Source organism: Durio zibethinus, chromosome 19, assembly GCF_047325235.1.
Source record: "Durio zibethinus cultivar Kanyao isolate XHJ-2024 chromosome 19, ASM4732523v1, whole genome shotgun sequence".
Classification (NCBI taxonomy): Eukaryota; Viridiplantae; Streptophyta; class Magnoliopsida; order Malvales; family Malvaceae; genus Durio; species Durio zibethinus.
Window position 1 is genome coordinate 22233614 of NC_143180.1, and position 144179 is coordinate 22377792.

The following is a 144179-nucleotide window of genomic DNA, read 5'->3' on the forward strand; positions in this document are numbered from 1 at the left end:
TGAAATTTGAGAATGGGAATGTAAATTTATGAAAGGTAACAGAGCATGGAGTAATGGTCGAGTGAAAGAGAAAATGTAATGAAATGCATAAACTTGCCTTTATTAAAATGATAACAAGTGAAGTCATATTGCAAAAAAAAATCTAACATTATTCGAAAAGAAATCTTAAAATGACAAAAAAAAAACTTTTAACCAGCCTTATCTCCATTCTTCAAAATTGTTTCCCTATGCGATCAGGTGAAGAATCTCTATTGGCATCTTGCTCTTCAATTCATTGTGACTCTCCGGACCTTTTTTGACCAATGTGTTCTTGATTGTCACTCAGAGCACTAACATCAGGTGTTATTGCTTTTCCTTGATCAAAACTTACCATTTTATCATTAATCAACCGTTGCACCTTATGCTTTAAAGCAGTACAATTTTTAGTAGAATGGCTAGTAATTCCATAGTGGTAGTCACAGTGGGCTGTAGGATCATACCACTTAGGATAGGGTGGCTTAAGTGGCTCCACATGGCTGGGGGCAATCAAATGGCTATTATAGAGTTCTCGATATAACTCCATATAAATCATGGGGATTGGATCAAATACAGATTTTTCTCGAGTAATCCATTGTTTTTGTGAACCACTTATTGGGTTAGTAGGGCGAATTTGGGTTCTTACAAAAGCTTGAATATTAAGGCTATATGTAAGATCTTAAAGGCTAAAAATTGATCGGTGTGTGGATGAATAAGGTGGTTGTGGAACTAGCTGGTATGGGTAGGATGAGGCATTATTCACAGCAAGATAGTACAGAGAGTAACCTTAGGGTGGATAGGGTTGGTAACCCCTGAATTATTGTCTATCAAAGTTCACAGCTTGAGCTTCAGTTTCTTTCTTTTCTGATGCCTTTTTAGTTTCTCCTCCTTTCAACTTGCCATTTTTTATGGCACTTTCAATAATTTCTCCAGATATCACCATGTTGACGAAATTCTTTGTTGCATTCCCTATCATTTTTTTATAATAGGGAGATTTCAAAGTGCTGACAAATAACACTGTAATTTTTTTCTCAGTCAGAGGAGGCTGTACTTAAGAAGCAATATCCCTCCACCTCTGGGCATACACTTTAAAAGTCTCATTGGCCTTTTTCTCTAGGTTTTGTAAAGACAAACGATTAGGGGCCAAATCCATGATATGTCAATATTGACTGATAAAATCATGGGCCATGTCACTCCAAGAACAGATGCGATTTCTGTCTAATTGGATATACCACTTAACAGCAGAACCAGTAAACTATTTGAAAAAACATGCATTAGTAGCTTTTCATCATGAGCATGGGCTACTATCTTTCGGTAATACATGGCAATATGAGTTTTTTGGCACTTTGTTCCATCATATTTTTTAAATTTTGGTACTTTGAACTTAAGAGGAATGACCACATCAAGGACTAAGCAAAGCCCAGCAGCATCGACTGAACCATAGAAACCAATTCCTTTCATAGCCCGTAGCCTTTGTTTTAGCATACTAATTTTGAAATTTTTTTGAGCTTTCACTTTTATCTTTTCCTTTCAGTTCATCCAGATCGGGGATTTGAATTGGTTCAATTGCCTTTTCAGTAAAGACAGGATTCACATAGTTATGGTAATGCCCTGGATTAGAAGCTGATGGCATTCCAGGATATGTAGGATATGTGTAGTGTTGTGGTGGAACCTCTTGTATAGATTAGGCTTGAGGTCGACCAAAACCAGGTAGTTATAAGGGGTCAGTCACTACTTGCAATATAGGACTTTGTTGGCTTGTGTTCTCTTCTACTCCTTTTCCCTTATTTAATTTGTTGAGAGCATCCAAAATTTTACTTAACTCATTCTCAATCTTTTCCTGAGCTTTTTCCAATTTTTCAAATCTGTGAGAGTTTTCCTGCTCCATTTGTCTGGCTTTGGCTTTTGTGTTATATTGATGGGTTAGGTTGCTTAGTGGGGCTATCCTTGAACCTATAGCACCATAATTATGATTAGAAATGCTATACTATGCTTCATGTATGATACGTTGATGAATGAAATGTACATTTTTATGGATGAAATCTAATATGAAATGGATGCAAATAATAATGTTAAAACATGATCATGCGGATGCATAAAATCAGACAAACAACATGGTTAGTTTCATAGATGAAATGAAAGTGATGCCGATGCATAATGTTACATATGATAATGAAAATGATGCACAAAATCAAACAATAAAAATGATTAGATAAACATTCTTCTTGTGTCATAGTTTCTATCATTGGGTAAAAAGGGCTCTATCTTAAGTTTAGGCACTTCTAAGGTTCAACATATGTGGTTCAAGGTTAAAGTCTAAAGGTTTCCAAATTGCTCCTTACATCATTGTCCATCACAGACTAGTAAGGCACCCTAATCCTCACCCATTACAGGCTACAAGCGGAAAAGGTTCAATTTGAATGGGAGTGTTTCGTTAGCCACTGCGGAGGCATTAAACCTTACGAAAGCAATAGGTACTTTACTCCCTCCTAGAGGGACGGAGCTCGAGTATAGAGCTCATGTTATGCATATGCATATAAATGACATAATTAATAAAGTAAATAAACATGAATGAATAAAAAATCTGTGCAAAAGGTTCAATTTTATTAGGCTTTTGGATAACACAAATTTATTTACTGGCCTAACTCTCGGACTTTCCCAACGGAGTCGCCAAGCAGTCATAACGTCTTGATTCGGGGATCTATCCTAGACATTGACTTAAGGGAGTCACCACCAATCTTTTTTATCTAGGTGCGACTGGTCACCTAAGGAATCTATCTTTTCAGGGAACACCTAAGTTTAAGGGTCCCTAAAAGAATAGGTTCGGGTCTACTAACCAAAACAGGGTTCGGGAGTTCAGTTATGTGTAAGGAAGGTTGTAGCACCCTCACAATGCCCATCAAAAAATGGTACCAGCTTAATTTTGTGTTATCCAATAAGTCTTAAAAATTTACCGAGTAATTAGTTATTAGAAATTATTCTCAATTGACTCTAATACTTTTAGCAAAAAATTGAGAAAATCCTATTACCTCAAGAGTATGCAAGAAAACTATTGTTTCACTTGCAGAGGCTCCATCGTCGGATTATTTAACATTAAAGAAAATCCAAAGAAATAAAAAAGAAAAAGAAAAATGATCACTTTTGTACAAGAAAAATTGATACTTTCAACTTTTCCTCAAAAGAAAAAACTTTTTTTTTTTTGAAAATTTATTCTTAAAGAAAATTGATACTTTCAACTTTTCCTCAAAACCTTTTTGAAAATTTATTTTTAAGAAAAATTGATACTTTCAACTTTTCCCCAAAAATATTTTTTTGAAACTTTAGTTTCGAGGAAAATTGATAGTTTCAACTTTTCCTAAAAAAAAAACCTTTTTTGAAAATTTATTTTTAAGGAAAATTGATACTTTTAACTTTTCCTCAAAAAACCTTTTTTGAAATTTTATTTTTAAGGAAAATTGATACTTTCAACTTTTTCCTAAAACTATTTTTTGGAAACTTTAATTTCGAAGAAAATTGATACTTTCAACTTTTCCCCAAAAATATTTTTTTTTTGAATTTTATTTAAAGAAAATAAAATAATAAAATAAAAATAAAAATAAAAATAAAGAAAAGTAAAATAAAGATAAAAATAAAATAAAGATAAAAATAAAAGAATATTAAACAATTCTAATCTACTACTAATAATAATAATAAATAAATAAATAACGAAAAAAAAACTGGGAACGGCTTGGCTTGAGGAAGAAAAACAGCTCGGAGACTCAGCTCGGGATTCTAACACACCAAAACCCTTTTTTAGCTTCAGTTTCTTCTCTGTGTCTGTGTTTCTCTATGTGTTTTTTTCTGTTCTTTCAGCACCTATTTATAGGGATTGATTAGAAGAGTTTCTGATCAATCCTAACTCTTTCTGAGATTTGGATTCAATCTTTGAATCCAATCCCAACTCTGCCAATTCTCAAATCACAGCCGAATTCATTCCAATTTTTTTATCCTAATCTTAACTGAAAATTAATCAAAATAAAAAGATAAAAATATTAATAGATAATAAAAAAATAATTAGATAAATAAAAGAAATAGATAAATAATAATAAATAATAAAAGCAGATAAATAATAAAAATATTAATAGATAAAAAAAATAAAATATCTATATTAAATAATGAAAATAAAAATAAAAACCTATTGGGGCCAGCTAATTGGATCATAAATCGAGTTCAATGGGCTTAGACTCAAATCTTATTGGACCAAGCCCAATGAGTTTGGATCCGGACTAAATAAGGTGTCTACAATATTCTTTAACTAATCAAACATATTAATACTAATTCATCCTCTATTTTATTATAATAACCAAATTTCATATTACATATTATATTCTATTCCTTCTATTTTTTATTTTTACAAAGTACCAATTTCTTTCCTCCTTTATTTCATTCCGTAAACCAAACGTACTGTGAATTCTTAGATTTTTAACAAGATATGAACTAGACTGATATTTAAAATTATATGCATACCAATTGTGATGTTCACAATAAAAACATTCGTTTTTGGATTTGGTTTTTTATGTTTAAATTTTTGCTACTTATTATGTCTGTACGTGTTAATGTTTGTGTGACAAATATTGTCAAATTGCTACAATTTAAATGATTAATTTAAGCTAATTAAATGAACATATGTACAATTATTGGTCAATTTTATAAAATTGCCCTTTAAAAGCATAACAAATCTTTTAAAAAAAATTCTAAATTCACCAATAACATACATTTTTAAGTTTTGAATAAATTTTAAATAATTAACTTAATTAGATGAGTATCTAAACAATAATTTTTGATAATGTACGGCCTTTCTTTAAGGTGCCACATGGCATTCATCCCTTGTTATTTTTTTATTTAATAATTTTTTATATTTAATAAATATTTTTATTTATTTATTTTTTTTGTGTGTGGACCCATAATCTAGAAAGCTTGATTGGCGATGCCTCCAGTCTTATGGCAGGTAATTCCGACCCAATTTCAATGGCTGTCTCCAACCCACAAAGTTTAGGTGTCGCCGTCAACTCTATCTTTCCATTTTAGATCATTTCATTTTCTATCAAACATGAACATCAAGTAGAAAAATACAACTTTGCCATCGGCGGACCTTTTACGTTTAAATTAATTTCATTGAATGTTTTTATAAAAAATTGCATCATAAAAAACTTTTAAATACTCCCATAAATATTGATTATTTATTTTTTATTTTTATAATAAAAAAATTTCTAGTTAAGTCCATGCTTATTACATGATATATCAATCAAAATTTTAACCTCAATAAATGAGTTTATAAGATTACTACATATCACTATGTCATAATTAAAATAATTAAGTACATAGACAAATTAATGAATTAAAAATTATCTAATACAAATTTTTTTAATTTTATAAAGAAAATTAAAAAATTGATATATATTTTATAATAATATATTTATAAAAATTAATAAATTTTTAAAAACTCTGTCATCTATATATATAAAATTGTAATTCAATCATTAATAATGATACTAACCCTATAAATCATAAATCAATAGTCAAGTCAATTTATAAAATAAAAATTCTAAAATATATATAACTTTTTATTCATTTAATTTGGTTTAAGCCTATCTTTTTATTCAATATGGAGTCTTATCCAATTCTTTTGACCTCTCATTTTTAACGTATTCATGGTACTAATTAAATTATATGTTAGAGGATATGCAAGAGTCAGTCAATACTGAATAGGAAAGACTTAAATGAATTAAATAAAATTCTGTAAGTAAAGTTTTAAATCATACACATTTTAATCTTTGTCTTTAAAATTTAAAATTTTTTAATTTCATTCAAATAAAAAATTAAATTTTTATCAAATTTGGATAAAATTGATATCTCTAGTGTAACGAAAATGTTTTAGGATTCACTTGAATGGATGATAATTTTAACTTTTGTGAGATTAAAAATAGCGATTATATTGGATATTGTATCAATGAGATTTAAAATTAATTGTCAAGATATTTGATTCCATACAAACAAGCGACGGAAGTGAGGTAAATTATAATGAGAAGAGAAATCAACATTAAATTTGTATGTAATAAAAATTTTAAATTATTTAATTTTATAAAATTAATAAATAATTTAAAAATCAATAAATTATTTTTATGTCCAATAATAATTTTTTATAAATAATTAAAAACTAATAAAAATAATAATTTCTCCAATGATAATTTTTTCTTTAATTTTTTATTGATGATCTAGTTATCTATTTTTAATTAAAATAATAATATAATATAATAGTAATTTTTTTTAGTTAATTAATTTTTTATGTAATAATAAAATTTATAAAATAATAATTATTAGTTCATAATATAATTATAATTTTATTTATTTATAAGTTTATTATATAATAAAAAATTTTCATTATATTAAATGAAAAAATTATTTCATAATTTATTAATTAAAAAATAGAAAAGGGCAAAAATGTAAAAAGTGTCCAAAAGTATGGTGTGGTGGAGCCACTGAAACATAATCATACCGTGCCTTCATTGTCCAACAACAAACACATTGCAAAATTATAATTTTATAATAATATTGGTTAGAAATTTATAAATTATAACAATAATATGATTTACAATTGATTTTATGACATAAAATTATTATCAATTTCAACAAATGCAAAATGATACATAAAATTGCTGCTAATGGAAAACCAAAACAAAGTGCAACCTTATCATTACAATTTATTGAGTTGTAATTTAGGTAACAAAATTTATCTTTAGGTAATTTATTGAGTTGTAATTTATTGAGTTGTAGATTAGCTAACAAAATTTAGGTAATTAATCTTAATGCTATTCAATGTAAATCCAATATAAATTATCTTTAACATCTATGATCTGTTGGGACTTTGAATTAAAAACCTCCTTTCATCATAAATTTTTTGTTAAAATAAATCGATATTGATTTAGTCAATGGATTAAAATTTTAAGGGGAGAAACGTGAAAACATTACAAATATGTTATTTTTAATGTGTTTGATAAGAAAATCTGCAAAATAGATAAAATATATATTTTTTCATTTATTATTTGATAAATTTAATATGTAAGCTAAATAGAGATAACATAAAGTGAAAAAGTTAAAAGTTGAATTTATTTCAAATAAGATTCGAAGCTTTGATTCTTATAATATTTTATTTAATATGTTCGAACTAAGTTATTTGATAACTAAATTGAAATTATAACTTTAAAATCCATATCGAAGTTTAAAATAAAAATAAATGGATTGAAAATTTTTAATCAAACTATTAATTTTAACACTAAAATAAATGTTATGATTGAAATTTACATCACTCGCAACGTAGCTGCCCTAGCCTAGTTAACCGTCTTTCTCCTTCACAGCATATAAACAAAATGAAAGAAAGGAAAAGAAAAGAAAAAGTAGAAACATTTCAATCCGACACCAATATCAATTGCAAGAAGACTTCAGAAGTCATTATTCATCCAAAAAAGAAGTAGATCAAGCATACTTCAAAAAACAACATCAATCAATTTAAAGATTACAATAGTTTAAACCAAAAACACTTAACCACAATACATTTAATTCATGATTTCAAGACCCCTAGGAATTGCACACAGCCTGATCTTTAGAAGAAATACGAGCCCAAAGTGAGTTGCTAATTTTTAATTTAACTATCTTCTTGATGGCACTAAAAATGGCATAAATTGAAAGATTTTATTATATATTAATGTGTAAAATTTAAAAAAATTTTAAGCAAAAGTGATATATTTTTTACATATAAATTTTTACAAAAGCTTTTAATATAATTTTTATCATTAAATAAATATTAATCAAATTTAAATTATAAATAATATTTTCAATAATTATTGTATATTCTAGAATGCATGCCTGCACTACGTTGCAAAAATAAGAAGAATGATATTTTTAAAAAATATTAATATATTAAAAATAAACAAAATAACAAATATTGATTTATCTTTTTTCTTGTCTAATATGCCTTCAATGGTTTTTTGTCTACAATGTCCATGCATCTAAGAGAAATTTAGCATGCAAATATCAATAATAAATATTCATCAATGGCCAATATCATCATCAACCAATGTAAGATATCAACCGGCAAAACTATTAAAAAGGAAATCGAAATCAAAATTTCCAAAATACCTTCAAGGTGAACTATTTCATCCTTGCTTGGAAAACATTTGCAGTAGATTAAGCAACGAATTCTACTATCAAAGATAACCTAACAATCTCCTGCATCAAAAACAGATTCATACTTTGAGAAATTCCATTTGAGGAATTCCAATACATTGACAATCTATTAAAAAACTTTGTATTGATAGATATAATAAAGTTAAAAGTCTTATTATAACAAATAAAATATTTTAAATTTCTCACACGTTTTCAATGATTGATTAAAATAAAAAGGATAAGATAACTGGGTAACATTTTGAACATATGTGTAAATGCTTGAGTATATGCTATCTGATATACAGCAGGTAAAGTCTCTTCAAACTACATAGGTTTGGTTAATATCAATCACGCTGTGCTACTTAGCTCTTCTCAAACCATATCTTCATTGAGCTAAGAAAGAACAGATCCTTTTACACAGTTTTTTATCCAGGTTCTTTCCAGTTTTCCCCCTCTATTGACATGGTATCCTCCATCAAGTCACCATGGAGGCAATTGCTAGCGTTCTCTTTACATCTCCAACCACTTTAAACATGTTTCTTCTTATTTTGGTCCTCAATGGGTGCAACCTGCACCTTTTCCCTAATGTGCTAGGTCCTAATCTAATTTTCCTTGTAAGCCCACATTACACATCTAGCATAGAAATTTCATTTCAACCACACTTATTACAATTTTATCTTTACATGTATGGATCTAAGGAAGGTAGAACATAGCAAATCAAGTAATTTTAAAACTGGAAGTTCAAGAAAGTATTATAAAATCAAGTAATCTTGTAAAGCATAAGAAATGAAGCTTTAAGAGAGAAGCAACACCACCTTGGAAGCCTCTACAACTTTAGGCAGGTTCTCTAAGTAGAGCTCCCATTCCTGCCCTTGCCAATTAGCAACTCCCAAGTTTGAATTCATTTGCCAATGACACAATTTGGTGTACAGATTGGATATTAGTTCATATGCATCTGGTGGGATACCAGTCCCCTTGGTACACAACACTATGTCTATTTCTTTCTCTATGCCAGGGACATATGGCTTCAAGAAGTCAAGAAATGTCTCTGCGTCAATTGATTTGAACTTGAAGGTGGCAATATATTTCTTGATAAATTCATCAAAAGCTGGTCTTCCAATCTAAGCATTCCAGAAAAAACACATAATGATGTACTAATATTATTTACAAACAACATGAAAACTTTAAAGAAAAAACATTCAACATACCTGACGTTCAATGCGCCATAGGAACTGAAAACGCTTCTCATAAGGAACTTCAGAATAAACAGCGTCTGGATGAACTCTTTCCTGATTGGTTTTGAGCTTTGTGAATTCCAGGTTGTCCTTGAATCTCTTCATTACCTCATTTAAGCCCCTCCAACAATAGTACAGTTCTGTCTTCACCCTACACAGCCTCAGCAATTGTCCTCTCTGCATATGTTGTAAATCCCTATGACCACAAAGAAAAACCAGGTGAAATCAAATTTACCTAACTTGAAAAGATAAAAATATGTCACAGACAAGAACAATCCCGGCTTAATGAACCATAAACCATTCTATTGATCAATGAAACACAAATCATTATATTTGTCCATTATAATTGTAACTTCAAACATTACAAATAAACTTGAGCAAGAAATAATACTTTAATTAGATGAGATATCAATATTTTATTAAAAATACAACACAGCTAGGAAGGAAAGCAGATATTCATTGTAAATGATAGTTAAACCTAAGCCAGTGTATAGCCATGGCTAAAAAAAGGGATCAGAAAAACTATTAAAAGTTACATAAGGCTTTTTCTAAAAATAACATAACAAGAATTAGATTATAAAAAAATGAACAGAAAGGAAGCAAGTATGATATAAATGAACATATGAAAGAAGAATACCATAAAAATGCTAATCACCAAGAGAGTTAACAGGTTTTTGGCCTAGTTTTAAAACTGCAGGGCCGTTTTTTTCTCGCTCGTTGATTTCATAAACGTATAGTTCTTGAACTTTTGCTGAAACAATTAAAACATCATATTAGTAATTTGTTTCCGTGAAATACTAACAAAACTATTCCTGAAAGTTAGCGTACATATTAAAATTTTTAGGAGAAAATAAAAATAAAAAGAGAATTAAGTTATAATTATTTTGTTGTTTAATTATGGGTTGAAGTACTTACTGGGTTTGGAATGATCTGGTTTGCACTCCTTAGACTTGTTGAAGAAGAAGAAGGCTGTAGTTGTTGAGGTGAAGAAACTTTTATAGGAAGGTGAGCTGTGATCAGCCAACTTTTATCTATGTGGAGATTGCTTACAGAGAGCTGGTAGATGCCATTGACTATGATGCGAATTCTGTGAGATTGGGAAGGTAAGCTGCGATCAGCCAACTTGACAGAAGAGATTGCTTGCTGAGAGCTGGTAGAAGCCAGTGACTATGCAGGAAATTAGTTGGAGACGAAGACTTAAATAATATTACTACTACTACTACTGTATACCAAAACTTGATACTACTAAGAAATTACTCCATTCGTTGGGCTATACATGTTAAATATTGGCATTTGGCTTGCTGGATTTTATAGAAAAATTTCAAGGCTTTTTAATTAAAGGTTTCAGAGCTGTATGCTCTGATTTGAAGGAGTTTCATCATGGCTTCCTTAAGTTAAAGACAAAGAAAACTTGGCCTTGTGAAGGAAATTGAAATTGCAGAGTATACTTTTTTTTATAATATGATCAAAAACCCATCATTAGCGGTTTTAACTCCAACAATATAAATATTGACTTTTGTACTCCACTTTCTAATAGCAATCACATGACATGCTGGTGCAACTAAACTTGGGTCACGGGTTGGCATGGACATAATTTTTAACCTAATATCAACAACTGTCATTAGAATAAAAAATAATTATGGATCACAGAAATTCAAAGTAACAAATTCCAGTGTCTCGTCCAACCTATTAATATTTCAAGAATAGATATTTCAAGGAGTGACAAATGGAAAACCAAATTTCACTAAATCAATAAAAATATTGCACCCTTAAAACTTCACATTTTCAAATTCAGGTTCTAAATCAATAAAAATTAATAAATAAACAAATCCATAAACCTTCACTTTTTTAAATTGAGCTACTAAATCAATAAAAATCCCAACATCATCGAATTAAAAAAATGAAGAATTGATCAACAGTCAAAAAAAGTTTACGGAAAACATTATCGTACATGTAGAGGTGGTTCGTCGGTGAAGGAGGAGCAAGGAGTAAGCGCTGTTGATCTGGGTTTGGAATTAGGAGAATGAAAGGTAGACCAAGCAGATGTAGATTGATTTAGGGGTTTTTAAGAGCACGCATGTCCAGCCGAATCTTGAAATCTATTCGCTTACAATTTGTAAAGTCAAAACAGTTCACCATAACCATAATCTCAAAAATTAATACACTAATTCCATTAAAAACAATTGATTAGACCATCCAAAAAACAATTTTTTAATAAATTTAAATAGAAAATAATAAGTTTAAATTTAAATATATACCAATAATAGTAGAGGAGTGAAAGAAGATAAGGCGAAGAATCCTCAAATCCCTAGCATAATAAATTTAAATTTTCTTCCTCTTCCCCACGCACCCATCCCTCATACTATCGCAAATCAAATTGTTCATGCTCAGAAGCAGAGGTGAAGATGAAGAAGCGGCTCCGATTGGCAGTTTCATTAGTGGTTGTCAGACCTCTATATATCATCTTCATTCCAGCATTAAAACCTAAACTTCCTTCTTCTTTTTTCCTTTCTCTTTCTCCTCCCCCTTTCTCCCTTTTAATTTTTTTGGTTTTAGCTGTAAAAGCTTCAGATTTGTTTTTCAATCTAGAAGCTTCTCCTCTTGTTGTGTTTCCAGCCTTTACCTTTTAATTCTTTTTTACGAATTCACTTACGCATACAATAAATCCCAGTCTGGGGACTATTTTTATTATAGGTTATAGATTATTGATCTTTTTTTTGAACTATATCAGTCTCTTTGATTTGGAATTTTTTTATTAACGTTTTTCTTAGATTTTTTTTAATAACAAAATTTACAAACTTCACTTTAAAAACTTTATTTATATCTTACCCACAGTGCAGTACTGCATAAACCATGCATGTGGGAAAAAAGCCAGTATTTTTCTTCCTTTAGTAGATAGAAATGCAAGAAAGTAATAAATTTAAGATTATCATTTTATACATTAGCTATAATTTTATATATTGATAATGAAATTTTTAAAACTTAAAAATGAGATTAGGAAGTTGACACAAATTTATTTAATTTTAATAATTAATTTTTAATTTAATAAATATATTTTAGTGGAATACTTGTCAACACTCTAATTCTACTATCATTATGTAGAATAATTTTTAATTTAATAAATTTATTAATGCACAAAATTTGAAAAAATTTTAGATAAAATTATTTTTTTAAATAAATATTTCTACTAGAAACTTTTAGGTTTTTGTTGTTTTTATGTCGAGAATGTGAAATTTGTTGGTATATAAACGGAAAAGAAAATAGGTAAGTTAGAGGCTTATTAGGGTTTCGATGAATGATTTTGGATTTTGAAGTAAAAAAATTGGCTTATATACATACATACATACATATATATTAATTTGTTTTTGCTTCATCTCCCTCGCTTTATATTTATGGTTTCGTTTGTTTTGTAGAAAATTATTTTCAATAAATAATTTTGCATTTTCATATTCTTGTTTAACAGAAAACTTACTGATCAACTAAAAATTATTTACTAGTCAATGAAAAATTATTTACTGGTCAACAGAATTTGATGGTTATTAGTTAATTATTTTTGTTTCTTAAGTAAAATATTTATTTCATTTTCATATTCTAGAGCATTATTTGTATACATTTAAGTAATTTTAATAAATTTAATTAATAGAGAAGTATTATATTGTCAATATCTTTAAACAGTGAGTAGGAATTAAATATGTATATATAATATTTTAAGGGGGAATGATCAACTTATACCAATGAAAAATTAAAAAGTCTTATAAATTTTTTTAATAATTAATTTCAATAGATCTAAGGGATCATAAAAATAAGTTAAAAAGAGAAAAATTATTTAATCTTATTTCTTAAATTTATTAAAATCAATGATTAAAAAAATTTAAAATTTTTTTGTGTAAATTGATCTCTTCCCATAATTTAAAAATGCAAAGTTTGAATTTTTTATAAAATAAAGTTTAAATTGATAATTTTAAACCAAAGCAAAGGAATACATACACACATATGCATAGGGAACTTAGGTGCTAATTTTAATATAAATGGTTATATATGTATATATATATACATATATATAATTCCCATACAGTCATTCACTTAAAATTGCAACAGATAAACTTCATAAAATTATTTTAAAAGAAATTAGTTTTAAAATATGTGGCAATTAGTTAATTATTTTTGTTTCTTAAATAAAGTATTTATTTCATTTTCATATGCAGAGCATTATTTTTACTCATTTAAGTAATTATGATAAATTTTATTAATAGAGAAGTATTGTAATGTTAATGTCTCCGAGCAATAAGTAGAAATTAAATATACATATATATATGTATTGCTATAAATCAAAGTTTTAATTTTTTTTATAAAAAAAAGGTTTGAATTGCTGATTTTAAACCAAAGCATAGGAATACATACATACACATATACATAGGGAACTTAGGTGCTAATTTTAATATAAATGATTATTTATTAATATATATAGTTCCCATATAGTCATTCAATTAAAATTACAATAGAAAAATACTGTAATGTATTTAAACTTGTAAAGAAATTAAAAAGTTCACAAAATTATTTTAAAAGAATTAATTTGCTCTCAAAATCATCGGTTCAGGTAAAAAGCCATTTTTCTTTTTATTCTAAATTTATCGTTTTGTCAATGATTCTGATGCGTTACTTTGTAGTTGTCAATCTGGTAAATTTTCAATTTGTTAAAAACTAATCTTTTTTTATTTAAAAAAAAAAAGAGTGGATGGAAGCAGAGAGGGAATTTCAGGCATTGGTAAGTTTGGAAGGTGTCTACTTAGGACCAGTTTCCTGAGTATAACTTTTGTTTCATCTTTGTATCATTCGGATGTACTTGTTACTGCTTTCTTAGGAAGTAGTTGACAGTAAGAATGTTGGATGTTGAACTATTCCACTTGTTATAAATTCGATTGGACAAAGATGTTGAATTCTAGAGCTCACTTATGAATTTAGCTTTGTATAACTTGGTTCGGTTAAGTCGGTTTTTGGGTTTTTATGTTTTTTAAAACTGAATTGAATCGACCAACTGAACAACTGCTCACCGCTAGCCAAGTCTAGCTTTCCTTTTAGAAGGGTTTTTGTTCCATTGGATGGAGCAGTAGCTAAAGAAGCAGTTTGAAAGGATACCAATTACTAAGGCAAAGACTATATGACTTTAAGCTAGGCCTTGTTAGTTAAATGCTACTTTAGTATTCTCTAGTATGCTTAACTTTAAAACAAACTTCTTTTTCTAGTAAGAGACTTATTTTTTACTATTTTAATTAATTATCAAATTATAATATTATATAGTCTAATAGTTTTATACATTTAATAATTATTATATATGTCATGCCCATTTCTTTTATTACATTTAACCATATTTAAGTTCAAAACGTATTAACAACTGTATAATATATTTTTTTAAAACTATTTATTGACTTATTAATTTGCATAAGATAATTTTTTAAACTATTTATTGACTTATTATTATTTTTTCTTTTGTTTGTTTTGTAGGAAAATATAAAGAGTGACTTTATTGGGATCATCCTTGGACTTCTAGCTTAAATTTCCACCTAGAGTTACTTTTCTTTTGCAATAATTTAGTTTTTGGTGGAAAGATATTAGTATGGTTTTAATTGATAATTATATTTTGAATATTACTTTTGAGATATTTTGAATTTTGGAATTAAAAACATGTTATATATTTGGGTTATTTTATTTATTTTTGAATAATAATGTCTATTTTTAGTCACTAATGATTTTTTTTTATAAATTGATAAATTTTACTTGTGACAATAATTAATTTATTACAAAAAATTATCACTAAAACAATAGTGATGAAATTATCACAAAAATTGAGCTATTGTGATGACTTAATTAAAGTTGTCACTAATACAATAGTGAAGAAAGTATTTGTGATGACTTGAAAATTGGTCACTATAACTTGTAGTGGCTCTATTTTATACCTTTAGTGATCATTTTTTTCTCCACGAAAAATAGTTTCTTCTTGTAGTGACACCTATGTTGGCGAACAAAAAAGGTAAACTATTTGGACCATACTCTTCAAATAAAATCATGTGACGGGGATATATGGTCGATTGATGGAATGTTTCTACTGTTGTTTTGAAATTAAGAGGCATAACATATGGTATGCAACAATAGAGATCTTCTAAATGAGTATCTATTAGATGGGTAATTTTGAGATAGTAATTGGAAGCCATGGTAATATTTAGAAAATAGATTTCCAGGTTTTTGTTTTTTTTTTTTTTAATATGGAATTTGTTGGTAAATGAAAAAATAGGTAAATTGGCATCTTATAAAGATTTTTGTTGAAAGTTTTGGGTTTATACACATATATAGAAGATTAAAACCTAATTAATTTGTTTTTCATCACCCCCTTTGTTGGCCTTGAATTGATTAAGAGTTTTGATTTGACAAAATAAAAATTTGTCTAACTTGAATCAATCTTTTCTAAGCTTAAATTGAACATTTTTCCACCCTTTTATCGTGTCAAAATCCATTTAAGAACCAAAACAAGTCAATTTCTTAGAACAAAACCTAATTAGTGCATGTTTTGATAGAAGGGATCGATCCCTTAAGAGAAGGGATCGATCCCCTCCTTACCAGATCGATCCCCTAGCAAAAAGGATCGATCATGTTTTCTTCTAGAATCGAAATTCTTCAAGTTTTGGCAAAAACCAATCAATCCCCTCCTTGTAGGGATCGATTGGTTGGGGTTTCAAGCTGACCAGATTGATCCCCTCATTCAAGGGATCGATCACTTTTTCATACAGAAAGTTTTCATCGTTCAAATTTCCAAAAAAGGGATCGATCCTCCCACATAGGGGATCGATCACCTAAGGCAAGGGATCAATCCCTCTCTTAAAGGGATCGATCGATTGCTCAAACAGAATGCTCCCCAAGTCTAAAAATCCAAAAAAGGGATCTATCCCACACATAGGGATCGATCACCTAAAGAATGGATCGATAAGGTAGATTACCTGATCAATCGGGTAAGGCTTTCCAAGCTCAAAATCATGCCTTCTCAAGCCTGAACCAATCGATTCCCTGAAGGTCAAAAACTCTTAATGGCTATTTTTGTCTGAAATTTTTGCAAGTTTGAAGCATTAAATGCAATCCAACGGCTCTCAACTGCTTCCTACCTATAAATAAAGTATTCCATTGCAGATCAAAAACAACAAGAGCCAAGAAAACTTATTGCTATTCTCCTACCAATTTGCTCAAGCATTCAAAGCTGTTCCAAGTAAAAAAAGTACAGAATTCATATCAATTTTTCTTTATTTTCTTGTCTATATTATTGTGTACTTCAAATTAGCGAACACCCAACCTTTGAGAGGTTCTTAGAGTTTTCAAAACACTTCAAAAAATTCTATATTGTGAGTTTGTAAGCTTAAGGGGGAGGATAACCCTTAAGAGTGTGTAGTGTTGAGATTGTAAAGCTTTGAGAAGCTTGGTTGTAGTCTTCAACACATAGTGGATTAAACTCCTTGGCAAGAAAGGCTAAATAAGAGGACGTAGGTGCCTAAGGAAGGACTGAACCTCTATAAATCTTAGTGTCAAATTCTCTAACCCTATCTCTTGTTTACTTTCAATTGTTGTGCTTATTTTCTTAGATAATTTGTTTAGCTAAACTTGTGCTTATTAAATATTGTTTTTAAAAATTTTATTAAAATCGATTCACCCCTCTCTTGGTTTATTCTAAGTCTTTGAGCTAACAATTGGTATCAGAGCTAGTACTCTTTTTTATAGGTTTAACAACCCAAGAGTGATCTTGAAAATGGTTCAAAAAAATATGGTAATCAATATGGAAAAACCATCATCAAGCTACAAGAACTATAATGGCCAACAAGAGGTGTGTCTCATGGCAAATGAAACAGTTCTAACATCTCTTGAAAGTGAAGGGCATTCAATTATAAGACTCCCTCTCTTTGTTGGTGACAACTACTCTTATTGGAAGACTAGGATGAGGTTGTTCATTCAAGCTAATCATTATGAAGTTTGGAAGGTCATTATAAATGGTCCTCAAATTCCAATGAAGATGATGGATTGTAGGAAGGTGATCAAGCTAAAAAGTGAATGGGATGTCAATGATATAAAGATGGCTTAACTCAATGCCAAAGCAAAGCACACACTCTTTTGTGCATTGGGGTCAAGTGAGTACAATAGAGTTTCTTTATGTGAAAATACAAAAGAAATTTGGGATAAGTTAACTGTCACTCATTAATATACAAATCAAGTGAAGGAGACAAAAATTGGCATGCTCATTCATGGTTATGAGTTATTCAAGATAAAACCAGATGAAACCATTAGTGAGATGTCAAATAGCTTCACCAACATCATTAATGGTTTAAAGGCTCTTGGAAAGACTTACTAAAATGTGGAGATGGTGAAAAAAATTCTCAATAGTCTACCAAAGAGTTGGAAAGCCAAAGTGGTAGCCATTGAAGAGTCCAAAGATCCTCATGCACTCTATTTGGATGAACTAATGGGTTCTCTCCTCACTTATGAAATAAAGATCAAAAGGGGACAAGAACCAATCAAGAAAGGTGGCATTGCTCTCAAATCTACCTTTCAAGAAGATGAAGAAAATTTTAGATAAGAGGAGGATGATGAAGATGAAGAGATGGCCATGTTTACAAAGAGATTCAAGAAGTTTATGAGGATGAATAAGTTCTCAAGTAGAAGAAGACCACAAAAGGGGATGACTAAAGGGGAATCAAGTAGAAAAGAAAGGAATCAAATTATTTGCTATGAATGCAACAAACTAGGTCATATTAAATTAGATTATCTTTTGTGAAAGAAGCATAACATGACAAAGCCAAAGAAAAAAGTAATGGTAGTAACATGGAGTGATAGCGACTTCTCTGATGATGAATCAAATGAGAAGGAAATAGCTAATCTATGTCTCATGGCTCTTGATGAGCTTAAGGTAACCTCTAATCCATGTGATTTAAATTCATACACATTTGATGAACTACAAGATGCCTATGATGAATTAGCCATAGAATTTGAGAACATGAGCATGAAATATAAGAAAATGGTTTCTAAGTTGAAACTAGAAAATGAATCCTTGACTAAAGTAAAAGAAGACCTAGAAAAGAAAGTTGAGCTTTTAAAGTTGAATGTCAATGACTTGACTAAGAAAAATGAAAATTTGCATAATTCATTCTCTAGTTTTATATGGGACATCAAAAGCTCAATAACATGCTTGAAACACAAAGAGCATTCTTTGATAAAGATGAACTAGGCTATAATGGTGGCAACAAAGAGACTCATTTGTAAATTTTCCTTACTAAGCCAAATGATTCATCTAGCATATGTGCACATTGTCATAAATTAGGTCATTCTATATAATATTGTTCCTTGAAGAAAGTCACTTATAGAGGTAAACTCATTAGGAGAGTGTGGATTTCAAAAAGAGTTAGCACATCTCAAGATGAGATGTCTAAAATGAAATGGATTCCAAAAGGCACAAAAATTGCTAGTACTAACACTCAAGGACCTAAGAAAATTTGGGTACCCAAAACAAAAATTTAATTATGTTTTGTAGGTGGATAAGCATTGCTACAAAGCCAATTCAAGCAAGAACAATCCATGGTACCTTGATAGTGGATGTTCAAAACACATGACCGGAGACAAAACTTTCTTTAAGGACTTAAAAGCTAAAAGTAGAGGAGATGTTACATTTGGTGACAATTCTAAAGGCCAAATTGAAGGGATTGACTCCATTGGTAACAATTCCTCTACTACTATTGAAAATATTTTACTTGTAAAAGGTCTCAAGCATAACTTACTTAGTATTAGTCAATTATGTGATAAAGGACTTAGAGTTGTGTTTGAATCCATGTGCTGTCAAGTGATTGATATCAAAACTAACAAACTTGTTTTTGTTGGACATCGTCAAGGAAATATTTATGTAGTGCATCTAGATAACCTATCCTCTAAAAATGTTTGTTTTATGGCTCAAAAAGAAAATAAGAGTTGGATGTGGCATAGAAGGCTTGGACATGCAAGTATGCATGTAATTTCAAAACTTTCTCAAAATGATTTGGTTGTTGGTTTACCAAAGTTGAAATATGAAAATGACAAGGTTTGTGATGCATGTGCTCAAGGAAAACATAAAAGAATTTCTTTCAAACCTAAGAATTGTATATCAACTACTATATCTCTTTAACTACTTCATATTGATCTTTTTAATCCTACTAGAACAATGAGTCTTAGTGGAAAATAATATGGGTTTGTTATTGTTGATGATTTTACTAGATTCACATGGGTTCTCTTTTTGCATTCAAAGAATGAGGCTTTGGAAAAATTCATCACTTTTAGCAAACAAATACAAAATGAAAAAGGTTATTCAATTACTAGTATTAGAAGTGATCATGGAAAGGAATTTGAAAATCTTTGCTTTAATGTATTTTGTAGTGAAAATGGTATTAGCCATAATTTTTTTGCTCCTGGGGTAGTAGAAAGGAGAAATAGAACTTTAGAAGAAATGGCTAGAACCATGCTTTGTGAAAATAATTTACTTAGATATTTTTAGGTTGAAGCTATAAATATTTCTTATTATATTATAAAAAGAGCTATGATTAAGCCAATTTAAAAGAAAACTCCCTATGAGCATTTTAAAGGAAAAAGGCCTAACATAAGTTATTTTCATCCTTTTCGTTACAAATGTTTTATTTTGAACAACGAAAAAGATGATCTTGGTAAATTTCATGCAAAAAGTGATAAAGAGATTTTCCTAAGATATTCTTTGAATTCAAAAGCTTATAGAGTTTTTAATAAAAGAACATTAGTGGTTGAAGAATCTATACATGTTATTTTTTATGAGTCTAATCCACCTCTGAGAAAGGTGCCTCATGATGATGATGATGTAGGTATATTTCAAGAATGGATCAATGATGCACCTCACGACATTGAGGAGAACAATCAAAAGGAAGATGATGAGTTTTTAGAGGAGCCACAACACATAGAGAGAAAGCCAAATCATCTTAGAGAAAGGAGGTATGTCAAAGATAATGAAATTATTGGTGATCCAACTCAAAGGGTAATAACTATATCTTCTTATAATGTATGTAATTATGTTACTTTCCTATCTCATATTGAACCCAAAAATATAGATGAAGCCTTAGGAAATGATAATTGGATATTGGCCATACAAGAGGAACTGAACCAATTTAAAAGAAGCCAAGTATGGAATCTTGTACCTAGGCCTAGTGATCATCCTACTATAGGCACAAAATGGGTTTTTAGGAATAAAATGGATGAGCATAGGAATGTTATTGGAAACAAAGCTAGATTGGTAGCTCAAAGGTATAGTCAAGAAGAGAGAATTGATTATGATGAAACCTATGCCCCAGTTGCAAAGTTAGAAGCCATAGGAATGTTGCTTGCATTTGCATGTTTTAAAAATTTTAAGCTTTTTCAAATGGATGTCAAGAGTGCATTTCTTAATGGTTTTGTAAATGAAGAAGTGTATGTAGAGCAACCTCCCAATTTTGAAAACCTAAAATTTCCAAATCATGTTTATATATTGACAAAAGCATTATATGGTTTAAAACAAGGTCATAGAGCTTGGTATGAAAGATTGTCAAATTTTTTGATAGAAAATGGTTTTAATAGAGGGAAGGTTGATACTACACTTTTTATTAAAACAAAAGGTAAAGAAATTCTCATAGTACAAATTTATGTTAATGATATCATATTCAGTGCTACTAATGAAGTTTTTTGTCAAGAATTTGCTAAGATTATGCAAGGTAAATTTGAAATGAGCATGATGAAAGAACTCACATTCTTATTGGGACTACAAGTAAAGCAAACAAAAGATGACACCTTCATCAATCAAGTCAAATACATCAAGGATTTTCTCATAAGGTTTGGATTGGGAAAATCAAAGCCTTGCTTAATACCTATAAGCACTTTAGCAAAACTTGACAAGGATGAAGGAGGTAAATATGTTGACTCTAAATTATATAGGTCTATGATTGGTTCATTACTATATCTTACTGCAAATAGACCCGATATTATGTTTAGTGTATGTTTATGTGCTAGATTTCAATATTCACCTAGATAATCACATTTATCTACTATCAAAAAAATTTTTTAGGTACCTTAAGGACACCTCTAATTTAGGATTATGGTATCTAAAAGGTTCATCTTTTGCTTTACATGCCTATTCCAATGCGGATTTTGGTGGGTGAAAAATTGATAGAAAAAGCACTTTCGATACTTGTCAATTATTTAAAAATATGCTCATATCATGATTTTCTAATAAACAAAATAGTGTTACTCAATCTACAACCGAAGTCGAATATGTGGTGGCCAGAAATTGTTGTGCTCAAGTTTTGTGGATTAAGTAACAATTGGAGGATTTTGGAATAACCCTGGATCATATTCCCATTAAATGTGACAATACTAGTGTCATCAATCTCACTAAAAATCCAATTCAACACTCTAGAACCAAACATATTGAAATTAGGCATCATTTTATTAGAGATCATGTTCAAAAAGGTGATATTATGCTTGAATATGTTGATATATTGTATCAACTAGCTGATATCTTCACAAAATCTCTTGATAAGGATAGATTTTATGCAATTAGAGGTGAACTTGGCATGATGAATGCTCCTTGAAGTGAATCTCTTGATGTTATGATGAATGGTGCACTCTTGATTGATCAAATTTATGTTTATCTAATTTTTTTTTAAGTTTGTGTATGATTATATGATGCATGTTTGAATGATGATGTTGCATGGTTTTTAAATCTTTTATTTAAAAAAAAAATGCTATAGTAAAAACCAATCGATCCCCTTTGGAATGGATCGATTGGTTACTCACCCCGTAGCCAAATAAAAGGAAAAACATATACGACTGATTGATCCCCCTTTGGACAGGATCGATTGGGTGTCAACTAGTAGCTAAATTAGGTTGAAAATGTGCAAAATTGATCGATCCTCTTCAAAACCAATCGATCGGTTCCATGCAATAACCATAACTGATTGATCCCCTTACTCACCCGATCGATCGGGTCATACTTCTTTGGCATTATACGTGCCATATTGGTGTGATAAAATTGGGTCTTCTTCTAGCTTGGTCAATCATTTCAGCTTTCTCCTTCTGTTCATCTTCTTCCCAAACTTATCCTCTCCAAACCCTAAACCCTTTCACTCATTTCTCACCTAAAATTGATCATTCTTAGCTACATCTTTTGTAAATTCCTTCACTTCAACTTAATTTCTTACCAAAATTTCTCTTTGAAACCCATCAAATCACTTAAAAATTGATACCCATATTTTCTCACTCTAGAAGTTGATTTATCAAAATCACTTATCCTTTTTGCATCTCCCACACATATCTTGCTCTTCATCACCTACTATCACAAATTCACTCATCAATTTCACTTCAACATAGCCCTAAAAACCAAAGTTAGTGCTAGAAGAAGGAATCCCCAAAAAGAGGCTTCAAGCTCAACGATGAAGCCTTCCTTCAATCAAAATTTCAACAATCTAGATGCAAAGAAATGCTATGAGACACATTTTGCACATCGAAAAATAAAGCATGGAAGGGTAATTTCACTAGAATTCCTCCAATCAATAGAATTTCCTTACTTGCATGCTTTTTAAAAGTTTGGATGGCTACATTATTTATGCATAGAAGATCTATTATTTAAGAACTAGTAAGAGTTTTTTATAGCAATGCTAGTTGTGTTCAAATTGAAGGATCAAATAGGTATTACCTTGATAGATTCAGAACATATGTGATAGGGAAAGAAATTTTAGTTACCAAACAAGTGCCTGCTGAAGCTTTTATGCTAGATGATGAGAGGGAAACAAATACTAGATGTGACATGGTGCAACTTGCTCAAGACATCTTCAGAAATCATAATCGACAAGTTGTTCACGCTCAAGCTTCTAGGTTATCCATGCATGATAGGTTGCTACACCTCATTGTTACTCATGTGCTGCACCTTTTAGGATACAATACTCCACCATTAGGAAGCAAGACTATTGGTGGATGTATAAGATCAAGCATGAAAAGAAACCAAATTTGGTGCACTTCACTTTTAATGATATGATGAGGATAGTTTAGAATAGAGATTATACCTTGGTATATGGGTATGCCATAAGTAATCTTTTGAGGCATTTGGATGTGAATCCTAGAGGAGATAAGGAAATGGTATTCAATGACCAATTTAGTGTTCTTGGGACTTTCACATTGAATAGCATGGGGTATGTTCAAAATGTAGCTGGACTATGGGTTAAAAAGAGCGATATTAGGGCTACCCAAGAAGAGGGAGAAGAGTAAAAACCTTTAGATATGCCTTAACCTCAAGAAGAACCCTCTACCCCACCATTCAATACTCAAAGAGCCTTAGAGATGTTTTTGCTTCAAATGAACAACTTGCATTCAGTGGTTGAAAATATGAACACTAGATTGGAAACTATAGAAGAAACTCAAAATGAGCTGGTAGCACAAACTTGCCATTTTAGAGCTGACATTAAGTAAATGAGGTCTACACATCAGCACATGGGGTTGTTTTTTCCTCACTCTCCTCATCCTCATCAATCTTCTCATTCTTCACCTCCATCTCAATGAGCTTTACTAGTGCCATTCCTTATGTTTTCCCACATCTTTATACTTTGTAAATCTATCTTATAGTATGGTTTGTAAACTTTGGTACTTGATATTTATGTTAATGAAATTTATCTTTCATTCTTATATGGCTTGTGGCATGTGATATTCTTGTGTCGTTTGATGTTTGATATGAGCTTAAGTGGCCTTGAATTGATTGTTCTTTCATTTTGCTTTACTTCATCCTTTTTGCTATGACAAAAAAGGGGAGAAATATTGGTATGAAAAATTGCTTTGATGATCCTAATGATATTGATGGTTTTGGTGATATTGGTTTTGCTTAGTTACTTTAAAACTTATGCTTAAATTCAGGGGGAGTTTGTTTTTCATAAATTTAGAGGGAGCTTGTTTTTCAAAAGGAAAAATGTTTTTAAGCAAATTTTTCATTTGGTTTTGTCATATAAAAAAAGGGGAGATTGTTGACCTTGAATTGATTAAAAGTTTTGATTTGACAAAACAAAAATTTGCCTAACTTGAATCAATTTTTTCTAAGCTTAAATTGAATTTTTTTCTCCCTTTTATCTTGCCAAACAGAATGCTCCTCAAGTTTGAAAATCTAGAATGCTCACCCTTCTCTCTTAAAGGGATCAATCGGTTACTCAAACAGAATGCTCCTCAAGTCTGAAAATCTAGAAAAAAGATCGATCCCCCACATAGGGGATCAATCACCTAAAGAATGAATTGATCAGGTAGATTACCTAATAAATTGGGTAAGGCTTTCCAAGCTCAAAATCATGCCTTCTCAAGCCTGAACCAATCGATCCCCTAAAGGAGGGGATCGATCCCATAAAGGAAGGGATCGATCCCCTGAAGGCCAAAAACTCCTAATGGCTATTTTTGTCTAAAATTTTTGCAAGTTTGAAGCATTAAATGCAATCTAATAGCTCTCAACTATTTCTTACCTATAAATAAAGTATTCCACTGCAAATCAAGAGCAATAAGAACTAAGAAAACTTATTGTTATTCACCTACCAATTTGTTCAAGCATTCAAAGTTGTTCCAAGTCAAAAAAGTACAGAAGTCATATCAGTTTTTCTCTATTTTCTTGTCTATACTATTATGTACTTCAAATTAGCAAACACCCAACCTTTGAGAGGTTCTTATAGTTTGTAAAACGCTTCAAAAATTTTATATTGTGAGTTTGTAAGCTTAAGGAGGAGGATAACCCTTAGGAGTGTGTAGTGTTGAGTTTGTAAAGCTTTGAGAAGTTTGGTTGTAATCTTCAACACATAGTGGATTAAACTCCTTGGCAAAAGAGGCTAAGGGAGAAGATGTAGGTGCCTAAGGAGGGACTGAACCTCTATAAATCTTGGTGTCATATTTTCTAATCTCTTGTTTACTTTCAATTATTGTGCTTATTTGCTTAGATAATTTGTTTAGCTAAACTTGTGCTTATTGAATATTGTTTTTGAAAATTTTATTAAGACCAATTCACCCCCCCTCTTGGTTTATTCCAAGTCTTTGAGTTAACACCCTTCCTTTGTATTTACATTGCAAATTGAACTCCAATTAGGAGTATATCTCTAATAAGGCTTAGGAATTTGCTATATGCGGCAATTAGTTAATTACTTTTGTTTCTTAAATAAAATATTTATTTCGCTTTCATATACAAAGCATTCTTTTTATACATTTAAGTAATTCTAATAAATGTTATTACTAGAGAAGAATTATAATGTCAATGTTTCTGAGCAATACGTAGGAATTAAATATACATATAAAATAGTTTTTATATATTGCTACAAATGCAAAGTTTTAATTTTTTATAAAATAAAGTTTGAATTGCTAATTTTAAACCAAAGCAAAGGAATATATTTATACACATATACGTAGGGAACTTAGGTGCTAATTTTAGTATAAACGGCTATTTATTGATATATATAATTCCCATACAGTCATCCAATTAAAATTACAATAGAGAAATACACTAATGTATATAAACCGGTAAAGAAATTAAGAAGGTCATAAAATTATTTCGAAAGAAATCAATTTTCATCAATCAATCATCATTACTATTATCTCTTAATAAATCTAATAACAAAAATATTATTGTTTAAAGTTTTAATTTTTTTATTTGTTGAATACTGAAATTTCTATTTTATTTTAATATGCAAAACATGTTTTATTTGTTCAAGAAATTATAATCATTTACTACGAGGTATTACGTTATAATATTTGTATAAATTGTACACATATATTAATAGTTAGACCAATATTCAATAATATATTCAGGTACCAATTTATTATATAAACATATACTTATTGAAATTAAACCAATTCTTCAAGTTATAGTTTGGAATTACTTTATCGAAAAGTGTATGTCAATTTATTGATTATTTAATTGCTTTATCTAAAAGTGTATATCAATTTATTGATGAAGAGGAAATTTAGGGAGATAGATGTCAAGATGGAACATAGGTTTGGAGTGATGCAGAAAATGTACTAGAACATTTGAAAAAGTTGTTAGTAGCTCAATGTCTAACAAGCAAGAGGGGGACTTAATCTCCGTTAGCAAAACACAGAGGAAGCAGGGAGACTTTTAAGCTATGGACTCTTACACAAAATTTTTTTTAATTGGCTAATTACAAAATTGCAATAAAAATTATAGGTGAAATTAACCAATTTTTTTACAATAAATTTTGTTCAAAGCTTATCGTTTCTCCAAATAAATAAAATAAGAGAACTCTTCACCATAATATAAAAAAAAAGGGACAAAAAAGTTATGAAAATTCATTGATATTTAATTTGAAAACATATTGGACCAAATTCAACTAGAATTTTAATTTGGGAAAAAATGCTTTGTATTTTTGTTAATAATTGTGTTTTGTGTTTTATTGGCTATATTATTATTATTGAAATTTGGATTAAATTTAATTATAGTCAAACCCTAGCTTTAATTAAATATTAAAAATGAAAAATATTTTTTAATGATAAGCCCTTGAATTTTTCATATAAGCCTCCACCCTTCTATTATATCCAATTAAGTCCTTAAAAAATTATTTTTGTCTAATTAAATCTTTAAAGTATAATTTTGTTCCATTAAGCTCTTTTTTTAGATGAAAATTGCAAAAAAAAAAAAAAAATATTTCTGGCTAAATCAACATATGTGTCGTAGTTCTTTCTATGATGCCAACATTTACATTATATATATTTGAAAATTAAAAAGCTCTTCGGATGCTAAAGTGACTTACTATATGAATCATTCATTACATATTATGTAAATGATAACCCAACTTAAATATTTATATTTTGCAATGCAAACATTGATTTAACAAAAACAATCATTACTGTTGACGTGGTAAAAATAAAAATTTTTGATGGTTTTCATGTAAAATAAAATTTAATTAAATAAAAATAATGTTTTACGCTTTTAGTTGGATAAAAAAAGATAAAAATTTATTTGAAAATTTTGAGAAATGAACAACAATTTTTTAGCATTTTATTAAAAAAAGTACAAATTGAAGTTATATAGTTTAAAATCATTACTCAAATCTGTTTTAAGTGTACTCAATACAATTATAATTAAATTTTGAATGATTAAAAGTTAGGGAATGAAGAAAGGTTAGAAAGTTGAAATTGTGAGAAATACTGTGTATGAGTGTGTATAAGAATAAATGACCAATAAGTAGTAAAATCAAAAAATTATTGTGTTAAGTTGTGTTTATTGTAATTTGGTGTACTCATCAATTGTATCTTTTGTTTCTTCAAACAAACAAAAAAGTGATATTAAAATTGCTGAAGCATTCCAAAGCAAAAGTACTATAACAAATTGAGACTACAGCAAAATATTACAATTGACACTAAAAGTCAAAATTCTACTTTTGGCCATTAGTTAAATTTAAAAAATAAAAATTTATGAACATACAAATTAATTGCTTAAACACAACTGTTCTATATCACAGTCGATTCACTACAAGAGCTTTATTATTGGATGCTTAAACATTTTCAAAACAAAGAAGAGAAAAGAAATAAATTGAAAGCAAATACACGTGCTTAGAATTATTATTCAAATTGTTACCACCTTAATATTAGCCACTGTAGACTTCATGATCCCATAATTCTCCCAATTTTATGATTAAGAAAGGATTGGGCAATGGAAGCGATTGACGGATAAGGGCTTGAGCAACTTGTTGCATGGTTGGCCGGAGTTGGGGGTTGCCATTCAAGCATGCAAATGCTAGCTTTGTAGCAGAGACAACATCCTTTGCAACTTGTCTTACCGGTGGTGAGAGACGTTGGTCTATCATATCTTTAAGTAAAATCAGTTGGTTGTCATTTGGTATCAATGTCGATGTCAATGTTGATGCTAATGATGATGATGGCAAACATGAAATTAAATCACCAGGATGCCTTCCCATAAGTATTTCCATTGTTAGCACCCCAAAACTGTAAACATCACATCTTTCATCTACTTTCATTGTATAAGCCAACTCTGCTGAAAAGATTATATCTAATCAATGTGCTCTATTAAACAATAAATATATCTAATCAAATACATTATTATATAAGAATATTGAGAAGATTATAAAATAATGGTGAAAAGAAATTATGAATGTTTAGAAGATTACATGAAAATTAAAATTCAGATGTTTAAATAAGATTTTATATTTAATTCATCAGCTTGATATATTGAATATTGACAAATTAAGTGTTAAACTTCAAAGATTAAATAGACATTTGATACTTGATTTAGACAAATTCTTTGATGCTTAAATTGAAAAGTTACAATCTTAAATGTTAAACTTCAAAATTTATTACACATTTGATACTTGAATTAGAGTAAAATTCTTTGGTACTTGAGTTTGAAAAGTTACAATCTTAATGCTACTTGAACTTTGTTTTAATGCATCAATTTGCACACAAAACTAACACTTCTAATTAAATGATGACATGTTTAAAGCATCTTAAAAAAAGAAATATTAACAAGTACCTGGAGCTATGTACCCGAAAGTGCCAGCAAGTGTGGTCCAATTGGAAGAGTCAGGCTTTAAAAGCCTGGCTGTGCCAAAATCTGAGACATAAGCCTCATAGTCCAAATCTAGAAGAACATTGTTGCTGGAAATGTCTCGATGAATTATAGGTGGTGAATGGTCATGATGCATGTAAGACAAGGCATTGGCCACTCCTTTTGCAACATTTAGCCTCTTCTCCCAATCCAACTCCATTGCCTCGTCCTTGTTGCTTAACACCTTTCTCAAACTTCCCCTTTCTACAAACTCACAAACCAAAAATGAGTTCTTTGGATGCGAACAAAAGCCATACAGCTTCACAATGTTACGATGCCTTATTTCTGATAAAGCATGAATCTCGCTTTCAAAGGCTTTCAAGTTTTTCAAAGTCATGCTATCTTCAGATTGGTGAAGTTTCTTCACAGCAACCACCTCACCAGTGGGTATCGCAACTTTATAAACAGTTCCATAGCGTCCTGAACCAATGCAATTGTTGGAGCTGAAATCTTCAGTGGCTTCAATATTGTTCTCGTAGAGTATTCTTCCATTATATCCCCACAATGTGAAAAATTCTCCAAGTTGTGCATCTATTGACTCAGATTTTCTGGTTCGGTTCTTTTGGCAAAGAATAAGGATACTCCCAACCATGATAAAGAGAAAAAGAAGAGCAATGAATGGAATAACAATGAAAATGATGACTTTGGTGCTTTTCCTACGACCGTTGCTAGCAGCAGCGACAGCACAAGGCATTAGTCCAGTGGCATTACCACATAGGCCTTTATTGTTTCTTAAGGCATCAAATGAAGCCTCATGAAATGCCTTAATGTTAGGAATAGGGCCTTCTAATTGATTGTAAGAAATATTCACAACTGTCAAGCTTTTCAAATCATTAAAAGAATTTGAGATGGAACCATTGAGCATATTGTGAGAAAGGTCCAATATTTCCAGGGAATGTAATTTTGCAAGCTGTTGTGGTATCTCCCCAATAAGTAAATTCTGACTTAAATCTAGATTTTGAAGACCATTTATATAGCTTACTGAAAATGGAATGCTTTCGCCAAGTTTATTCTTGCTCAAATTCAGGTCCAATAACTTTGAGCAATCTCCAAGTTGATTAGGAATCGGTCCACTCAAATTGTTTGATGCCAAGTTAAGATGTTGTAGATTTGAAAGAACTCCAATCTCTGGTGGAATTTTGCCTGAAAGTTGGTTACCACTTAGCAGAAGACCGAACATCATTGTCAATGCTCCTAATTCCTTGGGAATCTCACCAACAAGATGATTTGAAGAGAGATCGAGCTGCCGTAACTGAGTTGCATGTTGCAACTCTAGTGGGATCTTTCCAGAAATGTTGTTATTGGAGATTTGTAGGCTTGTTAGATTATGACATTGCCCCCATTTTGGAGAAAGCTCACCATACAATCTGTTGTTGCTTAATGAAATATAATTCAAATTTGGATAAACAGCAAAAGCTTCTGATATATTTCCTGTAAAGTTGTTTCCTTCAAGCCGAACTCTGTATAAACTTTTGCAATTTCTCAAAGTTGGTGGGATATGACCCGTTAAATTTTTGTTGAAAGCCATAAGCCTTGCGAGTTGTCCACCTCTGCATAAATTTTTGGGTAATGGACCACTAATATGGTTATCTGCTAATTGTAATGATTGCAAATGAGTAAAATTGCCGAGCGTTGAAGGAATTGGCCCTGATAAATGATTATAGCTAAGATATATCTTCGTAAGCTTTGACATGTTTCCTATGGAAGCAGGGATTGAACCAGAGAAATTATTTTGACTCAAATCAAAGTCAGTGAGAGATTTAAGCATCCCTATCTCTTGAGGTATCGACCCAGAAAACATATTTTGACAGAGGTAGAGAGTGGATAAGCTAGTCAAGTTTCCTATTGAAGCAGGGATTGAACCAGAGAAATTATTTTCACCTAACTCAAAGTCAGTGAGAGATTTAAGGATCCCTATCTCTTTAGGTATCGACCCAGAAAACATATTTTGATGAAGGTAGAGAGTGGATAAGCTTGTCAAGTTTCCTATTGAAGCAGGGATTGAACCAGAGAAATTATTTTCACCCAACTCAAAGTCAGTGAGAGATTTAAGCATCCCTATCTCTTGAGGTATTGACCCAGAAAACATATTATGATGAAGGTAGAAAATGGATAAACTGGTCAAGTTTCTTATGAAAGCAGGGATTGAACCAGAGAAATTATTATGACTCAACTCAAAGTCAGTGAGAGATTTAAGCAGCCTTATCTCTTGAGATATTGACCCAGAAAACATATTATGATGAAGGTTGAGAATGGATAAACTGGTTAAGTTTCTTATGAAAGCAGGGATTGAACCAGAGAAATTATTATGACTCAACACAAAGTCAGTGAGTGATTTAAGCATCCCTATTTCTTGAGGTATCGATCCACAAAACATATTTTGATAGAGGTGGAGAACAGATAAGTAGGTCAAGTTTCCTATGGAAGCGGGGATAGAACCACGTAGATAGTTATCAAAGAATTAAATCTCGGAAACTGAACTCAGCCTCCCTATCTCTAATGGAATGGAACCACTGATCTCATTACTTGCTAAGGAAATCAACTCAAGACCTTTCAATAAGCAAATTTCGGATGGAATATTCCCCGAAAAGTTATTGTATGACAAGTCAAGGAAGGTGAGCTTGGAAAGGTTCCCAATGTGTGAGGGAATGGGCCCATACAGTGAGTTGTTGAGAAGGTTAAGCCTCATCAGGTTAGGGAAGAAAAGAAAGCTAAGACTATGAAGTGTACCTTTCAACCCATAATCTGGAAGGCTTAGACTGGTGATGCTTTCAGCCTTGTCGCAGGTAATTCCAACCCAACTGCAATGGGTGTCTCCAACTCACAAAGAAGAGAGCAAAGTTTGGGTGTTGTTGTCAAGGCTAGCTTTCCATTTTAGAAGAGCTTCCGCTTCTTTACCTCTTGTAAGTGCAGCAATGGAGGATGAAGAAGCAAAAACAGAGGAAGAGTGAAGCAGGACAAGTATGAGGAAGAACATGACTTTGAATGGAATTAAGAAAGATGACATGATTTGGATAGTTCAAAAAGGATCTTTTGTTAATTGTTCTAAATTACATTGGCTAGCATGGTCAGGTATTTATGCAAAATACAAGAGCATTTTAGTGCGAAACATCAAGTGGAAAAATATAACTTTAAGACCGATGGGTCTTTTATGTTTAAATTACCTTTGTTAGATGATGACTATTGGTCTTCTACGTTTAAAGGACAATGTTAGCTTTAGTTTGCACTTATTATTAATCAAATGTTAAAAAAATCGTGATAATTATTTTAAATGAAAATTATATCTTATACATCAATTAAATTTTAAATTCTATAAATGAGTTTAAAAGATTACTACAAACAATTAGATCATAAATAAAAATTAACTATATAAAGAAATTAATGAATTAAATATTTTATATAAAAAATTTTAATTTTATTAATAAAATTAAAAAAACATGTTTTTTTTAAGAATATATCTATCAAAATTAATGAATTGCTTAATTATTATACAAATATATGCATACAAATCATTTAATTTAATTTGTAAATTTTAAAATTTTTATCAACAATTTGTATTAAATAATAATTAAATTATTAAATGAAGATATGATAGCTGTGTAGACTATAAATTAATAGTGAAGTCAATATATAAGATAATAATTTTAAAATGTATAAATTTTTATTCATTTAATTTGGTTCTGGCCAATCTTTTATCTACTATTGAGTCTTGTCCGAATCTTTTGGCCTCACATTTCTAATGTGTGCATGATGCAAAATAAATTATAGATCGAAGGATATACAAGATCATTATAGTACAATTAGAGGTGTGTTAGATGACTTATTATACGACACAATTAGATATGATATTGGTCATGTTTGACATGATTCGTTGTTAAGTAATTAGATTGAGTTAAACATGATGCATATATGTGTAACATGTTGGACTAAAAAATTTTAAATTTATGTATTGATACAGTAAAGTTTCTTAAAGGCCATTGTCAGTACATAAAACGTGGACTAGCATGACATGACACGACACACGTGCCATGTTGGTCTATTCTTTTGAATGTATTCATGTTATTTTTTATATTGCAATGAAATTATAATTACTTTTAATATTTTATTGATAATTTTTAAAATAAAATTATATTAAATAAATATATTTATTAAATATTTAAATCATTAATAAATAAATTATATTTAACTAGTGATCAGCAAAAATAAAATGATAAAAATAGATTAAGATTTCAAGTTAGAACAAATTTAATTAGCAAAGTAAATTATTATAGGATGAAAAATATAAAATAAATGCTCAAGACAAAACACATTATATATGTAAATCATCATAGGGTGAGATTGAAAAATAGAATAATAATATTGTATTTTGTAATATCTTTTATATATGTGTGTTTGTGTTTTTTAAAATATTAGGATTATAATTCAATATTTTTATTTAGTAGTTCTATTACACTTCTTTGTGGATGTAAGCATTTTGTCAAATCACATAAATTATGTGTCATTTTTAGTTTAGTTTACTTTTATTTATCTCCTGCATATTATTTTTAATAACATTTCTTAAAATAATTGAAAATTTGAAAAATTATGACCAGGTTATGCTTAGCCCATCTCAATACGAAAAATAGTATTCTACCTGACATAGCACGACACATGAAGATTACAATTCATGTGTCATGCTGGACCATAACTTTAGTTTTCATAAGTTATGCCATGAAAAAATAATTTTGTTGATAAATAATTAAAAATTAATAAAAATAATAATATATTAAATAATTTTTTTAATTTTTTATTAATGATGTGATTATCTATTTTTAGCTAAAATAATAATATAATATAATACTAAATTGTAATTTTAGTTTGTAATATAATATTTAGTTATTAATTTTTATATAATAATAAAATTTATAAAATAATAATTTTTAATTCATAACAAAATAATAATTTTATTTATTTATAAATTTATTATATAATAAAATTTCTCATTTTATTAAATTAAAAAATTATTTCAAAATTTATTAACTAAAAAATAAAAAAATAAGGGAAAAATGCCAAATGTGTCAAATATGGTGTGATTAGTTTAAGTCCCACTAAAGCCATGTAAACAGCAAAGCAAAGTGCAATTACATTAAAAATGTTCTAAAACGAATTAAATAATGACATCAATTCGTTCTAAAGAGAGTTTAACTGAAATTTTGTAAGTGAAATTTGTCAAATTTTTTATTAAAAATATTATATAAAATTAAAAATAAAAATTAACAATCTAAATTAATAAATTAAAAAATCTTATTAAAAAAATTAAATCGAGCATCTAAAATAAAATTAGAAAAGCATAAAATAAAGAAATATTTTAGAAGGCGTCTGATTAAAAAATAATTGATATTAAATAAAGAGTTAATAAAATAAACTATTGTGTTGTGTGGTTTCAATAAAAACAACAATAGCAACTAGATAAAAAATAATATATAGAATAAATTGTGCGACTTATAATTTTTTAATAATAAATAAATACCTTGGAAAAATCCAAAATTCATTAGTATACTTTAATATTTGATAAGTTTGTACTTTAGATTTCATTTATTGTGGTCAATTTCTTTTTCATAATAATAGAAATGGCTTAAATTTTTTATGTTTAATTAATAATATATATATTGGCTAATTAAATCATAAAAAAATTTTCAACAATTAAAGAAAAATGTTTAAGTGAAAAAAACAATAGGAATATATTAAATATTCCTTCATTTTAAATGAGGTTTTAAATAAAATTTTGTAAGTAAAATTGTGAATTTTTTATTAAATATATTAAATAAAAACTACAATTAAAATTTTAAATAGATGAATTACAAAAATTTTGTTACATAAATCAAATTGAGCATGTAAATTAAAAAGCATAAAAACATAAAATAAAAAAAATTAGAAGACATCCGATTTAAAATTAATTGACCTCAAATAAAGAGTTTGTTCATAATAAGAATGTAGAAAAAAATATCATTTATAATTTAATTTTGATTAGTATTTATTCAACATTAAAAATATCTATCTAAAAATATATATCAAATTTGACTTATAAATTTGTAAGCCAAGAAAAATTGATGGTTAAATTAGAATATTTCAAGTTTAAATTTTAAAATTTAAATAGTTCAAAATTGAAGTCATTTTATAGATTCAATATTATCTAAAAGAGTTAAAATTCTACAAGGATTTACATAAAAACATACTCTTTGAACTAATCATATTTTTTGAACTTATTTTATCATATTCTTTGAACCAATCAAACATATTAATACTAATTCCTCCTTTGTTCTATTATAATAATCAAATTTCATAATGCATATAATATTCTATTCTTTTTATTTTTTATTCTCACAAAATACAAATTTCATTCCTCCTTTATTTTATTCCACAAACAAAACGTGTCATAAGTTCTTAAAATTTTGACAATCTATAATTTAAGGTATGAACTAAACTTATGTTTGGAAATCATATGCATACCAATTATGATATTCACAACAAATATTCATTTTTGGATTCAGTTTTCTATGTTTAATTTTCGCTACTTACTATGTTCATACATTTATGTTTGTGTGACAAATATTGACAAATCGCTACAATTTTAAATGATTACTTTAAACTATTTAAATGATCATATAAACAATTATTGATCAAATTTATAAAATAGTCCTTTAAAAGCATAAAAAATCTTTCAAAAAATTCTAAAGTCACCAATAATATACATTTTTAAGTTTTGAATAACTTTTAAATGATTAATGAGTATCTAAACAATAAATTTTGATAACGTACGGCCTTTCTTTAAAGTGCCATGTGGCATTCATCTCTTTTTATTTATTTTTTATTTAATATTTTTTATATATTTAATAAATATTTTTATTTAATATTTTTGTGTGTGGACCCATAATCTAGAAGGCTTAGATTGGTGATGCTTCTAGCCTTATCGCGGGTAATTCCAATCCAAGTGCCATGGCTGTCTCCAACCCACAAAGAAGAGTCCAAAGTTTGGGTGACGTCGTCAACTCTAGCTTTCCATTTTAAATCATTTCACTTTCTATTAAACATTCACATCAAAGGAAAAAAATGCAACTTTAATACCGGTGGATCTTTTATGTTTAAACTATTTCGTTGGCTTTTTTTTATAAAAAATTGCAACATAAAAAAATTTTAAATACTGATATTTAAATTAAGTGAATTAAATTTTAAATTTTTTTATAAATATTGATTATTGATTTTTTTAATAATAAAAAAAATATTTTATTTGTCGTTCATGCTTATTATTTAATTCATTTAATTAACTTTATTCTTATTTTTTAAATAATTTGGTAAATTTAATTCATATATAAAATTAGAAATTAAATAAATAAAAATGTGCCAGATAGATAAAAATATATATAGTTTATTTCTAATAGTTTAGTATGAAAAATATAGTTTAATATTAAAAAGAATACAATTTTCAAAAAATTATAATCTAATATATAAAAGGACTACGATTTTTTAAAAAATCATAGTCTATATAGATAAATTTGTAGTTTAATATACCTAAAAACTTTGATTTTAGAAAAAAATATGGTCTAACATAAAAAAAACTATAATTTTTTTTTAAATCGTAATCTAATAGTAAAAAACCGTAATTATTAAAATTTTTTTTCAAGTACCCTAGCTGCCCCCAATCAACTGTGTTTCTTTTCTTCCACCACAATAAAGAAATGAAAAGAAAAAAAAAAAGATTAGAAACATCTCAATTGACGCCAACGTCAATTGGAGGAAGACTTCATAAGTCTTTTAGGAAGTCTTTCACGTTATTCATGACTTACGCGCTCTTGCATTCACTTTGGATCTATTTGGTTGGTCGTTAAAATTAGTTTTAATAAAATTAAAAATAGTGGTAGATATAAAATAGAGTATTGTAATAAAAAAATTAAAATCAATAGTAGAATATGTTTGAATACAAAAATAATGATGATGATGAGATGAATTATAGTAAAAAATTATCATTAAAAGCATTAGATTAAAATTATATGTAATAAAAATTTTAAATTATTTAATATTTAAAAATTATTAAATTATTTTATGTCAAATAATGATTTCATTAGTAAATAATTAAAAGTTATTTATTAATTTATTATATAATAAAATTTGTTTTTGTATTAAATTTACAAAATTATTTTCTAATTTTAAGTAAAAGAAAAGGAAAGAGAAAAAAAATTAAGTGATTAACTTGAAAGAGAAAAAAAGATTAGAAACATCTCAATTGACGCCAACGTCAATTGGAGGAAGACTTCATAAGTCTTTTAGGAAGTCTTTCACGTTATTCATGATTTACGTGGTCTTACAATCACTTTGGATTTATTTGGTTGGATGTTAATATAGTTTCAATGGAATTAAAAATAGTGATATATATAAAATAAATTATTGTAATAAAAAAATTAAAATTAGGGGTAGAATGAATTATAGTGAAAAGATAATTATTAAAAATATTAGATTAAAATTATATATAATAAAAAATTTAAATTATTTAATATTTATAAAATTATAAAATTATTTTAAAATTATTTTATGTCAAATAATGATTTCATTAATATATAATTAAAAGTTATTTATTAATTTATTATATAATAATAAAATTTTAAGTTAAAAAAAAAAAGAAAGAGAAAAAAATTTAAGTGATTAACTTCAAAGAGAAAAAAAAAAAAAAAAACAAATAAAGGGACAATTGAGGACTAGAACTCAAAACTCCATTGAATGGTGGAAATCACGTCACACTATAAAATTATTTGGATTGCAAAGTTACAGGCGACATGATTTTTTATGGCGACTGCATCTCTATTAGCAAATATATGGCAACTGCATCAATTATGGAGGTTTGATGGGAGTTTATGTATCTTTATTAAGGACACCTATATGTTCAAAGTTTTTTTTTAACCAAATATATGTTCAAAGTTCATTTACTTACTTTGGCAGATAAATTCGATGGTATATACTAGTTAATACAAGGCCATATATTTTAAGTTTTCTCATTTATCAAAAAAGTTGGTAAATATGTTACAAGCACGAGTCAACTCAAGACTGCAAGTCATGAATGTGGTGAAAACATGTCGGCATTGAGAAAGACTTCTCAAGTCTTCCTCCAATTGACAATGGCGTCAATTTTAGATGTTTATACTTTTTCTTCTCTTTTCCTTTCTTAGTCTTTGTGGAAATTAACTGGAAAGGGGTTGAATAAATAACTGACCATCCGTGCCAGTCAATGTAATTTATACTTAAATAATTAATAAAATATATATTCCTTTGAACTATACAAATCATGGCTTCTTTCTTAATATCATTTCAAGTTCTGTTGTTTAATATTTGAATACAAAGGAGAGAAACAAGGAGATTAAGAAAGCAAATTATACTCGTACCAAGAATTATTATCCAAATTGTTAGCACCTAATTAGCCACAAACTCCTCGACCAATAGTTCTCCCAATTCGATGATCATGAAAAGATTGGAAATGGAAACTATTAACTGGCACGGGCTTGAGCAACCTGTTGCATGTTGGGCCAAAGTTGGGGATTGTCATTCAAGCATGTAAATGCTACTGTCATAACGTTTAGATCCAGGGATCTATTACTAGATATTGACTTAAGGAGTCATCACCAATCTTTTTTATTTAGGTGCGATTGGCTACCTAAGGAATCTATCCTTTTAAAGAACACCTAAGCTTAAGGGTCTCTAAAAGAATAAGTTTAAGTCTACTAACCAGAACAGGGTTCGAGAGTTCGATTACGTGTGAGGAAGGTTATAGCACCCTCACAATGCCCATCGAAAGATGGTACCAGCTTAATTTTATGTTATCTAATAAGCCTTAAAAATTTACCAAGTAATTAACTATTGAAAATTATTCTCAATTGACTCTAATACTTTTAGCAAAAAATTAAGAAAATTCCCCCACCTCAAGAGTATGCAAGGAAACTACTATTTCACTTGCAGAGGCTCCATCATCAGATTATTTAACATTAAAGAAAATTCAAGAAACAAAAAGGAAAAGAAATAAAAAAAAGAATAATGATTCAGCTTTAGATATAAATCATTTTCTCTTGAAAAACTCATTGCTTTTGTACGAGGAAAATTGATATTTTCAACTTTTCTTCAAAAGCATTTAGGAGTTTTTATTTTAAGGAAAATTAATACTTTCAACTTTTCCTTAAACCGTTTTTCTTTTAAAGGAAAATTGGTACTTTCAACTTTTTCCCAAAATGTTTTTCTGAAACTTTAATTTCGAGGAAAATTGATACTTTCAACTTTTTCTCAAAAATATTTTTTTTTAAAAATTTATTTTTAAGGAAAATTGATACTTTCAACTTTTTTCAACTTTTCCTCAAAAAAAATTTTTAAAAATTTTATTTTCAAGGAAAATTAATACTCTCAACTTTTCCTCAAAAATATTTTTTTTAGAATTTAATTTCAAGGAAAAATTAATACTTTCAACTTTTTCTTAAAAAATATTTTTTAAATCTTTTTATCTTCAAGGGTTATTTAAAAGATGCCTGACAAATCAAAATTTCCTGTGAAACAGTTTAAACTTGCTTGGTATCCAACATGAGAACAAATGAACAGCTTTCTGCACCACATTTGCTTACGAGATGTTGACGAATTTAGGTGTATCAATTCTTGGCCATTTAAGAGACCGATACATGTATAATGTTCCAATAGAGTCACCCATCTCCTTTTTAACAGCAAACCTAATCACTTCAACCACTAGGCGAGGTGTAGCATGGGCAATCTCCTGGCAACCTTGGTGAGTGAGTTTATAGGAGGACATCCAAAGGAACCTCATGTTGTAGTAGTGATGCAAACCAGAAAGCAAAGCTACATCCCCAAATGGGCTATCCCTAATCACAAGCTTTTGCAATTGTGGGCAGCTCTCAAGTACATATTTCACTCCCATGTCACTATCTTTGGCAAAAGAAATTGACAATGTGCGTATCAATTGCCCGTATTTTCCAATATAATCAAAAGCTTTATCTGCTAGTAAACCAGAAATAGCAAGGCGAGTAAGCTTCTTACAATTCATAACAATGGCTCCAAAACCATCATCCATAGGAGCTCCAATCACAGCATCAGGCTTGTGACGCTTCATTATGCATAGCCGGGAAACAACAAGATCTAGACAGTTCTTAGACATTGCTATGACAGTAGCATTAGTCATCCTCTGGTAGAAATACAGAATGGATTGTAATTTCTGACAACCCTCAGAAATAGCTTGGAGGTCCACTTCAAAAACGGGGCTATCATTATCCTTACTAGCATCAATAGGGAAAACCCGAAGCTCACATAATTCCTTACATGTTGTAGCCACTACTTGAAGTCCTCCATCACATATGGAATCAAGGATCCAGAAAACCTAGAGCTCGTGGCAGTTCCCTATAATTGGCTTAAGCTATTCTACATTGATGTTGGCATAGCTGAAATTCAGAGATGTTAGATTTGCACAAACAAGGTAAATTACGAGCAAATAATTTGGAATTATTTCCCTAAATCCAGAGAGACAAACTAAGGATCTGCAGGTAGTAAAAGCAGTTCGATAATCAGGTTCTTGATCACCTTGCCTTGTAACCTTCAACGGGCTAAATGATCCCGTCCCAAGGTGTGTGACCTACAGAGCTCGAGTCATCAGGAGATATAGCTGCCCAATTGAAACATATCAGTTTAGCCTAAGTTTCTTAAGTGAAGGAAACCTTGCAACCAGCCTTTCCATTGCCTCAAAATTTGTCGAGTATTCTACACAATCAAATATCAATGACTCAAGATGAGATTCACCCTCAGGAAAATAGGATATCCAATTTGTCTTATCATCTATAACTTTAGAATCGATTAGATCAATCACCTTCAGATGTCTGCACTTGCTAACAAAAATAACAAGGCCACTAGTTCCAAACCCATCACAACAAGCGAGAACAAGCTCCTTAAACACTAAAAATGACTCGACTAGCGTTTCTAGATCATCATCCGTCACAGTCATGCGCTTCAGGTAAACTTTTTCCAGCTAAGGGCAAGCCTTGGCCATCACTAGCACCCAAGGACTGAAGCGAGCCCCCCTAACTGAGCAGCATCAGGTTAAAATCTGTGAACCTAGGCTTCCCTTTCAAGTGAAGAGCCCTCACCCTGATGAACCTAGCCATCACTCGACCTGATGAAATGGCGTAGCAATTCCCTATGAATAGCTCGGATCACGTCAATGCCTCGACCCTGTACCATGACTTGCACACCAATGAGGCGACGTTTCGATCCCACCTCGACGTCACAAAGTGGAGTGCGTTTTCCAAAATGTTTTCCAGAACCTGGTCTAGGTACGATGACTGGAACTTCAGGTGACCCAACCCAGATGCGGTGGAGTTCTAGTTTCGTGCGTTGTTGGAAGTGAACTCAAGATCTGACGGAGGAGATTGCTACCTTTCGTCGTCCTTAGACATTTGTTTTCCTAAACACCTTTTTTAGGTTATGTTTTCTCTCCGTTTTCTTTTCGTATGCTTTTTGTGTATACTCTCTGTGTGTTGGTGTATGCTTCTTTGATCAGTTCCCCCCTTGTCTTTTATTGCTATGAATTGCACTGATATATAAAACCATGTGATTGTGTTTTTAGTTCAATTCTGATTATCATCCAAAGCTAAAGATTAGTATCTCTAATGCTTTTTGATAACAATCATCACTAAGCTTAATCTCATTCTTTCAACTTTTTTTTTCTTTTTTTTGTTTAAATTAATCAGATAATGGAGAAAGAAAAAGAAAATAAAAAATAGATAGACCATAATATAAAAATAAAAAATGATAAATATGAAATAAAAAAATCTGAAATAAAAATGAATAAAAATCCCTGCAACTAAGCTTGGATTAGTCTCAATTGATAAAGAATTTAGGATAAAATGGGGTGTCTACAGCTGCCCTTCTTTGCATATTTTTTATGAAACAGGAATTGTGCAAAGACGTAGACACCCATTCAAGACTCAACTCAACATTTTTTTTCTTTTTTTGCTTTTCTTTTTCTTTTGCCTTTTTTTTCTTTTTTTTTTGGTCAAAATTTTGATCAAAGCTCCTCTAAGTAGATGCTCAATGGCTTTGAGAAACTTAAACAAAGCTCCTCTAAACAGAGGCGCCACAACTTCAAGAAGAAAAAAACAAGGCTCCTCTAAACAAATGCTCAACCACTTTGAAAAATAAATAAAGCTCGTCTAATCAAAGGCTCAACGACTTAAAAAAAAATAAAAAAAACTCCTCTAAACAGAGGTAACCATGACTTTGAAAGATAAAATGCTCCTCTAAACAGAGGCTCAACAACTTTTAAAAAATAAATAAAGCTCCTCTAAATAGAGGCAACCATGACTTTGAAAGATAAAGTGTTTCTCTAAACAGAGGCTCAACAACTTTTGAAAAATAAATAAAGCTCATTTAAATAGAGGCAACAGAACTTTGAAAATAAATTACTCCACTAAACAGAGGCACCATAACTTTTGAAAAATAAATTGCTCCTTGACAATCATGTCCAAAAGAGTTAAAGATCATGTCTGATAAAAACATAAAGATTCATAATTTGAGTTTGCAATTCAAAGGTTCAGATTCATAAGAACTTTTCAACTTTGCCAGGATTCACTGAAATTTGATTCTCAAAATTTCAAAATTTTCAAATCTCAATATTCACATTTGCAAATGGCAACAATTGCATCCAACATTTAAAGATTCTCATTTGAATTTTGGAGATTCACATGCAAAAGTTCAAAACTTTTCATTTTGGTTCAAAGATTCACATTCGATGAACTTTAGGGTTTCACACCTTAAAGATTCTCATTTGAAATCAATACTCTATCAAAATATTCAAAATTTCTTTTTCAAATAAGCTTCAAACTTTCACCATAGTCCAAATTTTGTATGTACTAAATATCATAATAAAAAATGTTTTCCTAATAATGCAAATGCAACAATCTAGATTTTCATAATGCCATGTTCTTAACCATGATTCAAATGTTTACTACATAATGCAAATGCATATCCAAACTAAAGTTTTAAACATCTCCAAAAAACAATGGCAACGTAATGCATGTAATGCAAATATCAATGTCATAAATTTCTAATCAAAATGTGATAATATGGTCCTCAAGACTCCACCATCTCACGTTTTCTCCTTGTTTAACTTCTCAACACTTTGGAACAAGTCTCATGAACTGGGCATCATTATTTTCATCATCTAATCACCATTCAGAGGCTTTTCAACACTAACAATTCCAGAGCAAGTTTCGCCCATTGCCCTATATCAATTAATCATGACTCACAGTCTCTTCAGTACTAGCAATTTTAGCATAAATTTCATCCATTGACACATACTATTCTCACCATTTGACCACAAGTCATAAGTTATGTTAGCCAATCCATCACCATATTTCTGGATCACATCATCTTTCTAGATTTTTGCCCTCTATTCATTTTGTTAAGCAATCCGTTCCCATGTTCATCATTTGGCCATCCCATGTGTCATTTTTTCAAGTTTCTACCATCTCTTCATCATTTTTACCTTATCATCTTTGATTTCTTTCAAAGGAATGCAAGAATCTTTTATGCACATTATCAATCATTCATCATCATTTCAAATCATGACAGAGATAATGCAATCATACATTTTCTTAATTCATTTTGGAAATACGAAAATAAAAAGAGCATTGGGTGAATTAAGAGAAAGGTAATCAGTGAAGACAAGTTTGATGCAAAAACAAATGGAGAAAGAAACAAGTTGGATGCATGTCATTGGGATGAGTGGTATATTCAAAAAATTTTGAACACATTTTTGGTTTGCTGAGCTAAACTTGTCAAGAGAGCTAGTGGAATATGTCCAAGAATTCATTCATATATGATGATTTCTAGTTTTGGCTTTTTTTTCGAAGTAACTATGCTCAGCTTCATCTTCTAATGGGATATTTTTGTCTAATATTTGTGCATTAAGCACCATGTCTCTTTAGCCTTTAGTTTATAGCCTCACTTTCATTTCATTTCCTTTGTTCTCTCTCTCCCTTCATGTTTATTTTTCGTTGTGTTAGTTATTCACAGGTTTCACAATCCCCATCCTCTAACGTATAAAAAGAAATATTTTGTTAGGACAAATGAAATAACAATTCAATCAACCAACCGGTTAATAATTTGTATATGTGTATCATATTTATTTCATATTAAATATAGTAAAATAATGATATATTAAATTTTATATCTCATATTTTGGAGTCGAACATATAAAAAATTAAATAAGTGAATTAAATTGGGTTATGTTTGAATATTTTTATTCTACTCATTTTTATTAATAATTATATTTTTATTAATATTGCAATATTAATAATAAATTATATTTATCTGGTGGTCAATAAAAATAAAATGATAAAAATAGATTAAGATTTCAAGTTAAAGCAAATTCAATTAACAAAGTAAATTATTATAGGATGAAAAATATAAAATAAATGTGCAAGAGAAAACACATTATATATGTGAATCATCGTAGGATGATAATAAAAAATAAAAAAATAATATTGTATTTTGTAATATCTTTTATATGTATGTATGTGTTTTTTAAAATATTAAGATTATAATTCGATATTTTTATTTAGTAGATTCTATTACCCTTCTCGTAGATGTAAGCATTTTGTTGAATCGCATAAATTATGTGACCTTTTTATTTTATTTTATTTTTATTTATTTCCTGCATGTTATTGTTAATAACAATAAATGATTTTTTAAAAAAATAATTGAAATTTTGAAAAATTGTTACTAGGTTGTGCTTAGCCCATCTCAATACGAAAAATAGTGTCGTACTGACATAGCACGACCCATGAAGATCATAATTCATGTGTGGCACTGGACTATAACTTTAGTTTTCATAAGTCGTGCCATGAAAAAATACTTTTGTTGATAAATAACTAAAAATTAATAAAAATAATAATATATTAAATATTTTTTAAATTTTTATTCATGATATAATTATCTTTTTTAGTTAAAATAATAGTATAATATAATACTAAATTGTATTTTTAGTTTGTAATATAATATTTAATTATTAATTTTAATATAATAACAAAATTTATAAAATAATAATTTCTTTTATTATAAATTTATTATATAATAAAATTTCTCATTTCATTAAGTTAAAAAATTATTTCAAAATTTATTAACTAAAAAATAAATAAATAAAGCAAATATGTCAAAAATATGGTGTGATTAGTTTAAGTCACACTAAAGCCACGTGAACATAATCGCTATCCAAACAGCAAAGAAAAGTGTAATTACATTAAAAATGTGCTTAAACGAATTAAATAATGACATCAATTCATTCCAAACGAGAGTTTAAATGAAATTTTGTAAGTGAAATTTTTCAAATTTTTATTAAAAATATTAAATAAAATTAAAAAAAATTAAGAATCTAAATTAATAAATTAAAAAAATCTTGTTACATAAATTAAATTGAGCATCTAAAATAAAATTAGAAAAACATAATATAAGGAAATATTTTAAAAGGCATCTGATTTAAAAATAATTGATCTTAAATAAAGAGTTAATAAAATAAACTATTGTGTTGTGTGGTCTCAATAAAAACAACAGTAGCAACTAGAGAAAAAAATATATAGAATGAATTGTGCCACTTATAATTTTTTAGAAATTATTGTAACGGTTTTGTGTTCGTCCGATGAATTTGAAAATGAAATAAAAAAAATAACGGAGTCGCCACCAATCTTTTTTGGCTAGGTGCGATTGGCCACCTATTAAAACATATCATTTTAATGAAATCTTAAAATTAATTAAAATTTATTAAAAAGATAATTTTAGGGTCTGTGCAACAGTTTGGATTCGAGAGTCGGTTACGTGTAGGGAAGGATTAGCACTCCCACAGTGCCCGTTAAAAATGGTACCAATTAATTACATATTATCTTTTGATTTTGATAAAAATAGTCCAATTTTTGGTGTTCAAAAAAAATTTCCTTGATTTTTTTTATTTATTAGGAAAAAAAAATTTATTCTCGAGACAAATAAATTAAAACCTTTTTGTTAAAATAATTCTTAAAATGTTCCAGTACGTTGGTAACATTAAAAGAACTTTTTCTCACCTAAATATTTCTTAGGCATCGCTTCTCGGAATACCTTAGAATCTCATCCTCGGAGGCTCGAATTTATATTTTCGTAAGAAAATGTCATGTTAAAAAATTTATTCTCGAGAAAAATAAATTAAAACCTTTTTATTGAAATAATTCTTAAAATATTCCAATACGTTGGTAACATTAAAAGAACTCTTTCTCACCTAGAGATTTCTTAAAGCATCTCTACTCGGAATATTTTTAGAATCTCATCTTTGGGATTTCTAAATTTACTTTTCGTAAAAAATTATGTCATGTATGCAATGCAAATAATAACATGTTGATCCACACATTTTATTTTTTTTCAAAAATTTTATTAATTGTTTTATTAATTTTTTAATTTTAATTAAAATTTTGAAGAAAAAGGAATTTAATTTTATTGAAGATTTTCTATAAATATTCCAATACGCTGGTAATATTTTACAAAAAATCTTCTCACCTAGAGATTTCTTAAAGCATCTCTACTCGGAATACTTTTAGAATCCCATCATTGGATTAAATTTCTTTCCTTCCTATTTTTATTACATATATTTTTAATTTATCAACCAATTTTTATTTATTATTTAAAAAAAAAATCTTTACTGTATTCAAAAATTTTAAAAAAAATCTTCTCACCTAGAGATTTTGTAGGCATCACTACTCAGAATACCTCTGAATCTCATCGTCGGATAAAAATTTCCTTTTCTTTCATTTATTATTAGTTTAGTATTATTATTAAATTTATTTTTATATTATTATTTTTAAAGTTTATTTAAAAAAATTAACATAATTATAAAAAAAAATTTAACCACAATTTCATCATTTAATTTAACAAATATAAATATTTTAATATGCATAAATATTAATAAAATAATATATAAAAAAATAAGAAAAAAAAATATTTTTTTACCTGAACCGGATCGATCAATGTACGGCTCGGTTCAACGGTTCGGTTCGACGGTTCGGTCCGGTCTGGGTGGATCAGCGGTTCAGTACTGGTTCGATTCGATCTGGGCGGTTCGGATCTGATCCAGTCAGAGCTAGAGGAGAAACGGGTTGTCGGGTCAGGTGTGCGGACCTCGAGTCGGGTTGCAGGTTGACGCCCTATGCCCAAAACGACATCGTTTTGCTTTTAATGTTTTCTATAAATAACTGAAAATTTTTTTTTGTTCATTTGGTTCTGTTTTCAGAAAAAGAAAACGAGAGAGAGAGAGGGCTCTGGGGGAGGGGTCCGGCCTTTTCGCCGTTTGATTGTCGGAGCACCGCACCGGCCGCCACCTGGGTCGCCACCGGCGATCACGCCCGTGGTCACCGGTGACCAAAAAATGCCAAAATACTTCCAGAAGCGCTCTTCAAGATCTAACCTTCTTTTTGTCGAAAACAGCCCCGATCAGCGTAGATTGGGGCTCAAAGTTTCTGTTTTCAAATTTCTTTTTGTTTGTTTTGTTGAAACAAGACTGATGCAATTTTTTTTGCTTTTGCAGGTAGCTTCAGCGTTGGGTTCCTCCCTGCAGGGAGGACTATGTTTATTTTTTTATTTTTTATGTAGATTTGTTTTTACGTTTCTAGTTGGATATGGGTTTGGTGTGGTGTTTGGATGGGGGAAGAGTTCGTCTGAACTCAAGAGTTTTCGTAGGTAGATCGAATGGGTTTTCTTCCTTTTTTTTGTTTTAGAACTAAGAGATAGGGGGAAGAGTTCATCTGTTGATTTTAAAGAGCTTCAATTAGGTGGGATTTGGGTGGCTGTAGGGTGGCTGTAGGTAGGCTAAAAGGAGACTGACAGGAGGTTGGTCGGGGGCTGGCGACAGCGGCGCCGTACCAACCCCTGATTTCTGTCTTATTCTGTTTCTTTTGTTTGTTTTTTTTGTTTGTTTATTAATAATTTTTTTATTATTAAAAATATTATTATTATTATTAAAATTAAAATAGTAGACCCAAACAAAATCGATGTCTATAGCTGCCCCTTTTTATACATTACTAAGAATCAGGAATAGGGCAAAGACAAAAACAACGATTTTGTTCGAAAATAAATTGTGATTATTTATTTATTTATTTTAAAACACAAAACGATTGGGATGACACCGCAAGTCAAAAAATAATGAATCGATCAAGATAATATCGAATCGAATTTATGCCCGGAGGCCTTACATAATCCTCTTTGCCTATTTTCGTGAATCAGGAATAAGGCAAAGACAAAAAAACAACCATTTTGTTTGAAAAGATGAAACATTGAGAAATAAGAAAGAAAAAAAAATTTTTTTTTGGTTCAACAAAAAAGGGTTCCTCTTAACAGAGGTTCAATCAATATTTTTGAAAGTTTAAAAGGCTCATCTTAGTAGAGGCTCAACAACTTTAAAAATCTCATATCTTGGAAAAGTTCCTCTCAATAGAGGCTCAACAACTTTAAAAATCTCATGAAAAGGCTCCTCTTAGCAAAGGCTCAACAACTTTAAAAATCTCATATCTTGAAAAGGGCTCATCTCAGCAGAGGCTCAACAACTTTAAAATTTCTTGAAAAAGCTCCTCTCAACAGAGGATCAAAAACTTTAAAATCTCTTGAAAAAGCTCCTCTCAGTAGAGGCTCAACAACTTTAAAATCTCTTGAAAAAGCTCCTCTCAGCAGAGGCTCAACAACTTTAAAAAAATCTCATATCTTGGAAAGGGCTCCTCTCAGCAGAGGCTCAACAACTTTAAAATCTCTTGAAAAAGCTCCTCTCAGCAGAGGCTCAACAACTTTTAAAAAATCTCATATCTTGAAAAGGCTCCTCTCAGCAAAGGCTCAACAACTTTAAAAAAATCTCATATCTTGGAAAAGGCTCCTATCAGTAAAGGCTTAATAACTTTAAAAATCTCATATCTTGAAAAGGGCTCCTCTCAATAAAGGCTCAACAACTTTTAAAAAATCTCATATCTTGGAAAGGATTCCTCTCAGCAGAGGCTCAACAACTTTAAAAAAGTCTCATATCTTGGAAAGGGCTCCTCTCAGCAGAGGCTCAACAACTTTAAAATCTCTTGAAAAAGCTCCTCTCAACAGAGGCTCAACAACTTTAAAAAAATCTCATATCTTAGAAAGGGCTCCTCTCAGCAGAGGCTCAACAACTTTAAAAATCTCATATCTTAGAAAAGTTCCTCTCAGCAGAGGCTCAACAACTTTAAAATATCTTGGAAAAGCTCCTCTCAACAGAGGCTCAACAACTTTAAAAATCTCATATCTTAGAAAAGCTCCTCTCAGCAGAAGCTTAACAACTTTAAAATTCTCTTAAAAAAGCTCCTCTCAGCAGAGGCTCAACAACTTTAAAATCTCATTTGGAAAAGCTCCTCTCAGCAGAGGCTCAACAACTTTAAAATCTCATCTGGACAAGCTCCTCTCAGCAAAAGCTCAACAACTTTAAAAATCTCATTTCTTGAAAAAGGCTCCTCTCAACAGAGGCTCAACAACTTTAAAATCTCATCTGTTTTCAAATTTGAGTTCTCATCTTTGAACAATTAAATTTCCTCTTTTGAATTCTTTTGTTTGATTATTGTCTTTACCAAAATCTTGTTTTTCATTAAGAAATGGAAAATTTCTATCTTTGTTACAACTTCTCATGCATGCATGTACTGAGTGCTCATAATGCAATGCATGTAATGCAATCAAAATCATTCATTATAGTAAAAAGGTTCTCGAAATCTCTCGCTTTTGGCTTCTTTTATCAGAATTCTTATATGACCAATCTGTTCTCAACATCTGACCACAATATTTTTTTTTCTTCAAAAGTTTGCAACATCAATGTCTTGTCATGCTTTTCTCATACTTTTTCATTTGCCTTTGTCAACTTTAAAAGTAATGCTGAGATCTTTCATGTTTGTTTTTCTTTTCATCATTTTAAGTTCAAGATAAATAAAATACAATCACACATTTCTCTTATTCACTTATACGATGAACAAAAAAATCAGATAAAGATAAAAGAAAGGATAGGCATTATTTTCAAAGAAAAGATAATGTATTTCATATGGCTGATAACAAGTGCATGTTAAAGTGTTTGAGTTAAAACAAGGTGTCAAAAGAATGATCATAAGATAATCATGAACAAAATATTCTCAGATTCTTTCTCTAAAACTAAATCAGATGACTTCTTTGATCATTCAAAGTTCATCAAACTACACTTGCCCCTGTGTTATTGGATCTTCTTCTGATGATGCTTCTGCTTCACATCCAAGCCACCTTTTCAGGTTTTCAGCTTAGATAAGTCATCATTTTTTTTCTTTTTTTTCTTTTTTTTAAGCAAAATATTTCCTCACAACATCTAAATTTATTAGGGTAGGCAAATCACCTCCGTCCATTTCTGCCAAAATCAATGCCCCACCAGAAAATGCCTTTTTCACCACATATGGGCCTTCCCAATTTGGTGTCCATTTCTCTCGATTATCATGTTGATTTGGAAGGATTCTTTTTAGCACCAAGTCTCTTTCCCTAATGTAATGGGGATGAATTTTCTTGTCATGTGCTTTCATCATCCTCTTTTGATATAATTGACCATGACAAAGTGCTGACAATCTTTTCTCTTCAATGAGGTTTAACTGCTCGTAGTGATTTCGAACCTATTCTGCTTCCTCTAACTCTACCTCCATCAAAACTCTCAGTGAGGGAATTTTCACTTTGACCGGTAGCATAGCTTTCATTCCATATACCAAAGAGAACGGTGTGACCCCAATAGATGTTTGGACTGATGTTCTATAAGCATGCAAAGCAAAAGGTAACTTCTTATGCCAATCTTTGTAAGTTTCAGTCATTTTCTCCAGGATTTTTTTGATATTCTTATTCTCAGCCTCTACTGCCCCATTCATTTTCAGACGATATGGTGCCGAATTACAATGGCGGATCTTAAACTGAGTGCATACTTCATTCATCATTTTGTTGTTCAAGTTTTTGGCATTATAAAAAATAATTGTCTCTGAAAGCCCATATCTACATATTATCTCTCTTTTTATGAACTTACATACCACAGATCGGGTCACGCTAGCATATGATGCAGCTTCTACCCATTTGGTGAAGTAATCAATCATTACAAAAATGAATCTATGCCCATTCAAAGCTTTTGGAGTGATGAGACCAATGACATCCATGCCTCACATAGAGAATGGCCATGGAAGAGCCAGAACGTGTAATGGGTGAAGTAATCAATCATAAAAAAAATGAATCTATGCCCATTCGAAGCTTTTGGAGTGATGGGACCAATGACATCCATGCCCCACATAGAGAATGGCCACAGAGGAGCCAAAACATGTAATGTTGATGGCGAAGCATGAATCTTGTCAGCATAAATCTGATATTTATGACATCTCCTAGCATAATCAATACAGTCGCCCTTTATTGTCAACCAATAATAGCCAGCCCTCATAATTTGTTTAGCCATCATATGACCATTTGCATGTGCCCCACAAACTCCATCATGTACTTCTTCAATAATCTTATTTACTTCAGCTGTATTTACACATCTTAAGAGCACCGGATCTCGACCTCTTTTGTAAAGGATATCTCCATCAATGAAAAAACTCATAGCCAATCTTCTAATAGTCCTCTTATCATTTTCTGTTGCATGTTTTGGGTATTGTTGGCTTTTAATGTATTGCATGATGTCATGATACCATGGCCTTCTATCAATTTCTTTTTCAACACCTGAGCAATGTACTGGTACATCTTTCACATCCAGCTTGATGGGTTGGATTTCAGTATTTACATCTATTTTGATCATTATAGCTAGAGTAACCAGTGCATCAGCAATTTGGTTTTCCTCTCTAGGTAGATGCTTAAACTGAACTTCTTTAAATTGCTTAACCAACTCAGAGATGTATTTATGGTACCGAATCAACTTAGAGTCTCTTGTTTCCCATTCGCCTCGTAACTTATAGATGATTAAAGTTGAATCTCCAAACACATCTAACACTTTGATCTTCTTTTCAATTGCTGCTTGTAGACCCATAACACAGGCCTCATATTCAGCCACATTGTTTGTGCAATTAAAATTTAATCTGACTGTGATGGGGTAATAATGTTCATCAGGAGATATCAAAATTACCCCAATACCATGACCCAAAGCATTAGCAACTCCATCAAAATACATCATTCATGATTTTTCAACAGGTTCATTTTCTTCAATGGCCATCACATCCTCATCAAAAAAATCTAATTTCATTGGCTCATAATCTTTGACTGCATGATCAGCAAGGAATTCACCTATTGCACTCCCTTTAATAACCTTTTGAGTCACGTAAATGATATCATATTCTGAAAGCATAACTTGCCACCGCGATATTCTTCTTATCAATGAGGGCTTTTCAAAGATATACTTAATAGGATCCAGCTTTGCTATGAGCCAAGTAGTGTGATAAAGCATGTATTGTCTAAGCCTTCGAGCTGTCCAAGTTAATGCACAACACATCTTCTCTAATGGTGAATACTTTGACTCATAATCAGTGAACTTCTTGCTCAACTAGTATATTGCTCGTTCTTTCCTGTCAGTTTCATTTCTTTGCCCCAGCACACATCCCATTGAATTTTCATGCACTGTCAAGTACAAAATCAAAGGTTTTCCTGGCATTGGTGGCACCAACATAGGTGGATTTGATAAGTATTCTTTGATCTTATCAAAAGCTTCTTGGCATTCATCATTCCATTCTCTAGGATCATGTTTTCTGAGAAGCTTGAAAATAGAATCACACTTATAAGTGAGTTGAGAGATGAAGCGAGCAATATAGTTTAATCTCCCTAAAAAACCTCGCACTTCTTTTGAGGTATGAGAAAGAGAAAAGTTTTGGATGGCTTTTATCTTATTTGGATCAACTTTAATTCCTTTTTCACTGACTACAAAGCCCAATAATTTTTCTGATTTGACTTCAAATGTACATTTGGTAAGATTTAACTTCAACTGAAATCTTCTCAACCTGTCAAATAGCTTTTTAAGATTGACTATATGATCTTCTTATTCTTAAGATTTTGTGATCATATCATCCACATACACTTCTATCTCTTTATGCATTATGTCATGAAAGAGAGTCACCATTACTCTCTGATAAGTAGCACAAGCATTTTTTAGCCCAAAAGGCATAACTTTGTAACAGAATGTCCCTCACATAGTCACAAATGTGGTTTTCTCCATATCATCTTGGGCCATCTTGATTTAATTATAGCTTGAGAAACCATCCATAAAGGAAAATGTGGAGTGCCTAGCAGTATTATCCACTAGAGTATCGATGTGAGGTAGAGGAAAGTTATCCTTAGGGCTTGCCTTATTCAAGTCTCGATAATCGACACACATTATCACTTTTCCATTTTTCTTAGGAACTGGCATTATGTTGGCTACCCATTCAGGATATTTTACCACTTCTAAAAATCCAGCATCGAATTGTTTCTTCACTTCCTCTTTAATTTTCATTAGCATCTCTGGTTTCATGCGCCTTAGCTTTTGCTGCATTGGCTTACATCCTGATTTTAAAGGTAACTTGTGCTCTACAATATCAGTGCTGAGTACTGGTATGTCCTGGTAAGTCCACGCGAACACATCTACATATTCTCGAAGCAGCTCTTTTAGCTTCTGTCTTTCAGTTGGTAAAAGAGATATACCAACTTTAACCTCTTTTTTGTTTTCACCATCTCCCAAATTCACTAATTCGGTGATTTCCTGATGGGGTTCAATTGGCTTATCTTCATGTTCTATTAATTTTAACAAATCAAGAGGCAGTGTGTAGTTATCTGAATCTTCCTCATTATCAAGTTCATCAACATGAATTAAGTTTTCAAAATCAAATCTGAGATTATTGTCATGATTATCTTCATGTTCATTGTTTGGGACCCTGCAAAAGGTAAAATGAAGAGAATATTGGCACATAAAAATGGAATGGCAAGAAAATGATGAAAAGTAAAATGAAGATGAAAATAATATAATAAATACGGATGCATCTTTTAAGTCTTTTATTAAAATGACAAACATAAACACACCATAAAAGATCTCCTAATACTCGTAGAAAGTAATTAGGGATTTAAAGTTTCACATTACTTTTCTAAAGTTTTAAAAACAACAGGTAGCTGTGTAACTTTCTAATTATCCAGCTCAAAATCTGAAGGACAATGGTACATGAATAGCTCTTCACTTTGACTCTTCTTTTCTCCATCATCCACCATTTGAATGGCCAGCTTTGAAAATTTTTCCATGAATCCTGCACTTGGGGCTCCCGGTAAATTTGAATAAATGTATCCTCCTAAGTGAAAAGAATCATAGAGGCGTGGAATGACTATAGGCTCTGACTCCAGCTCATATCCCTTAAGATTAGCTATCCTCTTATCTCTTTTTTCATTCACCATTCTTACTCTGTCCCCGCTTGTTGGCTTATATCCCAAGCCAAACCTGTCTCTCTTTTCATATATGGCTGATGGCTTCGTGATTCTTTGCAGGTTCTTCCCAAGTTCGGCTTCAAGTCGCCATCCCATCTTGGTAAACTATTTGACTACCATTTTAGTAGTCGTAGATAAGTGTGACAAATACAATTTAGATCCTCCAGCTATATATGTTGCATTGGCAATCTCAAAGGATCTATAAGAGCATTCTAGAGCTTCATCTGTTGATTCCACATAAGGAGTGTTTATCAGTTGTGTTACCAATAAATCTTCTTCTCCTACCACACATGTTAGTTTCCCTTCAACAATGAATTTAACTTTCTGATGTAATGAGGATGGGACAGCATCTGCCATATAGATCCATGGTCTACCCAATAAAACAACTGTATGAAGGAGATATGTCCATAACTTAAAATTTCACATTGAAAATGCATGGGCCAATCTGCAATGGCACTTTTATATCTTTTAGCACCTTTCTTCTGGTTCCATCAAAGGCTCTCATTATCATATGACTAGGTTTCATATAAGATCCATCAACAGAGAGTTTTGCCAAAGTAGTCACAAGCATAACATTGATGGATGAGCCATTATCAATCAAAACTTTAGCCATTATATGACTTTTACATTTCACAGTAATGTGAAGAGCCTTGGTACTTCCTCTACCTTCAGGAGAAATCTCTTCATCATTAAAAGAGATATAGTTTGAAATCTTCAGATTGCCAATAAGCTGTTCCACATATTCAACAAAAGCATTGTGAGGCATATATGTTTAATTTAGCACCTTCAGCAAAGCATTACGGTGTGACTCTTAACTGAACAATAATGACAATAACAAAATTCTAGCTAGCATCTTGTTAAGCTATTCTACCACGCTATACTTGCTATGTTTTATTAACTTCATAAATTCACTTGCTTCATTCTCATATACTGACTTCTGACATTTTTTTTCTAGGGTTGTGTCAAGACCACTCTGATTTTCATTTTCTTCTCTTACCTTGGCTTTCTCCTTTCTAGCTTTTTTTAGAGCCTCTGGGGTATAACACCTCCCACTTCGAGTTATGCCTCATACACCCATTATGTTGGCAGCATCTGGGTTGACTACGACATCATAATCATACTTCCAAGGTACTGCTTTATCATTCTTATATGAAAAAGGGCGAGGAACTTTAATTGTCACCATTGATCGGGAGAAAGGCTTTTCTTGCTTCAATGTTGGCTTCTTATCATAATAGATAGTTACCGGTCTACGCCTAAACTTATTCTTTGAATCAATGGTAGACACTTTCACCAACTCTTCTCTCTCTTGGTAAAACTCCAATTGACCTTCATCCATCAATTTTTGCACCTCTTGACGAAATTAGTGACAATTCTTGATAGAATGCCCCAGAACACCTCTGTGATAATTGCAGCTTTCAGTTGAGTTAATTATTTCAGAGCAATTTTGAGGTTCTATTGGCTTCAACATGTCAGTTTTGACCAAGGTTTCAAACACTCTAGTCATAAGAGTTTTGACCTCTTCTATTCTTCTTTTCACATAGCTTGTTTGTCCATCAACCAAAGCATTTATTGATGGTCTGGTATAATTTGGTGAGGGTTCCCATTGACATTTGGAGTCCCTTGTTGGCTGGTATCAAAATTTAATACTCCTTCATTGATTAACCCCTGCACTTTACGCTTTAAAGCAGTATAATTCTCAGTGGAATGACCTGGATTCCCATAATGATAATCTCAATGTGCATTGGGGTCATACCATTTGGAAAACGGAGGTTTCAAGGGTTCAACGATAATAGGAGTAAGCAGATGTTTCTCAACAAGTCGAGGTTACAAATTTGTGTATGTCATGGGAATGGGATCAAAAGTGATTTTTTCTTAGGTATCTCTCGGGGCTCTCAAACCAATATTAGGACTAGGTCTCCATCCTGATCTGATAGGTGCAGCAGAACGATTGTAGGTGGGTGTTTGAAAGAATGGCTGAAAACGGGGTGGATAAGCTGGTTGTGGTAAAGACTGGTATGGTTGATATGAATGAGGGATGGATGTAACATGGTTTACAGAAGGGTAATGGGTTTGGTAAATTAGTGTAGGATAAGATGTGAAACCTTTGAATTATTAACCCATATAGTTCACTGTTTGAGCTTCATTCTCTTTCTTTTTAGGAGCTCCACCTTTTCTTACTCCACTTGTCTCTCCTGCATCGAGCTTACCATTCTTTATGGCATTTTCAATGATCTCACCTGATATCACCATATCTGTAAAGTTTTTGGTTGCATTGCCTATCAATCTCTCATAGTATGGTGCTTTCAGAGTATTCGCAAATAAAACAGTTATCTCTTTCTCAGTGAGAGGAGGTTGAACTTGTGCAGCCACGTCTCTCTATCTTTATGCATACTCCTTGAAGTTTTCAGTTGTTTTCTTTTCTATACTTTGAAGGGATAGACGATCTGGAACCATATCCGTGACATGTCGATATTGTGTAAGGAATGCCTTTGTAAGCTCTTGCCAAGAACAAATACGAGTCCTATCTAATTGAACATACCATCTAGCTGCAGAACCTGTAAGACTATCTTGAAATATATGCATTAACAACTTTTCATCTCGAGTATATGCTGCCATCTTTCAACAATACATGGTGATGTGGGTCATTGGGCATTTGGTGCCATCATATTTTTCAAATTCAAGGACCTTGAATTTATGCGAAATTACCACATCTGAAATTAAACAAAGGTCAGTCGCATCTGTGGAGCCATAAAAATTCATTCCCTTTATAGCCCTAAGCCTTTCTTCCAATAACTTCATCTTCTCCTGGGCACTGGTATCTTCTACTTTTTCAGGTATCTGCATCCCTAGCTTTTCTCTTTCCTTGGGATCATCCAAATCAGGAACTAAGATTGGCTCAGGTGGTTTTTCCATCATAATGGGATTAACAAAATTTTGAAATTGTCTTGGAGCAAGTGTGGATGTCATTCCTGGATAAGGATTAGGATATCCACCGGGAGTAGGAATTGGTACTCTAGTTCCTTGTGAAGGTTGGTTCAGTTGTGGCTCAAACCCTGGAGGATAAACAGGATCTACCATATCTGGCAATTGCTCTTGAAAGCTAGGATTTTCTTCCACTGTTTTTCCCTTGTCAATTTTCTTGAGCATATCCATTATTGTACTAAGATCCCCTCTTAGTTTTTCTTGAGCTTTCTCAATTCTTTCAAATCGACTGGCTTGTTCTTGCTCCATGATTCTTGTCTGTGTCCTTGTATTGTATGGATGACGAGTAGGTTAGGTCAAAATTTTTGATGGGCGAGCTATTCTTGAACCTTTATTACCACAAAGTTTTTATTTTGAAAAAAAAGAAAGAACGAAAAAAAATTAGAATGCTATGTGTTAAAATTTTTATTTTATGAAAAATGATGTATATGATGCATGAATGCAAGTGAGAGATATTTGTTCTTGGACAAATTTCAACATTAGAAAATTTTATTGATCCCATACAACTTTCATTACATATGATTTACCATCCTAGAGTTATATCCATAGAAGCATTTGACTTACTCATAATGGTTATTTGCCTCATCTAGAAAGTTCACTAGGCGCTGTCCATATTCTTTTATGGGATTAACTTCTCTTCTTAATGCTTCTACCTTTTCAACCATTTCCCATGCTTTCTTCACTACCTTGCAAACTTGATTAGTCAAGTGCTCTATGTACTGTTGCCTCCCTAAGCTTTCTGCCTTCCATCTCATGTGAACATCCCTTTTTGAATCACATGTGAAGATTCAATCTTTTTTCCTTCTATGCCACTCATCTATCATTGCTGAAATATGGCTCTTGTGGTCTTGAAGTTGTATCTCTAACCCTTGGATCACTTGGTGAAGTGATTCTTTTTTATTCAGTACTTCAAAGTGCTTTCTTCTCTCTTTTGTGAGCATGACTTGCAACCAAACATGTACTTCATTATACGACTCACATGGCACACTGACTGAGGATGAGTAAATATGTAGTTCTATGGGATCCATGAAAACTTCTTTGAAGAAATATGTCTTAGAGTAAATATCTTGATGCAAAACTGTATGATATGATTAATGCAAAAAGAAAAAAAAAACAAAATTGAGTTAGTGTGGTTCGAAAAAACATTTTTTTTTTGTTTTTTAGTGTTTTTGAGATTTTTTTTTGTTTTGTTTTGTATTATACTATACACAACTTTTATTCTTAGGTATTTCCTACAAGAGAATGGACAAGGCTCTACATAAAGCTGGTTTCCTAGGCTTATTATATGTTGGGTTTGGATTGATAGGGTCTAAAGGTTCCCAAATTGTTCCTCATTGTCGTCCATGTTGGACTAGTAAGGCACCCCGATCCTCACCCATTACAGGCTACAAACGAAAAAGGGTTCAATCCGAGTGGAAGTATTTCGCTTGCCATTGCGGAGGTCATCACCTCACGAGAGCATAGGTACTTTACTTTTTCCTATAAAGGACGGAGTCCGGGTATAGAGCTCATGTATGAGATGCATCATGCCATTGTGTGCAAATATATCCTAATTTATTGAGAGCAATATATACAGAAAAAAAATAAAACATAAGAGGCATAGTAAAATAAATGTGTGTGAATTTTTTTGCTTTTTATTTTTGATTTGTTTTGTTTTTTGTTTTTTGTTTTTTTTTTACCTTTTTTTTTTTTTTACTAAAAGTGAAAAATAAAAGATTTAAGAAATTGATTAAGACTATTTAAATCAAAATTTGAGGATAACAAGTAGTTAATTTTGGCCTGACTCTCGAAAACAAAAGATGTCCCCAGTGGAGTCGCCAAGCTGTCGTAACAATTTTGTATCCGCCCGATGAATTTGAAAATGAAATAAAAAAAATAACGGAGTCGTCACCAATCTTTTTTGGCTAGGTGCGATTGGTCACCTATTAAAACATATCCTTTTAATGAAATCTTAAAATTAATTAAAATTTATTAAAAAGATAATTTTAGGGTCTGTGCAACAGTTTGGATTCGAGAGTCGGTTACGTGTGGGGAATGATTAGCACCCCCACAGCGCCCGTTAAAAATGGTACCAATTAACTACATGTTATCCTTTGATTTTGATAAAAAATAGTCCAATTTTCGGTGTTCAAAAATAATTTCCTTGATTTTTTTATTTATTAGGAAAAAAAAATTATTCTCGAGAAAAATAAATTAAAACCTTTTTGTTGTAATAATTCTTAAAATGTTCCAGTACGTTGGTAACATTATAAGAACTTTTTCTCACCTAAAGATTTCTTAGGCATCACTTCTCGGAATACCTCAGAATCTCATCATCGGAGGCTCGAATTTATTTTTTTGTAAGAAAATGTCATGTTAAAAAATTTATTCTCGAAAAAAATAAATTAAAACTTTTTTATTAAAATAATTCTTAAAATGTTCCAGTATGTTGGTAACATTAAAAAAACTCTTTCTCACCTAGAGATTTCTTAAAGCATCTCTACTCGGAATACTTTTAGAATCTCATCTTTGGGAGGTCTAAATTTATTTTTCGTAAAAAATTATGTCATGTATGGAATGCAAATAATAACATGTTGATGCACACATTTTATTCTTTTTCAAAAATTTTATTAATTTTTTTATTAATTTTTTAATTTTAATTAAAATTTTGAAGAAAAAGGAATTTAATTATATTGAAGATTTTCTATAAATAAGGTTTTACATAAAAACATACTCTTTGAACTAAGCATATTCTTTGAACTTATTTTATCATATTTTTTGAACTAATCAAACATATTATACAAATTCCTTCTTTGATCTATTATAATAATCAAATTTCATAATACATATTATATTCTATTCCTTTTATTTTTTATTCTCACAAAATACAAATTTCATTCCTCATTTTTTTTCGTTCCGCAAACCAAACGTGTCATAAGTTCTTAGATTTTTTATGATCTATAACTCAAGGTATGAAATAGACTCATGTTTGAAAATCATATGCATACCAATTATGATATTCACAACAAATAGATTCATTTTTTGATTCAATTTTCTTTGTTTAATTTTCGCTACTTACTATGTTCATACATTTATGTCTGTGTGATAAATATTGACAAATCGCTACAATTTTAAATGATTAATTTAAGCTATTTAAATGAACACATAAACAATTATTGATCAATTTTATAAAATTATCCTTTAAAAGAATAAAAAACTCTTTCAAAAAATTCTACAGTCACCGATAATATACATTTTTAAGTTTTGAATAACTTTTAAATGATTAATGAGGAGCTAAACAATAAATTTTGATAATGTACGGCCTTTCTTGAAGGTTCCATGTGGCATTCATATCTTTTTATTTAATAAATATTTTTATTTAATATTTTTATGTTTGGACCCATAATCTAGAAGGCTTAGATTGGTGATGCTTCTAGCCTTATCGCAGATTATTCCAACCCAATTGCAATGGCTGTCTCCAACCCACAAAGAAGAGTGCAAAGTTTGGGTGATGTCGTCAACTCTAGCTTTCCATTTTAGACCATTTCACTTTCTACGAAACATTCACGTCAAATGGAAGAATATGTAATTTTAATACCGGTGGATCTTTTATGTTTAAATTAATTTAAAAAAATTGTGACATAAAAAAATTTTAAATACTGATATTTAAATTAAGTGAATTAAATTTTAAATTCTCTTATAAATATTGATTATTGGTTTTTTTTTATTTTTTGTAATAAAAGAATATTCTAATTTAGCTCGTGCTTATTTTAATTAGAAGTATGGGTTATAAAATTTTCATGATAAATTTTTTAAATGAAAATTATGTGATACATCATTCAAAATTTTAAACTCAATAAATTAGTTTATAAGATTATTACATATCATTAGGTCATAATTAAAAAAATTAAAGTATTAGGCAAATTAATGAATTAAAAATTATCTAATATAAATTTTCTAAATTTTATAAACAAAATTAAAAAAATTGACATGTTTTAATAATAATAATATATTTATAAAAATTAATAAATTTTTAAAAACTCTATCGTCTATATAATAATAATAATAATAATAATAATAATAATAATAATAATAATAATAATAATAATTTAATTATTAAATGAAGATACCAACCTTATAGACCATAAACCAACAGTCAAATTAATTTATAAAATAACAATTCTAAAATATATAATTATATAAATTTTTATTCATTTAATTTGGTTCAAGCCTATCTTTCACTCAAAATGGAGTCTTATCCAATTATTTTGGCCTCTCATTTTGACCTCTCATTTCTAACATGTCCATGGTGCTAATTAAATTATAGGTGGGAGGATATGTAAGAGTCAGTCCACATTGAATAGAAAAGAATTAAATGAATTAAATAAAATTTTTTAAGTAAAGTCTTAAAATCATACACATCTTCATCTTCATCTCTAAAATTTAATTTTTATTTAATTTTTTTATTTTTATTCAAATAAACAATTAAATTTGAATAAGATTGACATATCTAGTGTAATGAAAATGATTTAAGATTCACTTGAATGGGTGATAAGATTAACTTTGGTGAAATTAAAAACAACGATTAAATTGGGTTCTGTATCAATGAGATTAAAATCAATTGTCAATACATGTGTTTCCATACAAACAAGCAGCAAAAGTGAGATAAATTATAATTAGAGGAAAAATCACCATTAAATTTGTATGTAATAAAAATTTTAAATTATTTAACATTTATAAAATTAATAAATAATTTAAAAATCAATAAATTATTTTTATGTCAAATAATAATTTTTTTGATAAATAATTAAAAACTAATAAAAATAATAATATCTCAAATTATATTTTTTTCTTTAATTTTTTATTAAAGATGTAGTTATCTATTTTTAGTTAAAATAATAATATAATATAGTAATAAATTTTATATTTAGTTATTAATTTTTGTATAATAATTAAATTTATAAAATAATCATTTTTAATTCATAATATAATAATAATTTTATTTATTTATAAGTTTATTATATAATAAAATTTTTCATTATATGAAATTAAAAAATTATTTCATAATTTATTGACAAAATAAAAGAGCAAAAATGTCAAAGGTGTCAAAAGCTCGCCACACCCCTTTCCCATCAATGCAATTTAAGTCTTCCACTAAAGCCATGTAAACATAATCGGTTCGTGCCTTTGTGATCCAAATAGCAAAGCACAGTGCAGTTGCATCAAAAAGTGCTTAAATGCATTAAATGATGACACTGATTCATTTTAAATGAAGTTTTTGATGAAATTTTGTAAGTAAAATTTGTGAATTTTTTATTAAAAATATTAAACTAAAATTAAAATTAATTAATTTAAATTAATAAATTAAAAAAATGGTATTACATAAATCAAATAAAACATTTAAAATAAAAGCATAAAAGCATAAAATAAAATAAAAATTTAGAAAGCATCTGATTTAAAAATAATTGACCTTAAATAAAGAGTTTTTTCATAATAAAGTAAATCATTATTTTGTGTGGTATCAACAAAAACAACAACAGCAACTAGATACAAAAATACATGGTATGAATTGAATGACTTGTAATTTTATAATAATATTGGTTAGAATTTTATAAATTATAACAATAATATGATTTGTAATTGATTTTATGACATAAAATTATAATCAATTTCAAAAAATGCAGATTTATTGAGTGTCAAGCTAGCAAAATTCTAGATAACTAATTCTAACACTATTCAATGTAAATTTAATATAAGTTATCTTTGATGTCTGTGTGATCTGTTCTGACTTTGAATAAAAAATTTCTTTCCATCATAGATCTTTTAATACAAAATAAAATATCGATGTTAATTTAGCCAAAGGTTTGAAAATTTAAGGATAGAAAAGAGAAAACATTAAAAATATGTAAACATGTTTTTTTTTTTTAATGTGCGTTTAAGACCATTTCACTTTCTATGAAGCATCAACATTTAAGTAGAAAAATGCAACTTTAATACTCTCGGGTCTTTTACATTTAAATTAGTTTCGTTGGATATTTTTATAAAAAAATTGCAACATAAAAAACCTTTAAAGACTGGTTTTTAAATTAAGTGAATTAAATTGTAAATTCTCTCATAAATATTGATTTTTTATATTTTTATAATAAAAAATTGTAGTTAAGTTCATGCTTATTTTAATAAAAAATATGGGTCATAAAAATTTCATGATAATTTTTTAAAATGAAAATTATGTGATACATCAATCAAAAATTTAAATTCAATAAATGAGTTTATAAGATTACTACATATCAGTAGGTTATAATTAAAAAAAATTAAGTACATAGACAAATTAATGAATTAAAAATTATCTAATATAATTTTTTTAATTTTATAAACAAAATTAAAAAATTGACATATATTTTATAGTAATATATTTATAAGAATTAATAATAAATTTTTAAAAACTCTGTCGTTTATATATATAAAATAATAATTCAATTATTAAATAAAGATACGAACCCTATAGATCATAAATCAATAATTAAGTCAATTTATAAAATAACAATTCCAAAATATATGTATATATAAATTTTTATTCATTTAATTTGGTTCAAGCCTATCTTTTTATTTAATGTGGAGTCTTATCCAATTCTTTTGACCTCTCATTTCTAACATGCTCATGTTGCTAAGTAAATTATAGGTCTAAGGATATGCAAGAGTCCGTGAACATTGAATAGGAAAGACTTAAATGAATTAAATGAAATTTTATAAGTAAAGCTTTAAAATCATATACTTTTTCATCTTCATCTTTAAATTTTAATATTTTTTAATTTCATTCAAATAAAAAATTAAATTTTTATCAAATTTAGATCAGATTGATATCTATAGTGTAACGGAAACATTTTAGAATTCACTTAAGTGAGTGATAAGATTAACTTTAGTGAGATTAAAAATAGCAATTAAATTGGATATTGTATCAATGAGATTAAAATTAATTGCCAAGATATGTGATTCCATACAAAAAGCAGTGGAAGTGAGAAAAATTATAATTAGAAGAGAAATCACCATTAAATTTGTATGAATTAAAAAATTTAAATTATTTAACATTTATAAAATTAATAAATAATTTAAAAATCAGTAAATTATTTTTATGTCAAATAATAATTTTTTGATAAATAATTAAAAACTAATAAAAATAATAATTCAATCTAAAGTAAAATGACACCACTATATCTATAAATCTTTTCCAAAAATTGTTTATACAACTAAATTCAATATTTCAAAAGATATCCATTTGGATGTGTGAGATTTCAAAAGATATTCATTCGGATGTATGAGTAATTAATGTATAGATAATTAAAAACACTCTGAGAAATTTGTGTAAAATACTTTCATCCATTGATTGCAATAAAATTTTATACAATTATATGAAAGCAAGATTGTTTATTGTATAATCTCTTCATTTTAAACACTGTAAAGAAGTTTGCAAAATTTCTGAACTTCCCCCTAACAAATGCAATCATCATGGAAAACACACCTGCGTGGCATCGAAGCAACTTCGTCTCCAACAAAGAACTCCTCCAAACAAATAGTACATTGTTTCTTGGAACTCAAATCCTCGAGTCTTCGCCTTTTCTTCATGAGGAAAAGACCATCTTCATCATATCACCAAATTTCATTTTTTCAAAACTTGAACAGAAGACTTACTAGCAAGCTAGAAATTCAATGTTGTCAATAACTCATTAATCACATGATCAAACTCATCATTAGCTACTTGAACTATTACTAATTCTAGGACCAACTTTTTCATTTTACGTCCAAGATTAATAGGGTCTTTATCAACCTCCCATGCAAAAGAAAAGATATCCGGAATAATGACATATTGAAGGAATTGTAGAGATACACCGTTATTGGAAATTAAGGAAAGTATACTCTTTGGACCATATTTTTCAAATAAAATCATGTGACGAGGATATATGGCCGATTGATGGAATATTTTTACGGTTGTTTTGAAATCAAGAGGTAAAAGGTAATGAACCTCTAAATTGTATGGTATGCAACAATAGAGATCTTCTAAGCGACTATCTATTACATGGCTAATCTTGAGATAATAATTGGAAGCTATGGCAATATTTTGGAAATAGATTTCCAAGTTTTTTTTGTTTTTATTTTGAGAATATAGAATTTGTTGCTAAATTAAAAAAAAAAAAGTTGGAGGCTTATTTTTTGATGAAAGTATTGGATTCTAGAGTTAAAAAAAAAAAAAAGACATATATAGAAGATTAAAACCTAATTAATTTGCTTTGGGGTCACCACCCTTCCTTTATATTTAAAATGCAAATTGAACTCCAATTAGGAGTATATCTCTAATAGGGTTTAGGAAATTGTTAAATGCAGCAATTAGTTAATTATTTTTGTTTTTTAAATAAAAAATTTATTTCATTTTTATATGCATTTAAGTAATTCTAATAAATTATATTAAAAGAGAAGTATTATAATGTCAATGTCTCTGACCAATATGTAGGAATTAAATATACATATATATTGCTATAAATGCAAAGTTATAATTTTTTTATAAAATAAAGTTTGAATTGCTAATTTTAAACCAAAGCAAAGGAATAAATATATACACATATACATAGGGAACTTAGGTGCTAACTTTAATATAAATGCTTATTCATTAATATAATTTATATAACTCCCATACAGTTATTCAATTAAAATTACAATAGAAATAAACAGTAATGTATTTAATCTGATAAAGAAATTAAAAAGTTCAAAAAATTATTTTAAAAGAAATCGATTTTCATCAATTAATCATCATTACTATTACCTCTTTATAAATCTAATAACAATAATATTATTGTTTAAACTTTTAGTTACTTTTATTTGTTGAATACTCTCATATCTATTTTATTTTAATATGCCAAACATGCTTTTATTTGTTCAAAGAAATTATAGTCATTTACTATGTAGATTGTACACATATATTCACAATTGAACCAATATTCAATTATATATTCATGTACCAATTTACTATATGAACATATATTTATTGAAATTAAACCAATTTTTCAAGTTAAAGTTTGGAACAACATTATCTAAAAGTGAATATCAACTTATTGATTATTTAATTACTTCTTATTGCAGGCTATAAGGGTTATTGGACTAGAACTTGAGCCTAAATGAAAAAATGCGGGCCATGTTAGTAGGCTATATTTGTTACAGGCCTATTTAGTTTTATTTGTTTCTTTTATTAAATATGTTATTATTGTTACACTAGACAAGGAGAGAGAGAGAGAGAATTATGACCTGCAATATCCGATTTTTACGGATTGCAGTTATGTTGAGTATTCTGCTAAGAATTACAAATGATGAAAAGGAGCATTGTATACGATTTTGTCGAGAAATATCAGCAGTTATTCTCTCTTCTAGAAATCTTTCTTCTTTTTTCTTTCTCCTTCTTTCTCTTCTTTTTTTTCTTCTGCGATCTATCCGTTGTCGTTACTTTGGAAATTTAAGCTGTGTCATTTTCGTATCAAAGCATCGACTTGGCAATCATGGCGGATGGAGTCTCTACCAGGATGCAAAAGGAAATCCAACAAAATGAAGAGGAAATTGCTAAGCTTTAGAATGAAATCTAGTAGATCGATGTCAAGATGGAGAAGAAATTTGGGGAGATAGATGTCAAGATGGAACAAATGTTTGGAGTGATGCAAAATAAGGTACTAGAATATTTGAAAGAGTTGTTGGAGATGGCTCCTAATGATGGTAGCTGGATGCCCAACAAGCAAGAGGAAGACTTAGTCTCTGTTTGCAAAACACAGAGGAAGCAGGGAATAGAGCCTGTTTCTGATTGTGATACAGACAAACCTTCCTCTGATGGAATGGTACTCAACAGTTCTTCACATTCAGATCAACCCCGGTACCTGTTTTCTAATTCATGTAAGCTGTTTAATGGTCATGATTTCAACAGTTGGGTTTTGAAACTAGAATAGCACTTTGAAGTTGACAGAATACCTGCGATTATATTGACTAACAAAGTTTTTTAAAAAATTAACACTTGTCTTATTAGAGTATATTTATAAAAAAATTAACAAATTGATTAATTATTTAAATAGCTATACTGAATTCTTAAAAAATACTGTATAAAATAATAATCCAAATATTAAATGGATATAACAATTTTAAAAATAATTTGTCTAATAAAAAATTATCATAGTAATTCTAAAATGTGTATAATTTTTTTAGTATTGTGTAGAGTTCATAAAAAAATTATGTAGAGCTCACACTTTTAAATGACGGATTCTTACACAAATTTTTTTAATTGGCTAATTACAAAATTGCAATAAAAATTATAGGGGTAATTAGCCTTTTTTTGTGCAATTAATTTTGTTCAAAGCCTATCGTTTCTCCAAACAAATAAAACAAGAGTACTGTTCACCATAATATAAACAAAAAAAAAAAAAACAGAGAAAAAAGTTATGAAAGGTCATTGGTATTTAATTTGAAAACATTTCGGACTAATTTCAACTATAATTTAGTTTGGGAAAAAATGTTTTGTATTTTTGTTAATAATTATGTTTTGTATTTTATTGGCTATATATTATTATTATTATTATTATTGAAAATTTAGATTAAATTTAATTACAGTCAAACTCTAGCTTTAATTATATATTAAAAATGAAAAATATTTTGTGATGATAAGCCTTTGAACTTTTCATATAAGCCTCTGTCCTTTTATTATATCCAATTAAGTCTTTAAAAATTTAATTTTATCTAATTAAATCTTTAAGCTTAATTTTGTTCCACTAAGCTCTTTTTTTTAGATGAAAATTGCAAAAAATATATATATATATATATATTTCTTGCCAAATCAACATAGATGTCATAGTTCTTTCTATGATGCCAATATTTGCATAGCATATATTTGAAAATAAAAAAGCTTTTTAAATGCTAATGTGATCTATTATATGAGCCATTTATTATATATTATGTAAACAATAACTTGACTTAAATATTTATATTTCGCAAAGCAAATATTGATTTACCAAAAAAAAACAATTATTACCATTGACATGGTAAAAATAATGAATTTTAATAGTTTTCATATAAAATAAGACTTAATTAAATAAAATTAATGTTTTATGCTTTTAATTGGATAAAAAAAGATAAAAGTTTATTTGAGGAATTTGAGAAAACTACAACATTGTTTAGCATTTTAGTTAAAAAAAAGTACAAATTGAAGTTATATAGCTTAAATCATCACTCAAATTCGTTTTAAGTATACTCAATATAATTACTATTAAATTTTAAATGATTTAAAAGGTAGGGAATGCAGAAAGTTTAGAAAGATGAAATTGTGAGAAACAATGTGTATGAGTCTGTACAAGAATAAATGACCAGTAAATAGTAAAATTAAAAGATTATTGTGTAAAGTTGTGTTTGTTGTAATTTGGTATACTCACCAATTGTATTCTTTGTTTATTCAAACAAATAAAAAGGTGATATTAAAATTGCTGTAGCATTCCAAGCAAAAGTACTATAGCAAATCGGGACTACAGCAGAATATTACAATTGATATTGAAAGTTGAAATTCTACTTTTGGCCATTAGTTAAATTTTAGAAATAAGAAATTTCTGAACATACATATTAAGTGCTAAAATACAATTGTTCTATATCACAACCGATTCACTACAAAAACTTTATTACTAGAGTGCATAAACATTTTCAATACAAAGAAGCAAAAAAGAAATAGATTGAAAGTAAATACACGTGCTTAGAATTGTTATTCAAATTGTTAGCACCTTAATATTAGCCACCGTAGACTTCATGACCCCATAATTCTCCCAATTTTATGATTGAGAAAGGATTAGGCAATGGAAGCGATTGACGGATAAGGGCTTGAACAACCTGTTGCATGGTTGGCCGAAGTTGGGGATTGCCATTCAAGCATGCAAATGCTAGCTTTGTGGTAGAGACTACGTCCTTTGCAACTTGCCTTACTGGTGGTGAGAGACGTTGGTCTATCACATCTTTAAGTAAAATCAGTTGGTTGTCATTTGGTATCGATGTCGATGCCGATGTCGATGCCGATGTCGATGCCAATGATGATGATGGCAAATATGAAATCAAATCACCATGATGCCTCCCCATAAGTATTTCCATTGTTAGCACCCCAAAACTGTAAACATCACATCTTTCGTCTACTTTCATTGTATAAGCCAACTCTGCTTAAAGAAATATTTATAATCAATGTGCTCTATTAAGCAATGAATATATCTAAATCAAATACACTATTATGTAAGAATATTGAGAAGATTATAAAATAATGTTGAAAAGAAATTGTGAATGTTTAGAAGATTACATGAAAATTAAAATTCATAGGTTTAAATAAGATTTTATATTTAGTTCATCAGTTTGATATATTGAATATTAAAAAATTAAGTGTTAAACTTCAAAGATTAATTACACATTTTATACTTGAATTAGAGTAAAATTCTTTGAAACTTAAATTTGAAAAGTTACAATCTTAAGTGTTAAACTTCAAAGATTAATTACACATTTGATACTTGAATTAGAGTAAAATTCTTAGATACTTAAATTTGGAAAGTTACAATCTTAAAACCACTTGTACATAGTTTTAATGCATCAATTTGCACACAAAACTAACACTTTTAATTGAATGATGACATGTTTAAAGCATCATAAAAAAAGAGATATTAATAAATACCTGGAGCTATATACCCGAAAGTGCCAGCAAGTGAGGTCCAATTGGAAGAGTCAGGCTTTAAAAGCCTGGCTGTGCCAAAATCTGAAACATGAGCCTCATAGTCCAAATCCAAAAGAACATTGTTGCTGGAAATGTCTCGATGAATTATAGGTGATGAATGGTCATGATGCATATAAGACAAGGCATTGGCCACTCCTTTTACAACATTTAGCCTCTTCTCCCAATCCAACTCTATTGCCTCGTCCTTGTTGCTTAGCACCTTTCTCAAATTTCCCCTTTCTACAAACTCATAAACCAAAAATGAGTTCTTTGGATGTGAACAAAAGCCATACAGCTTCACAATGTTTCGATGCCTTATATCTGATAAAGCATGAATCTCGCTTTCAAAGGCTTTCAAGTTGTTCGAAGTCATGCTATCTTCAGATTGGTGAAGTTTCTTCACAGCAACCACCACACCAACGGGTAGCGCAGCTTTATAAACAGTTCCATAGCCCCCTGAGCCAATGCAATTGTTGGAGCTGAAATCTTCAGTGGCTTCAATAATGTTCTCGTAGAGTATTCTTCCATTATATCCGCACAATGTGAAAAATTCTCCAAGTTGTGCCTCTATTGACTCAGATTTTCTGGTTCGGTTTTTTTGGCAAAGAATAAGGATACTTCCAACCATGATAAAGAGAAAAAGAAGACCAAAGAATGGAATCACAATGAAAATGATGACGTTGGTGCTTTTTCTATGACCGTTGCTAGCGGCAGTGACAGCACAAGGCATTAGTCCAGTGGCATTACCACATAGGCCTTTATTGTTTCTTAAGGCATCAAATGAAGCCTCATGAAATGCCTTAATGTTAGGAATAGGGCCTTCTAATTGATTGTAAGATATATTCACAACTGTCAAGCTCTTCAAATCATTAAAAGAATTTGGGATGGAACCATTGAGCATATTGTGAGAAAGGTCCAATATTTCCAAGGAATGTAATTTTGAAAGCTGTTGTGGTATCTCCCCAATAAGTAAATTCTGACTTAAATCTAGATTTTCAAGACCATTTATATAGCTTACTGAAAATGGAATGCTTTCTCCAAGTTTATTCTTGCTCAAATTCAGGTCCAATAACTTTGTGCAGTCTCCAAGTTGATTAGGAATCGGTCCACTTAAATTGTTTGATGCCAAGTTAAGATGTTGTAGATTTGAAAGAACTCCAATCTCTGGTGGAATTTTGCCTGAAAGTTGGTTACCACTTAGCAGAAGACGGAACATCAATGTCAATGCTCCTAATTCCTTGGGAATCTCACCAACAAGATGATTTGAAGAGAGATCGAGTTCCTGTAACTGAGTTGCATGTTTCAACTCAGTTGGTATCTTTCCAGAAATGTTGTTATTGGAGATTTGTAGGCTTGTTAGATTATGGCATTGCCCCCACTTTGGAGAAAGTTCACCATAAAATCTGTTATTGCTTAATGCAAAATAACTCAAATTCGGATACACATCAAAAGCTTCTGATATATTTCCTGTGAAGTAGTTTCCTTCAAGCCTAACTCTGTATAAACTTTTGCAGTTTTTCAATCTTGGTGGGATATGACCCGTCAAATTGTTGTTGACAACTGAAAGATATGCGAGCTGTCCACCTTTGCATACATTCTCAGGTAATGGACCACTGAGATGGTTATATCCTAATTGTAATGACTGCAAATGAGTAAGATTGTTGAGCATTGAAGGAATTGGCCCTAACAAATGATTATGGTTAAGTTTTAACGCCATAAGCTTTGTCATGTTTCCGATTGAAGGAGGGATTGAGCCAGAGAATATATTTTGACTCAAGTCAAAGGAAGTGAGAAATTTAAGCATTCCTATCTCTTGAGGTATCATCCCAGAAAACATATTTTGATAGAGATAAAGAGTGGATAGACTGGTCAAGTTTCCTATGGAAGCAGGGATTGAACCAGAGAAATTATTTTGACTCAACTCAAAGTCAGTGAGAGATTTAAGCATCCCTATCTCTTGAGGTATCGACCCAGAAAACATATTTCGATGAAGGCAGAGAGTGGATAGGCTGGTCAAGTTTCCTATGGAAGCAGGGATTGAACCAGAGAAATTATTATGACTCAACTCAAAGTCAATGAGAGATTTAAGCATCCCTATCTCTTGAGGTATCGACCCAGAAAACATATTTCGATGAAGGTAGACAGTGGATAGACTGGTCAAGTTTCCTATGGAAGCAGGGATTGAACCAGAGAAATTATTATGACTCAACTCAAAGTCAGTGAGAGATTTAAGCTTCCCTATCTCTTGAGGTATCGACCCAGAAAACATATTTCGATGAAGGTAGAGAGTGGATAGACTGGTCAAGTTTCCTATGGAAGCAGGGATAGAACCACATAGATAGTTATCGAAGAAATAGATCTCGGAAACTGAACTCAGCCTCCCTATCTCTAATGGAATGGAACCACTGATCTCATTACTTGCTAAGGAAATCAACTCAAGACCTGTCAATAAGCAAATTTCTGATGGAATATTCCCCGAAAAGTTATTGTTTGACAATTTAAGGAAGGTGAGCTTGGAAAGGTTGCCAATGTGTGAGGGAATGGGCCCATTCAGTGAGTTGTTATGAAGGTTAAGCCTCATCAGGCTAGGGAAGAAAAGAAAGTTAAGATTATGAAGTGTACCTCTCAACCCATAATCTGGAAGGCTCAGATTGGTGATGCTTTCAGCCTTGTCGCAGGTAATTCCAACCCAGCTACAATGGCCATCTCCAACCCACAAAGAAGAGAGCAAAGTTTGGGTGTTGTTGTCAAGGCTTGCTTTCCATTTTAGAAGAGCTCCCGCTTCTTTTCCTCTTTTAAGTGCAGCAATGGAGGATGAAGAAGCAAAGACAGAGGAAGAGTGAAGCAGGACAAGTACTAGGAAGAACATGACTTTGAATGGTATTAAGAAAGATGACATGATTTGGATAGTTCAAAAAGGATCTTTTGTTAGTTGTTCTAAATTACATTGGCTAGCATGGACAGGTATTTATGTAGAATAGAAGAGCATTTCTGTCACTATGCAACATCAACATCAAGTGAAAAAATCTAACTTCAAGACTACGTTTAAATTAATTTTGTTACATGATGATTATTAGTCTTTTAAGTTTCAGTTGTAAAATGTTTTTGAATACAAAAATAATAATAACGATAAGATGAATTATAGTAAAAAAATGATAATGAAAAATATTAAATCAAAATTATATGTAATAAAAATTTTAAATTATTTAATAGTTATAAAAGTAATAAATTATTATTAAATTATTTTATGTCAAATAATGATTTTATTAATAAATAATTAAAAGTTATTTATTAATTTATTATATAATAAAATTTATTTTATATTAAATTTACAAAATTATTTTATAATTTTTAAGTAAAAAACAGAAATAAAAAAATTAAGTGATTAACTTGAAACTACAAACAAATAAATAAAAGGGCAAATGAGTACTAGAACTCAAACCTCCATTGAGCGGTGAAAATCACATCACACTATAAAATTATTTGGATTGCATTTGACAAGTAGGTCATTTCGACCAATTAAAAAAAAAAAAAGGTAAGTAAACAATAATAATTAAGAAATTAAAAAATACCGTCATACTTGTTAGGCTAAAAAGTCTCAATCCAATCATATTAACGAAAGTGAAATCAAATAATTAATCAAACACATAAGAAATGACAATTTAATGTGATTTGGTACAACTAACCTACGTCCATGGATGATAAACAAGATCCACTAGTTGTAGAGAATTACAAACATACAAATCAGATCATCTACCTCACTTAACAATCAATACTCATAAGACACTCTCTATCTCTTCTAGTCTTATGGAGTATTATTAACCCAAACAAACGCGTACCTATGTGCACCCTTTTAATTCAACTAAACACATACTCATATACACTCATACCTCATACCTATATAGACCTTCTCAGTCTCCTCTAGTCTACTCACAAATAAACATACATACTCATAAGATGTAAATCTCCAGTACTCTTATGGGGTATCTATCCCACAAAATCCTACAACTCTCTTACATCTTTTTCTCATACCCATCCCTATAGAGATTTTATCTATTTATAAGCATACAAACTTGCCTATTAAGAATCATTTTCTTCTTAAATTTTTCTTCTGCAAATTAAACTTATCTATTAAGAATCTCTTTTCTCTCAGAATTCTTTTTTTGCAAGTCTTCTTGTACATCAAGCAATAACTAATAAATCTTAAACAAATCTTTTATGGGATTTGAGTCATTATTCCTAACAATCTCCACCTTGACTCAAATTCCATCAATCATTTATCTTCATGCTAGATATGCTTGGCTCCACCTGTAATGAAAGTCTCACAATCATCTTCTCTTGTATGTCTTCAGGTTTCATGAAAACCAATCCTCAATTCTTAAAATATGAACTTGAACTTTTTTCTTGAATCGAGCTCCTATGGACTTACCTCTTCCCATGGCTTAAACTTTCAGCTTTTTTCACGTCTCGAACCTTCAACTCTTATATCACTTGTTAGGGATCACCATAGCTCGTTACCACTTGTTAGGCTAAAAAGCCTCAATCCAATCATACCAGTAGAAGCAAAATCAAACAATTAATTAAACACATAAAAGATAATAATTTAACATGGTTTGATCCAACTAACCTATGTCCGCGGATGAGAAACAAGATCCACTAGTTGTAGAGAATTACAAACATACAAATCAAATCATTTACCTCACTTAATAATCAATACTCATAAAACACTCTCAAACTCTTTTAGTCCTATAAAATATTCTTAACCCAAACAAATACATACTCATGTGCACCCTTTCAACACAACTAAATACATTCTCATATGCACCCATACCTCATACCTCTGTGGATCTTTTCAGTCTCCTTTAGTCCATTCACAAACAAACATATATACCTATAAGACATAAATCTCTAGTACTCCTATGGGGTGTCTATTCTACAAAATCCTACAACTTTCTTATATTTTTTTCTTATACCCAATCTTATAGAGACTTCATCTATTTATAAGCATACAAACTTACCTATTAAGAATTCTTTTCTTCTTAGAATTCTTCTTCTGCAAGTTAAACTTGCCTATTAAGAATCGCCTTTTCTCTAAAATTTTTTTTTTGCAAGTCTTCTTATCCATGAAGCAATATCTAACTAATCTCAAACAAATCTCTTATGAGATTGAGTCATTATTCATAACAATTTTCACCTTAACTCAAATTCCATCAATAATTTATCTTTATGCTAGATATGCTTGGCTCCACCTGCAATGAAAGTCTCACAATCATCTTCTCTTGTATGTTACCGATCCTTAATCCTTAAAATATGAACTTGAACTCTACTCTTAAATTGAGCTTTTCTGGACTTACCTCTTCCCATGGCTCAAACTTTCAGCTTTTCTCATGTCTCAAACTTTTAACTCTGACACCACTTGTTAGTGATCACCACAGCTCTGATACCACTTATTAGGCTAAAAAGCCTCAATCCAATTACACCAGCGAAAGTGAAATTAAACAATTAATCAAACACATAAGAGATAACAATTTAATGTGGTTTGGTCTAACTAACCTACATCCACGGATGAGAAATAAGATCTACTACTTGTAGAGAATTACAAATATACAAATCAAATCATCTACCTCGTTTAACAATCAATACTCATAAGACACTCTCAATCTCCTATAGTTCTATGGAGTATTCTTAACCCAAATAAACACGTACCCATATGCATCATTTCAACACAACTAAACACATACCCATATGCACCCATACCTCATACATATGTGGACCCTCTCAGTCTCTTCTAGTCCACTCATAAACAAACATACACATAAGATGTAAATCTCTAGTATTCTTATGGGGTATCTATCCCATAAAATCTTATAACTCTCTAACATCTTTTTTCTCATACCCAACCTTATGGAGACTTTATCTATTTATAAGCATACAAACTTGCCTATTAAGAATTCTTTTCCTCTCAGAATTCTTTTTTTGCAAGATAAACTTACCTATTAAAAATTCCCTTTCTCTCATAATTCTTCTTTTGCAAGTCTTCTTGCCCATCAAGCAATATCTAACAAATCACAAACAAATCTTTTATGGGATTTGAGTCATTATTCCTGACAATACTTTCTCCACAGGCTAAAAGCAAAAAAAGAGTAAAAAACTCACTCATCACTAATGTCTTTCTATCTAAAAAAAAAAAACAAAACAAAAAAAAAGCTTAAACTTTTTCTCTTAAACCATATTTTCCTACTACGAGATCTTGACTTGATGACAAAAAAAAGATTTGGTGGATTTGATCCAATTTTGAATTCAATTACACATTTGAAATTTGCCAAAAAGTTGAAATCCGTTCTTCTCTTTAGCAAAATAAATGAATTTATTTTTGGACTTTTGAAAATCCTGCTTGAAATTCATTACACCCTTCAAATACTTCATCCAACCATAGCCTAGAAGAAGAAATTTAATAAGGGCTTGATCCCACTTTCAACAAGAAATATTAGTGTTTTCACATTTTAGGTTTTTTTAATTCTTTTAGTCGTAACTTTGTACTTAACACTCATTGGTTTAGAAATAAAAAAGTAGCCAACATTTCAAACAAATAAAAAAGAAAGAAAAAGTAGACAGAACGACGCAGATCTTGCTGCATTTAAAAAACAAAGTCATAAAAGACAAATCAATTGCTTTAAGAAATGCAAACTTTTCAACTTTCAGAAAATTTACATCATAATCATATTTGTTTATAAAGACGTTTGATTCAAAAGAAAGAAGATTATTAATCATAGTTTTATTTTTGATTATTTGATTATTACATTTGGTTGTACAATATTTTTGAGTATCAAGAATGTAAGATTATTAGTAATATCAAAATAGGGCTTCAATATCAAATAAATTACATATTAAATTGGTACCCAAAAATATTTTAACCACGAGCCTTTTTTTGACACCTACCTATGTTCATAGTTAAATTTCTTTGTTTTTCCTATTTTAGGAAAATAGATTCAAATTTTATTTTAGAGAAGAAATAATACATCAATCAACCTAATAAAAATATTTCAATAATTTTTATTTTTCTTGCTTTGTATAACCTTTTAAATGCACTTTGATAACCAAATATACAATATGCATGAGTCCAAATAAATTTGTTTTGCCAAAATACATGACCTCCGCTAATTTCCCTTCCATAAAGAAAGAAAAATAAAATTTTAAAAAGGATTAGTGCAAATAAAACTTGAAACTGAATTAAGCTCACTGCCATGCGTAAAGGATCCAGGAATTATAATTGGTGATGCAAATTAATAAATATGTACAGTATTATGCATAAAAAGGATATAAATCAAAATTAATTCGTGTAATAAAGATGGACATCTACGCTCATAGTAATTTAGTTTACTTAAGTTTTTATTTTTATTGAGTGTATGTTTTAACTTCATTTGAATTTTTTTAATGAAATATAATGATTAATGATAACTTTTGTATATATTTTTAAAATATTTTTAATTTATAAATTTAAAATATGTTAAACAAATTTTAATTATTTAAAATTATGATTTTATTTTAAAATAATTATTTTTATTATTTAATTAATTTTATTCTTATTTTTTAAAAATAATTTGATAAATTTAATTCATACATAAAATTAGAAATTAAATAAATAAAAATGTGCCAGATAGATAAAAATATAGTTTATATAAAATAGTTTAGTATGAAAAATATAGTTTAATATTAAAAAGATTATAATTTTCAAAAAATTATAATCTAATATATAAAAGGAGGACGATTTGTTAAAAAAATCATAGTCTATATAGATAATTTTGTAGTTTAATATACCTAAAAACTTTGATTTTTGAAAAAAGTCATAGTCTAATATAAAAAAATTATAACTTTTTAAAAAAATCGTAATCTAATAGTAAAAAAACCGTAATTATTAAATTTTTTTTCAAGTACCCTAGCTGCCTCCAATCAACTGTGTTTTTTTTTTCCCACCACAATAAAGAAATGAAAAGAAAAAAAGAAAAGATTAGAAACATCTCAATTGGCGTCAATTGGAGGAAGACTTCATAAGTCTTTTAGGAAGTCTTTTAAAACTAGAATAAGAGTAATATCACACCCTACATGCCCCAGCCTAGTTAGCTGCCTTTCTACGTAATAAAGAAAAAAAAAACGTAAGAAAGGAAAAGACAAGAAAAAGTAGAAATATCTAAAATTGACGCCCATGTCAATTGGAGGAAGACTTGAGATGTCTTTCCAGAAGTGTTTCACGTCATTCATGGTTAACGTGGGTTTGCAATGATTTGATCACAACCTTGCGGTCTTGAGTTGACTTGTGCGCGTAACAGTTTTACTAATTTATTATTGCCATGAAACACGTTAGTTTGTTAGTCTTCGTGGAAATTAACTGGAGAGGGGTTGAATAAATCCCTGACCATCGGGCTAGTCAATGTAATTTATACTTAAATAATTAACAAAATATATATTCCTTTGAACTATCCAAATCATGGCTTCTTTCTTAATATCATTTCAAGTTCTGTTGTTTTTCATGCTTGTGTAGGTTCGATCATCTTATGTTTATCTAAATGAAATCATAAAATATTATGTTTTATTTAATTAAACCTTATTTTACATAAAAACTTAAGGAAATTTCAACATTTCACACGCTCAAACTAAAATTTTAATATTTTAAATATAGTAGGTTCATTGTTAGTGTTAATTTACACAATTCTTTTATTTAGGATTATTACACAATTTTAATATATAATTTCAAGAAAACAAAACTTTTGAACATGATCATTTAGCTAATAATCACTGACCTACCTCCAATTCAAAAAAGAAAAAAAAAAACAAAAACAAAAAATGTTTGATACAAATGGAAAAGAAGCTTTTAACCAAAAGTTTCCAGACAACAATGTTACTATCCAACAACACTGAAACTAAAACTAAAAAAAAATCCCTAATCTCCCTTTCTTTTTATGTTAATTTCTCATTAAATTCTTCCTCTACTATATTTGAGTGATTTGCTTTTATTTAATCCATTGACCTTGCATATATAAGAAGTAATTTCTTTTTACAGATTTAACTAATTTAATTTTATTTATTAATGAATTGTTACCATTAGTGAATCAAATATTTAACTACATATATATTAGATTGCTTAAACATCTCAATACAAAGGAGAGAAAAAAGGAGATTGAGAAAGCAAATTATACTCGTACCAAGAATTATTATCCAAATTGTTAGCACCTAATTAGCCACAAACTCCATGACCAATAGTTCTCCCAATTTGATGATCGTGAAAAGATTGGGAAATGGAAACTATTGACTGGTAACGACTTGAGCAACCTATTTCGTGGTTGGCCGAAGTTGGGCATTGTCATTCAAGCATGCAAATGCTACCTTCGTAGTAAATACTATATCCTCTGCAACTTGGTTTTTTGGTGGTGAGAGACGCTGGTTTAACGCATCTTTAATAAAATCTGTAGGTCATTAGGTACGAAAGCCGATGTCGATGCCAACGTCGATGATGATAAACATGATATAAGATCACCAGGATGTCTTCCCATAAGAACTTCCATTGTTAGAATCCCAAAACTATATACATCACATTTCTCATCTACCTTCATTGTATAAGCAAACTTTGTTTAAAGAAATATATCTAATCCATGTGCTCTATTAAGCAACAAATATATCTAACCAATACACTATTATATAAAAACATTGAGAAGATTATAAAATATATGTTGAAAAGAAATTGTGAATATTTAGAAGATTACTTGAAAATTGAAATTCAAAGGTTCAAATAAAATTTTACATTCCGTTTATCAGTTTGATATATTGAATATTGAAAAATTAAGTGTTAAACTTTAAAAATTAATTACACATTTGATACTTGAATTATAGTCAAATTGATACTTAAATTTTGAAAAGTTACAATCATGATACTACTTGAACTTTGTTTTAACGCATCACTTTGCACACAAAACTAACACTTTTAATTCAATGATTACATGTTTAAAGCATCTTAAGAAAAAGAGATCTATAAATACCTGGAGCTATGTATCTGAAAGTGCCAGCAAGTGAGGTCCAAGTGGAAGTATAGGGCTTTAAAAGCCTGGCTGTGCCAAAATCTAAGACATGAGCCTCATAGTCCAAATCCAGAAGAACATTATTGCTGGAAATGTCTCGATGAATAATAGGTAGTGAGTGGTCATGATGCATATAAGACAAGGCATGGGCCACTCCTTTTACAACATTTAACCTCTTCTCCCAATCGAACTCCATTGCCTCGTCCTTATTCCTTAACACCATTTTCAAACTTCCCCTTTCTACAAACTCATAAACCAAAAATGAGTTCTTTGGATGTGAACAAAAGCCATACAGCTTCACAATGTTACGATGCCTTATTTCTGATAAACCATGAATCTCGCTTTCAAAGGCTTTCAAGTTGTTGGAAATCATGTTATTTTCAGATTGGTGAAGTTTCTTCACTGCAACCACCTCACCAATGAGTAGCACGGTTTTGTAAATAGCTCCATAGCCTCCTGAATGCAATTGTTGGAGCTGAAATCTTCAGTGGCTTCAATAATGTTCTCATAGAGTATTCTTCCATTATATCCCCACAATGTGAAAAAATCTCTAAGTTGTGCCTCCATTGACTCAGATTTTCTAGTTCGGTTCTTTTCGCAAAGAATAAAGAAACTTCCAGCCATGATAAAGAGTAAAAGAAGAAGACCAAAGAGTGAAAGCATAATGAAAATGATGACCTTGGTGCTTTTTCTATGACCAACGTTGTTGCTAGCAGCAGCGACGTCACAATGCATTAGTCCAGTGGCATTACCACGAGGCCCTTATTGTTTCTTAAGGCATCAAATGAAGCCTCATGAAATGCCTTAATGTTGGGAATAGGACCTAATAATTGATTGTAAGAGATATTCACAACAGTCAAGCTTTGCAAATCATTAAAAGAATTTGGGATGGAACCATTGAGCATATTGTGAGAAAGGTCCAATATTTCCAAGGAAAGTAATTTTGCAAGCTGTTGTGGTATCTCCCCAATAAGTAAATTCTGACTTAAATCTAGATTTTCAAGACCATATATGTAGCTTATTGAAATTGGAATGCTTTCTCCAAGTTTATTCTTGTTCAAATTCAGGTTCAATAACTTAGAGTAGTTTCTAAGTCGATTAGGAATTGATCCACTTAAATTGTTTGACGCCAAGTTAAGGTGTCGTAGGTTTGAAAGAACTCCAATCTCTGATGGAATTTTGCCTGAAACTTGGTTACCACTTAGCAAAAGATTGAACATCAGTGTCAATGCTCCCAATTCCTTGGGAATCTCACCCATGAGATGATTTGAAGAGACATCGACTTCTTGTAATTGAGTTGCATGTTTCAGCTCAGGTGGTATCTTTCTAGAAATGTTATTATTGGAGATTCGTAGGCTTGTTAAACTATGGCATTACCCCCAGTTTGAAGAAAGTTCATCATAAAATTTGTTGTTGCTTAATGCAATATAATTCAAATTTAGGATATATACCAAAAGCTTTTGATATATTTCCTGTCAACTGCTTTCCTTCAAGCCTAACTCTGTAAAAGCTTTTGCAGTTTCTTATGTTGGGCTAAAAGCCTTCAATCCAATCACACCAGTGGAAGCAAAATGAAACAATAAATCGAACACAAAAAAAATCAACAATTTAACGTGGTTCGGTCCAACTAACCTACATTCACGGATGAGAAACAAGATCCACTAGTTGTAGAGAATTACAAACATACATCAAATCATCAACCTCACTCAACAATCAATACTCATAAGACACTCTCAATCTCCTCTAGTCCTATGAAGTATTCTCAATCCAAACAAACACAAACTCAAACTCTTGTGCACCCTTTCAACATAACTAACTAAACACATATCCATATTTTCCCATACATCATACCTATGTGAACCCTCTCAATCTCCTCTAGTCCACTCACAAACAAACATATACACCCATAAGATGTAGAGCCCCAATACTCTTATGAGGTGTCTATCCCACAAAACCCTACAACTCTCTTACATCTTTTTCTCATATCTAACCCTGTAGAGACTTCACCTATTTATAACCATACAAACTTGCCCATTAAGAATCCCACTCCTCTTAGAATTCTTCTCCTATAAGTCAAACTTGCCTATTAAGAATCCTTTCCTTTTAGAATTCTTCTCTTGCAAGTCAAACTTACCTATTAAGAATCCTCTTTCTCTTAGAATTCTTCTTTTGCAAGTCTTCTTGTCCATCAAGTAATATCTGACAAATCTCAAACAAATCTCAAACAAATCTCTTATGGGATTTGAGTCATTATTCCCAACATCTTAAACTTGATGGGTTCAGACCCGTCAAATTGTTGTTGATAGCCCCAAGATATATGAGTTGTCCACCGAGGCATACATTCTTGTGTAATGGACCACCGAGATGGTTGTCCGATATTTGGAATGATTCCAAATGAATAAGATTGCTGAACGAAGGAATTAGCCCTGATAAATGATTATATAGAAGACTTAACCCCACAAGCTTCGTCATATTTCCAATTGAAGCAGGGATTGAACCAGAAAACATATTTTGATCAAGGTAGAGAGTAGATAAGCTGGTCAAGTTTCCTATGGAAGCAAGGATTGAACCAGAGAAATTGTTATCAAAGAAAATAAGTTCTGTAGGTTTCCCAGAGATGTTCGGATAGGACCAGTTGGTTTATTGAAAGATCAAGCATATTGAGTGACCTCATTCCAACTTCTCTAGGTATGGCACCATTGAGACTATTGTCAACTAGGACAAGTTGGGACAAATTATACAAGCTTCCAATAGAAATAGATGTTGGACCGGTGAGATTGTTTGCATCAAGGAGAGGTAGAGAAAGTGAACTCAACCTTCCGATTTTAGATGGAATACTTCCAGAGAAATTGTCAAGCCTAGTGAGCTTGGAAATGTTCCAAACCATTCCTGGAATAGAACCACGTAGATGGTTATAAGAGAAAAAGATGTAGGAAATTGAACTCAACCTCCCTATTTCTTGTGGAATGGAACCATTGATCTCACTATTTGATAAGGAAATCAACTCAAGACTTTTCAATAAGCCAATTTCGGATGGAATATTCCCAGAAAAAGTGTTTGATGTTTATGTGATTTATTCTGACTTTAAATGAAAAACCTTTTTTCATCATAGATTTTTTTATTACAAAAAAAAAAAATCGATGTTGATTTAACATATGAATAAAAAATTTAAGAGGAGAAAAGTGAAATCATTAAAAATATGTAAATACATTATTTTTTTAATGTGTTTGATAAGAAAATATGTAAAATAGATAAAAATATATATATTTTATTTATTATTTGATAAATATTTTTTTTAATTTGTAAGCTAAATAGAGGTGAAAATTAGAATTGAATTTTTTTCATTTAAGATTCTTATATGAAGTTTTGATTCTTATAATATTTTATTTAATATCTTGGAATCAAGTTATTTGATAATTAAAACGAAATTATAACTTTAAAATTCATATCAACTTAAAATATTTTATTTACCCAAGTCTTTTGCATAAGCAGTATAAGATACCCAAGTCGACTCAAAATTGACAAGTTATGCCATTTTTAAATTAGATTGTTCTCTTCTTTGTATGTTTAAATAATTCATATTCGACATGTCTATTTGAGATCGAAACAATACCCTGAATGCTCCATGGCCAAGCAGAAGTGTTTTGAGCCAAACCTATTTGCAATGAGGTATAAAAGCTTGGTCTATTTGGCAAGCAGCGAGGACGCCCCAATGACCCAGCGATGTGGATGCCTTGCAAGAGTTTATGGACTTAATATTGACCACGTAGGGAAAGTTGACTTGCGGTCGTTTATCAGTGTCGGAAGCAAGTTTTTTCAAGAGCTTTTTTTTTATCCTCCCCAGAATTTGGCACGTTCAATTAAAATTTCTGGCCATGGCGGTAAAGTTCAAAGTTTCTAAGCGGAAATGGTACTCAGCTGTGAGATGGTCCAAAAGGTTGTGGTCTGGAGGGGATGTTAACCTTAAACTGTATTTTGCTTATTTGCATCTTGTTTCTCCTATGTATTTATTCGGCTATGAAATTTCTGACTTTCAACTTTCTTTTGCTTCTTTCCTTGGGCAATAATACGTGTTTGACACAAATATATTCATTTTTTATTATATTTGGAGTATATATTCATATACGATGAATCTATTGAACACAAGAAAAAAAATAAAGAGGCATGGTAATATGGCTATTAGTATTGAAGGATGTAATTTCGTCAAATCAAGCTGATGCATTGTGAAATTTAATTCGATTAGATTCGAAAATTTGGGGTTTAAAATTTGATTTGATTTCGATCGAATTTTTTTTCATGTTTAAGTACAGCTCATAATTTAATTATGTCACTTGAGTTTGGCTCGGTAGACTAGATTAAGTTAAGTACAATGTTAAATACATTAAACACTATTTTTATCATTTGTTTATATATATTAAATATATTAAAAATAAAAGTCTAATTAGGCTCTTGAATCTCTTTACTAGAATATTAAGCTATTCAAAGTAGGCTTGATTTATTATTCGTGTAATTCGAATTTAAACTTGATTTGATAGTAAACAAGTTGAATCGAATGGTTCACGAATAGCTTGATTTGTTTACTCTTATAACATTGTTCTTAAATCAAAGCTTAAAAGATTTATACACATGTTTGAGAGAAAGAAAAAGAAAAGGAATGGCATACTAAATTAAAATAAATTTTTGGACTCAGTTTTAACTTAGTATATTTTTTAAATTTGCTTTGTCTTGTTTAAATCACGACACAATAACAATGATAAAAGAAATTTTTGTTTTTATTTATTTTTTTGGGACATTATGAAAATACAAATCATTTTAATTATCTTATTCTCGTATACTAATTTTTTCTTTTTTTTTCTTTTCACTTGGGCAATTAAATTATTAAAAATGAATTTATTTCAAAATTTTTTAAAGTTCAAATCGTATATTTTTCGTATCAAACATAAAGAAAAAGTAATCGAAAAAAGTATTCTTCTTTAAAAATGAAAAAGTAAAACATTAGCCTAAAACTAAAAGCCAAATGACGAACGTTTTTTTGGTTATAAACTTTTGTCACATGATTTGTGAGTGAAACTTTCGTTCTAGCAATTTTGCTGGTTTAAACTAGTTTTCATTTGTAGTTTAAAATGTATTATTTTCAACAAGATTTTGTTTGACCGGCTTGTATTGAATAAGATCATAGAAAAGATTTTGAAGGGGATTTTCTTTCTTTTATCATTTCTGAAATGGTTGGTTATTACAACTTATTGATTTTTCTATACTTGTCATAACATATAAATCCGAAAATCTATAGCTAGATTTTACTAATGAATGGAGTCGCTACCAATCTTTTTTATTTAGGTGTGATTGACCACCTAAGGAATTTATTCTTTTAAAAAGCTCCTAAGCTTGACTAAGGGTTCCTAAAGGAATAAGTTCGAGTCTACTAACTAGAACAGAGTTTGGAAGTCGGTTACATGTAGGGAAGGTTATAGCACCCCTCCATACCCATCCAAAGGATGGTATCATATTATTTTGAATTTATCCTATGGTCTTGAGTCTAATGATTTCAAATTTTAAGTTAAATATTGGAAATAATTTTTAAGATTCTCCATCAATCTGATAAAACTCTTAAAAAATACTTCCTCACCTCAAGAGTATTCAAGAATCCCATTTGATTTCTTGAAGAGGCTCCATCGTCGGAAAAAAGGTTTATTTATTTTTTATTATTATTATCATATTTTGTTGAAAATAAATCTAATTATTCCACCATTTGGGCTAAATTAGAAATATTTTCTCTTTTTTTTTTTATTTTTTCTTGGAAAGAAAATAATATGACAATTATTTTTATTGAAATTTCATCTAAATTATTCTACCATTTAGGCCAAATTTAGAGAAATTTCTCACCTAGAGATTTATTAGAAATTTACCATTTGAAATTTCTAAGAATCTCATTCTTCAATAATTATCACATATTTTCAACCAAAAATCTTTTGCTTGGAAAAAGAATACATTTACTTTTATTGAAACTTTCATCTAAATTATTTCACTATTTGGGATAAATTTAGAGAAAATTTCTCACTTAGAGATTTCTTAGGAATTTACCATTTGAAATGTCTAAGAATCTCATCATTGGGTAATTGGTATTTAATTCCTACAATTTTTATATTTATTTATTTATTATTATTATTTTTTGTTTGAAAATAAATATTAATTATTGTTGTTGAAACTTTATCTAAATTATTACACCATTTGGGCCAAATTTAGACAAATTTTTCACCTAGGAATTTTATAGAAATTTACCATTTAAAAATTCTATAAATTCTATCATTGGATAAATAATATTTATTCTTAAAATTTTATTTTTATTATTATTATTTTTCTAAATTTAATCATGCAAAAAAAACATATAAAAATAAATAAATAAAATACTAAAAAATACCAAAAACGGCTCGACTACAAACTCAAAAAGAGGCTACAACAGCGCGGTTCGGGGCAAGCGGCTCGGCCCGGTGCGACTAAGGGTTTGGCTGGCACGTGGGTTAGAAACGGGTTCACGCTCAAGTCAGGTCACCTGATGGCAAAATGCGCGGATCCTCAGGGATAATGAAGGTCAAAATGACGTCGTTTTGTAGGGGATATAAAAGGCCGAGTTCAGTTTTTTTTCCTCAGATCCCTCATCGCCGCTCTTTCTTCCCTTTCTTTTCTCTCTTTCTCTCTTTGGCACCCCAAGAACACCGATTGAATTTCTCCGGATTCTAAAAAATTTGGTCGAAATCTAGGTTTTTGTTGAAAGTTCACCGAAAAGTTCAATGGTTTCTGGAGATGTTACGCCGAAAACTGGGCAGCTGGACGAAAAACTGGGGATATTGTCAAAAAATTCAATTGGTGCTAGAAAAGTAACCGAAAAATTCAACCGGTATCAAAAAATTTCGTCAGAATCTGGAAATTTTCTAGAAAATTTTCAAAAAAAAAATGCCAAAAATTCGAAAAAAAATTCCTAATAATCCTAGGATTCCCGTAGCCCCTCTAAATACTTTTTGCCCACTTCTGCTTTCTATTTACCCTATTTTTGTGTTTCTCTCTTTGTTTTTCTCTTTTCCTTTCTGTTCAATGTGTCAATTTATAGGGAAAATTAGAGGAATTCTAGTTCAATTGTGAATCCTCCTCAGATCATCACAAAACAGATTCAATCTACGTATAGTTCTACCACCCTAACCACAACTAAATTTACTTATTTATTTATTTATTTTTGAATTATCAGAATATTTATTATCATCTAATACCAAAAAATTAATCTAAAAAAAAAAGAACATAAAATAAAAAAATCTAGAAGAAAAACAAATAAATATATTAGCATGAATAAATAATTAAGCCCAAATCTTTGGGCTTGACTGACCTCATTGGACCAGGCCCAATTGATTCAGGCCTAGACCAAATTGAGTGTCTACAACTGCCCCTCTTTGCGCATTTCCTGTGCAACAAGAATTGTGCAAAGACATAAACACCCCACTTATACTGACACATTCATTTTTTTTTCTAAAACAGACACTAAAATTTGCTAAATGACTCAAAACTCTTCTAAGCAAAGATTCACAATTTCAACTTTGAAAAAGTAAACAAGGCTCCTCTAATCAGAGGATCAATGACTTTGGAAAAATAAATAAAGCTCATCTAAAGAGAGGCTCAATGACTTTGGAAAATAAATAAAGCTCCTCTAAACAAAGGCTTAACGACTTTGAGAAAAATAAATAAAGCTCCTCTAATCAGAGGCTCAACAACTTTTGAAAAAATAAACAAAGCTCATCTAATTAAAGGCTCAACAACTTTTGAAAAATAAACAAAACTCCTTTAATCAGAGGCTCAATAACTTTAAAAAAAAAATAAACAAAGCTCCTCTAATCAGAGACTCAACAACTTTTGAAAATAAATAAAGCTTCTCTAAGTAGAGGCTCAACGACTATGAAGAAAATAAACAAAGCTTCTCTAACCAGAGGCTCAATGACTTTTGAAAAATAAATTGCTCCTTTAAACAGAGGCACCACAACTTTGAAAAATAAATGCTCCTCTAAACAGAGGCACCACAACTTTGGAAAATAAATGCTCCTTGACAATCATGTCCAAAGGAGTTATAGATCGTGTTTGAAGGAATTTTGTAATGGAAACTCAAAGATTCACAATTTGAGTTCAACATTCAAAGGTTCAGATTTGCAAGAACCTTTCAACTTTGCAAGAATTTACTGAAATTTGATTCTCAAAATTTCAATTTCATAAAAATTCAAATTTGCAAGATCTCAAGATTCACATTTGCATCTTCCAAGACTTGCATCTAACATTTAAAGATCATCATTTAACTTGAATATTCACATCCAAAAGTTCAAGGCTTTTCACTCGAATTCAAAGGTACGCATTTGGCAAACTTGGGATTCATATCCAAAAAGTCTAAAGCTTTTTGTTTGAATTTTAGAGATTCACATCTAAAAGTTCAAAGCTTCTCATTTGAGTTCAGAGGCTCACATGCAATAAAACTTAGAGTTTCACATCTAAGTTCAAAGGTTCTCACTTAAAAATTTAGAGATTCATATCCAAAAGTGGAGTTTGAAGCTTTGAATTTTGGAGATTCACATCCAAAAGTTTGAAGATTCACATTCGACGAACTTTAGGGCTTCACACCTCAAAGATTCTCATTTTGAAACCCAAAGATTCTCATTTGAGTTTGAAGATTGACAAATTTTGGACTTCACACCTCAAATATTCTTATTTTGAAACTCAAAGATTCTCCTTAGAGAACTCAAAAATTCTCATCAAAATATTCACAATTTGTTTTTCAAGTGACTCAAAAATTTGCATCAATGAATGTCATGACCAAAGATGCAAATGCCTTCTTAATGATGCAAATGCAACAACCTAGATTCTCATAGTGCCATGCATGTCCGAACAAAGTTTTAATTCATCAAATTATGTGCATGTACTATTTAAACAACGATGCTTACATGATGCATGTAATGCGGACATATGAAATCCTAAAAAACTATGGTAATATGGCTCTCAAGACTCCATCATTTTGAGCCTTTTAGCAATAGCCATCTTAGAATAAATTCTATCTTCTATCACTTGGTTATCACTCATAAGCTTCTTAGTACAAATTTCATCCTTCATCACCTGATCATCGTTCATAGGTTTCTCAGTATTTTTAAAGAAAATTTCATCTTCCATCACTTGATCATTGTTCATGGGCTTTTCAGCACCAATTTCACCCATTGCCCCATACTTTTTCATCACAACTCACAGGTTATGTTGACCAATTTATCCCCATATTCATTACTTGGACATACCATTTTTTAAAAAAATTTACCTCTTTTTCATTTTATTGACCAATCCATCATCATATTCCCTATTTGGTCACACCATGTGTCTTCTCAATTCATCCTATTATCCTGGATTTCTTTTCAAAGGAATACAAGAATCTTTTAAGCACATTGTCATTCATTCATCATCATTTCAAATCATGGCAAATATAATGCACTCATATATTTTCTTGATTTATTCTGGAGATGTAACAATAAGGAAACACAAGGTGATTTAAGAGAAAGGTAATCAATGAAGGATGAGTTTGGTGCAAAACAAACAAGGAAAGAAACAAATTGGATACATGTCATTGGGATGAATGGTATATCCAAACAATGAATATCCAGATAATTCTGAACATTAATTTAGGATTCTTTTTCAAAAACTCATTCCATTGACTATCAAAATCATTTTGAGCTCATTAAACTTCGCCCAAGCTTTGAGGGATCTTCATATGTCTTTGATCTTTCTTTCACGTGAATCGTTTGTCCAACTCTCAACTTAGAGAATTTTCTACTCAAATCGCCCTTTCGGGTTTTCAACTTGAGTTTCCCTTTTTCATCTTTTTTTCATTTTCTTTTTTTTTTCTTTTTTTTTTTCTTATTTTTCATTTTTTTCATTTTCATTTTTTCTTTTTTTTTCATCCATTTTCCCATTTTTTTCCTCTTTCCAATTTTCATCATTTTTCATCCATTGTTGATATCTCTCACACATTAATCTCTAGAGCAATATATCATGATTCTATTACTTTATCATAAGCATGCTTTCGCCTAACATATGATCATTCAATTCGAGCATTCACATTTGATCCAAATGGACTTTTTAAGGTTGTAATGTAGGCCATGGTGAGGGATCAAAAAAAGATTAAATAGGCTCAAAACATGTGTTTAAAGGTTTCAATACTTTTTACCCCATTATTTCAATACTTTTTCTTTTTTATTTTCATCGATCTCATTCTTCACAAAATGATTCCCCTTATTTTACCCCAAATCATGTATGACATTTATTTTATTTTTTATTTTTTTCTTTGTTTTACTTTTTTATTTCTTTTCTTTCTATCTTTGAAACCTTTTATGATTTTTTTTACCTCTTTTTTTCAAAAGAAAAAAATGTCCCACAATGTAGAAGGTGATCCTTGGTTAGGGTTCTTTAGAAAAGGAAATCATAATAGGCTCAAAGGGGTAGCAATGAATGGTTTTTCGATTGGTAAAAGAAATATGGCCATTTTTCATCTCAAATGTGAATGCTTTCCTTGAATATCATCTATTAAGCAAAAATAAGCTCATGGATTTGTATAGAAGGTTACACATCTTCAAGATATATTAATTTCATATCTGTTAGTAGCTGGCTTTCTTTGCTCAAATAGTCTCCTCAAATTAATGTGAATGAGTTCTCAAAATTAAATCTCAGAATTATTGTTATCATTGTCTAAACATTCATCATTCAAAATTTGAGAATAGGAATTGAGAGTTATGAAAGGTAACAGAGTATGTAATAATGGTTGAATGAAAGAGAAAATGTAATGAAATGCATTAACTTGCCTTTATTAAAATGATAACAAATGAAATCCTATTGCCTTAAAGAAATCCTAACATTACTTTAAAGGAATCCTAAAACGATAAGAAACTTTCAACCAGCCTTGTCATCATTCTCCAAAATTGTGTCCTTGTGCAATCAAGTGGAGGATCTTTATTATATTGCCCTTTGATTCATTGTAACTCTTCAAGCCTTTTTGAATTAGCATGTTCTTGATTCTCATTCAAAGCATTGACATTATGATTAGGCAATGGATTGCCACTAATATTAGGTATTGTTGCTCTTCTTTGATCAAAACTTACCATTCCATCCTTGATTAACCATTGCACTTTATGTTTTAGAGCAATGTAATTTTCAGTGGAATAGCCAACAATTTCATAGTGGTAGTCATAGTGAGTTGCAAGATCATACCACTTAGGATAGGGTAGCTTAAGTGACTCTACACGGTTGGGGCAATCAAGTGGCTGTTATAAAGCTCATGATATAACTCCATATAAGTGATAGAGATTAGATCAAATATGAGTTTTTTTCAAGTAATTCGTTGCTCTCGTGAACCACTTGCTAGGCTAACAGGATGCATTTGGGATATTGTAGGAGTTTGAATGTTAAGAATGTATGTTGGAGCTTGGGGGCTAAACATGGGCTAGTATGTGGATGAATAAGGTGGTTGTGGAGCTAGTTGGCATGGATAAGATGAGGCATTGTTCACAGCAGGATAGTATGGAGAGTAATCTTGGGGTGAATAGGGTTGATATCCCTTGAATTATTTGTCAAAGTTCACAATTTGAGCTTTAGTCTTTTTTCTCTCTGATGCCTTCTTGGTTTCTCCTCCTTCCAACTGGCCATTTTTAATGGTATTCTCAATGATTTCACCTGAGATCACCATGTCAGCGAAATTTTTTATTGTATTCTTTATCATCTTTTCATAATAGGAAGATTTTAAAGTGCTGATAAATAGTACAGCGGTCTCTTTTTCAGTTAGAGAAGGCTGTACTTGAGAAGCAATATCCCTCCACCTCTGACCGTATTCCTTAAAAGACTTATTTGCCTTTTTCTCCAGGTACTGTAAAGATAAATGATCATGAGCCAAATCCATAATATGCTAATATTGATTGATAAAGTCATGGGCCATATCGCTCCAAGAATGGATGCAAGTTCTATCCAACTGAACATACCATCTAGTAGCAGAGCCCATAAGGCTATCTTGAAAAACATCCATTAGTAATTTTTTATTATGGGCATGGGCTGCCATCTTCTGATAGTACATGGTGATATAAGTTTTTGGGCACTTTGTACCATCATATTTCTCAAATTCTGGTACTTTGAACTTTGGTTGAATAACCATATTTGAGACTAAGCACAACCCAGTAGCATCAATAAAACCATAAAACCCAATTCCTTCTATAGCCCGTAACCTTTGTTCAATCATACTAATCTTCAAATCTTCTTGAGATTCCATTTTTGTCTTTTTCTTTTCTTTTTCTTTCATGTCATCTAGATCAGGAACTTGAATTGGTTCTACTGTCTTTTCAGTAAAGATAGGATTCACATAACTATGATAATGCCATGGATTGGAGGCTGATGGCATTCCAAGATATGTAGGATATGTGAATTGTTGTGGTGGAACCTCTTATGTAGACTGGGCTTGAAGTGGACCAAAACCAGGAGGATATAGAGGGTTAGTCACTTCTTATGATGTAGGGCCCTGTTGGCTTGTGTTTTCTTCTACTCATTTCCTCTTGTTTAACTTGTTGAGAGCATTCAGAATTTTACTCAACTCATTTTCAATCTTTTCCTGTGCTTTTTCCAATTTTTCAAATCGGTGCGAATTTTCTTGCTCTATTTGTCTGGCTCTAGCTCTAGTGTTGTATGATGAGTGAGATTTCTACTGGATGGAGCTATCCTTAAACCTTGAGTACCATAATTGTATGATTATTAGAAATTATGAATTCTATGTATGATATGCAAATGTATGCATGAAATATACTAATATTTGCCACATCACCAATATTGATAAAAGAAATCTCCATTTGAAACTTTATTAAATAAAACTTCAAAATTACATCCTAATAAAGTCAAAGCCATATTCAAAAATCCTAAACATCATTCCTTATTTCTAATGCTTTCTTATAAACTTCCTAGCTTGTTCGTAATGATTTTATGCATCATCTAAGAAATCAAGTAATTGTCGCCTATGGACTCCTACTGGTTGTACCATAGCCTTTAAATTTTCCACTTTTTCTTCCATTTCTAATGCTTTATTTGTAGCAATACATATCTGATCAAACAAATGCCTTAGATGCCTTTGTTTTTCTGTGCACATGTCTTTCCATAGCTCACTCTATTGAGCTTGTCTCCTGCATTCATCAGTCAAGGCTTCTACTTGTGCTATGTGTCGCTTCACTATCTCTTGTAGCATTTGGCTCTGTCTATGTGCTTTAGCAGTGGCCTTTTGTTCTTCCTCCATTCTCATTTTTAACAATTCATTTTCTTTTAAAAGTCGGGCAAGCTCAAGTGTGACTGATGAATGTGTCATGTCTAGATCATTAAATAAGGCTCTCCACTAATCTTTTTGCTCTGTCAAGCTCTGAATTTTTAGTTCTTGAAGCTCCAAACTCTCTTTCATTTCTTACTTCAATCACTTATTTTCTTGTTTCAACTCGTCTTTTTCAGAGTTGTTTCCACTTTAATCAAAGGATCTTGAAGAACGAATTTTTAGGAATGCCCTAATTATTCACTAGGAAGCACAATGTCCTTTCTCCTCCTCACATGCCATACACTATATTCTAAGGTGATGTCGTAAGTAAACCTCCCTTGGTTAACCCTGGTGGTTTGCTTCCATGTTTTTTTTATCTTTTCAATCACTCTATATACCCCTTTATCAACGAATGAGAACTCCTACTGGTTGAGTCCATATGTTTCTGGAATTAATTGCTCATATCCGGATTATCTTCTTACCAAAGTTAGGGCATAAGTAATAGCACCCCATAGACCTAATAAGAATATCTACGACTGATCTTCACAACTGCATAATGCTGTATCATGATGCATCCAATGTGCTATCCATACTATCCCTTGACTATCAAGGGTTTGTCATAACGTCTAGATCCGGGGATCTATCGCTAGACATTGACTTAAGGGAGTCGCCACCAATCTTTTTTATCTAGGTGCGATTGGCCACCTAAGGAATCTGTCCTTTTAAGGAACACCTAAGTTTAAGGGTCCCTAAAAGAATAGGTTCGGGTCTGCTAACCAGAACAGAGTTCGGGAGTTCGGTTACGTGTGAGGAAGGTTATAGCACCCTCACAACGCCCATCAAAAGATGGTACCAGCTTAAACTTGTGTTATCCAAAAACCTTAAAATTTTACCAAGTAATTAATTATTGAAAATTATTCTCAATTGACTCTAATACTTTTAGCAGAAAATTGAGAAAATTCCCTCACCTCAGGAGTATGCAAGAAGAACTACTGTTTCACTTGCAGAGGCTCCATCGTCGGATTATTTAAAGAAAAATCAAGATCAACCAATTAATTATCGAAAATTATTCTCAATTGACTCTAATACTTTTAGCAGAAAATTGAGAAAATTCCCTCACCTCAGGAGTATGCAAGAAAAACTACTGTTTCACTTGCAGAGGCTCCATCGTCGGATTATTTAAAGAAAAATCAAGATCAACCAATTAATTAATTATCGAAAATTATTCTCAATTGACTCTAATACTTTTAGCAGAAAATTGAGAAAATTCCCTCACCTCAGGAGTATGCAAGAAAAACTACTGTTTTTACTTGTAGAGGCTCCGTCGTCGGATTAATTAAAGAAAAAAAAAATCAAGATCAAAATCAAAGTCAAAAAAAAAAAAAAAAAAAAAAAAAAACTTGGAGCGGCTCGGATCGCGGCTCAGCTCGGTTCGGCTTCGCTCGGAGGGGCTGAAGCGCGCGGGTCAGAAAGCGGGTCGACGCTTCGGGTCGGGTCGGGTTCGGCAAAACGCGCGGATCCTCTTATTAACTTAAAGCCAAAACGACGTCGTTTTGGGAGGGTATAAAAGGCACCTTCCTCCGTTTTTCAGCAGACCGTTCCTCCCCTCTCTCTCTCTTCTCCCTTCTTCTCTGCCTTCTCTCTAGAATTTGAAGAACGCCGGTGCCGGATTCTGGAAATTTCACCGGAATCTGGGAATTTCGTCGGAAATTGGCCGGAAGTTGGCCGGATGGTCGCCGGTTTCTGGGATTCTTCGCCGGAAACTGGGTCTGTCGCCGAAAACTTCAAAGTTCGCCGGAATTTTCGTCGGAAAATTCAAAATTCACCGGAATTTTCGCCGGAATCTGGAAATTTCTGGGAAATTTCCAGAAAATTTTTTCGTCAAATTTTTCTAAAAAATTTTTCTCACTACCAGAACACTCCTAAACTTTTCCTTAGCTCTCTAAACACCCCTATTCCCTCAATCAGTAGCTTTTGCTTCTGTTTTCTGTCTCTTGGTTCTGTTCCAGGGGGTCCCTTTTATAGGGGTTGATCAGGAGTTTCTGATCAATCCCAACTCCTCCTTGGACGGGGATTCAATCTTTGAATCCAATTGGACTCTTTAGATTGAATCCCCACTCCCAGTAGGATTCTTCAGCTTCAATCTCAACCTTCCAAAAAAAATCAAATAAATATAAAAAAATAATAGATAATCAGAACAGATAAAAAATAGATATATTATAGGATAAATAAAAATATAACAGATATATAATTAGATAAATAAAAATACAACAATAAATAAAATATAAAAATAATAATAAAAAAAAATAATAATAATAAATATATAACTATATAAATAATATACATATAAATCTATTCTAAATAAAAAATAAATAAATACAGATATACATATATTAATAATAATAAATATAAAAATACAAAAGAAAAGAAAAAAAAAAGAAAAGGAAAAAAAATAATAATACAGGATTGAATTGGGCCTTACCCATTTGGGCCGGGCCCAATTGATCTGGGCCCGGACCCAATTGGGTGTCTACAGCTGCCCCTCTTTGCACATTTTCTGTGAAACAGAAATTGCGCAAAGACGTAGACACCCAATCAAGACTCAACTCAACATTTTTATTTTTATTTTTATTTTTTTGATTTTTTTTGTTTTTTTGTTTTTTTTTTTTGTTTTTTTGTTTTTTTTTTGTTTTTTTGTTTTTTTTTGTTTTTTTTTTTTTTGCCGAAGCTCCTCTAAACAGAGACTCAACGACTTTTGAAAGTAAATTGCTCCTCTAAACAGAGGCAACGGACTTTGGAAAGTAAATTGCTCCTCTCAACAGAGGCACCATGACTTTGGAAAGTAAATTGCTCCTCTAAACAGAGGCAACGGACTTTGAAAGTAAATTGCTCCTCTCAACAGAGGTACCACGACTTTGGAAAAATAAATTGCTCCTCTCAACAGAGGCACCACGACTTTGAAAAGTAAATTGCTTCTCTCAACAGAGGCACCACGACTTTGAAAAGTAAATTGCTCCTCTCAACAGAGGCACCACGACTTTGAAAAGTAAATTGCTCCTCTCAACAGAGGCACCACGACTTTGAAAAGTAAATTGCTCCTCTAAACAGAGGCAACGAACTTTGAAAAGTAAATTGCTCCTCTAAACAGAGGCAACGGACTTTGAAAGTAAATTGCTCCTCTCAACAGAAGTACCACGACTTTGGAAAGTAAATTGCTCCTCTAAACAGAGGTACCACGACTTTGAAAAAATAAATTGCTCCTCTCAACAGAGGTACCACGACTTTGGAAAAATAAATTGCTCCTCTCAACAGAGGCACCACGACTTTGAAAAGTAAATTGCTCCTCTCAACAGAGGCACCACGACTTTGAAAAGTAAATTGCTCCTCTAAACAGAGGCAACGAACTTTGAAAAGTAAATTGCTCCTCTAAACAGAGGCAACGGACTTTGAAAGTAAATTGCTCCTCTCAACAGAGGTACCACGACTTTGAAAAAATAAATTGCTCCTCTAAACAGAGGCAACGAACTTTGGAAAAGTAAATTGCTCCTCTAAGCAGAGGCAACGAACTTTGGGAAATTAAATTGCTCCTCTAAACAGAGGCACTACGACTTTGGAAAGTAAAATTGCTCCTCTAAACAGAGGCAACGAACTTTGGAAAAGTAAATTGCTCCTCTAAGCAGAGGCAACGAACTTTGGGAAATTAAATTGCTCCTCTAAACAGAGGCAACGAACTTTGGGAAATTAAATTGCTCCTCTAAACAGAGGCACTACGACTTTGGAAAGTAAAATTGCTCCTCTAAACAGAGGCACCACGACTTTGAAAAGTAAATTGCTCCTCTAAACAGAGGCAACGAACTTTGAAAAAGTAAATTGCTCCTCTAAGCAGAGGCAACAGAACTTTGAGAAAGTAAATTGCTCCTTGACAATCATGTCCAAAGGAGTTGAAAGTTGTGTTTGAAGGGATTTTCAGGAGATCATGCCCAAAGGTCTTATAAATCAACCCTGATACCCAAAAGGCATCCTATTTCAAGGATTAGGGACTTACCTGACAAGCTTTTTCTTTTTCAATTTTGCAGAATATCTTCATATCTGTCTTCTCCATGTGGGATGTTGGAACACCCTTGCTTCTTGAATTTATACACTATACTTTCCTGAAAGTAGTGTATGCTGTGCAAATGCATGAATTTCAATGCATGGTATGCAAATGTTGGTCAATCAATTCCTGTTCAATGTATGGTACTCAAATTTCTCAAGCTCTTTTCTTAGGCATCAAGCCCTTTGATTCTTCAGAGATCCAATCACACTGCTCTTCTAAGATCGAACCAGTGTAGCTCTCAATTATCACATTCTTCTTTGTTCAGTTTCTCAATACTTTGGAATAAGCTTCATCAATCGATCATCACTTGACCATTATTCAATGAATTTCTCAGCACTAACAAATTTCAAAACAAGTTTCATTCACCATCACTGGGTCATTGTCTCAACCTTAACCATTCCAAAACAAACTCTGTCCACTAATTGTTCTCATCATTCAATCATAACTTGCAAGTCATATCGATCAATTCATCCTTGTACTCACCACTTTTCAAAATTTGCCCCATCATATTTTCCATTTGGTCACATCATATATCTTTTCAAATCATCAGCTCCTTTAGGTTTCTACCATTTCTTCATCATCTTAGATTTCTTTTCAAATGAATACAAGACTCTTTTAAGCACATATTCATTCATTCATTATCATTTCAAATCTTGACAAATATAATGTAATCAAACATTTTCTCAATTCATTCTGGGGGTGTAACAATAAGAGGAACACAAGGTGAATTATGGTCAAGATAATCAATGAAGATCTGTTTTGGTACAAAGCAAATGAAAAAGGAAACAAATTGGATACATGTCATTGGAATGGACGGTATGTCCAAATGATGAAAATTCAGACAATTCTCAACATTAATCTAAGATTCTTTTTCAAAAACTCATTCCATTTACTGTTGAAGTCAACTTGAGCTTGGCAAACTTTGCCCCAGTCTTTGAAGGATCTTCAGATTTCTTCTATTTATGTGGGCCATTTGACCTGGATCTCTTTTTTTTTTTTTTTTTTTTTCAAAATCACCCTTTCGGGTTTTCAATTTGAATATCTTTTTTTCATTTTCTCATTTTTTTCTTTTTTTTTTTCCTTTTTTTTTCCTTTTTTTTTTTTTCATCTTCTTTTTTCTCATTTTTCATCTATTGTTGATATCTTTCATACATCCAACTTTAGAGCACTGTTCCATTGCTTCCTCATAAGCATGCCTTCGCCCAACATATGATCATTCAAATTGAGTATTCACACTTGATCTAAATGGACTTTTCAAGGTTGTAATGTAGGCCAAGGTGAAGGGTCATAAAAAAATGGATATAATAGGCTCAAAACATGTATTAAAGAGGTTCAAAATCGAAGGATCATTTGATGTAGCTTGGCATTTTGCCCCCACATCATTTCACCACTTTTTTCTTTCCTCACACAAAGGATTCTCATTACTTTGCCCCAAGTCATGTGTGGCACGTATCTTTTCTTTCTCTTTCCATCTTTGAGACCTTTTGTGGTGTTTTTTCCTTTTTTTTTTTTTTTTTTTTTTTTGAGATCTTTGTGATTTTTTTCAAAAATTACCCCCCAGTGTAGAGGGTGATCCTTGGTTGGGGTTCTTCAGAAAAAAAATGATAGGCTCAAAGGGGTAACAATAAATGGTTTTTCCAATGGTAAAAGAAAGATGGCCATTCTTCATCTCAATTGTGAATACTTTTCTTGAATATCATCTATTGAACAAAGCTCATGATCCTGTATGAAGGATTGTACATCTTCAAGACATATCTCTTTCACCTCTGGTAATGGCTTACCCTCTTTATTTTTTGCTCAAATCATCTCCTCTGTGAATGAGTTCTCAAAATTAAATCTCAGAATTACTGTTATCATTGTCTAAATATTCATCATCTGAAATGAAAGGTAACAGGGCATGGAATAATGGTCAAGTAAAAGAGAAAATGTAATGAAATGCATTAACTTGCCCTTATTAAAATGATAACAAGTGAAGTCATATTGCAAAAAAGAAATCTGACATTACTTGAAAAGAAATCTTAAAATGAAAAAAAAAACTTCAACCCGCCTTATTAAAAATTAGCCCCCTATATGATCAGGTGAAGAAATCCCCATTGACATCTTGCCCCTCAATTCATTGTGACTCTCCAGATCCTTTCTGTTCTTGACTTTCACTCAGAACGCTAACATTGGATGTTGTTGCTTTTCCTTGATCAAAACTTACCATTCCATCATTGATCAACCGTTGCACCTTATACTTTAAAGCAGTGCAATTTTCAGTAGAATGGCCAGTAATTCCATAGTGATAGTCGCAGTGGGCTGTAGGATCATACCACTTTGGGTAGGGTGGTTTAAGTGGCTCCACATGGTTGGGGGCAATCAAATGGCTATTATAAAGCTCTTGATATAACTCTGTATAAGTCATAGGGATTGGATCAAATACAGGTTTTTCTCGAGTAGTCCGTTGTTCTCGCGAGCCACTGGTTGGGTTAGTAGGGCGGATTTGGGTTCTTACAGGAGCTTGAATGTTAAGGCGGTAAGTGGATGAATAAGATGGTTGTGGAGCTAGCTGGTATGGGTAGGATGAGGCATTGTTCACAGTGGAATAGTATGGAGAGTAACCTTGGGATGGATAGGGTTGATAACCCCTGAATTGTTGTCTATCAAAGCTCACAGCTTGAGCTTCAGCTTCTTTCTTTTCTGATGCCTTCTTGGTTTCTCCTCCTTTCAACTTGCCATTTTTTATGGCACTTTCAATAATTTCTCCAGAGATCACCATGTCAGCAAAATTCTTAGTTGCATTCCCTATCATCTTTTCATAATAGGGAGGTTTCAAAGTGCTAACAAACAGCACTGTGGTCTCTTTTTCTGTCAGAGGAGGTTGTACCTGTGAAGCTATATCTCTCCATCTCTGGGCGTACTCTTTAAAAGACTCGTTTAACTTTTTTTCCAGATTCTGCAAAGACAAACGATCAGGAGCCAAATCGATAATGTGTCGATATTGACTGATGAAGTCATGTGCCATATCACTCCAAGAGCGAATACGAGTCCTATCCAACTGAACATACCATCTGGCGGCAGAGCCAGTAAGACTGTCCTGGAAAACATGCATCAAGAGGTTTTCATCATGTGCATGAGCTGCCATCTTTCTGCAATACATGGTGATGTGGGTTTTGGGGCACTTTGTACCGTCATATTTTTCAAATTTCGGTACTTTAAACTTATAGGGGATAACCACATCAGGAACTAGGCAGAGCCCTGCAGCATCAACTGACCCATAAAAGCTAAATCCTTCCACAGCCCTTAGCCTTTGCTCTAGCATGCTAATCTTAGAACTTTCTTCTGCTTCCACCTTCATTTTTTCCTTCTCCTTCTCTTTTAAGTCATCTAGATCAGGAATTGGATCTGCTGCCTTTTCAGTGAAGACAGGATTTACATAGCTGTTATACTGTCCTGTGTTGAAAGCTGATGGCATTCCAGGATATGTGAAATGTTATGGCGGGGCCTCTTGAGTAGACTGGGCTTGAGGTGGGCCAAAACCCGGAGGGTACAGAGGGTCAGCCATTTCTTGTAATGAGGGAATTTGCTGGCTTGTACTTTCTTCAACTCTTTTTCCTTTATTCATGTTATTAAGAGCCTCCAGAATCTTGCTTAGTTCACTTTCAATCTTCTCTTGAGCTTTTTCCAGCTTTTCAAATCTATGGGAACTTTCCTCCTCCATTTGCCTTGCTCTAGATCTTGTGTTGTATGGATGAGCAGGGTTTTTGCTAGATGGAGCTATTCTGGGACCTTGAGTACCATACTCATGATCAGAAATGTTATGCTATGCCTTATGTATGGTGCTTTGATACACAAATGAAATGTACATTTTTTTGAATGAAATCTAGTATGAAATGGGTGCAAATGATTGTGTTAAAACATGGTCATGAAAGTAATGTGGATGCAGACAAACAACATAGTTAGTTTCATGAATGAAATGAAAGTGATACTGATACATAGTGTTACATATGATAAAAATAATACACAAAGTTAAGCAATCAAAATGATTAGATAAACACCCTTTTTGTGTCCTAATTTCAGGGCATATCTATCATTGGGTAAAAAGGGCTCTATCCTAGGTGTAGGCACTCTTAAGGTTCACTACATGCAGTTTTAAGGTCAGAGTCTAAAGGTCCTCAAATTGTTCCTTACATCCTTGTCCATCACAGACTAGTAAGGCACCCTAATCCTCACCCATTATAGGCTACAAGCGGAAAAGGTTCAATTTGAGTGGGAGTATTTCGCTAGCCACTACGGAGGCATTAGACCTCACGAAAGCAATAGGTACTTTACTCCCTCCTAGAGGGACAGAGCTCGGGTGTAGAGCTCATGTTATGCACATGCACATGAATGACATAATTAACAAAGCAAATACACATGAATGAATAATAACACATATATACAAAAAAGGTTCAATTTTATTAGGCCTTTGGATAACACAAATTATTTGCTGGCCTGACTCTCAAGGTCCCCAGTGGAGTCGCCAAGCTGTCATAACGTCTAGATCCGGGGATCTATCGCTAGACATTGACTTAAGGGAGTCGCCACCAATCTTTTTTATCTAGGTGCGATTGGCCACCTAAGGAATCTGTCCTTTTAAGGAACACCTAAGTTTAAGGGTCCCTAAAAGAATAGGTTCGGGTCTGCTAACCAGAACAGAGTTCGGGAGTTCGGTTACGTGTGAGGAAGGTTATAGCACCCTCACAACGCCCATCAAAAGATGGTACCAGCTTAAACTTGTGTTATCCAAAAACCTTAAAATTTTACCAAGTAATTAATTATTGAAAATTATTCTCAATTGACTCTAATACTTTTAGCAGAAAATTGAGAAAATTCCCTCACCTCGGGAGTATGCAAGAAGAACTACTGTTTCACTTGCAGAGGCTCCATCGTCGGATTATTTAAAGAAAAATCAAGATCAACCAATTAATTATCGAAAATTATTCTCAATTGACTCTAATACTTTTAGCAGAAAATTGAGAAAATTCCCTCACCTCAGGAGTATGCAAGAAAAACTACTGTTTCACTTGCAGAGGCTCCATCGTCGGATTATTTAAAGAAAAATCAAGATCAACCAATTAATTAATTATCGAAAATTATTCTCAATTGACTCTAATACTTTTAGCAGAAAATTGAGAAAATTCCCTCACCTCAGGAGTATGCAAGAAAAACTACTGTTTTTACTTGTAGAGGCTCCGTCGTCGGATTAATTAAAGAAAAAAAAATCAAGATCAAAATCAAAGTCAAAAGTCAAAAAAAAAAAAAAAAAAAACCTGGAGCGGCTCGGATCGCGGCTCGGCTCGGTTCGGCTCGGCTCGGAGGGGCTGAAGCGCGCGGGTCAGAAAGCGGGTCGACGCTTCGGGTCGGGTCGGGTTCGGCAAAACGCGCGGATCCTCTTATTAACTTAAAGCCAAAACGACGTCGTTTTGGGAGGGTATAAAAGGCACCTTCCTCCGTTTTTCAGCAGACCGTTCCTCCCCTCTCTCTCTTCTCCCTTCTTCTCTGCCTTCTCTCTAGAATTTGAAGAACGCCGGTGCCGGATTCTGGAAATTTCGTCGGAATCTGGGAATTTCGCCAGAAATTGGCCGGAAGTTGGCCGGATGGTCGTCGGTTTCTGGGATTCTTCGCCGGAAACTGGGTCTGTCGTCGAAAACTTCAAAGTTCGCCGGAATTTTCGCCGGAAAATTCAAAATTCACCAGAATTTTCGCCGGAATCTGGAAATTTCCCAGAAATTTCCAGAAAATTTTTTCGTCAAATTTTTCTAAAAAATTTTTCTCACTGCCAGAACACTCCTAAACTTTTCCTTAGCTCTCTAAACACCCCTATTCTCTCAATCAGTAGCTTTTGCTTCTGTTTTCTGTCTCTTGGTTCTGTTCCAGGGGGGTCCCTTTTATAGGGGTTGATCAGGAGTTTCTGATCAATCCCAACTGCTCCTTGGACGGGGATTCAATCTTTGAATCCAATTGGACTCTTTAGATTGAATCCCCACTCCCAGTAGGATTCTTCAGCTTCAATCTCAACCTTCCAAAAAAAATGAAATAAATATAAAAAAATAATAGATAATCAGAACAGATAAAAAATAGATATATTATAGGATAAATAAAAATATAACAGATATATAATTAGATAAATAAAAATACAACAATAAATAAAATATAAAAATAATAATAATAAAAAAAAATAATAATAATAAATATATAACTATATAAATAATATACATATAAATCTATTCTAAATAAAAAATAAATAAATACAGATATACATATATTAATAATAATAAATATAAAAATACAAAAGAAAAGAAAAAAAAAGAAAAGGAAAAAAAAAATAATACAGGATTGAATTGGGCCTTACCCATTTGGGCCAGGCCCAATTGATCTGGGCCCGGACCCAATTGGGTGTCTACATGGTTCAAAAGTAGGAAACCCATTCTTCTTTTGACTTTGCTTGCCATGTGGTATAACAAAACTCCTTAATGGGGATGCTGGAATGAAGATATGGTTTGTGGAACTGACTTTCTTTGCATTCAATGTGACTATTTATCCATACATAAAGTAACTATAGACATCAATTAAATCGCCCTTTACTAGTTCTAAGGCAAAAGTTTAGAGAATGAATGGTTTCTGCCAGAATAGTTGGTGCTGCATTGACTTCATATGCTAACTGATCCATAAAATCTATCATTGCGACATCAACATACCCAATGACTTTTGGAAAGATCACCAGTCCATATAAAGCTATAGCCATAGCCACTAACCCCTAATCATCATCTATATGTCCCTAAATGAAATCTCGTAGAAAACTTCATAAAATAGCCTTACTTTCACCTTTTATCTTGACACATGCATCGACTTGAGGTAGGCTAAGTCTAAGCATTTGCACTAGCTTTTTACGATAGCCCACCTTATTGGACCAATAAATCTTATCTGGGTTTGGTAAATCGAAGCGAAGTAGGACCATATACTCTTCAATTGTAGGCACCATGTCTACTTTATTGAAAATTAAACATTTATAAGAAGGATCCCAAAACTGAACGATGGCTCTAATCAAATTATCATCCACTTTTACTTGGAGTAGTGATGCTATGTCTTCATATTTATTCTCAAATGCCTCCTACCTTATTCTACTTGTGCATCCCCAGACACTGCTTAAATCAGCTAGATCATTTTGTTGTAGCTCGAGATGAATTCTCTCAGGCAATGATGAGATAAAATACTTAGACAAGCAATCTCCATGTTTTCTTTGACCTTCCTCTGACTTGATTTTCAATTGATGAGCAGACTCATAGTGGATTGATGTAGACTTTAATTGCATTTGGCTTTGCATGGATGTAAGTGGGAGATCTGATTTATCAATGGCAAATATTTCCTATATAAGAATAATGTAAATGATAGTGTTAAACATGGTCATGAAAATTATGCATAGAATGAAATGATATGGAAATGGTGCACAAAATCAAGCAAATAAAATGGTTAGATAACAAACTGTTCCTTCCTGTGTCCTAATTTTGGGTTATATCTATTGATGGGTAAGAAGGGTTCTATCTTAAATTGGTCTCTTAGGGGTGAACTACATGTAGAGTTAGGAGATTTTGACCACTAAAAGGTTTCCAAATTGTTCCTTACATCATTGTCCATCATAGACTAGTAAGGCAATCCAATCCTCACTTATCACAGGCTACCAACGGAAATTATTCAATTTGAGTGGGAGTATTTCGCTAGCCATTGCAGAGATTATCATCTCACGAGAGCATAGGTACTTTACTCCCTCCTAAGAGAGACAGAGCTCAGGTATAGACCTCATGTAATGTAAATGCATGTGATAGTGTGTGTGAAGGAAAACATAGGTTTCATGCCCTAAAAATAAAATACAAGACAAAAAAAGTTAATAAACAAATAATTACAATGTAAAACCATTAAACCGAATAATAGGTTAAATTCAAAAATTATTGCTTGACTCTTTATAGAATCCCCAATGGAGTCGCCAAACTGTCATAACATATATATCCGAAAATCTATAGCTAGATTTAATAAATGAATGGAGTTGCCACCAATCTTTTTTATCTAGGAGTAATTGGCCACCTAAGGAATCTATTCCTTTAAGGAGCTCCTAAGCTTGACTAAGGGTCCCTAAAAGAATAGGTTCGAGTCTATTAACCAGAACAAGGTTCGAGAGTTAGTTACATGTAAGGAAGGTTATAGCACCCTCACATGCCTATCCGAAGGATGGTACCATATTATTTTGAATTTATCCTATGGTCTTGAGGCTAATGATTTCAAATTTTAAGTTAAATATTGAAAACAATTTTTAAGATACTCTATCAATTTGGTAGAACTCTTAAAAAATACTTCCTCACCTCAAAAGTATTCAAGAATCCCATTTGATTTATTGAAAAGGCTCCGTCGTTGAAAAAAAGGTTTATTTATTATATTTATTTATTATCATTTTTTTGTTGAAAATAAATCTAATTATCCACCATTTGGGCCAAATTAGAAATATTTTCTCTTTTTTTTTTTAATTTTTTCTTGGAAAGAAAATAATATGACAATTATTTTTATTGAAATTTCATCTAAATTATTCCACCACTTAGGCCAAATTTAGAGAAATTTCTCACCTAGAGATTTCTTAGGAATTTACCATTTGAAATGTCTAAGAATCTCATTATTGGGTAATTTGTATTTAATTCCCACATTTTTTATATTTTTTTCCTTTATTATTATTATTATTTGTTTGAAAATAAATATTAATTATTGTTATTAAAACTTTATCTAAATTATTCCACAATTTGAGCCAAATTTAGACAAATTTCTCACCTAGGAATTTTATAGAAATTTACCATTTGAAATTTCTATAAATTCTATCATTGGATAAATAATATTTATTCTCAAAATTTTATTTTTATTTTTATTTTTTTTTCTAAATTTAATCATGCAAAAAAAACATATAAAAATATTAATTATTGTTATTAAAACTTTATCTAAATTATTCCACCATTTGGGTCAAATTTAGACAAAATTTCTCACCTAAGAATTTTATAAAAATTTACCATTTGAAATTTCTATAAATTCTATCATTGGATAAATAATATTTATTCCCAAAATTTTATTTTTATTTTTATTTTTTTTCTAAATTTAATCATGCAAAAAAAACATATAAAAATAAATAAATAAATAAATAAATTACTAAAAAAATACCAAAAATGGCTCAACTGGAATAGCTCGGGACAGCTCGGCTACGACTCAAAAAAAGGTTGGAATAATGTGACTCAGGGCACGCTGCTTGGCTCGGCACGACTAAAAGTTTGGCTGGCACGCAGGTCAAAAATGGGTTCACGCTCGGGTCAGGTCGCCCGATGGCAAAACGCGTGGATCTTCAAGGATTATGAAGGTCAAAACAACATTGTTTTGTAAGGGGCATAAAAGGCTTAGTTCAGTTCTTTTTCCTCATATCCCTCATCCCCGCTCTTTCTTTTCCCTTTTTTTTTCTCTCTCTCTGGCACCCCAAGAATACCGGTTGAATTCACCAGATTCTAGAAAATTTGGCCAAAATTTGGGTTTTTATTGGAAGTTCACCGAAAAGTTCGACAGTTTCTGGAGATGTTATGCCGAAAACTGGGTAGCTGGCTGAAAACTGGGGATATCACCAAAAAATTCAACTAGTGTCGAAAAAGTAGTCAAAAAATTCAATTGGTGCCAAAAAATTTCGTTGGAATCTAGAAATTTTCCAAAAAGTTTCTAGAAAAAAATGCCAAAATTTTGAAAAAAAATTCCTAACAATCCTAGGATTCTTGTAGCCTCTCTAAACACTTTTTGCCCACTTTTGCTTTTTGTTTACCCTATTTTTTTGTGTCTTCTTTCTATTTTCTCTTTTCCTTTCTGTTCAGTGTGTCAATTTATAGGGAAAATTAGAGGAATTCTAGTTCGATTGTGAATCCTCCATAGATCATCACAAACAGATTCAATCCATGTACAATTCTACCACCCTAATCACAGCTGAATTTACTTATTTTTTATTTATTTTTTAATTATCCTAATCTTTATCATCATCTAAAAATTAATCTGAAAAAGAAGAAAATAAAATAAAATAATCTAGAAGAAAAACAAATAAATATATCAACATGAAGGATTAGTCAAGCCCAAATCTTTGGGCTTGACTAATCCCATTGGACTAGGCCCAATTGATCTGGGCCTGGACTAGATTGGGTGTCTACAATTCTGTTCTTGAAGGAAATGCCATATTTTTCTTTATTGTTTGGATTGTTGAAATTTGGTTTTAACATACTTGATATTGGGATAGGACTAAATCAATTTTTGAGTTCTTCAAGATTAATATACTGTTTCTTTTAACTCTAAGGACATTCGTTTAAATGCGAATTGCCTTTTCTTTTCTTTTTTTTTTACATCTCCTTGTTGATTGCAGTTGCAGAATATTTCTCAACGTGCAGTTGCCATGGAATGTCATAATTCCTGCTAACAGCTTGGATGCCAAAGTCTTGATGCTCCAAAAGGCTATAGTGGTCCACCTTTTGGATGAATTTGCTCGAAAGAAAGCCACCAAGGATCTTGGATATTTCATGGCTGTAACAATTCTGGAGAGCATTGGAGAGTGCAGAGTTAGACAGGAACATAAGGGATGTGCTTTTCTCTGTTGTCTTCAGTGGAATCACTTTCAAGATGTTCAGAGGAGAGATTTTGGAAGGAGTTGTACACAAGGAACTAAAACATGGAGTTTTCTTGAAGTGTGGACCAATCCAAAACATCTATTTATCTCACGTAAAAATGCTCGACTATCATTATGTGCCTGGAGAGAACGCTATCTTCATGAATGACAAGCACTCAAAGATTGAGAAGGATGTTGTCATCCGATTTATTGTGATCGGAACAAAGTGGATGGAAGCGGAGAGGGAATTTCAGGCATTGGTAAGTTTGAAAGGTGACTACTTAGGACCAGTTTCCTAAATACAACTTTTGTTTCATCTTTGTATGATTCGGATGTTCTTGGTACTGCTTTCTTAGGAAGTAGTTGACAGTATGGGTGTTGGATGTTGAACAATTCTAGTTGTTGTAAATTCGATTGGACAAAGATGTTGAATTCTAGAGCTTACTTATGATGTTAGCTTTGTATAACTTGGTTCGGTTAAATCGACTTTTGGTTTTTGAAGTTTTTTAAAACTGAATTGAATCGACCAACTGAACAATTATCTCTCCCCTTGTCAAGTCTAGCTTTCCATTTCTGAAGGGTTTTTGTTTCAATGGATGGAGCAGTAGCTAAAGAAGTAGTTTGAAAGGATAACAATTACTAAGGCAAGGACTAGTTTGAAGCAATGCAAGAATGAGAAAGAAGAAAACTTGGTACATAGAAGAGATCATACCATTATTAGATTGATCGAGAAAGCTTTGTTGCACACATAGCTATATATGTAAGCTGTGAATATAAAGTAGTAAAGGTAAATATATTCATTCATTTAAAATCAAAATCAAATTGGTTTCACATTTCTACATTTGTTATAGAGAAGAATTAATGGAAGTAATTGCTATGCTTTAGTTAATTGTTTGTAGAATCCATTTTATTTCTCATGTTTTAGTACTTCTGCTTCTAAGATCATTCTTTGTTTCTCAATCCAACTTCTTTCTATATTTAGTTAATTCAATTTGGATAGCAATCAATAAATAAAATTTTAATAATTTTTTTAAAGAACATTAATATTTTCATTTTACAATAATAATTATAATAATATATGTCGTAACGGTTTTATGTCCCCCCGACGAATTTGGAAATGAAATAAAAAAAAAAACGGAGTCGCCACCAATCTTTTTTTTGGCTAGGTGCGATTGGCGACCTATTAAAACATATCCTTTTAAAAAAAATTTAAAATTAATTAAAATTTATTAAAAAAATAATTTTATGGTTTGCGAAACAGTCTAAGTTCAGGAGTCGATTACGCGTGGGGAAGGATTAGCACCCCCACAGCGCCCGTTAAAAACGGTACCAATTAACAACGTGTTATCCTTTGATTTTGATAAAAATAGTCCAATTTTTTGTGTCCAAACAATAATTTCCTTGATTTTTTTATTTATTAAAAAAAATTATTCTCAAGAAAAATAAATTAAAACCTTTTTATTGAAATTATTCTTAAAATGTTCCAATACGTTGGTAACATTAAAAGAACTCTTTCTCACCTAGAGATTTCTTAAAGCATCTCTACTCGGAATACTTTTAGAATCTCATCTTTGGAGGTCTAAATTTACTTTTCGTAAAAAATTATGTCATGTATGCAATGCAAATAATAACATGTTGATGCACACATTTTATTCTTTTTCAAAAAAAATTATTAATTGTTTTATTAATTTTTTTATTTTAATTAAAATTTTGAAGAAAAAGAAATTTAATTATATTGAAGATTTTTATAAATATTCCAATACGCTAGTAATATTTTACAAAAAATCTTCTCACCTAGAAATTTCTTAAAGCATCACTACTCGAAATACTTTTAGAATCCCATCATTGGATTAAATTTATTTTCTTCCTATTTTTATTACTTATATTTTTAATATATTAATCAATTTTTATTTATTATTTAAAAAAAGAAAATTTTTTACTGTATTGAAAAATTTTTTATAAATACTCCAATACACTGGTAGTATTTAAAAAAAATCTTCTCACCTAGAGATTTCGTAGGCATCACTACTCAGAATACCCTTGAATCTCATCGTCGGATAAAAATTTTCTTTTCCTACATTTTTTTATTACTTTAGTATTGTTATTAAATTTTTTTTATATTACTGTTTTTAAAGTTTATTTTAAAAATTAACATAATTATATAAAAAAATTTAACCACAATTTCATCATTTAATCTAACAAATATAAATATTTTAATATGCATAAATATTAATAAAATAATATATAAAAAATAAGAAAAATTCAAAAAAAAAATTTTTTACCTGGACCGATCAACATACGGTTCGGTTCGGCGGTTCGGTCTGGCGGTTCATTCGGTCTGGGTGGATCAGTGATTCAGTATCAATCCAGTCAGATCGGTCAGAGGTTGATGGAGAAACGGATCGTCGGGTCGGGTGTGCGGATCCCGGGTCAGGTTGTGGTTTGACGCGCCGAACCTCCTTGGTCGAAACGATGTCGTTTCGGCCCTATGCTCAAAACGACATCATTTTGCTTTTAACATTTTCTATAAATAACTGAAAAAAAAATTTTTTTGTTCATTCTTTCGATTTTTTCAAAAAAAAAAAAGGGAAGAGAGCTCTGGGGTAAGCTCATCGTCCGGTCGTCGGCCACCACACTGGCCGCTGTCTGGATCGTCGCCAGCAATCGTTGTCGGCGGTTTTTTGTCACTAAAAAATCTGAAAATTCTTTTGGAAGTTCTCTTCGACGTGATCTTTCCAGATCTGATGTCCTTTTTATCAAAAATAGCCTCGATTGACGTAGATCAGAGCTCAATTTTTCGATCTCCTTTCTTTTTATTTTTTTTAGACAGAATCAACTGATCTCATTTTTTTTTTAGGTGACTTTTCTGGCGCTGGGTTCCCCGTTCCAGGGACTGTTATATTTTTTTTTGTGTTTTTACAAATTTTTTTTTTACAGAAGCTCTCTTTTTTTTTTTGCCATTCTTTTTCGATTCTCCCTCCGGTCTTCTCCGTTTGCAAATAACAAGCTCTATTTATAGAGCTTGTTGGGATTCAAATCCCAGATCTTTTGGGATTTGAATCCCACTTTTCAACTAAAAAATCACGCCTGCCATTCGTAATTGGCGGCTTATCAATCGACCGTTGGCAGCTAGTGGTGGTGATTTTGGACTTTAAGGATTGTGCATTTAATGCACTAGATTTGAATCGGATAAAGATGAAGAAGAAGGAAAAAAAAAGAGGAAAGAAAAAAGAAGAAAAGAGGAGAAGACAAATGTAGAAACGGGAAGAAAAGAAAGAGAAAAAAAATTAAATAAATAATAATAATAATAATAATAAATAAAAAAAATGGTGTTTACAATTGCCCCTCTTTGCCTATTTCTATGAATCAGGAATAAGGCAAAGACAAACAAACAACCATTTTGTTTGGAAAGATGAAACATTGAAAAAGAAGAAAGAAAAAAAAAAATTTTTGGTTCGACAGAAAAGGGCTCCTTTCAACAGAGGTTCAATCGATATTTTTGAAAGTTTAAAAGGCTCCTCTCAGCAGAGGCTCAACAACTTTAAAATCTCATCTTGGAAATGCTCTTTTTAGCAGAGGCTCAACAACTTTAAAATTCTCTTGAAAAAGCTCCTCTCAGCAGAGCTCAATAACTTTAAAATTCTCTTGAAAAAAGCTCCTCTCAGCAGAGGCTCAACAACTTTAAAATTCTCATCTTGGAAAAGCTCCTCTTAACAGAGGATCAACAACTTTAAAATTCTCATCTGTTCTCAAATTTGAGTTATCATCTTTGAACAAGTAAATTTCCTCTTTTGAATTCTTTTGTTTGATCATTGTCTTTATTAAAATCTTGTTTTTCATTAAGAAATGGAAAATTTCTATCTTTTCTTCTCATGGATGCATATTGAGTGCTCTAAATGCAATGCATGTAATGCAATCAAAATTATACATTGTAGTAAAAAGGTTCTCGAAATCTCTCACTTTTTGCTTTTTTTATTTGAATTCTCATATGACCAATCTGTTTTTAACATCTGACCACAATATTTTTTTTCTTCAAAAATCTACAACATCCATGACTCGTCATGCTTTTTTCATCGTTTTTCATTTGCCTTTGTTAACTTTAAAAGTAATGCTGAGATCTTTCATGTTTGTTTTTCTTTTCATCATTTTAAGTTCAAGACAAATAAAATGCAATCACACATTTCTCTTATTCACTTGTACGATGAACAAAAATATCAGATAAGGATAAAGGAAAGGATAGGTGTATTTTATTAGGCTGACAACAAGTGCATGGCAAAGTATTTGAGTTGAAACAAAGATGCCCAAATAATGATCACAAGATAATCATGAACAAAATATTCCCAGATTCTTTCTCTAAAACTAAATCAAATGACTTTCTTGATTCTTCAAAGTTCGTCAAACTACACTTGCCCCTGCATTGTGGGATCTTCTTCTAATGATACTTCTGCTTCACATCGAAGCCGCCTTTTCAGGTTTTCAGCTTAGATAAGTCATTATTTTTTTCTTTCTTTTTTTTTAAGCAAAATATTTTTCACAACATCTGAATTTATTGGGGTAGGCAAATCACTTCCATCCATTTCTGTCAAAATCAATGCCCCTCCAGAAAAGGCCTTTTTCACCACATATGTGCCTTCCCAATTTGGTGTCCATTTCCCTCGATTATCATGTTGATTTGGAATGATTCTTTTTAGCATTAAGTCTCATTTCCTAAAACAACGGGGATAAATTTTCTTGTCATGTGCTCTCATCATCCTCTTTTGATATAATTGACCATGCAAAGTGCTGACAGTCTTTTCTCTTCAATAAGGTTTAACTGCTCGTAGCGATTTCGAACCCATTCTGCTTCCTCTAACTTTACCTCCATCAGGACTCTCAATGAGAAAATTTCCATTTCGACCGGTAGCACAACTTCCATTCCATATACCAAATAGAATAGGGTGGCCCCAGTAGATGTTCGAACTGATGTTTTATAAGCATGCAAAGTAAAAGGCAACTTCTCATGTCAATCTTTGTAAGTATCAGTCATTTTCTCTAAAATTCTTTTGATATTCTTATTTACAGCCTCCACTGCCCCATTCATTTTCGGACGATACGGTGTCGAATTACGATGACGAATCTTGAACTGAGTGCATACTTCATTCATCATTTTGTTGTTCAAGTTTTTTGCATTATCAAAAATAATTGTCTCTGAAAGCCCATATCTACATATTATCTCTCTTTTTATGAACATACATACCACAGATCGGGTCACGCTAGCATATGATGCAGTTCTACCCATTTGGTGAAGTAATCAATCATCACAAAAATGAATCTATGCCTATTTAAAGCTTTTGGAGTGATGGGACCAATGACATCCATGCCCCACATAGAAAATGGCCATGGAGGAGCCAGAACGTGTAATGTTGATGGCGGAGCATGAATCTTGTCAGCATAAATCTGACATTTATGACATCTCCTAGCATAATCAATACAATCACCCTCTATTGTCAACCAATAATAGCTAGCCCTTATAATTTGTCTAGCCATCATATGACCATTTGCATGTGTCCCACAAACTCCATCATGTACTTCTTCAATAATCTTTTTTGCTTCAACTGCATTTACACATCTTAAGAGCACTTGATCTCGACCTATTTTGTAAAGGATATCTCCATCAATGAAGAAACTCATAGCCAATCTTTTGATAGTTCTCTTATCATTTTCTATTACATGTTTTGGGTATTGTTGGCTTTTAATGTATTGCATGATATCATGATACCATGGCCTCCCATTAACTTTTTTTTCAACACTTGAGTAATGTGCTGGTACTTCTTTCACATCCAGCTTGATGGGTTGGATTTCAGTATTTGCATCTATTTTAATCATTGCAGCTAGAGTAGCCAGTGCATCAGCAATTTGGTTTTCATCTCTGGGTAGATGCTCAAACTGAACTTTTTCAAATTGCTTGATTAACTCAGAGATCTAATTATGGTACCGGATCAACTTAGAGTCTCTTATCTCTCATTCACCTCATAACTGATAGATGACTAGAGCTGAATCTCCAAACACATCTAACACTTTGATCTTTTTTTCCATTGCTGCTTGTAAACCCATAATATAGGCCTTATATTCAGCCACATTGTTTATGCAATTGAAATTTAACCTGGCTATGATGGGGTAATAATGTCTATCAGGAGATATCAAAATTGCCCCAATACCATGACCCAAAGCATTAGCAGCTCCATCAAAATACATCCTCCATGATTTTGCAATAGGTTCATTTTCTTCAATGGCCATCACATCTTTATCAGGAAATTTTAATTTCATTGGCTCATAATCTTCGACTGCACAATCAACAAGAAATTCAGCTATTGCACTCCCTTTAATAACCTTTTGAGTCACATAAATGATAACATATTCTGAAAGCATAATTTACCACCGTGCTATTCTTTCTGTCAATGAGGGCTTTTCAAAGATATACTTAATAGGATCCAGCTTTGTTATGAGCCAAGTAGTGTGATAAAGCATGTATTGTCTAAGCCTTCGAGCTGTCCAGGTTAATGCATAATACATCTTCTCTAATGGTGAATACTTTGACTCATAATCAGTGAATTTCTTGCTCAAGTAGTAAATTGCTCGTTCTTTCTTATCAGTTTTATCTCTTTGCCCTAGCACACATCCCATTGAATTTTCATGCACTATCAAGTACAAAATCAAAGGTTTTCCTGGCATCAATGGCACCAGCACAGATGGATTTGATAAGTATTCTTTGATCTTATCAAAAGCTTCTTGGCATCATCATTCCATTCTACAGGATCATGTTTTCTGAGAAGCTTGAAAATAGGATCACACTTATAAGTGAGTTGAGAAATGAAGCGAGCAATATAATTTAATCTCCCTAAGAAACCTCTCACTTCTTTTGAGGTATGAGGAAGAGATAAGTTTTGGATAGCTAGTATCTTATCTGGATCAACTTCGATTTTTTTTTCACTGACTATAAAACCCAATAGTTTTCTTGATTTGGCTCCAAATGTACATTTGACAGGATTCAACTTCAACTGAAATCTTTTCAACCTATCGAACAACTTTTTAAGATTGACTATATGGTCTTTTCTTTCACGAGATTTTACGATCATATCATCCACATACACCTCTATTTCTTTATGCATCATGTCATGAAAGAGAGTTACCATTGCTCTTTGATAAGTAGCACCAGCATTTTTCAACCCAAAAGGCATAACCTTATAACAGAATGTCCCCCACATGGTCACAAATGTGGTTTTTTTCATATCATCTTGAGCCATCTTGACTGATTATAGCTTGAGAAACCATCCATAAAGGAAAATGTGGAGTGCCTAGCAGTATTATCCACTAGAGTATCAATGTGAGGTAAAGGAAAGTTATCCTTAGGGCTTGCCCTATTCAAGTCTCGATAATCGACACACATTCTCACTTTTCCATCTTTCTTAGGAACTGGCACTATATTGGTTACCCACTCAGGATATTTTGCCACTTCTAAAATTCTAGCATCAAATTTTTTCTTCACTTCCTCTTTAATTTTCAGTAGCATCTTTGGTTTCATACGTCTTAGCTTTTGCTGCATCGACTTACATCCTGGTTTTAAAGGTAACTTGTGCTTTACAATATCAGTGCTGAGTCCCGGCATGTCTTGGTAAGTCCACGCAAACACATCTACATATTCTCATAACAGCTCTTTTAGCTTCTGTCTTTCAGCTGGTAAAAGAGATATACCAACTTTAACCTTTTTTTTGTTTTCACCATATCCCAAATTCACTAATTCGATGATTTCTTGATGGGGTTCAATTGGCTTATCTTCATGTTCTATTAATTTTAACAAATCAAGAGGTAGTGTGTAGTTAGCTGAATCTTTCTCATTATCAAGTTCATCAACATGAATTAAGTTATCAAAATCAAATATGAGATTATTGCCATGATTATCTTCATGTTCATTGTTTGGGACCTTACAAAGGGTAAGATGAAGAGAATATTGGCACACAAAAATGGAATGGCAAGAAAATGATGAAAAGAAAAGAATGGGAAGTAAAATGAAAATGAAAACAATAGAAGATATATGGATGCATCTTCTAAGTCTTTTATTAAAATGATAAACATAAACACACCATAAAAGATCTCCTAATACTCATAGAAAGTAATTAGAGATTTAAAGTTTTATAGTACATTACTTTTCCAAAGTTTTAAAAACAACAGGCAGCTCTGTAACTTTTTAATTATCCAGCTCAAAATCTAAAGGACAAGGGTACACGAACAGCTCTTTACTTCATCTCTTCTTTTCTCCATCATCCACCATTTGAATGGCCAGCTCTGAAAATTTTTTCACAAATCCTGCATTTGAGGCTCCTGGTAAATCTGGATAAATATATCCTCCCGAGTAAAAAGAATCATAGAGGTATGAATGACTATGGGCTCTGACTCCGACTCATATCCCTTAAGATTAGCTATCTTTTTATCTCTTTTCTCATTCACCATTCTTATTTTGTCCTCTCTTGTTGGCTTATATCCCAAGCCAAATCTATCTCTCTTTTCATATATGGTCGATGATTTCGTGATTCCTTGCAGGTTCTTTCCAAGTCTGGCTTCAGGTCGCCATCCTATCTTGGTAAGCTGTTTGACTACCATTTTAGTTGTCGTAGATAAGTGTGATGAATGCAATTTAGATCCTCTAGCTATATATGTTGCATTGGCAATCTCAAAGGATCTATAAGAGCATTCTAGAGCTTCATCTGTCGATTCCACATAAGGAGTATTTATTGGTTGAGTTACCAATAAATCTTCTTTTCTTGCCACACATATTAGCTTTCCTTCAACAATGAATCTAACTTTCTGATGTAATAATGATGGGATAGCACCTGCCATATGGATCCACGGTCTACCCAATAAATAACTGTATGAAGGAGAGATGTCCATAACTTGAAATTTTATGTTGAAAATACATAGGCCAATCTGTAATGGCACTTCTATATCTCTTAGCACCTCTCTTCTGGTTTCATCAAAGGCTCTCACTATCATATGACTAGGTTTCATATAAGATCCATCAACAGAGAATTTTGCCAGAGTAGTCATAGGCATAACATTGATGGATGAGCCGTTATCAATCAAAACCTTAGCCATTATATGACTTTTACATTTCACAGTAATGTGAAGAGCTTTGGTACTTCCTCTACCTTCAGGAAGAATCTCTTCATCATTGAAAGAGATATAGTTTGAAATCGTCAAATTACCAACAAGTTATTCCACATATTCAACAGAAGCATTGTGAGACACATATGCTTGATTTAGCACTTTCAGCAAAGCATTACGGTGTGACTCTGAACTAAGCAATAATGATAATAGCGAAATTCTAGCTGGCATCTTGTTAAGCTATTCTACCATGCTATTCTCGCAATGTTTTATTAACTTTAGAAATTCACCTGCTTCACTCTCAGATACTGACTTCTAGCATTCTTTTTCTGGGATTATATCAAGACCACTCTGACTTTCATTTTCTTTTCTTACCTTGGCTTTCTCCTTTCTAGCTTTTCTAGAGCCTCTGGGGTATAGCATTGCCACTTCGAGTTATGCCTCCTACGTCCGTTATGTTGGCAGTATCTGGGTTGACTACGACATCATAATCGTACTTCCAAGGTACTGCTTTATCATTCTGATATAGAAAAAGGCTAGAAAATTTAATTGTCACTACTGGTCGAGAAACAGGCTTTTCTAGCTTCGATGTTGGATTCTCATCATAATAGATAGTTACTGATCTACGTATAAACTTATTCTTTGAATCAATGGTAGACACTTCAGCTTTCACCAACTCTTCTCTCTCTTGGTAAAACTCTATTCGACCCTTATCCATCAATTTTTGCACTTCTTGACAGAATTGGTGACAATTCTCGATAGAATTCCCCATAACACCTTCGTGATAATTGCAGCTTTCAGTTAAGTTAATCACTTCAAAATAATTTTGAGGTTTTATTGGCTTCAACATGTCAGCTTTGACCAAGGCTTTAAACGCTTTAACCATAGGGGTTTTGACCTCTTCTATTCTTTTTTTCACATAGCTTGTTTGCCCATCAACCAAAGCATTTATTGATGGCCTAGTATGATTAGGTAGAGGGTTCCCATTGACATTTGGAGTCCTTTGTTGGTTGGTATCAAAATTTAATACTCTTCTATTGATTAACCCCTGCACTTTGCACTTTAAAGCAGTACAGTTCTCAGTGGAATGACCTGGATTCCCATAGTGATAATCACAATGCGAATTGGGGTCATACCTTTTAGGAAACGGAGGTTTCATAGGTTCAACAATAACAAGAATAAGTAAATGTTTCTCAATAAGTCGGGGATATAAATCTGTGTATGTCATGAGAATGGGATCCAAAGTGAGCTTTTTTTTGGTATTTCTTGGGCCTCTTGGACCACTATTAGTTCTCAATTCTGGTCTTATAAGTACAATAAGACGATTATAGGAATAGGTGGGTGTCCAAAAGGATGGCTGAAAATGGGATGGATAAGCCGGTGGTTGTAGTGGTTGGTATGGTTGATATAGATGAAGGATGGATGTAACATTATTTATGGAAGGGTAATGGGTTTGGTAGACTGGTACAAAGTAGGGTGTGAAACCTCTGAATTATTGCCCTATATAGTTTACTGCTTGGGCTTTATTCTATTTCTTTTTGGGAGCTCCACCTTTTCTTGCTCCACTTATCTCTCATGCATCGAGCTTACCATTCTTTATGGCATTTTCAATGATCTCACTTGATATCACCATATCTGCAAAGTTCTTGGTTACATTGCCTATCAATCTCTTATAGTAGGGTGCTTTAAAGTGTTCACAAATAAAACAGTTGTTTCTTTCTCAATGAGAGGAGGTTGAACTTGTGCAGCCATATCTTTCCATCTTTGTGCATACACCTTGAAGTTTTTAGTTGCTTTCTTTTCCATACTTTGAAGAGATAATTGATCTGGAACCATATTCATGACATGTCTATATTATGTAAGGAATGCCTTTGTAAGCTCTTGCCAAGAACAAATATGAGTCCTATCTAATTGAACATACCATCTAGCTGTAGAACCCATAAGACTATCTTGAAATATGTGCATTAACAATTTCTCATCGCGAGCATATGCTGCCATCTTTCGACAATATATGGTGATATGAGTCATCGAGCATTTTCTGCCATCATATCTTGAATTTAAGTGGAATGATCACATCTGGAACTAAACAAAGGTCAGTCGTATCTGTGGAGCCATAAAAATTCATTCCCTCTACAGCCCTAAGCCTTTCTTCCAATAACTTCATCTTTTCTCAGGCACTAGTATCTTCTACTTTTTCAAGTGTCTGTATCCCTAGCTTTTCTCTTTCCTTGGGATCATCCAAATCAGGAACTAAGATTGGCTCGGGTGGTTTTTTCATCATAACGGGATTAATAAAATTTTAAAATTATCCTGGAACAGGTGTGGATGTCATTCCTGGATAAGAATTGGGATATCTACCGAGAATAAAAATTTGTACTCTAGTTCCTTGAGAAGGTTTAGTCGGTTGTGGCTAAAATCCCGAAAGGTAAACAGGATCCACCATGTCTGGCGATTGCTCTTGAAAGCTGAGATTTTCTTCCACTGCTTTTCCCTTGTCAAGTTTTCTGAGCATATCCATTATTGTACTAAGATCTCCTCTTAATTCTTCTTGAGCTTTCTCGATTCTCTTAAATCGACTAGTCTGTTCTTGCTCCATAATTCTTGTTTGAGTCCTAGTATTGTATGAATGGCGAATGGGTTGAGTCAAAATTTTTGAAGGGCGAGCTATTCTTGATCCTTTATTACCATAAAATTTTTAGAAAAATCAGAAAGCTATGTGTCAAAAAAAAATTTTTTTTAAATGGTGCAAATGATGCATGAATGCAAGTGAAAAAATATTTGCTCATGGATAAATTTCAATACTAGAAATTTTCATTGATTTCATACAACTTTGATTACATAGGATTTATCATCCTAGAATTATATCCATAGAAGCATTTAACTTGCTCATAATGGTCTTTTGCCTCATCTAGAAAGTTTACTAGGCGCTGTCCATATTCTTTTATAGGATTGACTTCTTGTCTTAATGCTTCTACCTTTTTCACCATCTTTCGTGCCTTTTTTACTGCCTTACAAACTTGATTGGTTATGTGCTCTATGTATTGTTGCCTCCCTAAACATTCTGCTTTCCATATCATGCGAACATCTCTTTCTGAATCACATGTGAAGATCCAATCTTTTTTCTTTCTATGCCACTCATCCATCATTACTGAAATATGGTTCTTGTGATCTTGCAGTTGTAGCTCCAACCCTTGGATCACCTGATGAAGTTATTCTTTTTCATTCAGTACTTTGAAATACTTTTTTCTCTCTTTTGCGAGCATGACTTTTAACCTTTCTTTTTTGTTTTGGCATTCCACCAATCTTGTTGAGGTTGTAGAATATAATCCTTTCAAATTCTGGCATTCTTGAGAAATTCTGCTGGTCTCCTATTGCTTTTCTTGAGCTTTGCCCTTCCATTGATTTATTTCTTCTCGAAGCTCATCCATTTCACGTTGTCGACTAAGGTAAGATTTGGTGACTTTTTCAGTTTTGAATTGAACTCGTAACCTCTTATTTCTTGGTGTAGATCTTTCAAATCACTATTGGCTAGATCCCGTTCTTTTATGACTTTTTCTAATCTACTTCCTTGTATCTCTATTTCATATTTCAATTGCCCTACTTTTTCATGAAATCTCAAATTTTCTCTTCTTATTTCTTCTTTTTTAGCTTTTAATTCTTTCTTGACAAGCTCAATTTTTTATAATTGCACCTCTTCTGAAAGATTAACCAATTGATATGAGCTATCATCAAGAGGGAGTACTAAGTCTCTAGGCCGCCTTACTTTCCAAATCTAGTAATCAAAAGTGACTTTATCGATGAGAGGCCCTAACCTCATTCTTTATGTTTTTTTCCATGCTTGAATCAACTGTTATGAGGTTCTTGATGGATTCGATTCCCCATAAATGAATTCTACTTGGACCAGGCCATGAGTAGCAGGAACAAACTGCTTTGCACCAAATTGCCTAAGTACCATTAATGGAGCGTAACTTACAATACCCCATAATCCTAACAATGGCATCCACAGCTCATTTTCTCCATGATACAACAAGGGCACACAAGGCATCCAAGGCGTCATCCACTCGATTTCATCCCCAGTAAGCCTTCGCCAGAAAAGAACCTAATCTTCTTTAGTCTTCAATGTTGACCATTGGCTTTTACAAAACTCTTCGATTGGTGCCTTATTTCGAAGATATGGTTTCGAAAATGCACTCTCTCCACACTTGAAATGACTTCTAACCTATACGTATAATAGAGATGCACATCCTATGAATCATCCTTTTCCATTTCATCGACAGAAATTCAATGACCTGATGGTTTCAGCTAGGACTGCAAGAGTGAGATTAATTGCTTGGGTTTTAATTTGCTCGAAAAAGTCTACCACAGTTATCTCAATGTAACCCAAAGTCTTCGAAAAGATTACCATGCCATACAATGCTAGAGCAAACACAGCCATACCTTGATCATTATTTAAATGCTCTTGAATAAAGTTTCGGAGAAAGTCCCAACGAATGCCTAGATGTTCACCTTTAGACTTTGCAAAGGAATCAATGGTTTCTACTTTAACCCCCATAAGCTTGGCTAACTTTTTATGATAACCTGATTTTGGCTTTCAAGTAAATATTTTATCTGGACATTGTAGTTCTATCCCGAGCAAAATCGAATACTCCTCAATAGTTGGCACCAAATCTTCTTGATTAAAAGTGAAGCATCTATAGGATGGATCCTAAAACTGTATAGATGCTTTGATCAACTGTTCATCAATCACTATTGAAATGAGAGATGCAATCTGTCCATACTTTTTGCAAAAGTTTTCTTTTCTTTCTTCACTTAACTGACCCCAGGTAGCAGTTAACTCTTTTAAATCATTTTGTGTGAGATCTAAATGCACTTTCTCGGGTAATTCAGACACATAACCGGTAGGCAAACAATCTTCATTCTTTTGTTGAACTCAATTCGACCAAACATGTACTTCATTATACGATTCACATGGCACATTGACTGAGGATGAGCAAATTTGTAGTTCTACGAGATCCATGAAGACTTCTTAGGAGAAATATGTCCTAGAGCAAATATCTCGATGTAAAACTGTATGATATGATTAATGCAAAAAAAATGAAACAAAATTGAGTTAGTGTGGTTCGAAAAAAAATATTTTTTTTTAGTGTTTTTGAGATTTTTATGTTTTGTTTTGTTTCATATTATACACAACTTTTATTCTTAGGTATTTCTACAAGAAGATGAACAAGGCTTTACATAAGGCTGGTTTCCTAGGCTTATTATATGCTGGATTTGGATTGACAGGGTCTAAAGGTTCCTAAATTGTTCCTCACTGTCGTCCATATTGAACTAGTAAGGCACCCCGATCCTCACCCATTACAGGCTACGAACGGAAATGGTTCAATTCGAGTGGAAGTATTTCGCTTGCCATTGTGGAGGTTATCACCTCACGAGAGCATAGGTACTTTACTACTTCCTATAAAGGACGGACCTCGGGTATAGAGCTCATGTATGAGATGCATTGTGCCATTGTGTGCAAATATATCCTAATTTATTGAGAGCAATATATACAGAAAAATAAAACATAAGAGGCATAGTAAAAGAAATGTGTGTGAATTTTTTTGCTTTTTATTTTTAATTTGTTTTGATTTTTTTTTTTACTAAAAATGAAGAATAAAAATTTAAGAAATTGATTAAGACTATTTAAATCAAAATTTGAGGATAACAAGCAGTTAATTTTGGCCTGACTCTCGAAAACAAAAGGGGTCCCCAGCGGAGTCGCCAAACTGTCGTAACAGTTTTGTGTTCGCCCGACGAATTTGGAAACGAAATAAAAAAATAATGAAGTCACCACCAATCTTTTTTTTGGCAAGGTGCGATTGGCCACCTATTAAAACATATCCATTTAAAAAAAATTTAAAATTAATTAAAATTTATTAAAAAGATAATTTTACGATCTGCGAAATAGTCTGAGTTCGGGAGTTGATTACGCGTGGGGAAAGATTAGCACCCCCACAGCGCCCATTAAAAACGGTACCAATTAACAACGTGTTATCCTTTGATTTTGATAAAAATAGTCCAATTTTCGGTGTTCAAAAAATAATTTCCTTGATTTGTTTTATTTATTAAAAAAAATTATTCTCAAGAAAAATAAATTAAAACCTTTTTATTGAAATTATTCTTAAAATGTTCCAGTATGTTGGTAACATTAAAAGAACTCTTTCTTACCTAGTGATTTTTTAAAGCATCTCTACTCGGAATACTTTTAGAATCTCATCTTTGGAGGTCTAAATTTACTTTTCGTAAAAAATTATGTCATGTATGTAATGCAAATAATAACATGTTGATGCACACATTTTATTCTTTTTCAAAAAAAATTTATTAATTGTTTTATTAATTTTTTTATTTTAATTAAAATTTTGAAGAAAAAGGAATTTAATTATATTAAAGATTTTTATAAATATTACAATACGCTGGTAATATTTTACAAAAAATCTTCTCACCTAGAGATTTCTTAAAACATCTCTACTCGGAATACTTTTAGAATCCCATCATTGGATTAAATTTATTTTCTTCCTATTTTTATTACTTATATTTTTAATATATTAATCAATTTTTATTTATTATTTTAAAAAAAGAAAATTTTTACTGTATTGAAAAATTTTTTATAAATACTTCAATACACTGGTAATATTTTAAAAAAATCTTCTCACCTAGAGATTTCGTAAGCATCACTACTCGAATACCTTTGAATCTCATTGTCGGATAAAAATTTCCTTTTCCTACATTTTTTATTACTTTAGTATTATTATTAAATTTATTTTTATATTATTGTTTTTAAAGTTTATTTTAAAAATTAACATAATTATATAAAAAATTTAACCACAATTTCATCATTTAATCTAACAAATATAAATATTTTAATATGCATAAATATTAATAAAATAATATATAAAAAATAAGAAAATTTCAAAAAAAAAATTTTTTTTACCTGAATCGAATCGGTCAACGGTCCAATCAACGTACGGTTCGGTTCGACGGTTCGGTTTGACGGTTCGATTTGACGGTTCGGTTCGATCTGGGTGGATCTGCAGTTCAATACCGGTTCGATTTGGTTTGGGAGGTTTGGTTTCAATCCAGTCAGACCGGTCAGAGGCTAATGGAGAAGCGGGTCGTCGGGTCGGGTGAGCGGACCCCAGGTCAGGTTGCGGTTTGACGCGCCGATCCTCCTTGGCCGAAACAACATCGTTTTGGCCCTATGCTCAAAACGATGTCGTTTTGCTTTTAACGTTTTCTATAAATAACTGAAAAAAATTTTTTTGTTCATTCTTTCGATTTTTTCAAAAAAAAAAGGGAAGAGAGCTCTGGGTGAGCTCGTTGTTCGGTTGTCGGCCATCGCGTCGGTCGCTGTTTGGGTCACCGCCGACAGTCACTGTCGACGATTTTCGATCACCGAAAAATGTGAAAATTCTTCTGAAAGTTCTCTTCGACGTGATTTTTCCAAATCCGGTGTCTTTTTTACCGGAAATAGCCTCGATCGACGTAAATCGAGGCTCAAAGTTTTGGTCTCCTTTTTTTTTATTTTTTTTGGACAGAATCAACTGATCTCATTTTTTTTTAGGTGGTTTTTTTGGCGCTGGGTTCCCCGTTCCAGGGGACTGTTGTTTTTTTTTTTTGTGTTTTTGCAGAATTTTTTTTTACAAAAGCTCTCTTTTTTTTTTTGCCATTCTTTTTTTGCCAGTCCCTCTGTTTGCAAATAACAAGCTCTATTTATAGAGCTTGTTGGGATTCAAATCCCAGATCTTTTGGGATTCAAATCCCATTTTTCAACTAAAAAATCATGCCTGCCGTTCGTAATTGGTGGCTTATCGGTCGGTCGTTGGCAGCTAGTGGCGGTGATTTTGGACTTTAGGGATTGTGCATTTAATGCACTAGATTTGAATCGGATAAGGATAAAGAAGAAAGAAAAAGAAAAGAGGAAAGAAAGAAGAAGAAAAGAGAAGAAGACAAATGCAGAAATGGGAAGAAAAGAAAGAGAAAAAAATTTTAAATAAATAATAATAATAATAATAATAAAATAATAATAATAATAATAAACAAATAAATAAATAAAATGGTGTTTACAATATACAACCTTAAATTTGTCTAGATATGAACCTGATTCAATCTAATTTGATTAGAAAAAAATTAACAATATAAATTTGCTCAACTCAAACTTGAAAAATTATTTAAACTTGAATTAATATGACTTTGAAAATGATTCGAACTCAAATAACTCAAAAATTAATTTGAAATTATTATTTAAAATAAATTTATTTGTTTTCAAAATATAATAATTTAAACTCAAAATAATCCAAATCTAATAGTTTTAATTTCAAATAATCTGAGTATCATCTGAATAATCTATACCTACAACCATCCAAACTTTCTTTTACTCTAATAATTGAATATGAAGTAAAATAACACATAAAGATGCCACCATCATATCTATAAATCTTTTCCAAAAATTATTTGCACAACTAAATTCAATATCTCAAAACAGGTCAATTCTAATGTGTGACTAATTAATGTAGAGATAACTGGCAACACTTTGAGAAATTTGAGTAAAATGTATTCATCCATCGATTGCCATAAGATTTTATACATTTATATCAAAGCAAGATTGTTTATTGTATTATCTCCTCATTTTAAACACTGTAAAGAAGTTTGCAAAATCTCTGAAAATCCCCCTAACAATGCAATCATCATGGAAAACATGCCTGCAACGCATCGAGGCAACTTCGTCTCCAACCAAGAACTCCTCCAAACAAATGGCACATTGTTTCTTGGAACTCAAATACTCAAGTCTTCTCCTTTTCTTCATGAGTAAAAGACTATCTTATCGCATCACCAAATTTTTTTTTTTCAAAATTTGAATAGAAGACTAACTAGAAGGCTTGAAATTCAATGTCATCGATGGCTTATCAATCACATGAATTTTTCATATAAGCCTCCATCCTTCTATTATAACCAATTAAGTCCTTAAAAATTTTATTTTTGTCTAATTAAATTTGAGTAAATTTTGTTTCATTAAACTCTTTTTCTTAGATGAAAATTGCAAAAAATAATATTATTTCTTGTCAAATCAACATATATGCCGTATTTCTTTTTATGATGCCAACATCTACATAGCATATATTTGAAAATAAAAATGCTCTTTAGATGTTAACGTTGCCTATTATATGAGTCATTCATTACATATTATGTAAATGACAATTCAATTTAAATTTTTATGTTTTGCAATGTTGAAATTAATTTAACAAAGACAATTATTACCATTGATATGGTAAAAATAATGAATTTTAGTGATTTTCATGTAAAATAAGACTTAATTAAATAAGAATAATGTTTTATGCTTTCAATTAGATAAAAAAAAAGATAAAGATTTATTTGAGAAATTTGAGAAAAGTACAACATTTTAGCATTTTAGTAAAAAAAAGGTACAAGTTAAAGGTATATATTTCAAAATCATCACTTAAATCCGTTTTCAATTATACTCAATACAATTACAATTAAATTTTGAATGATTTAACAAGCAGTGAATAGTGAAAGGTTAGAAAGATGAAACTGTAAAAAATAATGTGTACGAGTGTGCACAAAAATAAATAGCGAGTAAATAGAAAAATCAAAAGGTTATTGTGTGAAGTTCTGATTATTGTAATTTGGTGTGCTCACCAATTTTTTTTTTGTTTATTCAAACAAATAAAAAAGTGATATTAGAATTGCTGTAGCATTTCAAAGCGAAAGTATTGTAGCAAATCAATAGTATAGTAGAATATTACAATTGATACTGAAAGTTGAAATTCTAAATCTGGCCATTAGTTACATTTCAAAAATAGGAAATCTTGAATATACAAATTGAGTGCTTAAACACAGTTGTTCTATATCACAAGCTTAAACATAGCTGTTTTATATCACAGCTAATTCACTACAAAAGCTTTATTACTAGAGTACTTAAACATTTCAGTACAAAGAAGAGTAAAAGAAATAGATTGAAAGCAAATACACGTGCTTAGAATTATTATTCAAATTGTTAATACCTTAATATTAGCCACTACAGACTTCACGATCCCACAATTTTCCCAATTTTATGATTGAGAAAGGATTGGGCAATGGAAGCGATTGACGTGTAAGGGCTTGAGCAACTTGTCGCATGGTTTGCCGAAGTTGGGGACTGCCATTCAAGCATGCAAATCCCAGCTTTGTAGTAGAGACAACATCCTTTGCAACTTGTCTTACTGGTGGTGAGAGGCATTGGTCTATCACATCTTTAAGTAAAATCAGTTGGTTGTCATTTGGTATCGATGTCGATGTTGATGCTGGTGCCGATGACGACGATGGGAAACATGAAATCAAATCACCAGGATACCTCCCCATAAGTATTTCCATTGTTAGCACCCCAAAACTGTAAACATCACATCTCTCATCTACTTTCATCGTATAAGCCAACTCTGCTTAAAGAAATATATTTGATCAATGTACTCTAGTAAGCAATAAATATATCTAATCAACACATTATTATGTTAGAATATTGAGAAGATTAATGTTGAAAAGAAATTGGGAATATTTAAAAAATTACATGAAAATTGAAATTTAGAGGTTTAAATAAGATTTTACATTTAGTTCATTAGTTTGATATATTGAATATTGTAAAACTAAGTGTTGAAGTTCAAAGATTAATTACACATTTGATACTTAATTAGAGTAAAATTCTTTGATACTTAAATTTGAAAAGTTACAATCTTAATACTACTTGTACTTTGTTTTAACACATCAATTTGCACACAAACCTAACACTTTTAATTGAATGATGACATGTTTAAAGCATAAAAAAAAAAAAAGATATTAATAAATACCTGGAGCTATATACCCGAAAGTACTAACAAGTAAGGTCTAATTGGAAGAGTCGGGCTTTAAAAGCCTGGTTGTGTCAAAATCTGAAACATGAGCCTCATAGTCCAAATCTAGAAGAACATTATTGCTGGAAAGATCTCGATGAATTATAGGTGGTGAATGGTCATGATGCATATAAGACAAGGCATTGGCCACTCCTTTTACAACATTTAGCCTCTTCTTCCAATCCAACTCCATTGCCTCGTCCTTGTTGCTTAAAACCATTCTCAAACTTCCCCTTTCTACAAACTCATAAACCAAAAATGAGTCCTTTGGATGTGAACAAAAGCCATACAGCGTCACAATGTTACGATGCCTTATTTCTGATAAAGTATGAATCTCGCTTTCAAAGGCTTTCAAGTTATTGGAAATCATGCTACCTTCAGATTGGTGAAGTTTCTTCACAGCAACCACCTCACCAATGGGTAGCGCAGCTTTATAAACGGCTCCATAGCCTCCTGAACCAATGCAATTGTTGGAGCTGAAATCTTCAGTGCCTTCAATAATGTTCCCGTAGAGTATTCTTCCATTATATCCCCACAATGTGAAAAAATCTCCAAGTTGTGCCTCGATTGACTCGGATTTTCTGGTTTGGTTCTTTTGGCAAAGAATAAGGAAACTTCTAGCCATGATAAAGAGCAAAAGAAGAAGACCAAAGAGTGGAAGCACAATGAAAATGATGACTTTGGTGCTTTTTCTATGACCGTTGCTAGTAGCAGCGACAGCACAAAGCATTAGTCCAGTGGCATTACCACATAGTCCCTTATTGTTTCTTAAGGCATCGAATGAAGCGTCATGAAATGCCTTAATGTTAGGAGTAGGGCCTTCTAATTGATTGTAAGATATATTCACAACAGTCAAGCTTTTCAAATCATTAAAAGAATTTGGGATGGAACCATTGAGCATATTGTGAGAAAGGTCCAACATTTCCAAGGAATGTAATTTTGCAAGCTGTTGTGGTATCTCCCCAATAAGTAAATTCTGGCTTAAATCTAGATTTTGAAGGCCATTTATGTAGCTTACGGAAAGTGGAATGCTTTCTCCAAGTTTATTCTTGCTCAAATTCAGGTCCAATAACTTTGAGCACTCTCCAAGTTGATTAGGAATCTGTCCACTCAAATTGTTTGATGCCAAGTTAAGATATTGTAGATTTAAAAGAACTCCAATCTCTGGTGGAATTTTGCCAGAAAGTTGGTTACCACTTAGCAAAAGTTTGTACATCAATGTCAGTGCTCCCAATTCCTTGGGAATCTCACCAATGAGATGATTTGAAGAGACGTCGAGTTCGTGTATTTGAGTTGCTTGCTTCAGCTCAGGTGGTATCTTTCCAGAAATGTTATTATTGGAGATCCGTAGGCTTGTTAGACTATGGCATTGCCCCCAGTTTGGCAAAAGTTCACCATAAAATTTGTTGTTGCTTAATGCAATATAATTCAAATTAGGATATATACCAAAAGCTTCTGATATATTTCCTGTCAACTGGTTTCCTTCAAGCCTAACTCTGTACAAGCTTTTGCAGTTTCCTAAACTTGATGGGAACGGACCTGTCAAATTGTTGTTGTTAGCCCCAAGATATACGAGTTGTCCACCGAGGCATACATTCTCAGGTAATGGACCACTAAGATGGTTGTCTGATAATTGTAATGATTCCAAATGAGTAACATTGCTAAGTGTTGGAGGAAGGAAGCCAGACAAACTGTTCTGAGGTAAAAAAAGTTCTGTAAGATATACAAGCATACCTACCTCTTGAGGTATTGAGCTGGAAAGCTTATTCTCAATAAGATGAAGACTAGACAATTTGGTTAAGTTTCCTATGGACGCGGGGATTGAACCAGAGAAATTGTTATCATATAAAATAAGTTCTGTAAGAGATACAAGCATCCCTATCTCTTGAGGTATTGGCCCGGAAAGCTTATTTTCAAAAAGGTAAAAAGTAGACAAGTTGGTTAAGTTTCTTATGGAAGCCGGGATGACACCAGTGAGATTATTACGTAACAACTGCTTTGTGATAAGAGATCCAAGCTGTCCTATTTCATCGGGGATAGAACCAGAGAGGTTATTACCATACAGATAAAGCCATACCAAGTTACTTATGTTTCCCAGAGATGCTGGGATAGGACCGGTTAGATAGTTCATTGAAAGATCAAGCATAACAAGTGACCTCATCATTCCAACTTCTTCAGGTTTGGAACCATTGAGCCTGTTGTCAACGAGGATAAGTCGGGACAAATTGTGCAAGCTTCCAATAGAAATAGGTATTGGAACAGTGAGATCGTTTTCATGGAGATAGAGTATAGAAAGTGAACTTAATAATCTTCCTATGTTAGATGGAATATTTCCGGAGAAATCATTCTTGGACAAGTCAAGTTCGGTGAGCTTGGAAAGATTTCCAATGTGTGAGGGAATGGACCCATACAGTGAGTTGTTAGGAAGGTGAAGACCGATGAGGTTGGGGAAGGACAAGAAGTTGAGACTATGAAGTGTACCTTTGAACCCTTAATCTGGAAGGCTTAGATTGGTGATGCTTCCAGCCTTGTTGCAAGTGATTCCGACCCAATTGCAATGCTTGTCTCCAACCCACAAAGAAGAGAGCAAAGTTTGGGTGTTGTTGTCAAGGCTAGCTTTCCATTTTAGAAGAGTTTCTGTTTCATTTGCAGCAATGGAGGATGAAGAAGCAAGAACAGAGGGAGACTGATGCAGGACGACTATAAGGAAGAATAGGGCTTTGAATGGCATTGTGAAAGATGCCAAGATTTGGATGGTTCAAAAAGTATTGTTTGTTAGTTGTAAATTACATTGGCATGGTCAGGTATTTATGCAAAAAATTAGAGTATTTCAGTCACTATGAAACATCCACATCATGTGGAAAGATGCAACTTCAAGACCGGCGGGATTTTTACATTTATATTATTATCTCTTTCTAAATGTAATACCAAGAATACTAGTGTTTAAACTTTTAATTATTTTTATTTGTTGAATACTATAATATTTATTTTATTTGAACATGTCAAATATGTTTTTATTTGTTTAAAGAAATTAACATAAGTATTAAGTTACAAATGAAAAAAGAAAAACCAAGATTTTCTCTCACGCTTAAATATAAGTAATAAAAAAATTATTTTCGTAATTTCTTATCTTTTTGAGGTTTAACAAATAATCAATAATATTATGTATATTAATTTAACTCAATCACATAAAATATTTGCGAAAAGTTAATCACAAATTTTTTGGTTCACATTAATTAACTAGTAGTTAATCAATATATTCATTAAAGCTACAATCTAATTAAGATTCATTATCCTATCATTATAGTTATTAATTAATAATATAAAAATATAGATAAAAGAAATAATTAACAAAATAAAAAAAAAGACTTAAAGTAATATTAATTAAATAAATACATTGGTTCCAAAAGGACATCTTTTTAATTACAATTTGAGACTCTAAATTACAGATCTCTAGTTCAAATTATGAAATAAGATACGAGATGAAAGAGTGTTACCATTTACTTGTGATAGAATAACCTAGCATGACTTGTGCCATTTATTTATGATTTATTTTATATATGAGAAAAATGTAATTTACTTATATAATGCGTTTGAGAGGTGTGGAACTTCTGTGGAAGATAAAAATATTATAACTTTACTTCAATATTCTTTAAATCATTAAATCATTTTTTTCTTTTTTAACTTATTAATATTAGTTAATCAAATCAAACTAAGGGTGTGAAACATTTGTGCAGTAAAAATATAGAATTTGTTTTTTTTTTTTTATATCTAACAATAGAATTCTTAGGATATAAACTTTAGTTTTTAGGTAAAATGTTGGTTTAATAAAAGCATTTAACTTTTTTTTGTTTTGTTTCTATAATTTTTTGTTATGTATTTATATTAAAATGTTTCCTCCATTTTGTGTGAGGTTGCTTTTCTCTAAAAGAAATTATTTATAAGAAACTTAAATTATATTATATGATAAATAAATAAATAATATTACTTATGAAAAAAATAGTAGTAATTATAAAAGAAAGATAATTATTTCAAAATATTAATTTTTAAAATAAAAACAACTACAGAAAATTAAATTAATTTTAAAATGTTAAAATCGATAATTTTAAAATTTAATTCACAATTAAATATTATAATCAATTATAATTTTTATTTATGCAAATTTTTTGACACAAATAGTATGCAAAGCTATTTAATTATATAAAAATAATTAATTTTTTGTGGAAAAATCATTTTGATTAAAAAAAAAAAGCTTTTTGAAATATTGCAGTTGACAAATATGTCATTTCGACCTATTAAAAAAAATAAGTAAATAATAATAATCATGAAATTAAAAAATCACGTCATACTTTTAACTTTCCCCACAAGCTAAAAAGAAAAAAAGGAAAAGGAAAAACTCACTCATCACTATTCTTTCTATAAACAAAAAAAAAAAAAAAAACCCAAAAACGAAATTTCACTTAATGGCAAAAAGAGATTTTGTGGATTTGATCCAACTCTGAATTCAATTACACATTTGCAATTTGCCAAAATTTTGAAATTCCTTCTTCTTTTTAGCGAAATAAATGAATTTACTTTTTGACTTTTGAAAAGCATGCTTGAAATACATTACACTCTTCAAATACTTCATCCAACCATAGCTTAGAGGAAGAAATTTAGTAAGGGCTTGATCCCAGTTTCAGCAACAAATAGAGGGTGATATTGCTTTCATAAAATCATGCAGAGAAATATTAGTGTTTTCACATGTTAGGTTCTTTTAATTCTTTTACCCATAACTTTATGCTTAACACTCATTGGTTTAGAAATAAAAAAGTAGCCAACATTTCAAAAAATTAAAAAAAAAAAAGAAAGCAAAAGTAGATAGAATGAGGTAGATCTTCCTGCATTTTCAAGAGAAAGGTGATAAAAACAAATCAATTGCTTTAAAAAAATGCAAACTTATCAACTTTTAGAAAATTTGCATTATAATTATATTTTTTTTATAAAAGCATTTGATTCAAAAGAAAAAAGATTATTGATCATATTTTTACTTTTGATTATTTGATTATTACATTTGGTTATACAATATTTTCGAGTATCAAGAATGTAAAATTATTAGTAATATCAAAATAGACTTCAATATCAAAAAAATTACATACTAAATCAATACCCATAATATTTTAACCACAAGCTTTTTTTTGACAGCTAACTATGTTCATAGTTAAATTTCTTTGTTTTTCCTTTTTTAGGAAAATAGATTCAAATTTTATTTTAGAGAAGAAATAATACATCAATCAGCTTAATAAAATATTTCAATAATTTTTATTTTTCTTGCTTTGCATACCTTTTTAAATGCACTTTGATAACTATAAACACCCCAATCTGTCTGGGGTTCTACTTGTTTCTGTTAATTTGAAAAATAATAATATATAATAAAAATAGAAAAAAATGAAAAATCAGGAAAACTATAAAAAGGTTGGATCTGTTTAGGATTGTTTCTCTGGGATTGTTGAATTTGGGTTGAAATCAAATTTGAAGTTTGAACTGGAAAGGGAATCAAAACTCTATTGATATAAGGTTCTCTTGAATTGAACCCTATAAATACAAACACTAATCGAGCCTAAGAGGGTACACAAAAACACAGAGATTAGAGGTAAAAAAAAAAAGAAATACAAATAGATCAACAAAAAGCATTTGCAAAAGCATCCAGAGAGTGTGAAAATTTTTAAGGGAATTTTTGGGGAAAAAACAGTTTTTTCTTTACGAAATTTTGTAGAAAATTTTTAGAATCCGATTGAATTTTTTGGTGACTTTGAATTTTCTGGTGAGATTCCTAGATTTTGACGTATTCCTTAGTTTTCGGCAATAGATTTCTAGAAATTGGTGAAGTTCTGGCCAACTTCTAGTGAACAAACCTAGATTTAGACCACATTTTCCAAAATCTGATGAATATTCAATCAGAGTTCATCTGGTCTAGAGAGAAAATGGAGAGAAAAGGGGAGAAGAGAGAGAGGGAGTAGAGGAATTCTAAGAAAAAAAAAAGACTTTTTGCCTTTTATACCCTCGGTAAGATGACATTGTTTTGGAGCTTAAGAATCTCCCAGGATCCTCACATTTTCACTTAGACCAACCCGACCCAAGCGCAACCAATTTCACTGACCATGTTCCAACCAGTCCCTTCAATCGAGCTAAGCCGCACCCCGCCACTCCAGCAGAGCCATTTCCTTTTTTTGGTATTTATTTATTATTTATGTGTTTGCTTATTTTTAAAGGTATTTTTGCATGATTAAGTTTAGGAAAAATAATAAAAAAATATAAAATTTTGGAATTAAATATTAATTATCCAATGATAGAATTTTTAAAAATTTAAATAGTAAATTTCTATAAAATTTGTAGGTGAGAAATTTTTTCTAAATTTGTCTCAAATTGTGGAATAATTTGGAGAAAGTTTCAATAACAATAATTAATATTTATTTTCAAATAGAAAAAGGAAATAATAATGGTAAAATGAAAAAATTTTGGTTGAAAATATTTCATAATTATCCAATGATGTGATTCTTAAAAATTTCAAATGGTAAATTCCTAAGAAATCTCTAGGTGAGAGATTTCTTTAAATTTATCCCAAATGATGAAAAAATTTAAATGAAATTTCAATAAAAAATAATTGTCATGTTATTTTCTTTCCAAAGAATAAAAAATGAAAAATTTCTAAATAAGCCCAAATGGTGAAAAATTTAGAAATTAAAAAAAAAAAAAGAAGATATCTCTAATTTGGCCCAAATGGTAGAATAATTAGATATATTTTCAATAAAAAATAAAACAAAAAAATAATAATTAAACCCTTTTTTCGACGATGGAGCCTCTTTAAGAAAACAAATAGGAATTCTTGAATACTCTTGAATTAAGAAAATATTTTTAAGAATTTTACCAAATTGATGGAGAATCTTAAGAATTATTTCCAATATTTCAACATAAAAATTTAAGACCATTAGGATCAAAACCTTAGGATAAATTTAAAACAAAATGGTACCATCCTTTAGATGGGTATGTGGGGGTGCTACAACCTTCCTTATATATAACCGAACTCTCAAACCTTGTTTTGATTAGTAGACCAGAACCTATTCTTTTAGAGATCCTTAGTTAAGCTTAGATGCTCCTTAAAAGGATAAATTCCTTAGGTGGCCAATTATACCTAGACAAAAAAGATTGGTGATGACTCCATTTGTTGAGTCTAGCTATAGATTTTTAGATTTGTATGTTATGATAGTTTAGTGACTCCACTGGGGATGCTAGAGAGTTAAGCCATAATTTTTAAATTTATCCTATCCTTCGATTTAATGGTTTTAAATTGTAATGATTTGTGTTATCCATTTACTAACGTTTTTGTCTTTTTTTTGTCTTTTATTTATTGGGGTTTAAACTTTTATATTCCTTCACGCAAACTATCACATGCATTTTCATTACATGAGCACTACACCCAGGTTTTGTCTTTCTTAGGAGAGAGTAAAGTGCTACACTATTGTGAGATGATAATCTCCATAATGGCTAGCGAAATACTCCTACTTAAATTGAATCCTTTCTTTTGGTATCCTATGATGGGTAAGGATTGGATTGTCTTACTAGTCTGTGATGGATAATGATGTAAGGAACAATTTGGGAATCTTTAGTGGTCAAAATCTCCTAAACCTATATATAACACCACCTAAAAGGCCAGCCTTTAGATAGAGCCATTCCTACTCAATTTGTGTGATATATTGATTATCTAACCATTTTGTGTGTTTGACTTTGTACATTGGCATTATTTCCATATCATTCTATGCATGATCATGTTTAATATTGGCATTTGCATCATTCTCATATAGGAAATATTTACCACATATTAGTTATTGATAAACCAGATCTCACACCTATATCCATGGAAAGCCAAATGCAATCAAAGTCTACATTAGTCCGTTATGAATCTACTTATCAATTGAAAATCAAGTTATAAGAAGTGTAAAAAAATAGAGAAATTACTTGTTTTAGGATTTTATCTCATCATTGCTTAAGAGAGTTCATCTCGATCTCCAGCAAAATGACCTAGCTGACTTAAGTAATGTTTGGGGATGCATGAGAAAAACAAGGCAGGAGATGTTTGAGAATAAATGTGGAGATATAGCTTCATTGCTTCAAGTAGATGTGGACAATAATCTGATTACAGCCATCCTTCAGTTTTGGGATCCTTCTTATAAGTGTTTCATCTTCAATGAAGTAGACATAATGCCCACAATTGAAGAATACATAGTTTTACTCTACTTTGATTTGCCAAACCTGGACAAGATCTATTGGTCAAATAAGGTGGGTTATCATAAAAAGTTGGTGCAAATGCTTGGACTTAGCTTGCCTTAAGTTGATGTTGGTGTCAAGGCAAAAGGTGAAAGTAAGGCTATCCCATAGAGTTTCCTACAAGACTTCATCCAAGGGCATTTGGATGATGATCAGGGGTTAGTGGCAATGGCTATAGCTTTATATGGATTGGTAATTTTCCCAAAAGTCATTGGATATGTTGATGTCACAATGATAGACTTTGTTGATTAGTTAGAATACAAAGTTATTGCAACTCCAACCATTTTAATAGAAACCATTCATTCTCTAAATTTTTGTTGTAGAAATGGTAAAGGTCGATTTAATGGGTGTTTACAATTGCTTTATGTATGAATGAAGAGTCATATTGAGTGTGAAGAAAGCTAGTTTCACAAACCATAACTGTATTCCAACGTTCCAATTAAGGAGTTTTGTTGCAGCACATGGCTTAAAGCAAAGTTGAAAGAAAAATGGATTTTTTATTTTTGTGTTTGATAGTCAAGAGATAATTTAGAGAGCACCTTAGATGCATCATGACACAGTGTTATATAGTTGTGGGAATCAACCTTGGGTGTTCTTATTGGGTCTATAAGGTACTATTACTTATGCCCCAACTTTGGTGAGAAGACAATCCAGATGTGAGTAGTTTATTCCAAAAACCTACGGACTTAACTGGTGAAAATTTTCTTTCACTGAGAAAGGGGCATATGGAATGATTGAAAAGATAAAAAAGGCCTAGAAGCAAACCATCAAGGTTAACCAAGGGAGGCTTACTTATGATGTCACCCCAGAATATATTGTATGGCATGCAAGGAGGGGTAAAGACATTGTGCTTTCTCGAGAATAGTTGTTTGGCTATTCCCCAAAGTTGATTCCTCAAGATCCTTTAATTAAAGTGAAAATGGCTAAAAGGAAACTCCAAATCAAGAAAGATGAGCTGGAATAAAAAAATAAGTGATTGAAGTTAGAAATGGAAAAAAGTTTAAGGCTCCAAGAATAAAAAATGCAGAGCCTCACAGAGCAAAAAGATAAGTAAAAAACCTTATTCAATGATCTAGATATGACACATTCATCAGTCACAACTGAGCTTGTCTAACTCTTAAAAGAAAATGAACTATTAAAAGCATGGGTGGAAAAAGGACAAAAAGCCACTGCTAGGGCACATAAACATAGCCAGATACTACAAAGAATAGTGGACTAGTGCACAGCACAAGTAGAAGCCTTGTTTAATGAATGTAGGAGACAAGCTAAATAGAGCGAGCTATGGTAAGATATGTGCATAGAAAAACAAAAACATCTAAGGCATTTGTTTGATCAGCTATGCATTGCTGCAGACAAAGTGTCAGAAATAGAAGAATAAATGAAAGATTTGAAAGCTGTGGTGCATTCAGTAAGCTCATAGGTGACAATTGCTTGACTTCCTAGATGAGGCACGAAATCATTACTAGTAAGCTAGGAAATTTATAAAAAGCATTAGAATAAATGATGATGCTTAGGACTTTAGAATATTGCTTTGGCTTTATTAGGATGCAATTTTGAAATTTTATTAAATAAAGTTTCAAATTGAGATTTTTTATCAATAATGGTGATGTGGTAAATATTAGTACATTCCATTTATGCATTAACATATCAAACTTAGGGCATATAATTTCTAATAATCATATAATTATGGTACTCAAGGTTTAATGATAGCTCCACCAAGCAAGAATCCCACTCATGAATATAATACAAGGGCTTGAGCTAGACAAATGGAACAAAAAAATTCCAATAATCTCGAAAGGATAAAGAAAGCCCAATAAAAGCTTAAGGGAGAGTTGAATAGAATTCTAAAGGCTTTGAATAAGTTGAACAAGAGGAAGAATGTCAAAGAAAATACTAGCCAATAGGACCATCTATTATAAGAGGTAACTGTCCCTATATATCCTCTTGATTTTAGGCCACATCAAGCCCAGTCCACTTAAGATGCACCACCACAGTAGTTTGCATAATTGGTAGGGTGCACATACCTTAGAATGCCATCAGCTTCAAATCTAAGACATAACTAGAGCTATATAAATTCATCTTTACTGAGAAGGTAGTAGAACCAACCTAGGTCCCTGATTTGGATGATTTGAAGGAGAATGAGAAATTAAAAGCAAAAGTGGTAGAGTCATTAGATGACTTAATGGCTTACGAAAAGATTAGTATGTTAGAAAAAAGGCTACAAACGGTGAAGGGAATCAATTTTTATGGTCCTATAGATGCTACTGGGTTTTGTCTAATCCCAGATGTTGTTATTTCTTCGAAGTTCAAAGTATCAGAGTTTGAGAAATATGATGGTACAAAGTGTCCAAAGACCTATATTATCATATACTATCGAAAAATTATAGCCCATGCCCATAATGAAAAGTTACTAATGCACATATTTCAAGATAGCCTTACCGACTCTGCTGCTAAGTGGTATGTCCAACTAGATAGAACTTGCATTAATTCTTAGAGTGATATGGCCCGTGACTTCATTAGTAAATATCGACATATCATAGATTTAGCCCCTGATCATTTATCATTACAGAATATAGAGAAAAACGTAAATGAATCATTCAAATAACAAGTCCAGAGGTAGAGGGATATAGCTTTTTAAGTGCAACCTCTTTTAATTGAAAAAAACCATAGTGTTGTTTGTCAGCATTTTGAAATCTCCCTATTATGAAAAAATGATAGGGAATGCAATAAAAAATTTCATCGATATGGTGATTTTGGGCAAAATCATTGAGAATGCCATTAGGAATGACAAGTTAGAAAAGGGGGAAGCATCTACCAAAAGAGCCCTAAAAAAGATGAAAGCTTAAGCTGTGAGCTTTGATAAACAAGAATTTAGGGGTTATCAACCTTACATACCACAGGGTTACTCTCCATATTACCCTATTATGAATAGTGCTTCTCCTTACCAGTACCAACCAATTTCATAGCCATCCTACCCCTGACATATCATCCCTTCTTTAGACCTCAAACTACCACATACAATCCTAACATTCAACCTCCCTCAAGAACTCAAACCACCCTTGCTAGCCCGATGGATGGTTCACAAAAGCAACGACCTACTCATGAAAAACTCGTATTTGACCTAATCCTTATAACTTATACGGAGTTATATCGAGAGCTCTATAATAACCAATTAATTAACCCCAGTCATTTGAGCCATTGAAGCCACATTTCCTCAAGTGGTATGATCTTGAAACCTATTATGATTATCACTATAGGATTGCTAATCATTCCACTGAGAATTGCACTATCTTGAAGCACAATATGCAACGATTGATCAAGGATGGAATGATCAATTTTGATACATGAGGGGTAACTGCACCAAATGTTAGTGGCAATCCTTTGCCTAACCATAATGTGAATGCTCTAAGTGAGGAACGAAAGTGTCATTTGAAAAAAAAATGGCAGAAATCAAGACACCTCTCAGTCAGCTATTTGATGCTTTATGAAAAGCTAACATGATACAGCTAATGAGTCCACATAGTTATCTCATAGAGCACATGCATAAGATAAAAGTTGCATATATCATAGTAGGGCAATTGGCCATTTTGTTAAAACCTGTGAGCAATTTGCCAAAAGGTATAGAAGCTCCTAAATTCATACCATATTGAATTCTATGAAGATGGGAAGGTTTCAAAAAATGCTGAAATATCTATAACTGATAAGCCATCAAAATTGGTTTTAAAATCGATAACAATTCAATGTAGAAATAAGCTAAAGTTGATCAGAGATAAGCTTATTCCCAAGCCAGTAACTTTTAAAGTCCCGACTCTATTCCTATATAAGGATGATAAAGCTGTGTCTTAGAAATATGACTGTGATATAGTAGTTTAGAGGGAAGAGAAGAATGCCTTTAAGTCTGGTGCTAGTAATATAACTAGTGTAAGGGGCATCACTAGAAGTGGGAAATGCTACACTTCAGAAATGTTGAAGAGGGCTAGAAGAGAGAAAACCAAGGTAGAAGAAGAATAGAATGAGCCAAAAATGGTACACGAAAAAGAATGTTAGAAGCCGATGTAAAAAAAAAAAAGGCTTGTGAATTTTTAAAGCTGGTGAAACATAGTGAATACTTTATGGTTGAACAGTTGAACAAGATACTAGCATGAATCTCATTGTTATCATTGCTATTAAATTCAAAACCATATTGAAATGCCTTGCTGAAGGTGCTGAACTAGGTATATATGGCACATAATTATCTGTTGAGTATGTGAACCACTTAGTTGAAAGCCTAGTCATGCCAAATTACATAGCATTTAGGGTGATGAAACTCTGCCAGAGGAAAGGGGAAGCACCAAGGCTCTACATATCACTATCAAATGTAAGAGCCACATCATAGCCAAGGTCCTCATCAACAATGGTTCCACTATTAATGTCATACATATGTCAACTTTAGCAAGGTTACCTATTGATTACTCACATATGAAGGATAGCCAAATAGTCATCCGAGCTTTTGATGGGACTAGGTAAGAAGTTTTAAGACATATAGAGATGCTCTTACAAATTGGGTTGTGCACTTTTAATATAAAATTTCAAGTGATGGATATCTCTTCATTTTATAGTTGTCTATTAAAAAGGCCATGAATTCACATAATGGGTGCTGTCCCCTCTACTTTACACCAAAAGATCAAGTTTAATGTAGAAGGTTGATTGGTGGTGGTATTTAAGGAGGAAGACATGCTAGTAACCCAACCATTAAATGCCTCATAGTGGAAACTGCTAAAGAAATGGTGGAATGCTCTTCTCGATCATTTGAACTAGTCAATTCTGTAGGTGAGAGACCTAAAAGCCAATAATTTTCAAGGATAGTGGTGAGTCAAATCATCAACAAAAGATGGTATCCTGGAATTAGGCTAAGCAAAAATTTACAAGGGATAAGGGAGCCCCTGACAATAATTGATAACAACAAAAAGATAGGTTTAGGCTATGAGGTAAAAGGATAGGAAATTGAAAGAAGACAAGCAAATGGAAGAAAAAATAAGACAACAAGAATAATGATCATCCCACATTTGTATAAGACCTTCAAGCCTGAAGAGTTCCTATATCTAAATGCAAAATTAAGTATGGAAGAGGCATTCTTTGAGTTATCCATCCATGTGGTTAAAGATGAAGGGGGTACGAACAAGAAATATGGGTTTGCCCTTGTCCACTAGGTTATGAGCTGAACAATTGGAGCATCATTAAAATGCCTGCTATCCTTGAAATTGATTCAATATAATTGTACATCCTGATAGCTTATGCCTAGGGCATTGAGATGATCTTTTATGTATAGGCCATTTATTTATTATTATTTTAATAAAGATTAGGAAAGATGCATTTTCATTCATTTCTTCTATTGTTCTTATTTTTCCATTTTCCCAACACATCTTGCCAACACATTCAATTTTATTTAATTTTAGGTTCTTAAATGATCATGAAGATAATCATGTTAACGATCAAGAGGTTAATTTTGAAAATTCAATTAACACTAATAAACTTGATAATAAAGATGATTATGAGGAATATGAATTACCTTCGGACCTAATGAGATTAATTGAGCAAGAAAACAAGCCAATTGAGCCTTATCAAGAGATGATTGAGTTAGTGAACTTAGAAGATTAAGAGTATAAGAAAGCGTTAAAATTGACACATCATTTTCATCAATAGATAGACAAAAGTTAGAAAATTTAATTTAAGAATATGTAGGTGTATTTTTTTGGTCTTATTAGGATATGCCAGAGCTTAGTACAGAAATAGTAGAGCATAGACTACCCTTGAAGCCAGAATGTAAACCAATCCAGTAGAAATTGAGGTGAATGAAACTTGAAATGTTACTAAAGATTCAAGAAAGGGTGAAGAAGTAGTTTGATACAAGTTTTCTGTAGGTGGCTAATTATCCAAAACGGATAGCCAATATAGTACTAGTTCTTAAAAGATTTAGAAAAGTGTAAATGTGTGTAGATTATCATGATTTGAATAGGGCTAGCCGATAGGATGTCTTTCTTTTGCCTCATATTGACACACTAGTAAACAATACGGCTAGGCATTCGATGTTTTCTTTCATGGATTGGTTCTTAGGGTATAACTAGATAAAGATGGCTACAGATGACATGAAAAATACCACTTTCATGACCATGTAAGGGACCTTTTGCTATAAAGTCATACCTTTTGGTTTAAAGAATGCTAGGGCAACATATCAAAAAGCTATGGTGACACTTTTTCATGACATGATGCATAAAAAAATTAAAGGATATATGGACGATATGATAACAAAATCTGAAAAAGATAAAGATCATGTCACCAAACTTAGAAAGCTATTTGAGAGGTTGAAAAAATTCTAACTTAAGTTGAATCCAGCTAAGTGTACCTTCGAGGTAAGGTTAGAAAAGTTGCTAAGCTTTATGGTTAGTGAAAGAGGGATTGAAGTTGATCCTGACAAAATATGAGCTTTCCAAAATTTGTTACCTCTAAGCACACTAAAAGAAGTTCAAGGTTTTTTAGGTAGACTAAACTACATTTCTTGATTTATTTCTTAGTTTACCTACAAGTGTGATCTCATTTTTAAGCTTTTCCACAAGAATAACCTTAGAGAATAGAATAAGGAATGTCAAATGACTTTTTATAAAATTAAGCAATACTTGTCAAATCCTTCAGTACTGGTACTACATGTTTTAGGGACACCTTTGATCTTATACTTGATGATGTATGAGAATTCAATAAGATGTATACTAGGGCAACAAGATGAGTCTAGCTGAAAAAAGAGAGCTATTTACTATTTGAATAAAAAGTTCATGGAATATGAGTCCAAGTATTCTTCTTTAGAGAAAATGTGTTGCGCATTAGCTTTGGTTGTCAAAAAACTCAAACAGTAAATGCTCTATCATACCACCTGGCTTATAGCAAAACTAGATCCAATCAAATACATCTTTGAGAAGCCTTATTTGTCTAGAAGAATTGCCCGATGGCAAGTAATGTTATCGAAATATGATATTGTATATGTGAGCCAGAAAGCAATAAAAAGGAATGCTATGGCTGAGTTTCTCACAAATCATGCTGTAGAAGATTATGAGCTAATGGGATTGGAATTTCTTGATGAAGATTTAATGGTTATTTCCCACCTAGAGAAGGAAAGGCATGAAGAGAAGTGCTGGAAAATGTATTTTGATGGAGCTATCAATACTTTGGGACATGAAATTAGGGTAATTTTAATTTTTTCAGAAGAATAATATTACCCTATAACAGTGAGGTTAAATTTTAATTGCACAAATAACATTACTGAATATAAGGCATGTGCCATAGGTTTATAAGCTGCTATAGATA

The 144179-nt window shown here is 31.4% G+C and overlaps 3 protein-coding genes and 3 pseudogenes across 3 annotated transcripts; 1 reads left to right on the plus strand and 5 right to left on the minus strand.

Moving 5' to 3' along the window:
• Nucleotides 1-8891: 8891 nt before the first annotated feature.
• Nucleotides 8892-9565, minus strand: LOC149513541 (leucine aminopeptidase-like). The gene is made up of 2 exons (XM_089748208.1): nucleotides 9426-9565; nucleotides 8892-9338 (listed from the first exon to the last, which is right to left on the minus strand). The coding sequence occupies exons 1-2, from the start codon at nucleotides 9555-9557 to the stop codon at nucleotides 9012-9014; spliced, it is 459 nt and encodes a 152-aa protein (XP_089604334.1). The 5' UTR covers nucleotides 9558-9565; the 3' UTR covers nucleotides 8892-9011.
• An 18552-nt stretch (nucleotides 9566-28117) lies between these two features.
• On the minus strand, nucleotides 28118-32101 carry LOC111293537 (uncharacterized; annotated as a pseudogene).
• A 7620-nt stretch (nucleotides 32102-39721) lies between these two features.
• On the minus strand, nucleotides 39722-41558 carry LOC111293538 (transport inhibitor response 1-like protein pseudogene; annotated as a pseudogene).
• Nucleotides 41559-69348: 27790 nt separating this feature from the next.
• LOC149513542 (uncharacterized) lies at nucleotides 69349-73205 on the minus strand. The gene is made up of 2 exons (XM_089748217.1): nucleotides 70268-73205; nucleotides 69349-69764 (listed from the first exon to the last, which is right to left on the minus strand). The coding sequence occupies exons 1-2, from the start codon at nucleotides 73203-73205 to the stop codon at nucleotides 69349-69351; spliced, it is 3354 nt and encodes a 1117-aa protein (XP_089604343.1).
• An 11046-nt stretch (nucleotides 73206-84251) lies between these two features.
• LOC149513543 (DNA-directed RNA polymerase V subunit 7 pseudogene) lies at nucleotides 84252-108904 on the plus strand (annotated as a pseudogene).
• Nucleotides 108905-127689: 18785 nt separating this feature from the next.
• On the minus strand, nucleotides 127690-128079 carry LOC149513544 (MDIS1-interacting receptor like kinase 2-like). The gene has a single exon (XM_089748701.1). It carries the CDS (start codon nucleotides 128077-128079, stop codon nucleotides 127690-127692), a length of 390 nt encoding a protein of 129 aa, XP_089604827.1.
• Nucleotides 128080-144179: the final 16100 nt, after the last annotated feature.

Bases quoted from the DNA above. Each gene is read 5' to 3' on its own strand.
- LOC149513542 (XM_089748217.1), bottom strand. From the start codon at position 73,205: ATGTCATCTTTCTTAATACCATTCAAAGTCATGTTCTTCCTAGTACTT. The intron at 69,765-70,267 runs GTATTTATTAAT...TTCTTTAAGCAG, and splicing joins TTTCGGGTATATAGCTCCAG to AGTTGGCTTATACAATGAAA.
- LOC149513541 (XM_089748208.1), bottom strand. From the start codon at position 9,557: ATGAAGAGATTCAAGGACAACCTGGAATTCACAAAGCTCAAAACCAAT. The intron at 9,339-9,425 runs GTATGTTGAATG...TGGAATGCTTAG, and splicing joins TATGGCGCATTGAACGTCAG to ATTGGAAGACCAGCTTTTGA.
- LOC149513544 (XM_089748701.1), bottom strand. From the start codon at position 128,079: ATGAAAGTAGATGAGAGATGTGATGTTTACAGTTTTGGGGTGCTAACA.